Genomic DNA, 144,179 nt, shown 5'->3' on the forward strand with positions numbered 1-144,179 from the left:
ACTTCATGAGGTCTTTATAACTTTTGAGTATTAGTCCTGTATGAGATGTACTGTTAGTGAAGATCTTTTCCCAATGTTAGGGTGCCATTTTGTTTTATTGACAGTGCTCTTTTCCCTACAGAAGCTTTTCAGTTTACAAGTTCCCATTTATTAATTGTTAATATTATAGTATTATCCAGAAGCCACTCAGTGGGGGAAAAAAAGCATCTACAACAAGTGGTGCTCATCTAACTGGTTGTCTGCATATAGAAAAATCCAAGTTGATCCATATTTATCACCTCAAAAAAAGTTCAAGTCCAAGTAGACCAAAGACCTTCACATAAAACCAGACACACTGATTTGAATAGAAGGGAAAGTGTGTTGCTCTTCCCTTGAATGGTTTAGGAACTCCTGAAAAGGAAATGGTGTTGCCAACTGTGGTCTGAATCTTTCTGTATCCATTAACATTTAAGTCAATCTCCTACAGGCATTCCCACAGGTCTATTCTCTCGTGACAATTATATATGAGGACTTTTTGCAAATGATTCTGTTTTTTCAAGTTGACAGTTAAAAACTATCTGTATAATCTACTTCTTAAACATTTGGCACAAAATCCAATCACTTTAATCTCTTTCAACCCTTTGTTCCTAATTCCCATGTTACAGTCAGACTATAAATTATAAAACACAATCCAATACATCCAAGAAAATCTTCATAAACTTCAATACTTTTACAACTATTCTTTAAAAGTTTTAGACTATTAACTGGTTAGTGTTGTATTTCAACTTGACATAAGCAAGTCATTAAAGAAAGAAGAGTCTCAGTTGAGGAAATGCTCCCATGATATCCAGCTGTAGCACACTTTCTTAATGTGGATCAATGGTGGAGGGACCACCCTATTGTGGATGTTCCCACTCTTTAAAGTGGACCTTTTTGGTTATAGCAGAAAACAGGCTAAAAAAGGGACATGAAGTAAGCCATTAAGAAGTACCCCTCCATGGTAACTTTATCATGTTCTTCTGCCAGGTTCCAGCCTTGCTTCAGTTCCTCTTCTGACCCCCTTCAAGGATGAACTATAATCTGGAAGTATAAACTGAACAAATCCTTTACTTCACAACTTGCCTTTTGGTCATTGTGTTTTTTATTTTTGATGCGATAGAAATCCTAATTAATACTAGTGGCCTTTATTTAAAATGTTAGATATTGAAAGGTTCTTATTCCAGAAAGGAATAATTATAGCACAACAGAATCACAGCAAATGAAAACTGAATCCAGCAGTAAAAAGTACAATGAATACTGCAGCATCGTGCCCAATATCTGGAACTGACTTCTAATGGAATCATATATTTAAAGCTCAGAGATTTGGTAATACCAACTCTCAAGCTCAGCCATCTGTATCACGTGTAGCTTCACGAGTAGGTTGGCTCATTTTGGCCCTGGTTTATTCAATACCATGAACTTTTAAAGTCTTTAGTCGTAACTAAAGATTCACCATATTATCAGTTTTTCACAATTCCTTTCTGTTTTCAAAACTACCTGAATGATTAATATTTCTAGGTTCTACCACAGTGTAAGATGTACCCTGGCCCCCTGGCAGCTTCTGTGTGATGATCCTGAGGAGAGATGTTTTTTAGTAGCCTCAATGAATTACAGACTATTTTATCTCAGTGGCAGTGTATCTATCACAACTTATTCTTCAATGTCAGTTCTTCAGCCTCATCCTGATCAACACATACACATTCTTAGTCAAAGTATATAGATGAGCCTTGCCTGAATTCCTTAACAAAGCCCTGTTTCACTTTGAGAGCTCATGGGCTTCTGCTGCTTGCTGTTTTTTAACATTCTTCTCTTTCAGATTACCATAAGTTCTGCCCATTGAGCTCTCCCCATAGAACAGGGTGGCTTTTACAGCCCCAAGTTCCAAAGCCTTCCTCATTCTTCTACATATGACATGCCAGGTTCATCACAGCATCCAGTCCATTCAAGTTCTACTTCCATTTTAGTAGCTGCTACATCACCCTTGCAAAAAGCAGCTTAGGAATGAAAAGGGTCATCGGGCTTTCAGTTCTGTGTTACAGATTCCATTATTATGGGAAACTCGGCATGAACATATGGCCTCATAACTATTGTCAAAAGAAGACGGAGAACAAATGCATAGATCTTTATTGCACTTAGCTATCTGTCTCTGAGTTTTTGCTGTTCAAGATACATTGCCTACGGAATGGCCCTATGCACAGTTGGCTAAGTATTCAATATCAGTTAAAAATAAAAAGATAATGCACACAGCCATGAATGTAAACTGCCACAATATACGTAAACCTTATTAAATCTCTCTTCACATTTGAATCTAGCTCATGTCAAGCTGATGATTAGAATCAACCAACATAGGTTTGTATTATGGTGAGGAATTTAAAGCGAAATTGTTAATTGAGGGTTTTATAAAAATCACAAAAATCAGTGGCAAATGTTTTTAATTTATGCATTGTAACTATTAACATTTTATAATTTTGGTGCTGGCTACAGCTTAAATTTGAAAAGATGATTTAAGATATCTCAATATTTGTCACTATTTTTCAATATCATGTCATCAGAAATTTTTTCCTTTATCTCCTGTAGAAATAAACATGTTAGTGGGTGGTTTTTAAGTATAGTGAAAATATTTCTTATACGCTTTGTCAATACCTGTAGATGAATACAAAGTACCAGACAAACTTAATATTACATAGTAATACATATATTAAAAAATAAAGACCCCATCCCCTTTATAATAAACATTCTTTTATTTAAATGCAATTTCATTAGCATATCTTGATACATAATTAACCTACTTAATATAAAATTATGATTTGTTATATTAGAGTTGTAAAAACATGAGCAAAACATAATTTTATATATTTTTATTATTTAAAAAGTAAAATACTATGCTCATTTATAGTTAACTCCCTAAGCCTATAACTAGTTCTATATAATTAGCATTATACTTTCTCTACATGTGAATTTGTAATATTTATGAATTACTGAAGAATCAATAATGTTTTCAAACAATTAGAGGTTTGAATCCTGTCAGTTAGTACTAAGATTTCTATTAGTTTCTCAATTTGGTCATGTTTCTTAGATAATATTCTCTATAAATAATTTCAAAATAGTTATTGAATTGTTTGACTAATATATAACTATTTAAATATATTATTGTTAAAACTAAGCTAGATACTAGCTAATTTGAATTACATAAATCAGGAAACAAAATATGCATGCATTTTTTTTTTTAGCCTGGGAAAATACTGGCATCATTTCAAATTTTCCTTTCTTCAGAAACTCTGATTCAGGATTAGACCTGTAACTGTTAGGATTTACATAAGAGCAAATTTATTAGGAGCATAAATCCTGTGATTTGTATGTTTATTCCGAACATTAGGTATACTGAGACAGCATCCCTAAACTAAGCAATTATTCTAATTTGTCGAAAATTTCAGAGTGACATTAATTGTGTGTAATGCTAACAATATCCAGCAGTATTAGGTGAAGTTATAAATTTATAATTTAAATACAGTAAAAGTAGTTGGAATAAATCATATTAAGAAAAATGCTAGTATTTCATAGATCAATGTATGATGATATAGAAGCTTTTGTTTTTGAAATCACGTATTGTATGGATGAAGGCTTTGGCAGAATGAGATCATTAGCTTGGCATCTTTCACTGCAGACTGTGAGTAAGAGGAAAAGTTTGTCATTCTCAAAGCTGAAGTCTTGTCAGCATTGCTGCAGATTTATGAGGCAATGTTCTAATACCTCATGATCATTTGTTCTGTTTTCCTCCATTATTGCTTCCTCAAGAAGGCTGTTTTGTGTGTACTCCTCCTGTCCTGCTCAGCTGAGGTATAATTGAGAGGAAGACCACCTACACTTATGGCTTCATTCACACACATGGGTGGATGCTAGGAAAGTCATACATCCATTAAGCAGAGCATTAGTTTTGATGACGTTCATTTATCTATCAAATATATTTAGACATATGAGTTCTCTCAAGGTTTGTTTACTGAAATATAGTGCCCTACTCTTTGATGGAGGAAAAGAAAAATATTACTGCTGTCATTGGATTTAAAGGCATTTATGCAGAAGCCTGAAAAATGAAAACTCATCATTTTTTTCATTGTCTACATTGTGGCATATGAAAGTAAAGACTTCCACGAGCTATTTCCATCTTGTTATCAGGAAGAAAACATAATAATACTCACTTACTACTGCCCCTGCCATATTTACTTCATCTTTTATTTTCAGAGAGGATTGTAAATTAATGTTATTAATTACTGATTTAGACAGTCTGGGGGCATTCATTTCTTTGAAAAAATAAAATGCTATAAGCTGATTATTTAAAATACCACATTTTATAAGCTAAAGTAGGCCATGCTTGATGTGTGTCGAATTGTGGAAACCATAAGAAGAAATTTAAAGGAAGCCATAATGAGAAACATGGGGGTATGTGGGTATATCATGGACATTGTAATTGTGAACTGAGTAGTTTTTGATTTTCTTAGAGGACATAGAAAGTTAAGCATTATTATAAATGTTAATCAAGAGGTTGCAACAAAAATATGAATATAATACTGAGAAAGTTACTGTTCCTTCCTTTTTTTTAAGTGTGCTTTTATACGTACATGACTGGGACAATAGTATTGTTTTGGTCTTGGATTTTGCTGTTGTTTATTTTTTTATTGTTGTCTCTCTCTCTCTCTCTCTCTCTCTCTCTCTCTCTCTCTCTCTCTCTCTCTCTTTCTCTCTCTCTCTCTCTCTCTCTCTGTGTGTGTGTGTGTGTGTGTGTGTGTGTGTGTGTGTGTGTGTGTGTTATTTAGTACCTGCTTAATTGCTCAAGGTAATTATGAGAAATAGAAATTTCCTAGTGGGGTATTTAAGGTCTTTTATTTCTTTCTTTTTATTCATATTTATTGGGTATTCTCTGTATTTACATTTCAAATGTTATCCCCCTTTCCCTCCAATCTCAAACCCTCCCCCTTCTTCTGCTTCCATGAAGGTGGTACCTTCCCAAACAATTCTCTCCCACCTCAGCACATTGGCATTCCCCTACACTGGGAAAACAAGCCTTCACTTCTCCAAAGGCCTCTCCTCCCATTGATGCCAGACAATGATATCCTCTGCTACATATGCAACTGAAACCATGGTTCTCTCCTTGAATACTGGTTGGTGTTTGAGTCCCGGGAAGCTCTGGAGGGTTTGATTGGTTGATAATGTTGTTCATCCTATGGAGCTGCCTACTCTTTAAGCTCTTTCCATTCTTTCTCTAGCTCCTTCATTAGGGTTGCCATCTTCAGTCCCATGGATAGCTGTAAACATCCTCATTTGTATTAGTATGACAATGGCAGAGCTTCTGAGGATGAAACCATATTAGACTTCTGCCATTAAGCATTTCTTGGCAACAGCAATAGTGCATGAATTTGGTAACTGCATATGCGATTGATCCCCATGTAAGTTAGTCTCTGGATAATCTTTTCTTCAATCCTGGATCCTCTATTTGTTCCTATATTTCCTCTCTTGATGGTTTTGTTCTCTCTTCTAAGATTTACTGAGGTATCCCTATTCTGGCCTTCCTTCTTTTTGAGCTTCATAAGGCTTGTGAATTGTTTCTTGGGTATTCCAAGGTTTTTGTGCTAGTATATGATTATCACTGAGTGCATATGTGTTCTTTTGTGACTGAGTTACCTCACTCAGATTGATAGCTTCTAGTTCCATCCATTTGCCTAAGAATTTCATAAAGTTACTGTTTTTAATAGCTGAGTGTACTCCATTGTATAAATGTACCAAAATTTCTTTATAGATTTCTCTGTTGAAGAACATCTAGGTTCTTTATAACTTCTGCTTATTATCAATAAGGCTTCTATGAACATGGAACAATGTGTGTCCTTGTAAAGTGTTAGAGTATCTTTTGGTTATGTGCCCAGGAGTGGTTTAACTGAGTCATTGGTAGTTTTATTTACAATTTTCTGAGAAACTGCCCGACTATTTTCCAGAGTGGTTTTACCAGCTTGCAATCTCACCAAAATGGAGGAATGTTCCTCTTTCTCCACATTCTTGCCACCATCTGCTGTCATCTGACTGGAATGTTGAACATTTCTTTAAGTGTTTCTCAACCATTCTTCAGTTGATCATTCTTTTTTATATCTGTAACCTATTTTTAATTGGATTACTTGATTCTTTAGTCAAAGCCCATGCCTAAACATAGTAAAAGCAGAACACAGCAAACCAGTAATCAACATCAAACTAACTGATGTGAATCTTGAAGCAATCTCATTAAAATTAGGGACTAGACAAGGCTGGCCATTGCCCCCCCCCACACCTATTCAATATATTACTAGAATTCCTAGCTAGAGCAAAGTATACAACAAAAGGAAGTCAAAGGGATGCATATTGGAAATGAAGAAGTCAAAATATCACTATTTGCAGATGATAAATGACCCCAAAGTAACCCCAAATATTCCACCTGAGAACTACAGTTGTTAAACAACTTCAACAAAATGACTGGATATAAAATTAACTCAAAAAGTCAGTAGCCTTCCTTTATCATAAGATAGACTGAGAAAGAAATTAGGGAATCGACATTCTTAACAATAGTCACAAATAATATAAAATACTTTGGTGTGACTCTAACTAAGCAAGTGAAAGATCTATATGACATGAACTTCAAGCCTATTAGGAAAGAAATTGAAGAATATCTCAGAAAATGAAAAGATCTCTCATACTCATGGATTGGAAAGACTGATATAGTAAAAATGGCCATCTTGCAAAAAGCAATCTCCAGATTCAATGCAATCACTATCAAAATTCCAACTCAATTCTTCATTGAGATGGAAAGAGCAATTTGCAATTTCAGTTGGAATAGCAAAGAACCCAGCATAGGAAAAACTATTCTCAACAATAAAAGAACTTTTTGGGGAATCACTATTTCTGACCTCAAGCTCTACTACAGATCAATTGTGATAAGAACTGCATGGTAGTAGTACAAAGACAAGCAGGTATAACAATGGAATATAATTGATGACACAGAAATGAACCCACATACCTATGGTCAAATGATCTTTGACAAAGAAGCTAAAAACATTCAATAAAAAGGTACAGAATCTTCAACAAATGGTGCTGGTTCAAGTGGCATTTAGCATGCAAGAGAATGCAAATTGATCCTTTCTTATCTCCTTGTAAAAAGTTCCAGTCCAATTGGATCAAAGACTTCTACATGAAACCAGGTATACTGAAACTAATAGAACAGAAAGTGTGGAGGAGCTTAAAATATATAGGCACTAGGGACACTTTCCTGAACAGAACACCAATGGCTTATTCTTGATCTTATTCTAAGATCAAGAATTGAAAATTGGGACCTCATAAAACTGCAAGGCTTTATATCAGGCAACGGGTACTGTCAACAGGACACAATGGCAATGAACAGATTGGGAAAAGATCTTTTTCAGTCCTACATCTGATAATGGGTATTTTCTTTCTAAAATCATTTCATCTGCAAATAAAGATCATTTGTCTTCTTCCTTCTTAGTTTTATGTTCTTGTAAAGTTGTGTGCCGTCTTCTAGTTGTATGCTATTGAACCTTTTCAGTTGTATTGTTCTAGGTAAGATGTCAATGGTACCATGAATAAGTATAAAGAGAATAGACACACCCTTGCCTTGTTTCTGAAATTTGTAGAAGTGCAATGAGTTTCTGTCTGTTTCGGTTGATGTTGGCTATGACCTTGCTGTAAATTCATTAGAGTAAGGGATGTCCTTTAAAAACCAAGTATCTCCAGGTCTTTTCTTTTCAGTGAATGGGGGATGAATTTGTCAAAGTGCTGTATCCACATCTAATGAGATAATTAATGGTTTCTGTCTTTTAGTGTGCTTAAGTTGTGGAGCACATTTTTAAATTTACATGTGTTGAACCATCTCTTCATCTTTGGAATGAAGTCAACTTGATCCTTATGAATATTCATTTTGATGAGTTCTTAAATTCTGTTTGCAAATATAATATCAAGAAATTTATAGTTATATTCATGAAGAAAAGTGGTATGAATGTTTTTGTATCAGTAACCATAATGTTTTCACTAAAAATAACTATAAAATACTCATTAAATTTCCATGTTATAGAACAACTTGGGAGTATTAACAGTATCTCTTTTACAAGGATAAAATTGCTTATTTTCTGTCATTTGTGGATCAATCATATGTCTGAAATTAATGTGTTAAATCAGATATATGTATTTGTAAGACATGAAAGCAGAAAAAAGGCTGATTTATGTTCAGAAAGAGACTAGTCATAGGCTGGAACGAGAAATGTAAGGTGACTGGTCAGGGCATTAACAAAGAGGTAGGTGAGATCAACCATGATTTGTTATGATTAGAGAATTTAAGTGAGTAGACAAAGAGGACATTATGAAGTATGAATTACAACCAGTGCTCTCTGCATTATCCAGAAGTTGCAACAGTTAACTGACCATGATATTTTCTCACTTAACCTTTAATTTTACTATGTTATTTTATAAAATATATTTATTAAATAGTGTAGCTGGGGTTTAGATTTTCTTTAGATCTTAATAAACTATTAAGATTTTGGAACTCTTTGGTTATTTTAAAAATGTATCTAGTCAATACTTCATGGTAATATTTCTTACACACACATGCACACATACAGCTAGAGAGATGGATCAGCTGTTCAAGGCTATGATCACAAGCTAAAACAAAATATACCTGAGAAAGAAAAATTCTTGAGTAATCAAAATCAAAAGTATGATCTTCTGGAAAGGGTAAATATTAGATAAAAAACATTTAAAGATAGAATTCAATATCAGTGAAATAAGGAAGACTAGAAAACACATTCAGATATAAATATTATACAACCTTCCCACAATTATTAATAGTTTTAATGTTTCTTGTCAGTAATATGATGATTAGAGAAGGATTTTAAACAATCAAAAATGAGTGGCCAACTAAGTCACTATCAGAGAAGCTTCTTTCTGCAGCATATGAGAACAAATATAGAGGCACACAGTCAGACATTATGTAGAGAGTGAGAGACCTTGGAACACTCAGACCTAAATGGAATGTCTCCATCAAATCTATCTTTCCAGAATCAGTGAACTGTAAAGAAGAGGAAAAAAGCCTATGAGCTAAAAGAGATGGAAGACACAATACGAAAACATGACAATTCTAAGTCAACATGAACAATGGTCATATGAGTTAGCAGAGACAAGTATGCACAGGACTTTCATGTATGTGTCTCTACATGGTCTTCGGCATATATATTATGACTTCCAGTATGTTTCCATGGAATTCCTGATTGTGCAAATATTCTCTGGTTCTTCTGCATTCTTTTGGTCTCCTTTTCTTTTCTTTTTTCTTTTTTGTCTGATTTTAATGTAGTATATTTTGTTTTTATCTTTTTATATAATTATGTTTAACTCTATTGTATTATACTTTTATTGCTTAGAGGCCTGATTGCTTTTTAATCAGAGTCAGAAAGAGTAGGTGAGGAGTTACTGGAAAGAGCAGAGTGGGGGGAACTTTAAATGAGAATATTTTATGTGAGAAAAAAATTCTATTTCAATAAAAAGGATTTTTGGAAATGTTTAATATTTGGTGTCTCTTGAAGAAGGGAATGGATTAAATGGAACAAGCTAGTGAGTGTTTTAAGGTCCTAGTGGGAGCTGGTTGATGATGGTTGTGAGAACATTGAGGACTAGGGAATCAAGTAGCTTAAGTTCAACAGAGGGCTTGAGAACTGCAGGTACTATGTTGGATGTTTGTCATCAACTCACTGAAAGTCTGAATGACTATACCAAAGCATTCACACTATGTTTCAAAATGTAAAAACTGAAGTGTAAAGTTGAAAAAACAAGTTATAGAGATAAGGCAGACCTTGTACTAAACTCAGATTTGCACTTGTTAAAACCTCACCATCTGCTATACAGAAAACAACATTTTTAGTACAAAATTTAAATTACACTCATAACATTTTAGTATGCCATGTTTTCACAATCTTATTCTGTAAATTTGGTCATTCTGAACCTAACTAAAGAAAAAAATAACCTAAAATCACTATTGTTACAAATGACAATAGAAGTGAAATTTAATTGTGTGATGGCACCCTTCATATTTGTTACTTTAATATAATTCTCTTCATCTGCTGTTTTTATATTAGTATGCTAAATTGATGTATAATTATATTAAAATGTGTTAGGTTGTTAAATATGTAGGTTTTCAGTCAGTGAAATTGCTTAACATGTTACAGTGCTTGCCACCAAGATTGAAGACCATTAAGGCTTTTGCGGTAAATTTGGCATGATCTCTATCCTTTTCTATTATGGAAGATTTTTCTCACTATCCATAAGAGATTGATTTATAAACTCAAGCCAATACCTTAAACAGCAATTTTTAATTCTTTTATAAAAAATGTAAATAACAATGATTTACGCTCATTCTCTTGTACAATTAAAATAATATCTAGATTACTTCTAATGCCTAATATAAATCCCACTTTGCTTAGAAATTAGGGCGAACAAAATTTTCTCTATGTATATATTCATAATGCATACATATATCTATAATACAAATTGTGCGTTTAAAACATAACATTGAAAAAACTCCATATATTATTGGTAAAACTCAATGAATATGGGCTCCAAATATGTATTTCAAAGAACCAATTTTTACCTCTAGTTGACACCCCCCTAATATACAATTCTTGATCTTTCTTCAGAGAAGTTCACTTGTGGGTAGTATATTGAATGTACAGACATAAGTGTATGATGGCTGAACAACCTCTGTAGATATGTTAGTCACTGTAGACAACTAATATTGTGGAAATCCTACATCAGAAAACGAGACACTGAAATTCTTGGAAGGGAGAAGTCTTGCTTCAGAAAAGGACACTATGAACACCCATGAGTAGCCTCCCATTATGCCCTGTTAAAGTAGAGCTTCCAGCTGGTTATATACTGAAATACAAATTGGGGTGCAATAGAGAAATTTCATAGTTTATGATCTGTGAACAAAAGCTTTAGACAATCATTCTGGCTCTAATATATCAAAAAAATAAAAAAAAAGGTTTAGTGTGAGAGAATGAATATACAAAGCCAAACCACATTCTATATAGTAATTTGCTGAATCCACATCTTCCTCTGAAGTAGGATCTGACCTTGGTTGTTGAATGCCAACTTCACTATTTTATATATGTACCTCAAACTCAGGACCAACCTCATAGGGAAAAAAGCCAAGTATAAAATGGGATAAACTTTGCTGCTTTTGTTAGCTATATTCATTTGGCCTGTGCTAACCAGAGATTCAGGGCCGTTCTTATGCCCCCCAATATATTTTTATAAAGTATACCCCAGTTTGTGGAATATTGTTATATGCCCCTTGTTCCAGCTTGCGAATAAATAGCTTCCACATGCTCTCATTTGGTTTGGATTCACATATTTCCTCTAAGAGCTGTAAAGCAAGAAGAAAATCCAGGGTTGCTGATCAGAACTCTAGTCACATTGAAAGGAATTAGACCCATAAGGCCAGCGGCACCTTGCAATATAAAGTGGGTTATCCTGCTCTGTTAAATTCCTTCCTAAAGACTGTAAGGAATAAAGAAGATTCTACTGAGGTGTAGAAAGAACAGTTGCTTAGCCCAGATATTATCACTGTGAAAGCTCACACCTAGGAGAACAGTGTTAGGCAGATACTTTCTCAGTTAGCTCCCTGTGTTCTACATACCCTCACTGTTGGGCATTTCATGTATTTTACACATGAGTTCTGTAGCACTTGTGAGTTTTCCAAAGTTTCCTTAAGTTTCAGGCCTGTCCTTTATGTTTTCTGAGTGCTTTCCCAGAACAAAGTTTTTTTTTAATTGAACGACTTTATTTTAAAAAACAAAGATAAATGTACATATTCTAAGCACTTTTGCATAAAAGTATATGAAAATATTTTTGTCAGCACTTGATTTTTTTTAAAGATTTGATAGTGTGCATTAAGATCTTACTAGTTACAATGAGCATAAAGTATATGTAAAAGAAGATGTAACCTGGAAATAGTCAAAGCTTTCTTGGTGTGTAAAGATTAAGCATAATTGTCTTTCATTTTCTTTCTCTTTTTTTTTTTTGGCCTTTGTTTTTTCTTGAACTTCAAATAGTCTGAGAGTTGTTTCTGACATGTTAAGAGCTTTCTGGGGTTAGTATCCAATTATCAGTGACTGCATATTATGTTTGTTCTTTTGTGACTGGGTTACATCACTCAGGATGATATACTCTAGATGCATCGATCTTCTTAAGAATTTCATAAAGTCAAGAGATCCAGGAACACAGGCCTGGTGAGACGGCGTTCCGAATATTAGGGGAGCCAACAGGCCTGCACTGAATGTGCAGAAAGTGTGCATCCCCCACCCTGATTTGTTCAGGGGAGCAGGAACTCGGCCTTAGGGTGTCTGTTTCCAACTGACAGCTTGTGCACGCAGAATAGGCACTCAGGCCATCTGCCACCAGGAACAATGGAGACCCAAGGACAGAGGCCAGGTACAAGGGAGAGATGAGAACCAATCACTGACAACAATACCACATATAATCACAAACAACAACTGGCAAGAGGAAAGAGAAACAACATACCCCAGGGAAACCAAGACAACCTGGCAAGACCAGAACCCAGCTCTCCCATCACAGCAAACAGCAGAATGCCAAACACTCCAGAAAAAGAAGACTCAGATGTGAAATCATACCTCAAGATGATAGAGATACTTAAACAAGAACAGGAGAAAAAGCATAAAGAAATAGAAGCTTTTAAAGAGGAAAAAAAAAAAAACACCAAAAGAAATAAAAAAAAAATAGATGAAAACAGAACCAAAGAGATGAAGGAATGGAGGATGGAATTTAAATTGGAAATGGAAACAATAAAGAAAACACTAAAAGAGACAATCATAAATGTAGAAAACCTAAAAAAAAAAATCAGGCATCACAGATACAAGCATCTCCAAGAGACTACAAGAGATGGAAGAGAGAATCTCAGGGGCTGAAGACAACATTGAAAACATAGACAAAACAGTCAGAGAAGATGCAAAAAACCAAAAAGCTCCTAACACGAAATGTCCAGGAGATCCAGGACACAACGAGAAGACCAAGCCTAAGGATAATAGGAATAGAAGAAAGCAAAGAATATCAACTAAGAAGCACAGTAAATATCTTCAACAAAATCGTAGAAGAAAATTTGCTACCCTTAAGAATGAGATGACCATGAGCATAAAAGAAACTTGCAGAAGTCCAAATAGAGTGAACTAGAAAAGAAATTCCTCCCGACACATAACAGCCAAAATGCCAAGTGCCCAAAACTAAGAAAGAATACTAAAAGTAGTAAGGGAAAAAGGCCAGGTGTCATATAAAGGCAGACCAATCAGAATCACACCCGATTTCTCAACAGAGACTGTGAAAGCTAGAAGAGCCTGGACAGACATCAGGCAGACCCAAAGAGAGCACAAGTGTCAGCCCAAGCTGTTATACCCAGCAAAACTCTCAATCACCATAGATGGAGAGACCAAGATATTCCAAGACAATACTAAATTTACACAATATCTGACCACAAACCCAGCATTACAATAAATTATAGGTGGAAAAGCCAATACAAGAGGGAAACTACATCCTAGTACAAACTAGAAAATACCTCAGCAAGAAAACCAAAAGAAGAAAGACACACAGACACAATTCTACCTCCAAAAGCAAAAATAGCAGAAAAGAGCAACTACTATTCTTTAATATCTGTTGACATAAATGGACTCAATTCCCCAATAAAAATATATAGGCTCTCAGAATGGATACATAAACAAAACCCAGCATTTTGCTGCATACAGGAAACTCATCTCAGAGACAAAGACAGACACTATCTCAGAGTAAAAGGGAGGGAAAAAACCTTCCAAGCAAATGGCCCCAAGAAGCAAGCTGGAGTGGCCATTCTAATGTTGAATATAGTGTATTTTCAACCAGAAGTTATCAAAAAAGACAAGGAAGGAAACTTTTTACTCATTACAGGGAAAATTTGTGAGGAGGAAGTCTCAATCCTTAACATATGTGTTCAAAATACAAGAGCACCCATTTTCATAAAAGAAACCCTACCAAAGCTCAAAAAATACATTGGACCCCACATAATAATAGTTGGAGACCTCAACACCCCACTCTCATCAATGGACAGATCATGGAAACAGAAACTGAACAAGGACACAGTAAATCTAGAAGACGTGAGAATCAATTGGAATTAATAGATATCTACAGAACATATCATCCTAAAACAAAAGAATACACCTTCTCCTCAGCACCTCAAGGCACCTTCTCCAAAATTGACCATATAATTGGTCACAAAACAAGCCTTAATAGATATAAGAAGATTGAAATGCTCCCATGCATCCTGTCAGATCACCATGGTCTAAGTCTGGTCTTTAATAACAACAAAGACAACAAAAACCCCATATGCACATGGAAACTAAACAATGCTCTATTAAATGATAGCGGGGTCAAAGAAGAAATAAAGAAAGAAATTAAGGATTTTCTAGAATGTAATGAAAAGAAAAACACAACATAACCAAACCCATGGAATGCAATGAAAGCATTACTGAGAAGAAAGCTCATAGCTCTGAGTGCTTCCAAAAAGAAACTGGAGAGAGCTTACACTAGCAACTTGACAGCACAGTTGAAAGCTCTAGAACAAAAAGAAGCAGATACACCCAAGAGGAGTAGAAGACAAGAAATAATCAAACTCAGTGCAGAAATTGATCAAATAGAAACAAAAAGAACCATTCAAAAAGTCAACAAAACCAAGAGCTGTTTCATTGAGAAAATTAACAAGATTGATAAACCCCTAGCCAGACTAACTAGAGGGCAAAAAGAGAGTATCCAAATTAACAAAATCAGAAAGGATTGTGGAGACATAATAACTGAAGCTGAGGAATTTCAAGAAATCATCAGATCCTACTACAAATGCCTATACTGAACAAAGCTGGAAAATCTGGAGAAAATGGATGAATTCCTACACAGATACCAGATACTCTAGCTTTACCTATGCATATCTTGTAGGGAGGAGGAATTGTAGGTCAATGATTTTGTGGCTGCGTTTATGTCCTTCCTTGGAAATCTTATAGAAGATGGTCAGTTCAAGCTCCATGTTCCTCATTGCTTGGGGTCTTAGGTAGAGTTACCCTCATATATTTCTGAAGGTTTCCAGTGTCATTGGTTACTAGCTCTCCCAGAGATGCCCTTTGTCCAGTTGTCTACCAATATTCAAGTCCCCCTGTAGTTCTTTCCCTCATCCCATCCTTACTCCTTACCCTACATCATACCCTTTCTTCATCCACTCCTGATGCATATTTCATTTTCCCTTATGAGTGAGATTCAAGCACCCTCTTCCTTGTTACAGTCTATGGACTGTAAATTGTCATCTTGTAATATATGGCTAATAGGTAATTATAAGTAAATGGATACCATGTTTGTCTTTCTGGGTCAGGGTTACCTCCCTCCAGATGATTTTTATTAATTCCATCCACTTGCCTGAAAATTTTATGGTATCTCATTTTTAATAACTGGCTAGTTATTATGTAAATAAACCACATTTTCTTCATTTATTGTTTTATTGAGGAACAATTAGGTTGTTTGCAGTTTCTGGCTGTTATTAATAACGATGCTGTGAAAATAGTTGAGCAAGGGTCCTTATTGTACGGTGGACATATTGAAATATATATCAAAAAGTGATATAGCAAAGTCTTGAGGTAAAACTACTTCCAAAATGGATGTATACACTTGCACCAGCAATGAAGCAGTCTTCCATTTGGGAAATATCCTCACCAGTATGAGCTGTTACTTGAGTTTCTAATCTTAGCTATTATGACAGGTGTAAAATAGATGCTCAGAATCACTTGGATTTGCATTTCTCTGATGATTTGGAATGTAGAACATTGTTTTTAACTACTTCTAGGCCATTAGAGACTCTCTGCTGAGAATTCTCTATTTGAATTTGCACCCCATTTTTAAATCAGGTTATTTGATTTGTTGATTTCTAATTCTGTGAGTATTTGGGGTATGAACCCTCTGTCAGATTAAGGGTTTGTGAAGATTTTTTTCCCATTGTGTGCTCTGCTCTTTTGTCCTATTGATGGTGTCCTTTGTCTTAGAGAAGCTTTTCAGTTTCAGAGGTAATATTTATTGATTGTCAGTCTTAGTTCTCTGAGCTATTGGCGTTCTGTTTAGTAATTTATTTCATTACAACAATGTTTTCAATGATATGTTATTACATTGCGGTCTTTTATTTACTTGGACTTGAATTTTGTACAGTGCAATAATTTTGGATGTCTGCATTCTCATATTTGTAGCTATCTGGTTAGAGCAGCATCATCTCCTATATTTTCCCTATAGTATAATATTGGATTCTATATCAAAATCCAAGATGTCAGAAACTAATGAATCTTCTTTTGTGTATTTAATTTAATTTCTTTTAACAATCTATGTGTTTTTATGTCAATGGCATGAAGTTTTTATTATTATTGCTTAGTAGTACAGGTTAAGATTAGGAATAGTAGTACCTCCAGAATTTCTTTTATTGAACAGGATTGTGAAAACAATACTGTTTTTGTTTGTTTGTTTATATTTCCATATTAAATTTGTTATTGTTCTTTGGAGATCTGTAAAGAATTATGTTAGTTGACTCTGTAGGTCTTCTCATGGTCATGTTTCACTCCTGATTGCCCACTTTTATCCCTCACTCTTCCATGAGACTTGTAATTGCCACAGATATTAGGCAATTGGTCTTTACAACTCCCTTCATCAACTGCTGAATGAAGCCTGGAGGGAACAGTTATGCTAGGTTCATGTCTGTAAGCATAGCAGAGTATCATTAACAGAATCAGGGGTTAGCTCTTTCAGATGAGACAGTTCTCAAATTGGTATAGTCATTTTTCAACTGTTTCTTTAGTTTCTTATTTTTCTTACAACTTTATTTAAAAAAGAGAGATACATGTGCAGATTTTTAAATCATTTTAGCATAACACGATATGAATATATCTTTGTCAGGACTGATTCTTTTAGAGGTGTGATAGTATGCATTGAAATCCCACTAGTTACCATAAGCATAAAGTACATGTAGAAGAGAATGTAACATGGAAATAGTCAGAGTTTTCTTAATGTGTATAGATTAAATATAATGATCTTTGAATTCCAAAAATTGCTACATGTTTGTCCTTTGAATATAGGAAAGCTACTGATTTATTTGAGTTAATTTTATATCCAGCCACTTTGCTGAACTTGTTTATCAGCTGTAGGAGTTCTCTGGTGGAATTTGTGAGGTCGCTTAAGTACACTATCATGTCATATGCAAACAGTGATGGTTTTACTTCTTCCTTTCCAATTTGTATTCCCTTGATCTCCTTTTGCTGTCTAATTGCTCCAGCCAGGACTTCCAGTACTATGTTGAATAGGTAGGGGGAGAGTGGGCAGCCTTGTCGAGTCCCTGATTTTAGTGGGATTCCTTCAAGTTTCCCACCATTAAGTTTGGTGTTGGCTGTTGGTTTGCTGTATATTGCTCTTATCTTTAGGTATGGGCCTTGGATTCCTGTTCTTTCCAAGACTTTTAACATGAAGGGGTGTTGAATTTTGTCAAATGCTTTCTCAGCATCTAGTGAGATGACCATGTCGTTTTGTTCTTTGAGTTTGTTTATATGGTGGATTGCATGGATGGATTTCCGTATATTAAACCATCCCTGCATCTCAGGGATGAACCCTTCTTGATCATGGTGAATGATCATTTTGATGTGTTCTCAGATTCGGTTTGCAAGGATTTTGTTGAGTATTTTTTGCATCAATGTTTATAGGTGAGATTGGTCTGAAGTTCTCTTTCCTTGTAGGGTCTTTGTGTGGTTTAGGAACGAGGGTTATTGTAGCCTCAAAAAATGACTTAGGTAGTGTTCCATCTGATTCTGTTTTGTGGACAATAAGACAAGGAGATCTCTGAGCTCAAGGTTACTGGGAGAAAGCAATGTGTGTGATGGTACATACCTTTAATCTAGGACACACCTCTGTTGGAGACCTACATAAAGATAATGGAAGAAGGAATGGCTGCTCTCTTAGCCTGCTTGCCTTGTGGAACTAAGCATCTGCTAGATCCTTGCTGAGCATTGTTGGGGAGTTGGACTGTAAACTGTAAATTACCAACAAATTCTCTGACTATCTAGAGACTATCCATATTCTAAAGAACCCCTACTAATACAATGTTCATAAGGGAAATTAAGCACAGATTCTCTTTGTTGAATATTTTTATGGTTTATGTATCCGGGTGACTGGGGCCTAATAAAATGAATTCAGCAGTAGTCCTTTAGTTTCTATTTTGTGGTATAGGTGGGGGAGTATTGCCTTTATCACTTCTTTAAGGATTGAAAGAATTATGTGCTTATACCACCTGGCTCTGTGCTTCCCCCTTCCCAGCTTTGGGAGAGTTTTAATGACTATTTACATTTCCTTACGAGTGGAGTGACTATTTACATTGTTTACCTGATCTTAATTTTATTTTGGTAAGTAGTATGTATCACAAAATTGTACATTTTGTTTAGATTTTCTAATATTATTGTTTTGTACATACCATATGCGTTTTTTGTGACTGGTTTATCTCCCTCAGTACGATAGTCTCTAGTTCCATTCATTTGCCTAGAAGTTTCTAATAGCTGAGTAGTACTCCATTGTGTAAATGTACCACACTTTCTGTATCCATTTATATGATGAAGGACATCTGAATTCTTTTGAGCTTCTGGCTATTATAAATAAGGCTGCTATAAACATGGTGAAGCATGTGTCTTTTTTATATGTTGGAGCATCTTTGGGGTATATGCCAAGGAGTGGAATAGCTGGGATTTCAGGTAGTACTATGTTCAATTTTCTGAGGAACTGCGAGACTGATTTCCAGATTGGTTGTACTTGCTTACAACACCACCAACAGTGGAGGAGTGTTCCTCTTTCTCCACATTCTTGCCAGCATCTGCTGTCACCTAAGTTTTTGATCTTAGCCCTTCTAACATGTGTGAGGTACAATCTCAGTGTTGTTTTGATTTACATTTTCCTGATGATTGGGATGTTGATCATTTCTTTAAGTGTCCTAATTGCAAGTTATATATAGTATGTGGTAGAAGAATTTTTTAGTGCTGGGACAAAGAACATTAAAAATAACAGCTGTTCCCCCATAGTTTTGTGATCCTTTAGCATATATACTGAAGACACATTTCTCAACTTGTACGCTATGTGGATCCTACTCGGTTATGAGGAGAAATGAAATAATTTACCCTAGTAATCACACTTGCTGATTCATCGTGGGAGTCTATTGAATAAAAATATTTTGAGTAAAGAAAAGATAATCTACATACAACTTCACAGTAAATATAGAAAGAATATTATAATTTTTATATTTGCTTTAGAAGCTTTTCTATCTATTTAAAGGACATTTTGATTTTAGGAGATTTTTTTTCTATTTTTATTAGACATATTTTACTACCTTTCAAATGCTTATGGTTTCCCCTCTATAACCCTTCAATCCCATATAACTCTCCCTGCGTCTATGAGGGTTCCCCTACTCCCACCCACCTACTCACTCCTCCCTGCCCTGACATTTTACTACACTGGGAAATAAAACCTTGGTAGGACTAAGGAATTCTCTTCTTATTGATGCCAAACAAGGCCACCCTCTGCTACATATGCAGCTGGAGTCATGGGTCCATGTCTTTATCCTCTTTGGGTAGTAGTTTAGTTCCTGGGACCTCTGCTTGTTTGGTATTCTTGTTCTTATGGGGTTGAAAACCTTTTGAGCTATTTTAATCTTTTCTCTACGTCCTCCATTGGGCCCCAGTTTTTAGTTCAAAGGTTGACTATGAGCATCCACTTCTGTATTTGTTACGATCTGGCAGAGCCTTTCAGGGGACACCTATATTAGACTACAGTCAGCATGTACTTCTTGGCATCAGCAATGTTGTCTGGGTTTGGTGGTTGTATATGAGCTGAATCTCCAGGTTGGGCAGTCACTGGATGGTCTTTGCTTCAGTCTCTGCTTCAAACACTGACTCCATATTTTCTCTGTGGATATTGTTATACCTTCATCTGAGAATGAGTAAGGCATCTGCATTTTGATTTTCCTTCTTCTTGAGCTTCATGTGATCTGTCAATTGTATCTTGGGTAATCTGAGATGATATTTTCTAGTTTCATCCATTTGTCTAAGAGTTTCATGAAGTCATTGTTTTTAATAGCTGAGTAGTACTTCATTAAGTAAATGTATAACATTTTCTGTAGCCATTTCTCTGTTGAAGGACATTTGTGTACTTTCCAACTTCTGGCTATTATAAATAGGGTTCTTGTGAGCATCTTTTGGGTATTTGCCCAGGAGTGGTATAGCTGGATCCTAAGATAATACTATTTTCAATTTTCTGAGGAACCTCCACACTAATTTCAAGAGTAGTTGTACCAACTAACAATCTCACCAACAATGGAGGAGTGATTCTCTTTCTCCATATCCTTGCCAGCATCTGTTGTTACCTGAGCTTTTGATCTTAGTCATTCTGACAGGTGTGAGGTAGAATCTCAGTGTTGCTTTGATTAGCATGTCCCTGATGATTAAGTATGTTGAACATTTCTTTAGGTTCTCCTCAGGCATCCCATAATCATCAGTTGAGAATTTTTTGTTTAGCTCTGTACCCCATTTTTAATATGGTTATTTGATTCTCTGGAGTCTAACTTCTTGAGTTATTTCTGTATATTGGATATTATCTGTCTATCAGATGTAGGATTGTCAAAGAATGTTTTCTATTCCATTATCGCAGTTTTTTCATAATGACAGTGTCCTTTGCTTATAATAGCTTTGCAATTATAATGAGGTCCCATTAGTGGATTCTTTATCTTACAGCATAAGCCATGGGTGTTCTGTTTAGAAATTATCTTCCCAGTGCCTATGTGTTTGAGGCTCTTCCCCACTTTCTTTTCTATTATTTTCCATGTATCTGATTTTTATGTAGAGGTCCTTGATCCACTTGGACTTACCCATTGTACAGGACTATAACAATGGATCAATTTTGAATTCTTCTACATGCTGACTGCCAGTTAAACCAACACCATGTGTTGAAAATAGTATCTTTTTTACACTGAATGGTCTTAGCTCATTTGTCAAAGATCAAGGGACCATAGTTCTGTGGGTTCATTTCTGGGTATTCGATTCTATTATTTTGATCTACCTTCCTGTCTCTGTACCAATACCATATAGCTTTATCACAATTGCTCTGTAATACAGATTAAGGTTAAGGATTCAGGAGGTAGTGTTGAATTTTTCCAAATGCTTTCTCAGCATCTAATGAGATAATCATATGTTTTTATAAAATTTTCTCTGAGTTTTTTTTTATATAGTGAATTCCATTGGTGGATTTTTGTATACTGAATCGACCCTGCATCCCTGGGATGAAGCCTACTTGATTATGATCAATGATCATTTGAATCTGTTCTTGGATTCTTATTGTGAAAATTTTATTATTTTTGCCTCTATATTCATAAGGGACATGGGTCTGAAGATTTCTTTCTTTGTTGTGACTTTTTTGTATTTTTGGTGTAAGAGTAATTCTGGCTTCATTGAAGGAATTGGGTGGTTTCACTGTGTCTCCATTTATATTCTGATTCCATGATATATCAATTGATGAGAATGCTGTGCTAAAGTCTCCCACTATTATCATGAGAGATGCAATGTGTTCCTTGAGTTTAGTAAGATTTCTTTTATAACTGTAGGTGCTCTTGCATTGGAAGAATCAAGATTCAGAATTGAGGTTTAATCTTGGTGGCTTTTTTATATAAATATAAAGTGTTCTTCCTTATTTTTTTGTTAACTTTTGGTTGAAAATCAATTTTATTCAGTATTAGAATGGGTACTCCAGCTTGTTTCTTAACACCATTTGCTTGGAAAATTGTTTTCCAGCCTTTTACTCTTTGGTAGTGGCTGTCTTTCTCACTGAGGTGTATTTTTATTGTGCAGCAAAATGTTGGGTCCTCTTTACATATCTTTTTTTTTAACGACTTTATTTTACAAAACAAAGATAAATGTACAGATTTTAAACATTTTTTTGCTTAAAATTATACATTTTTGTCAGTACTGTTTTTTCAGACATTGAAATAATTTTTACATAAAACCATGTGAATATATTAGGTTAGTCTTTGTCTTTTTATTGAGGAATTGAGTCCATTGATTTTGGGAGATAATAGGGACCAACGATTTTTCTTTCTTGTTAGAGGTCAAATTACATTTGTGAAACTCTCTTCTTTTGGGTTAGTTGAAAGAAGATAACTTTCTTGCATTTTATAGGGTATAGTTTCTTGCCTTGTGTTGGAGTTTTCCATCCATTATCCTTTGTAGGACTCAATGTATGAAAAGATATTGTGTACATTTGGTTTTGTCATGGAATATCTTGATTCTCCATCTATTTTAATTGAGAGTTTTGCTAGATATAGCAGCTTAGGCTGGCATTTATGTTCTGATAGTATAACATCTGCCCAGGCTCTTCTAGCTTTCATAGACTCTGTTGAGAAGTCTGGTCTGGTTCTGATAGGTCTGCCTTTATAGATTACTTGAACTTTTTTCCTTGCTGCTTTTATTATTCTTTCTTTGCTTTGTTGTTTTGTGCATTTGATGTTTGACTATTATGTGACTAAAGAATATATTTTCTGTTGTAATTTATTTAAAATTCTGTAGACTTCTTGTATGTTTATGGGTTTCTCTTTCTTTATGTCAGGGATATTTGAAAATATTTACTGGGCTTTTAAGTTGGGAATTTTTGCTCTCTTCTATATCTATCATCCTCTGGTTTGATCTTCTCATTGTGTCCTGGGTTTTCTGGATGTTTTGGGTTAGGACCTTTTTGCTTTTTGCATTTTGATTGTTGTGTCAATCTTTTCTATGGTATCTTCTGCCCCTGAAATTTTCTCTTCCACCTCTTGCATTCTGTTGGTGATGTTTGCATCTATGACTCCTGATTAATTTCCTAGGTTTTCTCTCTCTAGAGTTGTCTCTCTTTGTGATTTATTTATTGTTTCTATGTTCATTTTTAGATTCTAAATGATTTTTGTTCAATTTCTTTACCTCTTTGGTCAGTTGTGTATTCCTATAACTCTCTAAAATTTTGTGGGTTTTTTGTTTGTTTGTTTGTTTAGGTTTTTTTTAATCCTCTTTACCTGCTTCTAACTGTTTATCTGTGTTGTCCTGTATTACTTTAATGAATTCCATTATGACCTTCCTAAAGTCTTATAACATCATTATGAATTTAGATTTTGAATCAGAATCTTGCTTTCCCAGTGTGTTGGGTTTCCAGGACTTGTTGTGGTATTGAAATTAGGGTCTGATGATGCCAAGTGGCCTTGGTTTCTGTTGTTTAGGTTCTTGGCTTGCCTTGTGCTATCTGCTTATTTCCGGTATTAGCTGGTGTTGCTGATTCTGACACTGGGTTCACTCCCCTGTAAACTTCTGTATAAGCACTCCTGGCTGACCAGCTCTCTCCCAGCAGGTTCTGTGGCACAAGGTCAGCACAGGTTGCAGAAAGAAACCAGAATGATTAAGTCCCAAAGTGCCCCTTGATTCCTGTGTCCTGAAGGCTCTAGGCAGGTCTCTCAGAACAAAATTGGTGTCATATCTGTGTTCTCAGGTATTTTAGCACTTCTGTAGGGCCAGCTCTCTCCCAGAAAAGGCTGAGTATTGAGAGCTGTAGCACAGGGTTAGCTCCAGGTGCAGGTAGAAACTGCATGAGAATTTTTTTAAGTGTATTGAAATATGTCTTAGGACATTTCTTTAAACAGACCCTTTGTTAATAAAAAATAAGAAAAAAAATTAAGGGAAATATACAATGTAATTCTCCAATTGTTAGAATCTATGTTTATGTTATTTAATATGATGTCTGATGTTGTGCAGAAATTATAACTAATATTGGTTTTAGTTTTTCTTAATATTTACATATTCCAACATTCTTATTTTTTCTATCTTGGTTTTTAATAACTAAGTATGCTTACTAGAGTTCATACTCAGATTCTTATATTTTTTTGAAAACTTAGTAAAAAAGGAATATGCTTAATCATTGTATGCAAAATTAAGCTATGGTTTTGTTCATTATTTTTTTCTTTTGGTGACATATTCTATATTGAAATCATTCATTAGTTTTCATTAATAAAATACTTTCTCTTAATCTATTTAGTTATATGAACAATGATAGCAAATATAAAATTGTACAAATCAATCATATGAGTGATACACATTTCCATCTATGAAATTATATGCCCTGAGTTTCTGAAAACAATTTTGATTTAAAAAGCCCTGTTTTCAATGGAAATATCAAAATACATATCTTGTTATTAAGTTTAGGAGATAACATCATAAATCTTCTAAATTATAACAGTAAATACATATTAGATCAGTGACTCATGATGACATCTGATTGCTATTACATGCAAAATAGAACAAAGACAATAAAACTAAGGAAATATTTGCCTATACTTTTGTGTCTGAAGTATATATAATTGAATATTCATGTTGCGCAAAAGTATGTCCCAAAGAGATATGACTTTCCAGTATTTGCACATTGCTTATCAGTGAGCAAATCAGATATTTTATTATAACAATAATAAGAACCTGCAATTTTGGCAAATGTATTGAGAATTTTTATTATTTTAATTTACTTATATTTAACCATTCTTATATAAAGATACATATAAGTATATTTGATTTCACAATAGTACACATAAATTATGTGCTAGAGATATGGGTCACTGTTGCAATGTATTTTTACCATGTGAAAACCCTAATTTCAATTTTTAGGACACAATTTTTAAACAAAAAATGAACTTATATATATTATAAATATATTATTTTTCAGAAAATAGACTAGTCATATTTATAAGGATTATAGCTTGCTTTCTTTAAGTGTTTATGACAAATTAAATAATATACTGTTATCTGCATGACAGGAGTAATTAGTCCTATGTGCTAGCTTTTAGGCTGTAGGAACATTTATTGAACATTTATTTAATCAGATGTGAGACTTGCTCTTTCTGTGAACCACATGCATTTTCTACCTATGGTTAGCAACTGTCATCAGTTTATCTAAAGCAAATAGAGTCACTAACATCAGTCATCTAAATGAACATATGGGTGAGTATTGCTGGATCAGCTGAGAGCTGTAATGTCAAATCACATTTCCTGAAGAAATAAATGAAATCTCCTGACTACTCAATATACATTTACTCCTCTCTGAACTTTCATTTCTACTTTCTATGCTTGTTCCACATTTCTTTATCATTCTCTTTCTGTGTCTGTCTGTCTGTCTCTTTCTCTCTTTCTTTCTCTCTCACTTGCTTTCTTTTTCTCTCTATAACACTCACACACATATACACGCACACACACACACACACACACACACACACATATAAATGTTTATAAAGGTTCTGTAGAACTCTGCTATTTAGAAATTGCATAAATAATTCATGAAACTGTGTATTGTGGCACATGCCTGTAATTCCCTGTAATCCAAGAATTTGGGAAAAATAGAAGTTCCAAGACATCTTTATTTTTTTCCTTTCTGTTTTTTGTTTTTTAATGTTTAACACTATTTTACTTTCAACTACAGTGGAAAAATAGAACCTAGTTCCTAGTGTCATTTTCATCACAATGGTTGTATTTTGTGTGTGTGTGTGTGTGTGTGTGTGTGTGTGTGTGTGTGTGTGTGTCTGTGTCTGTGTGTGTGCATGAGCACACATTATCTTATTGGTTAGTTGGTTTTGGTTTGATGTGCATCAAGAGACAAATTTCACGAATTGCAGTTAATCAAAGACTAGAACACAAAGCCAAACAATTTGTAAATAGTTATTTTATCAGATTATTCAACAATGTTAATTTTGTCATTTGCATTTTAAACTAGTTACCTGAAGTTTTTGGCCTTGAGTGTGTATTTACTTTTATTGTACAATTGTGTCCGACACTCATTGGTGCAGTCTTCTAGGGGCATTCTGATTGCCATATTAGTCAGGAGAAAGCTTGTTTGTGATGCTGATTTCAAGCATTTAAATTTTAGGGTGAGTTGTGGCTTTCTCTGTCCTTGATGTCTGCATTATTTGTAGCTACTGTAGTTTTATTTTTTTATATCCTATAAATCAGGATTGTGCTTTTCTTCTGCCCACCCTCACCTGCATAAGTCTATTGACAGCTGACCCATATCAGGAAAGTCACCTTGATAAAAAAAATAATAAAAAATAAAAAATAAAAAATAAAAGCTCAGAATAGGAGCTCAGATACTCCCCCCCCAGAATAATTAAAAATGAAACCAAACCAAACCTAACCAGTGTCTTTCCTCATTTATTATTTATTTATTTATTTTTAGAACACTTCTCTTGTGCTGCACCTGTACCCAGAACTTATTAGTTTATTATATGCAACATCAAATCTCTTTTCTTTCTGTGGAAATGGAATGGTGATCATTTGAAGTTGAAAATGTGGGTGCTGCCTCACTCACACTAGTTTACAGGGTAAAAACCCCACTCACCTTCTCAAGGACACATATATGGTACCAAGTGCATTGGTACAGTGAAGTTTGGCTCAAACCCGGGCTCCATCTTTCTTAACAGCATCAGGGGCCAGGCTGCCCTTTACAGGGCAGCCCAATAGATGAACCCAGGGTCTCCCCTCCCAAATCAGTCATCCCATTTGGCACCTTCCAAGACAATGAAGCAGGTTCTGTGTTCCCTGGGAAGAAATGGCTTTTTTTTTTTTTTTTTTTACTATCAACTCTAGCAACACAGTAAACACGAGAGAATCACATGGTGAAATATATGACTTTGAGAACCTTCAAGGGAATCTGAGCTTCTAGATGAGTATTGACCAAATGGTTAAACCAAATATTAACTTATATTATTAGAAAGAAAATAAAAAGAGGATTTCTGGTGATTTGAGTTATCGAGGTACTATGTTAAACACATGCATATTTCCTTTTTTGTTTTTTTTTCTTTAAATTTTTATTTTTAAATGTTTTATACATCAAACATGGTAATAATATTGAGTATTTTGAGAATATATTAATTTCATACCCTAAAAATATTATTAACACATACTTAATAATATCCATAGCTGAGGGTTTTATAGCTAACATTGAGTACTAAATTGCTTCAAAACATACAAAATATTCTTTAGTAATTAAGAATAGTAAAAGAGCATAAAATGTTAAAAATTAATCATAAGAAATATATTCAAAATTATATAATACCACCTGAAAAAGAGAGTATTCAAATGCACTATATAACTATATTGTCTAACAACCAGTTTACTTGAAAAGATTATCAGTGTTTCTATGAGACAATTTGTTTTATCAATAAGAACATTTTTTTGAACAACTTTATTTTAAAGAACAAAGAAAAATGAACAAATTTTATGCATTTTTGCATAGAAGTATATGAATACATTTTTGTCAGTGCTTGGCTTTTTTTTTTTTAAGGTTTGATAGTGTACATTAAGGTCTTACTAGTTCCAATGAGCAAAAAGTACATGTAAAACAGGATGTAACCCAGAATTAAAGTTTTCTTAGTGTGTAAGGATTTAGCATAATGGTTTTTTTTTTTTCTTTCTTTTTTTTTTTCTTGAGCTTCACATAGTCTGTGACTTGTTTCTGGGGTGTTCAGAGCTTTCTGGGGTTAGTATCCCATTATTAGTCACTCCATATTATGACTGTTTTTTGTGACTGGGTTATCTCACTCAGGATGATATTCTCTAGATGCAGCCATTTTCTTAAGAATTTCATTAGGTCATTGTTTCTGATAGGTGAGTAGTACTCCATTGTGTAAATATACCACAGTTTTTGTATCCATTTATCTACTGTGGACATCTGGGTTCTTTCCAGCTTCTGGCTTTTACATAGTTTTGTTTTTAATAAGTAAGTAAATCCATGGTCTCTCTGTTCCAAGTTGCCTGTGGTAGGATTGTCACTGTGGTGTTCTCAAGGCTCACCCACTCATCCTTTCATTCCCGAACATTCAGCATCTTTGTACACTTCTGGGTTTTTCAAAAGATTGGAAATTTCCAGTGGGGACTCCGGTCATTTTGCCAACGGTACCAGATCAAGCTTGGTTCTTCGGTTTCCTCAGTTCCTTTGTTGCCCACATAGCAAGGGTCTTGCTTTGTTAGTCTTCAATCTCCATCCTTTAGTTAATAGTTCATGAATCATTGGCCTATCACCTTTTATTACAGAGTGAGTTTGAGGCCTGCTTAAGTTATGTGAAATCTGTGTCAAAAATATTTAAAGGTGAATATTATTCTACTGACAAAAAAACAGTATTCCACAGTAATATTACAAATTAATCTGTATGCCAACTTAAAGGCAGTAGAAGAATAATTGAATTCCAGGCTATATGATCCAGTGAAAATAAGATAGCTCATCTTGCCACAGTGACCAGCCAGAAAGGAGATTAGCATAAATGTATTCATATGGTGACATTTCCATATCCCTCAAACACCAGGACATATCTGTCTGTCTTCTGTGTGAATAAGGCCCATGGTTTCAGGAGAAGTTGGTAGATTGTATTTAATTTAAGGAGATAGGTAGATACATGAAAGTACAAAAAGGAATTCATTAGAGTGATCAAGTCAATGTTTTATTTAACATTAAGTTCAAGAAAGTTCATAAAAAACATAAACGTTTCCACATCTGTATTGGTCAGGCTCTGGCAGAGCCTCTCAGGAGGTGTTCATTTCAGTCAGCAAGCACTTCTTAACATCAGCAATATTGTCTGGTTTTGTTGGCTACACATGGGATGAATGGTGGTGTAATCTATAGACCTTTTCTTCAATGTTTGCTACACTCTTTGCCTCTGTATTTCCTTGAGACAGAGGCAATTCTGGATTAATATTTTTGAGATGGTTGGGTGGCCCCACCACTGAACTTTTACGGTGCCTAACCTCTGAATATGAGCTGTACAGGTTCTTTCTCCCCTTTGCTGTACACTTCATCTAATGTTATTCCTGTTGGGTCCTGTGGAGCATCTTGCTTTCCTGGCATCTTGGACTTTCTGTTGGCTATCACCAGTTCCCCATCCCCCCCTGCTACACACCTCTGTTCAATTTCCAGGCCCTCTGTATATCTCCCCTGCTTCTTCCCACTGCTGGTCCTGCCCTCTTCTTCCCTCTCCCTTTTCTTTCCCTTCAAAGTCCCTTCCTTCCTTTACCTAACTTGGTGGTCCTGTGAAGGCTTGATACCCCAGAATAAGGTGAATGCTAGGGCAGTGAGGCAGGAGTAGGTGGGTGTATGAGTAGTGGAGCACCCTCATAAGAAGCAGGGGGAGGAAGAATGGGATAAGGAGTTTGTGGAAGGGAAACTAGCAAGGGGGATAACATTTGAAATATAAATAAAACAAAAATTACAAATAAAAATTTTTAAAAATAATGAAATATAAAAGTTATTTGCAAAGCAAAGAAACTTTATTCTCTTTGGACACTCAAAAGTGATGTATTTACATTCAATCAGTGCTGCTATAGTGACATGTTCTAATAGACTATTATCAAGGAATGAATTAGCTAATGTTCAACACATTTTCCTCATTTAATAACAGCAAAGAATGAAACAGTTAATGTGTACATTCAAAATAGTACAGACATTAAGATTAGCCAGTACATATGCAAATGCTGCTTCTGCCTTCTAAAATGTAAATATGCAATAAAATCTAACGCACAAGGAGGAAAGGCCACATGCACTGAGCCACAGACTTGAACCAGTATAATAACTTCAAATATGGTGAGCACTGGGAGGGCTCCTCTTCTGTCTGGCTGTTCATTTTACCGTATCACTGCATAACAGACCCCAGTCAGCTCTCTATATCCCAAGCATCCCACACTCCAATGAATAGACCCCCATGTGAGTCTTTCAGCTTCCTACCTCATCAACTCTAACACTCAAATGAATAAACCTCAGTCAACTCCAAAAATATCTTAACATTCCCTAAACCAGGGAAACTGTGCCTGGATTCCTGTAGATGGGTCAGGCAAAAGATGATGGTAATCTCCTGTAGGTAATCCTCCTGTCTTCTAGAAAGAAACGATGAGATTTAGATTTACCAAGGAAATAAGGAGGCAGAATAGTGGGTCTCTAAATATGAGAGTTAAATGACAGTTTACAAGTTTGTGTATGTATGTGTATATGCACATATGCATGTTCACACACATTATAAATATGTATAGACACATTATGGATAATGATGTAATATTTTTGAGGATAAAAAATAAATAAATACCAAGGATGCTAAAGGACCTAACTATGTGTTCAGAGGACTCAACATCTTACTGCAAAGACATTTGCTTAGCCATTGTTACTGCTGCTCTAGCAACAATTGGTATTAATTAAAAAGCACCTAAAGTCCTTCAACAAATTGATACATAATTGAAATGTGGCAAATATACACTGTACAATAATAATGATCTGTGAAAAAACACAAAAGCATGGTTTTGGGGGCGTAAATTTAAACTTTTCTCATACACATAGAAAAAAAAATTTTACTAAATAATGTAAAACAGACCCAGAAACATAAATTCTGCATGTTCTCTCTCATAAGTGTTCTTCTGTTTAAGTCTCCAGATATAAGCATACAACCCAATTGACCATAAACCGGAAAGGAGAAAAGAAATTTGGGGTGGTGAGAAGGAAAAATTATGATATGGGTAATAAGATGGAAAAAAATAAAAATAGAGGGAAACTTCAACAGGGCATATAGAAATATCACCACAGAAAGAGTGGGGAGACTAGGATTATTTGAGAAACTTGAAAAAATAATACATCCTATACTTCTCTAATAGCATCCATGGCATATGTAAGTGTGTATGTATTGTATTAGCTATGGATGTAATATATAGAATATATTGACATTTTGTCACTTTAGATAAAAATTCTTTCCACAGAAAGCATAACAAAGCAAAACTCCAGTTCCAGAAATGACAAACCGTTCCTGCAGTTGGTCCGGGCAGTCCAACTTTTGGGAAAACCCGGCTATCTAAAGTCACCATCTACCCTGTGTGGATAGTTTCTCTGAACTTCGCCCAAAATGGAGGATCTCTTTTCCAGTAGGGCTTCCTCTGCTCTGCCTGAACTTATCTGGGGATGCCAACCACCCATGCCCTCTACATAAGGAAGGTACTATAGTCCTTGGAAATTTTTCAATTTAGAATTTCTCTTTCCCAGGATTTTAAACTCTAGCCAATGATTTACATTCATCCTGAAAAAAATTTCCAACTCTCCAAAGTTCATATATCGCTCTTGTCCACCCCAAATAAGGTGTAGAAATATAAGCTTTCCCTGAAGGTCCTCTAAGAGAGCTGCTTTGTGGAGTGCCCTCTAAAAGAGCAACAGCATATAAATCTCTGAGAAGACCCCTGCCCACCCAAACTTCCATGCCTTGTGCTCCAGCACTTCCAGCTACACAGAGATTCTACAGACTCCACCCATTCTAGGCTCTACTCCATCCTTCAAGCAAGGTTTACAGAGAAGTATGGACACTGAGAGAGAAAGCAGACCAAGGAACCACAACATATGCATGTTTGAGGAGCGGATGAATCAAGTGATGTGTGTGTGTGTGTGTGTGTGTTTGTGTGTGTGTGTGTGTGTGTGTGTGTGTGTAAGAGAAAGAGAGAGAGAGAGGGAGAGAGAGAGAGAGAGAGAGAGAGAAGAGAGAGAGAGAGAGAGAGAGAGAGAGAGAGAGAGAGAGAGAGAGAGAGAGAGAGAGAAGTAATTTACCTTTGTGCCTGTAAATAATGTAAGTAGATATCTTTATAAACACCTCTAATTCAGACAAGTTCAGATGGAAAGGGAGGGGTATGGGTCTCATCTGAAGGCACCAAGGAATGTTCTTCAGAATAAGTCTGTGTTAGCTAATAGACTAGCAGTTCCTATGTGATGCCTGATTACAGAATACACCTAGGATTTCCATTATGTGTTTATCTAATGCTCATCACCTTAATCGGCATACCATGAGAAGAGCCCTGAAAAAAGCATAAGATGGGGCTCTCTCCTGTTTAGCACCCAGTTCAGCAAAATGTCCACCAAAGACTAGCTTTCTTCTCTACAGGTTTATGTGAGCTGACATACATATGTCTAGGACCACTCTGTCCCACAAACAGCATCAGTACATGGCTGTGTAAACCTCAGCACACTATAAAACACTAGTGGCTTCTAATAAATGCCTCTGTTAATTTACAGCTTTGAAGTAATTCCAAGGTAACAATTCTAAATTATATTTTTCCCAGTATGTTGGACAGCATCAGGATGCTATCTCACATTGTAGGTTATAGAACCGATTTATAAAGCTCCCTAAGGGGGAGATGCACACATGGAAAAATCTAAATTTTGGTATGGTTTTAAAGTTGGTATCCTATGCCACCATGGTTCTCTCTCTAGCTCTCTCTCTCTCTGTCTCTCTGTCTCTGTCTCTCTGTCTTTGTCTCTCTACCACTCTCTGTCTCTTTGTCTTTCTGTCTCTCTCTGTTTCTATGTCTCTGTGTTTTTGTCTCTTAGTCTCTCTATTTTTGTCTGTCTCTGTGTCTCTCCATCTCTGTCTCTCTGTCTCTCTCTCCCTCTTTCTCTCTCTTTCTGTGTGTGTTTCTCTTTGTCTTTTATATTATACATTTCTTTGTAACTACAATGTGTTTCCTTTCTGTTTTCTTATTCCCTCAATACTTCACTAAAAGAAAAATCACTTGAGAGTTAAATTATTATGAGTGTGATTGTAATTGTTCTTTAAACTCAGCAACAACAGTTCTCATTTTCCACTGTCCTATTCCATTGTTACTTTTTCTCTTCATTTCCATCAACTCTAATCATTCTTACTGTATATGACAGTGAAAAAGGCCTAAGCTTGCATGGTGTTTGTTCTTACATATACTCTTTAAAAAAATGGTTTCAAGAGCAGGGCTCAGCTGTATACCAAATATCAAATAGCCTATGTTTAATTTTCCTTCCTAAATAAAGAATGTTTCCTTTCCTTTCCTACATTACACATTTTCTTTTCCCTTTGGACATCTGAGTGACGTATTCTAACCTTTGGCCTCCCAGAAACTAAACATTTACAGTTCAGGCAGTAAATAAGAATTTAGTATATGTTAATTCCTTCCTTATGAATAGATATTTGTGTTTTCACTGTGTAATGAACTTATATATTGTGGCCTTTTTGCCAAAGTACAGTAATTAGGAATCAATTATACTTAAAGTTAAAACACTACTTATTCTGCTGCTGTGGGGTAATTGGAAAGTAACTATATTGTCATTTTTATGTACTTTGGCTACATAGAATCACACAGCATTCAGCATCAATGCACTGGCAAATTACACACACATTTGTTCCTATTAGGTCATGGGATCTGAAATCAGTGTAAAGAAACTGTTCACTGAGAATGAACTCAGAAGATAATGTGTAAGTTCAGCAACTGTGTGAAGATAGCAAGGGCTTCTCAATTAATTTTCATTTCCACTGCAATTAGTGAAACTTAATAGAATGTGGTGCCATACCAGAAAGTGGTTTTTCATATCCTGCTGGTTTCTTACCAGCTTGTGTATGTATATGTGCATGTCTGCATTTTATTAAGCTACTAGAATTACATTCTTTAAAGAATGAAAGGTTTCTCTAAGAATACAAAATGTTTTTTAAAATAAATGCACCAGAAAAGCATTGTGAACAGCACTGGATTGGCTTTCACTATCCTCAGCATGTTTCTTTCTTTCTTTTTTTTTGCTGGAACTTTTGAAGAGAAATGATTCTCTCTGCCACCCATGTATCTTGGCTATAAGACTTGCAAAATTAGACATCCAATTTTGCTTTCTTCTTGTTAACATGTTAATATTGTTTTTAAAATTGATAGTATTAGCCAGAGCTAAATAAAAAAAGCCAGTGACTACAAGCACAGAACCACAATGTAGGTAATGTTACTGATCAAACTTTCCATGTTATGGGTAGAGAGGTTATGTTTGGCCTCTGAGATCAAAGCCAAGGAGCTTGCACATAGTGAAAACTCCAATTCATGGCCCATCTCTATTATTGGTAAGTAAGTTTCATTTGGCATGCAGATCTATTGTTTTCTCCTCTTCCATCAATCTTTTCTATTTCCTGTCCTCTTCAATTTTTAATAATTTAAAGTATTAATTTAACATAGAAAATTTCAGACTCATAATAAATTACAGTAAATGGATCAATAAACATATTACTGATAAAACCCACCATGAAACATATGTGCAGCAACATGTTTGTCACCAGTAAGAAGTCACTTTCCTTTCAGTTCTCTGGTTGATAATGATCTCATCTGATGCAACTTTCATTTGATAGACACATTATATGAAAAGAGAGCCTTCCCTGTCTGCCAACTGCATTTTTATACGACCACAGCTTAAAGAAAAAAGTAATCCTCTTATAGCATCTGGATATGAATGCTTCCTGAAAATTATTGTTCAAATACAAATGAATCCCATTCTGTGCTTTTAACTGGAGGATGCATTTCCCTGCACTGGGTGGGGAATTATGTATAGTAGCAAGAGTTGTGGTCCTTAAAATAAATTGAATGCATTGTTCCAGATCTGCATTCGACTAATACAACCTTATTATCTTTATTCAGACCAACTTACCAAATGAGGCAGTACAAATACCCTATAAACATCAGGCTGTTCTCAGAGCCTGGGACATACTTGATCACTGATTACACAGTCACTTAAGAGGGGAAATCTGAGAACAAAACAAAAGTAATTAAGTACATGAAGATTGTGTTTTAATTATAAGCAAAGAAATTAAGTAAAACACAGCATTATCACTTTGAAAGGAAGAATATAACAGAAAGTGTCTCAGTTGTGACTCCATAAAGCATTACTTAGTAGTCAACTAAACCGCACCGTTTAACAATAGGAAATCAAGACAGTGGGCACAAATGTGTTTTTCTTTTACTGCAGTGTAATTTAATTCTCTTGCTTTCATTTGTGTAATGGATAGAGTGAATTTAACAATGATGAAAGAAGTAAAAAAATTAAATACATTGCAATGAAAAGTTGAACAAAATAAACCTAATTACATTTATTGGTGCCATTTTCTTTTTCTGGCCACTCAAATGGGTAAAAATAAGGCACCTTGAATATTCAGAATAAAATTAACAGTATACTGTTCTCAATGTATAGAAAGAAGGAAAAGTTTGGACCATATTCACAAGCTCACGTACATCTTAAAGGTACCAGTTTCTACTCTTTAGGTTGTTTCTCAAAGCAAAATTTAGAATCTACAGGGATTGTTTTTTTCAATTTCTCTGTAGACATTTTAGTAAGTTTCTGCCTGTGTTACATGCTACAAAACAACTGGAATTTTGAATTGAAAAATAGTGTTCTGAAAATATAAGAAATAATAATCATAATAAAATGTTGAGTTTCAGAAAAATAAATAAAATTAAATCTAAAATTTCAAAAAAATTTAACCTTAAAATGGCTGCTTCATAAGATTTATTCCCACAAATGTCCTAGTCTAAGTTTTCTGGTGACATTTCACTATGGCAAATACCATGAATATGGAAGAAGGTTATTGGTATTAGTGAAGGCAATTTTACATGAAACTCTGAAGATTTCTCAACAATATGTTACTTCCATTTTAATATTATACCGATATCTCACTATCCCCCTGTTTTCAAGTGAGTATTTCTTTTCCTCCTCACAATGGTTTTTGTCTCTGCAATGGTTGCTTGTGTTACATAAATAATCTACATGTGAATTACTTTTTCCAGTGGAGCAGAATTCTAGGCTTGCTAATCTCTAAGAGGCATGTGCCACATCTGTCATGTGCCACGCATGTGTGACACAGATGCACAGAGTGCCACATTTGAAGCTCAGGAGAGGAATTCAGTTATGTACAGAACAGAATGAACCAGCTCACATTTATCAGATATCATCATGTCTGTGATCGAATCATAACACTGAATGTGTGTAATTCATGATAACACAAAATTTCAGACCTTGACCTATTGTCATTCCTGATTTTGGGATATGCTGGACCTACCATGGATATCATATAAAATAATAGCCATAAATCCTAGATCAAACTAGAATTGTGTCCTTACTTTTACACCACCATTGTCCTTGCTGAAAGGTTTTCTTATTCTTACTGTAACTGAGAATTCCTACTTCAGGCAAAATTTATCATCGAGGATGAATACCTATCATAAGGCCACATTAGCAAATGAGGAATTATCATTTTAAAAATTAGAAAATGAAAGTTTAATGACATGGGAAGTGTTTCACACAGAATCACAAAGAAAAATGTAAAGCTGAAATGAGAAAAAAAATCTCTGGATTCCCACAAATGTTTTTGTTTAATATAATAATGTCTAGAAAAATAAATAGGAAAACCATTCAGAGGAATATCTGAGATTTTCTAAGTGGCAACATATTATTGTTACTGTTGGTACAGGGCTGACAGTATTTTGGATGTAGTCATGTACTGCTATAGACTAATCTCAGGACTGCCTCCTTTGGAATCTGGGAATGTTATCTTGCAATTTCTTTGAAGTTCAGGATTTCAGACATCTTCATGGTTTTGACTTGACGCAACAATCATTCAGCAGAGTAGTTTTTGTTTCCATAGTTTCACATACTTTCTGCTCTTTCTATTTTTGTTGGCATTAGCTTTTGTGGCAGGATAGATGTAAGATATAATTTCAATCATTAATATTTGTGAATACTTTCTTTGTGTCCTTATGGATAGTCAATTTTGGATAGAGTTATATTCTCTACTATTTTGGTGAAATGTTGTCTAAATGTCTATTAGATTCATTTGACGTAAGATGTCATTTACTAAAGATAGTGCCTAAAAAATGCTATGTCATTTCTGGGAGCAGTGATCTTGAGAACAATTGTCCAGTGACCTCTATTGCCACAGTTTTCTGCTCCTTAAATATCTGATCAAGCTCCCTTATATAATGAAGATATAGAGCTACCATAGACTACATTTGCCTGCAATAATGTTGTTTCCCTACTATTGTGAGTCAAATGTTATCTTTTAATTGTGTCTCATACAACATTTTAGTACAATGCAAGAAGTTCATATGAACAGTCACGTACACACTCACACACCCTCCCTTAGTAGTAATGTTTTTATTTTTTATTTATTTTTTTCAGAGTTTGAGAGTGTTTACTAAGAGACCCAGAAGGTACTTATGGATAGGTGTTACAAATGGTGTCATCATGGAAATAGTTACAAAGAACAGCTTTCTCTACCATGAATTTTGTTGCTCTTCAGATCAAATTCATCATAGCTATTTTGGTTCTTTCCCATACTTCAATTCCCTGTTCTTTCTGTTTCATTCACATTGACTTATTTTGTTTTTCATAGTTAATTTGCTTCTATTCTTTTTAAATAATTTTATTTTGAAAAACAAAGATAAATGTAAAAATTTTAAGCATTTTTGCATAAAAGTATACGAATACATTTTTGTCAGTGCTTGGTTTTGTTTTTATTAAGGTTCGATAGTGTGCATTAAGATCTTACTCATTACAATGAGCATAAAGTACAGGTAAAACAGGATGTAACCTGGAATTAGTCAAAGTTTCCTTGGTGTGTATGGATTAAGTATAATGTTTTTTTTTTCTTTTCTTTTTTTACTTTCTTGAACTTCATATAATCTGTGAGTTGTTTCTGGGGTGTTCAGAGCTTTCTGGGGTTAGTATCTAATTATCAGTGACTGCATATTATGTCTGTTCCTTTGTGACTGGGTTATCTCACTCAGGGTGATATTCTCTAGATGCGTCCATTTTCTTAAGAATTTCGTTAAGTCATTGTTTCTGGTAGCTGAGTACTACTCCATTGTGTAAACATACCATAATTTTTGTATCCATTCATCTACTGAAGGACATCTGGGTTCTTTCCAGCTTCTGGCTATTATAAATAGAGCTGCTATGAACATTGCAGTGCATGTGTCTTTGTTGTATGTTGGAGCTTCTCTGGGGTATGTACCCAGAAGTGGAATAACTGGATCTTCAGGTAGTACTATCTCCATTTTTCTGAGAAACCGCCAGACTGATTTCCAGAGTGGTTGTACCAGTTTACAACCCCACCAACAGTGAAGTGTTCCTCTTTCTCCACATCCTTGCCAGCACCTGCTGTCATCTGAATTTTTAATCTTGGCCAATATAACTGGTGTGAGGTGGAATCTCAGGGTTGTTTTGATTTGCATTTCCCTGATGGCTAAGGATGCCGAGCACTTCTTTAGATGCTTCTCAGCCATTCGATATTCTTCAATTGAGAACTGTTTGTTTAGCTCTGTACCGCAGTTTTAATAATAGGGTTGTTTGGTTCTCTGGTATTAGCTTTTTGAGTTCTTTGTATACCTTGGATATTAGGCCTCTATATGATGTGGGGTGGGTAAAGATCTTTTCCTACTCTGTTGGCTGCTGTTTCGTTTTCTTGACAGTATCCTTAGTCTTACAGAAACTTTGCAATCTCATTAAGTTCCATTTTCCAATCTTTGACCTTAGAGCAGGAGCCATTCGTGTCTGTTCAGGAAATTTTCTCATGTGCCTATGTGTTCTACGGTTTTTCCTACTTTCTCATCTAATAGTTTCAGTGTATCTGGTTTAATGTGTAGATCTTTGATCCACTTGCACTTGAGCTTTGTACAAGGAGATAAGAAAGGGTCTATTTTCATTTTTCTGCTTGCTGAGTGCCAGTTGAATCAACACCATTTATTGAATAGGCTATCCATTTTATTGAATGTTTACAGCTTTTCTGTCAAAAAATCAGGTGACCATATATGTGAGGGTTCATTTCTGGATCTTCTATTCTAAATTATTTTATAAAGCTAATTTACATTTCTTCCTGTACTGTCATTTCTCCAATCTCATTTCATTACATTTTACTGAATAATCCCTCAGTCCTGTTACACACCTATGCTATTTTGCAAAGCCCTTTATTATTCATATTAAATAAACATTCTAACTGTACATTTATAGAATACTAAAATAATAGCAGCTGCTGAATTCCATGGATAATATACAAAATTCCTAGAATTCAAGTGAGGTTGTAAATATTTATAATTGGAGTTAAAGCATTATTCAGAAATTCACTAGCTTAAAGTCACTAACATTTATTTTATAATGGCTTCTCTGTGCTAAGTGTTCAGTTCAACTTTAATGGGTGTCCATACACCTGTGATTGACTAAGAAGGTTGGAGTTTGCAAGAAAGTGTCACTGAGGAAGGCCTGGTTTTCAAAATTAGAAAAGTCATTGTTGGTGCATGTGACCATGAGTTTCAAAAGAGGACTTGAGATGTAGAGTTACTTGATTGATAGGCCCCTTGGCATAGCAATTGAGGATTAGTGCTTAGGTTACTTGAAATGGGAAGACTAACCCATTGTAGCCAGTTCTACCTCATAGACTATGGTGGAGGACTGCAAAATTTAAATATTAAACAGGCATTCTTTGCTCATTAATTTATGATCAGTGTGATACAACCATTGGCCTGAAGATCCTGTTGCTGTGACCTCCCTGTAACTTGGAACAGTGAGATAAAATAAAACTTTCGTCCCTAAGTGATTTTATCATTGTATTTTATCAAGTGTTGAGAAAAGGGACTCAGCAATAGGAAAGAGATGGAGGCACTGTGATTCAGTGATATATGGGCTGTTAGGATCACTATGGTTTAGCTTTTGGCTAGAGACTACATAAACTTACTTTTCTTACCAGCTTCCTCTGTATCACAACCCTTTTCTTGGAGACCATTAAAAGACAGTGTTGCCTGTCTAGATAAAATTTTATAGTGACATATTTTCTGTGTTATTATAATTGAACTGACAATCTGATGAATTCTGTTAAAAGAGAATTAATTCATGAAACCTGAAAAGGGCATAAAAGCAAGGCTAAGGCAACTCAGAACATTATAAAACCTAATCTCTATATTCTTTTTCCAAACTCGCTACTTAGAGATTTATTAAGATATTATTATATTATATTACTTATATTATATCATATTATATTATATTATATACATGTAGTTGTTTGCACATTGACTCAATGTTACTCCTTGGTGTATAAATAATTTATACTCCATTTAGTGAAATTAAATGAGAATGGCTCATATTTACGATTTTCCAAATTTTAATTTCATTGTTCAGAGGAACTTAAAGTTAGAATCTTGAAAAGCCCCTGCCAAAATTGATAATAAACTATAGAGTTAATTTCATGACAAAAGCTGTAGAAACAATGAGGTACTTATTGTAACTGTGCTCCATGTGTTAGCAAAGGTCTGTACAGAGTAAAGTGAGGCCAAGAGATACTGTACTTTAGTGAACTATGTGTCAGTTCCAGTATATAGAGAGAACTAAAATGCTGTATATCATACTTTTACTGAGTTCTCCAAAATGATATCAAATTTCACTGTCAATGTAAGAACTTACCGGTATTCCTACAGATAAATAAACACTGAAAAGAACAGTGCAGGTTGCATGCAATGCAAGCCTGCTGATACTCCCCGTACAAAGGCTTGTAATAATTCCACAAGTGAAAAAAATCTCTGGCTGGAATTCTTAGATGAGGCACTGCATAGAAAATTAGGAAAGTTCTTAACAGTAAACACCATCATTTGCTAAGTAGATGAAATCAAATTGTCAATACTATTGACTATTTAAGTGAGGGCATTTAACATATAAAAATAAGGAGTTTATTCATTCACTCTAGGTTGCAAGCTATTCTTACGTTTAAGAACAAGGTTAATTCAACCCTTAATCTGGAAAGAGGAACAACTATCCTTGTAATTATCAAGCTTTTACATAGTAACTTGCAATTTTTAAGTGCCTTGTTTTAGCTTACATTGAACTGTATTATGCATTTTAACAGGGAAAGAGAATATTCAATGGGACTCCACTTTGGCAGGCTAATTTGTAAGTGCCAAAGGCTCAATTTAATTTTTAATTTATTAATCATTAAGTCAGAGAAATCTGGCCCACTATGAGGTAATTTTTAGCATACTGACTGCAGTTCCTCGGGGAAATTTGGGTAATGTGTGAGTTGAGGTGAGGGTGCTGACTGTCCCTGTGCTTTATATTTATGAAATCTCAAGAGGAAAAAACTAGGCTTTAATCTAGTAAGATCTTCAGATTAACCACGGTTATGTCCTGATACTTACTAGATGAGAACTGGTAATTGTTATTCAATAGATTCTGAAGCTGACATAGTATCTTTACTATTTACATTTGAGAACAAATCATAAGTTTGGGGGCTGTTCAAATATTTTAACTTTAATACCTTTGTTATATGTTGATATATGATATGTGAATATATAACTATATCATACATTAAATATATTAATTTTATTATATGCATATATTATATACACACATGTTACATTATAATTTCATACATAAAATCAAATATATTAATATTATTTTATAATGTTATGTATGATAAATATATTATAATATATAATATGATAATAATATGTTATATGTAATATATGATAAATATATGTATGTACATATATATGAGTAAGTAAAATATAACAACATGAGTGTGGATATAAGTGTCTCTGTGTTTTTCTGTGTGTGTGTGTGGGTGTTAGTATATTCTATTTTTCTTTGGAAGACATTTTTTACATTATTAGAATTTACAAGTTTCTCACCCTGAGAATCCCACATTTGCCTCATTTATGCTCTCATCTCTCTTAGCAGTACATGTGTGTTTGAATTCAGTTAGGTTAGCTTTTAATTTTCACAGTCACCTTGTCAGATGGGTGCTCTGCCCTGTAATTCTGGGACTTAAGGTCGGTCCTCATTAAAAGTAAAAGTAGCAAACCTCAGCTGCTTAAATGTTCTGAATCTGTGGCTCAGAGGTTGGCAGATGATGGACATTTCCTATTGTAGTTTGAACAGTTTTGAGTATGTGAATGTATAGCTGTTAGTTTGGATTTGATGTTTTAAGGTTTATTTATTTATTGCTCATCTACTTTATATCTGATTCACTGCCCCTTCCCAGTCAACCCCTCCCACAATCCTTCCTCCAAAATACCTCCCCTTCTTCTCTGAGCAGGTGAGTAGGTGAATACACTCCTGGATATGCCCCCCTCCCTGACACTTCAAGTCTCTGTGAGGCTAGGCACTTCCTCTCCCACTGAGGCCAGACATGTCAGTCTAGCTATAAGAACATATTCCGCATCTAGGCAACAGCTTTTGGGATAGCCCTGGCTCCAGTTGTTTGGGAACCCACATGAAGACCAAGCTGTATGTTTGCTAAATATGAGCTGGGAGGCCTAGTTCCAGCTGGTATACGCTCTTTGGTTGGTGGTTCAGTTTCTGAGAGTAGCAAGAATTCCAAGTTAGTTGACTCTGTTGGTCTTCCTGAGGAGTACCTATCCCCTTAGAAGCTCCACTCCTTCCTCCTATCTTGCATAAGAATCCACAAGCTTAATCCACTATTTGGGTATAAGTGTATGTCCCTCTCTGAGACAATAGGTAGGCCTCACTCTCAGAAGCTTCCCTTCTACTTTTATGTGACATGTAAAATTTGCTTGCTCTATTCCCTTTCTTGCTCCCTGTTCTCCTGTGGTCTCTTATCTATTGGTGTTTTCAGAAATATTAGCACTTTCTCAACATTTGAAGTACTGGAGAGAAGTTCATTTAGTTACTTTCATTGCCAAAAGTTGTTCAAAAGTACCATTTTTCATTTTATCATGTATATCACTTGTGTCTTAGGATTTTATTGCTGTGAACAGATACCATGACCAAGGCAAGTCTTATAAATAAAAACATTTAATTGAGGCTAGCTTACAGGTTCAGAGGTTCAGTCCAGTATCAAGGCAGAAGGATGGCAGCATCCAGGCAGGCATGGTGCAGGAGGAGCTGAGAGTTCTACATCTTCATCCAACGGAAGCCAGGAACAGATTGAGCATCCTCAAGCAGCTAGGAGGAGCATCACCAAGCCCACCTCCAGAGTGACACACTTCCTCCAACAAGGCCACACCTTCTAATAGTGTCACTCCTTGGGCCCTATAGGCTTGTTTAAACACATGAGTCTATGGGTGCCATACCTAAACATAACACAATAAAAGGTACATCTAGTCCAACTTCCAAAGTCCCCATAGTCTGGAGCAGTATCAACAATGTTAAAAGTCCAAGGTTCAAAGTCTCTTCTGAGATCCATCCAATCACTTAACTGTAATCCTTGAATTAAGTCAGGCAACCAGCTGGGCAAACTTCAAATTCTGCTATCTCTATGCCTGATGTCAAAGAGGTCTTCAGATCTTCAACTCCATTTTTATCTTTGTTGACTGCAACAAACTTCTTCCTCCTGGGCTGGTTCTACTTCCTTTTAGCAGCTTTCCTTAGCAGGTAGCCTATGGCTCTGGCATCTCAAATATCTTGGGATTTCTATGACAACCTCAATGTTACAGTGTTTCGTTTCAATGTCTAGGATCCACACATGACCTTCTGGTCTCCTCCAAGGCCTGGCTTCACTTCTCCAGCTCTGCCCCCTGTAGCACTTCAAGCTCAGGTTGATCCACTACACCTTTGCTGTTGTTCTTGCTGATCATCCCATGGTACTGGCATCTCTAATATACTGGGGTCTTCCATTGCAACTAGGATTCACCAATAGCCTCTCATAGTCTCCTTTCATGGTATCAAGCCTCAAATCCTTTTCATGACCCCTTCAATCCTGGGTTGTCAACTACAACTGAGGCTGCACTTTCACCAATGGCCTTCCATGACCTCTCACAGTCCCAAGACTCAGCTGTTCTTCATGACGCCTTCATGCCTTCAAAACCAGTACCACCTGGGTTATTCTTTCTCATTTCCAAGTACAGCTGCAGCATGAGGTACGATCTTGGCTATCTCTGGAACACAAGTTTTTTTTTGTCCTCTCAGAAAACACTTCCCAGAAGACTTCACCTCAGTGATGCTGGTCTCTTCTAAATCATCACTAATTTCTTAGCTCCAGCTGACCAGCATCAATTGTCCCAGTAGTCTCCTCTTTTTTTAAAAAAAACTTTATTTTAAAAAACAAAGATAAAAGAAAAATATTTAAACATTTTTGCATAAATGTATACAAATACAATTGTGTCAGTGCTTGGCTTTTCTTTTCTTTCTTTCTTTTTTTTTTTTTTTTTTTTTTAAGGTTTCATACTCTGCATTAAGGTCTTACTAGTTACAATGAGCAAAAAGTACATGTAAAACAGGGTGTAACCCGGAATTAGTCAACATTTTCTTGGTGTGTAAGGATTGAGCATGACGGGTTTTTTTTGTTTGTTTTGTTTTCTTTTTTTTTTTTCCTTTTTTACTTGGACATCACACAGTCTATGAGTTGTTTCTGGGGCAGTCCGAGCCTCTGGGGTTAGCATCCCTCTATCAGTGACTGCATATTATGTCTGTTCTTTTGTGACTGGGTTATCTCACTCAGGATGATATTCTCTAGATGCAGCCATTTTCTTCCTCTTAAATATAAGGCCAGAGCCACATGGCCTAAGCTGCCAAGTTTTACTGCTTACAGGAGCTGGAACATGCTCCCCTTGTTCTATTACATTATCACTAGATTCCTCTTTTCCAAGTCCTTCACTACCTAAGCTTGGCTGTTCAGGATCTTTCTCTGTAGATTGACATTAAATTTAGAGATCAGTGGTATCTTTAAAAGTAAGGTAACCATAACATAACCTCAGACCCAACAAGTCGGTAAATGACTGTCAGTGTCTAGGGTCTGAAACCAACATCTGCTTTCAGTTCATATGTAGTAAAGTTCTATCGATATAAAAACTGACCTAAGGAAGATCTACATACAATTCTATCTTTTCTCATGACATTTTTGACATTAAGAGTGATTTCTTAGAATATAAGCTCAGTAATTTATTTTAATCAGAATATTAATAGACTTATTACGATATGCCAGGCACTGTTTCTATACATTATGTACAGTAGCAATAACACAAAAATTTTTCCTCTGATGCTGTTTATATTCTAATTATCCAGGTAAGTTTATATAAATAAGATTGTGTAATAACTATAAGTTTGTACTATTTAAAACATAGTTTTATAATTTATAAACATTTATAAATTTTTATTAAATACTAATAGTTATAGTATACAGACCAGAAGGAAATAAAAGAGGGTGGGAATGAGGTCTCTTACAGTGATATAAAGATGAGGAGAGTTTGTTTATGTAACTACAGAAGGTAAAATTAATGTAAATGATGATGCACACAGAACACAGGACAATTCAGCAGAATTGTGCACTAACAGTAATAGCCTGTTTTTAATGAGATATTATTTGGCATTTTTGGAAGAGATCTTATAAAAGATTTACTTCCCCACTAGGTGCTTTATTTCAGCTATAGGTAACATAACTGTGATAAACAGTTGTCTCCGTCCAAGAAAGTTCCTTCCAGCCATGAGAAAAGAATTACTCATGAATTTAATATCATTCAGACATACAAATCTTCCATCTTACAACCATAGGTTGTTACGGGTCTCAATTAAGGTTTCTCCTATAATAACAAATCAAAGGAACATAGGCATTTCAGTCTAGAGTGCACATGACTCAGTGCATTTAAGTAGTACATTTACATTTGCTTGAAAGGCATGGCAAATTCATCATCATAAATTTATATACACTTATATAACATTAAGTTTTTTTATAGGACTTTATTGACTTTAACATTTATGAAACAGTGGGCATTTCAACTCCATATACTCAATTGTATTGATTTTCCTCAATCAGTACCATTGCTACAACAGAATTCCATTAAAAAATTATAGGCTAGAGCAGTTGTCTACTGGCCATTCCTATTGATCAAGCATAGATCTGAATACATTGTGAACTAAAATACTTTTAAGCTTCACATTTCTTTATATTGGTTTGTTTTAAATGTACCTAAGTTTTTCACTATCACTAAAATTATTTCCAAATCATTTAGCATTTGTACAAAAATAATCCAAATATTTTTTGTATATAAATTCAAACCTTTTGAACAAAAAAATACGATGAGAAGAGACGATGTCAACAAGGACAAACATCTCATGTTAAGTGTGTCACAATTTATAAAACAAATAATACACAGGCAATTTAAGGTAGCCATATCATTGTACTACTCTGCCAGCCTCTGTCTACTTAACCTTGTAATACCTGTATTACATGAAAACATTTCACTATAAAAGGGCGTGAATAACAATTTCACATGAGAGGATATGTATGTGACTAATACTGAACATCAGTGATGGGAAGAGATTGTTGACTGTCAGCATTTTTCCTAAGATTCCATTCTTGAGCTCCATAGGGATTGGCACTATTAAGGAGCATGGCCTTGTTGAAGTAGGTGTGACCTGGATGGAGGATGGATGAATGTGTGTTTCAGTGTCTTCCTGCTGCCTGTGGATCAAGATGTGGAACTCTTAGCTCACTCATGCTTTCTGCCATGATGATAATGGACTAAGTCTTTATCATATGAGCCAGCCCCAGTTTAATATTTTATGTTATAAGCAATACAAACTCTAACTAAGATATGACCTCTCTGAGGTGATTGGACATTTGTTTGCAGATACACAAGAATAGTTTTGCAATACCAATGAAAATTATGAGACATTTTATATAATTGACTATAAATACAATATGCAAATGACGGTATTGTTAAAGTAGTAAAACTACTATTGCAGTTATATTAAATCAGCTTATACTCAATCTTATATCATAAGGTTGCTCAGATGTAAAAGAAAATAATTTAATGGGAAATTAAATAAGTTAAATTGAAAATAACATAAATCAATATGAGAAAATAAATACTTAAAAACACTGGCACATGAATTTCATAGTATATCAGGACTAGTAAATTTTGTAACAACTTGGCTGGCGAAAGTACTTTTGCTAATAACAACAAAAATGAAAAATTTAAATTAGAAAAAAGATATCATGTCCAAATGAAGGGTTAGGACACAGGCAGATGAAGATGTATTTTTCACTTAAACATTTAAGATGCCATATTTCCAGGTTATTTTGTTCTCTAAGACAAAGACATAGTAAGCTTCACACCTCTCCAGGAAAGAGGCATTCATCGGAGTATTAATTCTCCCACAAATGGAGCACTTTGGTGGGGACCAATTAGTTTTTGTCGATATTATCCTCACGCCAAATGCATGATGTCATAATGTGATTTCTGGGGCATAAAGAGACACAGACTCTATCTAAAACTACAAGAAGCTCAGAGCATTTGCATGGATCAGAGAGCACACATTTCTATTTCCTTTTGCTTTATCTTCCATCTCCTTTTTCCCACTCTTCATGTCTCTCCCTCTCTCCATCTCTTCCTCTCCACTCTCTCTGTATGTATAATTTCACATTGAATATAATCTGGCTGAAAACTGAGACATTTTTTTCTTGTAGTTTTATTCTTGAAATAGGCAGAGAAAAACAATTTGTTTCAACCAACCAAAATTTTATCTCCTTGACTGTCTCATAAAAAAAAAAAAAAAAAAAAACAAAACAAAAAAAAAAAAAAAACAAAATCAAATCATTGGAAAGGGCACTCTCTTGACACCACAATAAAAAGAAAATATTGTCTAGAAATACTTAAAAAGCATGTACTAGAATACATTATTCTTAAGTATACTTCTACAAGAACTATAATTGATTCTTTTAAAGTGACTTGCTGTGGAGCACATTAATACAAGCTGAAAAAGAGTCATGTCTAAGTAGTGAATCAAGTAAAACATTTCCAATGTAAAATTACATATCTACTATAGACATATTTAAAATGAACAAATACATATAGCATGTGCTGTTTTGATGTGTCTGAATGTTTTGAAATCATTCTCTTAAGATTTATGCATACACACACACACACACACACACACACACACACATATATATATATACACACACACACAAACACTTTCTCTAATACTAAAACTGATTAAGTTTTGGGGATTCTACTCAAAACATTGTAAGAGATGAATCTTAAAACATCTTAAGGCACAGACTTGAATATCATCTAAAACAAAACAAAACAAAACAAAATAATAAAAACATTCCCTTGGCTAACATGAAGAGAATTTCAGGAAAAGGAAGATCTGAGTATTAAAATGTACACTGGAGTGAAATTTGTGCACTGTATAGACTATGCTGCTTATCTAAATAGAAGATAGTCATATCAAGAAATTCTGGCCAAGTGCATTTTCCTTACAATAAACTGACAAGTGGATGCCGTTGACCACATTATGTGAGCCATGAAAACTTACAGAGAACCGGAAGCACAATAAAATGAATGAAGAAGAAAAAGGTCATTTTAATGTACAATCAGAGTAATTTCCAAATTTAACCACTGCAAGGATGTTGCTAGAGAAGTGAGTCATTAGGAAAAACTTTAAATCATGGCCCTAAGAAACTCAATCTAACATTTGCCAAATATTTAAAATGACTCTCACTCAAGAAAAACACCATCCCTGATCTCAAGCTGTATTACAGACAAATCCTGTATGAAGTTTTTACAGAGACAGGCAAATAGATCAATGGAATAGAATTGAAGACCCATAGATGAGCACACACACCTGTGGTCAGTTGATCTTTGACAAAGAAGCTAAAACCATTCAGTGAAAAAAAGACAGTATTTTTAACAAATGGTGCTGATTCAGCTGACTGTCAGCATGAAGAAAAAGGCAAATCAATCCATTCGTATCACCCTGTACAAAGCTCAAGTTCAAATGGACCAAGGACCTCCACATAAAACCAGACACACTCAAACTTGTACAAGGGAAAATGGGGAAGAGCCTGAAACATATGGGCACTGGGGAACATTTCCTGCACAGAACACCAATGGCTATACTCTAAGATTAGGAAACAACAAATAGGACTTCATGAACTATAAAGCTTCTGTTGATCAAAGAACATGGTGAAAAGGACAAAATGGCAACCAATATATTGAGAAAAGATCTTTACCAATCCTACATCTGATAGAAGGCTAATATATAATATATAAAAAGAACTCAAGTTAGAATCCAAATTATCAAATTACCTTATTAAAAATGGGATACAGAGCTAACCAAAGAATTCTTAACTGAGGAATATCGAGTGGCCAAGAAGTGTCTGGAGAAATGTTCAATATCTTTAGTTATTAGGGAAATGCAAATCAAAACAACCCTGAGATTCCATCTCACATCAGTCAGAATGTTTACAATAAAAATTTCAGGTGACAGTAGATGCTGGTGAGGTACGTGAAAGAACATTCCTCCACTACTAGTTGTACTACAAGCTTGTAAAGAAACACTGTGGAAATAAGTCTAGTGGTTCTAGAAAGAACCCAGATGTCCTTCAACAGAGTAATGCATACAGAAAAATGTGGTTCATTTACATGTCGGAATACTACTCAGCTATTAAAAGCAAAGACTTCATGAAATTCTTAGGCAAATGGATGGAACTAAAAAATATCATCCTGAGTGAGGTAATAAGTCACAAAAGAACACACATGGTATGCACTCACTGATACATAAATATGATAAGTAAGCATCCTCTCTCTACTATGTGAAATTTTAAAAGCAAATAAAGAAGATGCTGGGGATAACCAATGGATCCAGCAAGTATAAACAAGTTTGAAGAGGGTGGGACTCATGTTGAAAGGAGAAATGATGAGTGTATCTTATATACTTGTATGAAAACATCATATTGAAACTTAGATTTTAGTACCAGCTAATGTACAGCAAAAGAAATTAAATTGTACATTTCAAAGAGTCAGGATTGAACCCAAATCATCTGACAAGTGTGTGCAGCCCAGGACAAGTGGCTATAAGATTTTAATTGTTGAAAATGGGCTTTTTGTGATCGTCATCCAAAGTACTTCAGAAGATGTAGGAAAATAAAATTAAAGACGGTTATCTGGGTCCTTATGTATTCAATTCATGAATCATGGATTTCATAGACACTAGAATGTTCCATGCTGGGTAAAGGAATGGAGAATTATTTAAAGGCCAAAAGAACGAAGTTGGCTGCATAGATTGTTTGTTGTAGAAAGTAATGAATTTCTGGTCCATGAGTGTAGTACAGTCTAGTTTAGAAATGTCTCTCCTTAACCCTTCTGTATAGAGTTCAGTTCAAGAGTTGTTTGATACCTAATATGTCTTGTCTCTCTTAGTAAGTGTTTAGTGCCTTCTGTATAGCAAAAAACAAAAACAAAAACAAACAGAAAACCAAGCAACTTCTCCCCACACATAAAAGGAATTATAGTGGTCAAGTTCCATGGAGACCAATGTATGCCAATGATTTCAGAGTTGCCTGCTGGTGTCAGGTTTCAACACTAGCTATCAGGGAGATTAGGAAAGAGGGTCCAAGAATCTAAAGTTTCATAAAGCACACATTTCTACCAACATCACATCTCCAAACCTACAGAGCTGTGTGGAAGTGAAAGTGCATTCTCAGTGTAAACATGGTCTAATGCTTTTACTCCTATTTACTGCCTTGCAACCTCCCAGTGCCTTTCCCCTAAGATTCAAACAGACTTCTCAGACAGTCTCTCCTCTATTTTTTATAGTTACTAATATTTTTTATCTTCACTAGACTAAGGAGAGAGGATATTACACTTAGTATCCAAAAGGCCTAGCAGGAGAGAGAATATGGCTTGATCTTATTCTGCCTCTACTCCCATGAGCGTTTAATACTAAAACCCTTTTATTTTAAATTGGCATTAATGAATAAATTTATATGACACTCAATCAAGGGACATACTGTTCCTAGAAAATATTACTTCTACTCACACGTTCTTCTATAAGACAGAATGGTCTGTAGGCACAGTGTTGTGGAATTCATTTTACTGAAAAGCTGTGTTTCTTTAATGCATCACATACTTTATTTTAAATTAATTTTAATTTATTTTTGACAATATAATTACAATTCACCCTTCATTTTTCTCCCTTCAAATCATCTCACACACCCTCCCTATTTTCTTTCAAATTTATTTTATTTTCAATACTCTCTCTCTTTCTCTCTCTCTCTCTCTCTCTCTCTCTCTCTCTCTCTCTCTCTCTCTCTCTCTGTCTCTTTCTCTCTCTCTTAAATTCTTCTTAAATTATAATTACTCATAAATTACAGTAATTTTCCATTGTGCTTTAATAATGTTTCCCATGTATATCTACAGCAAGCAGTCATCATAAATCATGATTTCAATACATTTTCACGTTAGTGATATTCTAGAAAATCATAAAAACTCTATAGGACAAAATCCTTAAAATTTTAACTTTCTTTTTATTTCAATAATTTATTTATATATTCACCTTACATCTTGATCACAGCCCACCTTCCATTACCTCCTCCCAGTTCCATCATCATAACTCTCTCCCTTTTGCTGTCTGCCCTTTTCTACAGGAAAGGGGAAATTCTGGTTGGGTACCTTTTACCCTGGTCATCTAGTCCCTGCAGTACTGAGTACATCTTGTACCACTAAGGTCTTACTATGCAGAGAACAAAGACTGAAATAGATCCTACTTCTATTATTAGGAGACCCACATGAAGACCAAGCTGCACATCTGATACAAATATGTAGTAGTCCTAAGTCAAGGTCTGTGTGATCTTAGGTTGGGGCTCTGTCTCTGTGAGCCTACATGGACACAGGTTAGTTGGCTATTTAGGTCTTTTTGTGGTATATTGACCTCTAGAGCTCACTCCATTCCATCCCCCATTATTCCACAAGACTCCCAAGCATGGCCTGATGTTGGAGTGTGGGTCTCTGCATTTCTTTCCATCTACTGGTTGTTGAAGCCTGGGTAGATAGTTATGCAAGCATAATACAGTATCAATAATAGCAAGTGTTAGCTGTCTCTCACCTGAGATGTGCCTCAAGTTGGAACAGTGATTGGTATGGTTGGCCATTTCCTCAATCTCCATAATAATTGTTAATATCTCTAATTAATTTTTTTCATATTTCTGCTCCTTCAAGTTCCGTAAATAATTGGTTTGGAATTTTGATGAGAATTGCATTGGATCTGTAGGTTGGATTATGACAATTTTGCAATGTTAATTCTACCAATAAGTAAGCATGTGATATCATCTTCAATTTCATTCTTAAGAGATTTGAAATTTTAGTCATACAGGTCTTTCATTTGCTTGGTTAGAGTTACCAAAATACTTTGTATTATATGTGGTTACTGTAAAGGGTGCTATTTCTCTGATTTATTTCTTATCCTATTTATCCATTGCATAAAGGAGGGCTATTGATTTTTTTGAGTTAATTTTTCAAGCAACCACTTTGCTGAAGGTATTTGTCATCTGTAGGAGTTTTCTGGTAAAAATATTGGGGTCATTCATGTATACAATCATCATCACATCAATACAAGGCACATCAATATATTTGCCTTCCTCCTTTTCAATCTATATCTGTTTGATCTATTTGTTTTATTGCTGCATGGAGAACTTTAAGTACTATTTTGAATAGTAGAGAGATTGGGCAGCCTTTATTTTTGTTCCTGATATTATTTATATTTTTTGAAACGTTTCTCTCCATTTAATTTGATGTTAGATATTGTCTTGCTGTATCTTGCTTTTATTGTGGTTAGGTTTTCAAATTGTAACTGATTTCTCCAAGACATTTAACATGAAGGGGTGGTAGATTCTTGTCAAAGGCTTTTTGGGCATCCAATGAGATGATTACATTTTTTTTTCTTTCAGTTTGAGTCTATGGCGGATTACGTTGATGGATTTTCATATATTAAATCATCTCTGCATCCCTGAGATGAAACATACTTGACCATGTTGGATGGTGTTTTTGCTGCAGTCTTAGATTCTTTTGGTTCTATTGTTGTTAAAGTCCAGATTTATTCCTTAGTGACGTGATAAGATACAAGGTGTTATTTCAGTTTTTTTTGTTTGTTTGTTTCTGTTGATATTTGCCTTGTGAGTGACTATATGGTCAATTTTGGAGATTGTTCCTTAGGTACTGAGAAGAAGGTATGTTCTTTTGTGTTTAAATGAATAGATATTTGTTAGGTTTATTTGATTCTCATAAATTCAGTTCGTATTGAATAGATGTTCCTGGTGCAGCAGGTCTCTAGTGGGCAGCCATGAGCCAGACAATGGAACTGAGGGGGCAGTGCATGCTCAGAGCAGCTGTGTGTGCCCCAGAGATGAAGCTGGCAGGAGTCTTACTGAAATAATCCTGGTGTAGCACATCTAGTAATCAGAGCGGAAGTGGTGATCAAATAATGGATCTCAGAAATGCAGCATGAAGCTCAAGACAGCTTGGCATGCCTCAGAGGGCTTAGAAGGCAAAGTAATGGATAATCTTTAATTTCCTTAACAGTGAGTTATCACAGCATAGCTTGAATGATAAAATACACCATTTATAATGGGTTCAATAAATCTTGACATACTCGTATACAATCTGTCAGTGAATAGTATTGTACAATATCAGGTACAAGAACAGACATATCACTAACCTGTGAAACAAGTCAATCAAAGCTCTTAATTGCATGGGTGTCAGAAGAAATGAGTTCTGTGTTGCCTCAAATTTATAATATTAATTTTATTTATAAGATGGTGTTTTAATAATATAAAACATGCAAATAACTTAGCACCCAATTAATTTCAGGTAAATTCAGTCTTCCTTTATTATTACATTTTAATTGAAAGTGTTACATAATAAAATGGTATAATTCACAGTGTGCTCAGTTGGGTGTAGCAGTCATAATAGAACTTAAGTAGTAGTGAGGAATGAAAGCACATCCCAAAATAAGGAGTGCATACCCATAAGCCCAGAAGCCTTATCAATGTGCCTTTTCTAGAATATCTAGCAAGATCCTGAACTACACATTTCAGAGAGACGCATATGGAAGTAAAAATGAAGAAATAAATTCATTATAGAAGAAAAGAAGGAAATTCAATAAATTTCACACTTCTGTCATTTTTATTGGATATATTTTATTTACATTTCAAATGTTATCCCCTTTCCTGGATACCATTCCATATCACCTATCCCATCACACCCCTGTCCCTGCCTTGCTTCTATGAGGGTGTTCACCCATGCATCCCCTTCTCCTTCCCTACCCTGACATCCCACACTACACTTTGGCATCACACCATGGCAGGACCAAAGGCTTCTCCTCTCATTGATGCCCAACAAGGCCATTCTCTGCTACTTGTGCAGCTGGAGCCGTGGGTCTGTCCATTGGTACTCTTTGGATAATGGTTTAATTCCTGGAAGATCTGGTTGGTTGGTATTGTTATTTTTCTGGGATTGCAAACCCCCTCAACTCCTACAATTCTTTCTCTACCTCCTCCAGCTGAGGCCAATAGTGCTTGCTGGCAAGAATCTGATATGGATACCTCCTCAGAGGCTCTGCTAGAGCCATACTGATACAGAGGAGGATGCTTGCAGCTAACCATCAGAATGAACACGAGGATTCCAATGAAAGAGCTTGAGAAAGGACTGAAAAGGCTGAAAGGGTCTGCGACCCCATTGGAAGATTATCCAACAAAACTATCAATTATCCAAACCCACCACATTTCCTAGGAACTAAAACACCAACCAATGAGTTCACATAGAATTACCCATGGCCTGAGGTGCATATGCAGCAGAGGACAGCATCTTGTGACATCAATGGGAGGAGAGGCCTTTGGTCCAGAGAAGGCTTAGTTTCCCAGTCTAGGGGAACGCCAAGTTGCTGAGGTGGAAGAGGGTGGTTGAGGGAAGGAGTACCTTCATGGTGGCAATGGGAGGGAGGGGGGGATGATGGGATTGTGGTAAAGGAATAACATCTGAAATGTAATTGCAGAGAATTACCAAGAAATAAATTGTGTGGCAGGGGAACAAAATCAAATCAAAACAAAACAAAAAACTGAAAAAACGAACTCTGTTCTTAGTTCTATGGTTGGCTGCAAGCACCTGCCACTGTATTTGTTATGCTCTGGAAGAGCCTTTCAGGAGACAGATATATCAGTCTCCTGTTATTTCTCACCTTAACCTGAACAAGAAATGGACAACAGCAACCAATGGCAGTATTGTTAAAATGAGTTCATTCTCCATTTACATAATGTCAAAAAAGAAGTTAGAAATGAAGAAATGAAGGAAGGGAGTTGTATATAGATTCCCTAGTCAAGCTTCCCGCATCACTATGGTGCAATAATACATGAATTTGTCACCACTAGAGACTTTAATATCTTCATCAACAAGAGTGGCATGATTAAAAGTCCTCTGAGGAGCTCTATTGGATCAGCTTGGAAAAATATAAGATTTACACTAATTACATCAGGCATCACTGCATGCTTTATCTGTGTATTCAGGGAAGTAGATGCAACATTTCCTTCTTTGTTGATGAAATATATAAGAGTAAAACATAAAGTAGACAAATAATTTGCCGAGAATAATTTAGATCAGCCAAGGAAAACCAGGGTGTGTTTCAACTTGCAAGATCTGAGTTTGAGATTTTAAGCACTCTGACAAAGCAGGCTTGCAGACGTAATCCATGGACTTTATAAGCAGTTGGTAGAGCATTACTTCTGAGCATATTTATGTGTTTCCATGAGCATTCTTTGTTAGCACTGGCCTAGAATGAATATCACCATTATCACCTCAAGTGAATTGAGATATTCACTCTTAAAATTTTTATTGTTTATGTTTATTTATTTACATTCCAAGTGTTATTCTCCGTCTCAGGTTCCCCTCTGCATATTCCCTATCCTACCCCTCCCCCTGCTTCTATGAGGGTGCTCCCCCACCCACCAACCCACTCCAGCTCACTCTACTATGTTCTTTAGAATTTTATACTTATATACTCTTCAGAGGTAATAGTAAAAAATTAATTGCCTAATTTTAGGAACATTTCTTTAATTGAATTCTAAAACTATATTGGAAATCAGTTAAGATAATACATCTAGTAATAAAGAGCCAGTTGCAGTGAACAATGTAAGAATATTGGCTAAGTTGTTTTAAAGTCGAAAGCAAGACACTTCCATAGCAGGGTTCACTGGAGGCCTTTAATTCATGTTGGAATAAAATTTATCTGATTTGGAGTCACTGAAGTTGTTTAACTGATCATCACTTCTTTCATAAAATGAGGTGTGTAGATCATATCCTGGATCCCCATTGGCCATACTCCCTCAAAGGGTTTCATTACAGCTATAAAACATGTGCATGTCCTCATAGGCCTACAATGTGTAAGGAACAGTGAAGTTTCAGAGAAATAAAGTGCTATTATTAATTTGGGAGCACATAGAATATTAGACAAAATCATTTTTCTTCCCCGAGGATCTTGGTAAACTTTTGATTCTACTGCTGAGGTTCAGAAATGTACAGATCCAGGCTTCAGGGTACAACTCCCGTGTTTGAATCTTCTACTTCACATGCTTTTTCCTAAGGTTTGTTGTTTTCCGGGCACATGGTTGGGTTTCCAATGGCCTGGCCCAACCTTGGACTCCAGTTCTATTCTTTGAGAAAAAGCAGTGCTTTCACTTGGTCATCCACATCCTTATCACTGGGCATCTCTACAGTGGCACTTGACAGGTGATGTTTAGGTCTTTCCTCTGCACGTGATTCTCGAAGTAGCTGTACTGACCATTCTTCAGTTGGTCTTTAGCCAGTGGGCTTGTTGTAACCTTGCTTCCCAAAACTATTTCATGAGCCAAAAGAGGTGTAGGACCCACACAAATGGCAGGTATGAGGCCCTTCCTGCTCTTTAGCTCCTACAGGTGCTGAATCCATAGCTAACTCAAAAAAGCTCTAAGCACTCTGATTTCTTGTAAGAACCACCACATTTATGGTCCCTGGTTTTATTGTCATTGTGTTGTTGTTTGTTTGATTGGTTGTTTTTTGTGTGTTTGTTTGTTTGCTTTTTTTGCATCTTTACATTTGGAATCCAGACAAATGATTACATCTCACTTATACTGCACAGAGCCTTTCCTAGCAAAGCAGGCAACAGTGACTTTACTCCCAGCTCTCCACATGACATCCACAGGAATCACTGTCTCCATCTCCTTTGCTCCTTTAAACAGGATGACCAGGGCTATTTTAGAAGCAATTTATGTTTCTTAAAGATCAACCCAGTCTTTCTTTTTTCTTTTTTGAAGTAAAACTCATTAAATCATTCTATTCTAATCACATGTTTAAAGAATACAGAACACTTGTATGGCTCTCAGGAAAGGAAGCATTAAAACACAAATAAAAAAATAACAGTCTCTAAGAAGAAGCAGAAAAGTCATTTGCATAATGTAACATTGCCAGAGAATGTAAAGCAACTACTGGGTATTGGTCTGAGGTGACTATAAGATCAAGTCTTTCTATGCCACATTGTCTATTCCCTTTCCTTGTAGATATTTTTAACAATTTAAAATGGAACTCTACTGTATGTTCTTAGAAAGTTCATGGTGTCAAATTTAATAACTGAATCTTGCTAGAACACTGAAACAGAAATTATATAAATAGGAGAACTTATCTTTAATGTTCCAGGACAAACCATACCTACAAATCTACTTATTGGGCGCTTAGAATGACGCAGGGATGTTACAGCTCTTATAGATAACACAGTATCTTCTGACTTTTTTGAATTAGACATTTTAAACATATAGATCAGATTTTGTGTAGCCACATTTTAGCTGTTACTGAGAGTAAAACACAGGAAAGTTGTCAAGGAAACTGGAAATAGAATGAGTGGTTCAGACTTCTTGCTTTTATTTGACTCTGACTATAAACTCTGGAAAGTTTAATTAATTTCTCTAAAGTCTGTGAAAAATAACTTGACAGAATTAGTGTGGAATTATTAAGACAATAGTTATAACACTGTAGTGTAAGTGGTTAGAAAATAAGAATTATTAACATTATTTTTTGTCAACCTGCAGAGATCCCACCTCTGATATAAATTGTCTATATCCAGTACCCAGTGTTATGGAAAAAAGCTATTAGGATAAGAGGGAGAGAGGAGGGTGAGGGGTGTTTTGAATAGGGAGAAAAAGAGATATTTCATTGTATTTGATCTGGGATGAAAGTTTTCTTGTCAGCAAATTAGGGCAAGAGAGTCAACACTTTTGACCTAATGAGTTCCTGTGTCGGTGCAGTGCTCTCATGGATTTGATCAGTGATGTTGATAGTTTCCTCCTTTTGAATCAGCAACTTCCTATGCATTCTTCTGAAGGAAAACAGAGCTTGTTAGAATAATCACCTTGAAAACAAGTCAAGAGCTAATGGCATGAAGATGCCATTTGTTGCATGGAGAGAAACACAAAATCTGACCCATAAATGGAAGTATATTTAAGGTAGCATTCACCTAATCTGACAGAAAAGTGAGGTGACATTTAACGTTTAGAAATTAAATGACATCTTTTGTCATGGATCAATACCTTGTTTGTGTAGTTAAGATGGTGATTTTAATATGCTGAAATGAGTTAGTTTTTTTTAAAGGATATTATATTATTCACTTCCCTACTTTACTTAGTTGCAACAGTTTTTTTCCAATAGGAAAGGCACTTTATGTCCATCTATTTATTAATTTAGCAAATACAAGATGTGTCCTTTAATAAAAATGCCAAGATGCACATTAGACCTAGGAAAACTGCTTCTGACAAGATCGCTCTTCTTAGGAAAGTTCATAGTCCAGTGGGAGAAATAGACGCCTGAACAGAGAATTTCAATGAAGCAAAACAGTGAAAATTTTCCTAAGTGAAAAATGGTAACAGCCAAGATCATTTTTTTAAAATGATGCAAGTAAATTCTATATCCTCAAACAAACAAAATGCAAAACAACTCAAAATATCCACTGAAAAAAGCGTGTTATAATATATATATATATATACATATATATATATATATATATATATATATATGTATATATATATATATATATTTAACACAATTTCTATTGCTTATCTCACAGCACAAAGTATTTTTTTATCAGATATGTATTGCCATTTTACATTTTGTTGTAGTCATCCTAGGACTATAAGATTTGTGTTATTTCCTCCATATTCGTCTTTGCTTTGACTCTCTGGGTTCCATCAATGATCCTTTATTTCATTAAATCAACTCATCGCAGTTCAGTTCCATTCAGTTCAGTGATGGCACTATTTATGTAGTAATGTCTTAGGAGTTCCACTTCAAGAGAGGCCCCTACTCAGAAGCCAGTCATAAAACCCAAGTAGTCATACATGCTGCTCACTGGCCAGCTCTATGCCAGGTTTCCCAGTGTAACCTACATGAATTCTATGAAATTGTGAGTATAACTCAAAGGATCCAGAGAAATACTTTCCTTCCATTGCCATTTAAATCATTTCTTCTAAACATTACTTAGAATGTTTATAAAACTATAAGCATATGGACAAGTGATAAACAGTTGTCCATACAACTGTATGTTGTATAGACAACAAGAGGAATTGAGCAACATGTGTAGAAAGCATGAAGCTTCTCTCCATGCTTTCTCTGGATCACATCATTCTAAGACTTTCATGTGTTCTATGTCTCAGAAATAGCTCATCTAAATGAGAATAGTTACATGGATCACTCACAATATATCAGTGGTTTCAGTGCCATGAACTGAGCACAGGTATACAACTTGTCCAACACAACAATATTGACTGCTTTAGTTCACTTAACTTAAGTATTGAATAGTTTACCAACATTTATTTATATGAGTATTAAGCAGTACCCTAAGTACATTTCATTTCTGATCTATTTTAGAGAAGTGATAAGAGAAATTGATATCTATAATGAAGAAAAGATGCTTTTTTTTTCACTCCAGACAATCAGCTTAGTTCTCAGAACCACTTCACGGCAACATTTCTGAATGAGAACAAATATTCTACTGTGGAAAACTTCCAAATTGGAACATTAACTAATTAGAAAGAACTTTCTCTGTGCCAGGACTTGCTGCAAGATGAACTTTAAAAAGAACAGTTAGAATCCACCATACTAATCAAACAATGAGGCAGAAGAAATGTTAAAAAAGAATTAACTAATAATTAATATTGCCAATTCTATTGCCATCTGCTCTTCATTCAGTGTCCAAGACTAAGAGCTGATGAATGATGGGAAGGGCATCTGATTGATAAGGGGATGAGTATCTGACAATATAAGAACAATTGTGTTACCACAAACCTTTGAGAAGTAGTGTGCAAAGGGGCTTTGACAGGGAAGCAAGGTGCAGTGAGACAGAGAGGTATCACATGTCACATGCCGAGTGGTATCTTTGCCAGTCAAGGTACATCTTTGATACTGTTGATATTTTTTTTTGGTTTGAGTATTTGGAGTTGAGAACGCCAGGAAAAATAGCAGCAAAAGTAACCACCCTGTTGAGAAGTCTCAAGGATTAGTTAATCAGCTGCTGAGCTTCCTTGAGAGGAGAGCAGATAAATGTTACTGGTAGGTTTTAGTTTAAAATATTATATGAATATTTTGATATAATATGAATTGTGAGAGCAAAGGAAATAAAACAGTGAATCTTTTTGGCATATCGCGTTCACCCTATTAAAATGAGAACAGACTCAAATACTTATGTGTATAGCTGTAGACATGGACTGTTCTGAGACTTGGTCAGAGAAATGTCTTTACAGTGAGTAGTTGTCAATGAAGTGACCTATAACATATCCATGTACTGAGAATAAGGTAGCATTAAACAACACATCAACACTCAAAAAGTATCACAGAAGAATAAGGGAGAAAGAATGTAAAATTGGGAAACTGGGAAGGAAGTTGTGAAACATTCTGGCTATGACATGACAGTTTTGTTAATGAGCAGTATCAGCTGTATTTTTCTGCACAAAACCAAGTCTACAAAAATTATTTTCATAGTGAGGGTAGATAATTGCCAGGTCCCACCCCTTACTGATGGACTATTGTCAGAGCATGGGTTCTTGGTAACCGATGTTGCCACTGGCAAGTTTTCCATGCTACCAAAGATAGTCTCAGGCTCATGTAGACATCTGCAAAACTCTATAGTTAGTGGGTCATCAGAAAACTAAAAGGACAGGATGTTGGCAAGGATACATACTGGGTAGATATGAGAAAATTGGGAGGAGAAAATGAGGGTAGATATGATCATATTACATTATACATTTTATGCAGATGCCTGTAGCCAAACATAGGACCCCAGTGGATAAGTTAGGGCAAAGACTTTAGGAGCTGAAGGGGTTTACAAATCCATAGGAACTACAACAATATCAACCAACCAGATCACCCAAAGCTCCCAGAGACTTAATCATCAACCAAAGACTACACATGGTGGAGGAGGGGAATCCATGGTTCCATCTGCATATGTAGCAGAGGATGGCTTTATAGGAAATCACTGGGAAGAGAGACCCTTGGTCCTGTGGAGGCTTGTGACCCAGGGTATCAGAATGCTAGAGCACTGAGGTAGGAGTTGGTGGGTGGATGGCAGAGAATCCTCATAGAGGCAGAGTGGATGGGGGAAGGGGTAGGGGATGGGGTTTTGTGGAGGGGCAACTGGGAAGAGGGATAACGTTTGAAAAGTCAATAAATAACATGAACAGTAAAAAATGAAAAAAAAAATCAGTTTCAAGAAGATGATGAAAGAAGGAAAACAAGGTACAGAACAAATGACAGTAAGAGAAATTCTAAAGGTGCCTCTGGTTTACCTTAGAGCTGAATGCTTTCACCTGGCTCATAAGACCAGGGATTATCAAATAGTATTCCCTCCCACTCCCTAAGGTACAAATTACATCTCTGATGATTTGGTATATTGGCATGGGTTGCTTAAGTTATTTTCAGGTCCTGAAGAACCACTTTGTCACACTGACTCTTCACTTAGACTTCATGTGTCTAGTAGGTGACCTTACGAACATTATATCCCCCACCCTGATATACACCAAGGCCCTGTTGTAAATGTCTAAAGATGTATGTAGTGAAATAGCAGGAAATATGACACATGTGCACAGACATCATTGATTTTCAACCGTCTTCTGAATACGTTAGAAAACCTGCTTTTTTATTCCATGAAAGTATTCATACTTGGAAGTTGAGAGGGTTCTCCTCACCACATGCTATTTTCAAAGAAGCACTCACTGACAAAATCTTCGGTCTCAGAAATTGCTGTAATTGGCCTGATTTAATAATAAACATGATTTAAGTAACCCTGTTTAGTTAAGAATACTAAATTATACAGTGGTGTCTATAAATCTAGATGATAGAGCAGGTATGCTGGTATATACTTGTAATCTCAGGGGAGGCAGCAGAAGATAGTGTGCTTTTAAGGCTACCAAAAAAAAAAAAAGACAAAGTAAACAAGTAAAACCTGGAAAAATTTAAGAAAAATTATTTTGTTGTAAACTCACAATGATATGGACTCATTCAATTTGTTCATGTGGGAAACATGAAGACACAAATTTGGAATAAAAAATGTACTTCAGAATTTACTTACTGAGTATTAATTAGAAAAAACACACATGAATAAATGCAAAAGCATCAAAATAAATAAATTATTAATTTCTCTGGCTTACAATGCTATGCATTTATCCTTGGAGCTACTCTATTAGGGGAGAAGCTAATATTAATGGTGGAATATTCTCAAACATAGGTAATTTAAAGTTGATCTAGGAACATAGAGCTGAGAAAATTGGAGATTAGGAAACTGTTTTATTCTAGACAAACATCTTTTAAATTCCCACAAGTAGTATTACCCTTCTTTAAATGGTGCAAGTGTGTACTTACATATGAAATATTGATTCTTGCAGTGATTATATCATTAACCTTCAAAATTAATATATATTCAAATTCCTTTCAATACCATGTCTAAGATTTTTGTTCTGTTTTAATGTTATTTTTGCAGGACTATAAAAAATAGTTGTTGAATTTGAAAGGGATTGCAAAAATAAACAATATATGAACTCATTTTGTCCTTAGGAATATATTCAGATTGTAAGAAATAAACTATATTTGAGAAGATCAAATATTTGATTTCCAGAGTGTACTTAAAGCACCAAATAAGTCAATTCATTTGAAAATAGTTCCAAGTTATGCACACTCTAATGTGTTATCTGGATCCCCTGTATTGAATTTGCAGAGGGTTGTGAGCTGTCTTGAGGATGTTTAGACCCGAATTTACGTGTTCTGCAACATTAGAAAGTGATGTTAACAACTGAGCAATTTCTTCATTGCGTTTTTAGTATAACTTTTAATATCTCTTTTTAAATAATTGAATGTGGTTGTTTAAATAAAATGGTCCCCATATGCTCTTAGGATGGGACACAATTTGGAGGAAGTGTGTCATGGGATGGCATTTGAGGCCTTAAATGTTAAAGCCACATTTAGTGTGACTCCCCCTTTCTGCTATCTGTGGATCTAGACATAAAACTCTCATAAGGTAACCACTTCTCCTGCAGCACCATGTCTGCCTACAATGCCATGCTTACTACCATAAAAAATAACTAAGCTTCTGAACTGTATGTAATCCAGCCCCAAGGAAGTATCTCCCTTCATTAGAATTGACATGTTCACAATACCTCTTCATAGAAATAGAAACCCATGGTATGATACTGAGTTTTATTTAGTTTCATCTACTGTTCTTTATGTATCAAAATTTCATTCATTTTGTTAATCTATTTTTTTTAAAATAAAATCTTTACTTTTTAACTTTGGAATTCACTCTGAGTCAATATTCTAATTACTGCTGATGTATAATCCACAATATTTAATGCTAACTTTATAAAATATTTATTAAAAGGATTATAAATTTGAGTCTTATTTTCTAATATATCCAAACTCTATTTCTTTAACTGGATAAATTTAATGTATTCATATTCATGCTACTTATAGAAAACACCATAGCCTTTATTCAACTTATTTTTTTAGTTTTCTAAATTATTTTTTATCTAAAATAGATACTTTTCTAATACAATTATTTTGACTACAGATTCACCTCCATTTACTCCTCCCAGTTCTTCCTTATTTCCTCACACTTTTACTCACTTCCTTCCTGACCATCATTATAATGGAGCAGGTTTGTAAGTGATAAAAACCTTAACAGGACAAAAATAACATATAATAAGGTAAAACAAACAAAAATACAAAAGGTAACATTGAGGTTAGGCCAGGCCAACCAACAGTAGAAAAAAAACCTGAAGAGAAGACCCAGAATCAGAGACCTACTTGTTTACACACCGAGAATTCCATAGAATGGAATTATTAAGCTGGCAGGTATAATATTGTGGGCCTGCATACTAGAGGCTTTCCATGGAGATCTCTGGTCCAGCTAGGTGCGCAGGTTCCAGTGGAGGGGATAGGATTTGGGCAGGGAGGGAGAACTGCTTTAGGCTGCCTCTGATGCTGGTTATACCCTGCCTTCATTTCAGTTGCTGCTGCCTCAGTTGCCCCAGGACACCAGGCTGGGCTGAGCCAGCAGGAGACTGACTAGCAGGGAAGGGGTGCAGGGGAGCCTCTGGCAGTGATTTCAGGAGAGCAGATCTCTTCCGCACAGCATTTATGACAGAAGCTCTCAGACGATGGAGTAATCCCTGCACACATTTATTCCTTCTGGAAAGGATTTTTATATACAGTTTTGAGATGTAACATCTCAGGGTCTGTCAGCTGGCCTGAGAGTTTGGGAATACCTCATCTACATATTTGAGGGCGTGGTCCTGCTTCTATGTGACCAATCTGTTTTGAGCTTATGTAACCTGTGGTCACATTCTCACCTGTAGAGGAGGAGCTTGGGACTTGCCCTATGTCACTGATGGCCACAAATCTGTGGACTGTTGTGACTAGTGACAGCAGCCTGGTTACCCGGGAGTTTTAGGGAAGCACCTACTGTCCCTTATGATCCCTGGGGCTTCAACTTCTCTCTGCCAGGAACCAGGGTGCTTTGCATGGTCCTATATAATTTATGCACAGTGGACATGATATTGACCCATGTTAACCCTGTGTTTGGTGCTTCAGTCTTTGTGAGATTATATGAACCCAGCTCAGTTTATTTAAAGGGAATTAACCTTCTGCCGTCCTTCCGTTTCCCCTGACACTCTTACTTTTTTCATCTCCTCTTCTGTAGGATTCCATGAGTAATGAGTAGAGGGATTTGATAGAGATATTCCGTTCGGATGTGTGTGTTCAAAGAACTGTCTTTTCATGTAATGCCTGGCTGTAGGTTTCTGTATCTGTTCCCATCTGCTTATGGCCGGAGTGTTCTCTAATAAGATCTCAATGAGGCACTTCTCTATGAGTATAACGGAGTAGCATTAGTTAGAATAATTAACTAATTAGTGTTCTATTCTGGGATTTTCTTGTTAAGTGTTATATGTGTGATATTCATTTTTGCTTTGCCATACCACAAGGATTACGAAATTATTTTGATTGCGGTAAAATGTTTAGAAATGTTAGCCACTATGGTGTAGATGAGACTCTGAGGCTCTACTACTGCTCCAGCATAATGACTCTTTCTGCTGCCACTTGCTGTCATAAGCAAGTCCCCAATTAAATGCTTCTTTTTACATTGCTTTAGTCATGATGTTTCATATTATTAGTGATGACCTAACACATATATGGGAGCAATGGTAACAATAAAACAGGAAAAGGGAGGATGAAGAACAAGCGGAAGAAACAGTGAAGAGATATAAATAAGACTCAGGTAGTATTTTATTCTTCCCACACTTTGAAGTTTTGGTATCATATTTCATAACTTTATGTTATGTATTGTTTAACACACTAATCTATTATTCTTATTGCAAGCATGCTCCATATTTATGATACTTGAACATTTTGAACTTGAATCAGTATTTTTATCAGTGAGTTTACACCTTCAATTTTTCTTCCATCTTCTTATTTTTTACTTTCAGTTTTTAAAAAACATCTGATAGTACTCTTCTAGGCCAGAACTGATAAAGGTATATGTTTTTAAAGTTTTTTTGGTTAGATATTTTATTGACATATCAAATGTTATTTCATTTTCCAGTTTCCCCTCTAGAAATCCACAATCCCATCCCCCTACCCCCTGCTTTTATGAGCGTGCTTCTCACCCACCCACTCACACCTCCAACCTCCCCATATATGATCCCCATACATTCTAAGACAATCTCATACCAGTTCTTCCTGTAATATTTCTTCTGACATTTGTGCTGTTATTTAAATTGAGGCGTTCCTATATGTATCCCTTAATAATCTTTTCTATATTATTCACCTGCATCAGCTGAAAGGTGTAATGCTTTGGCAGAGATGTGAGTTAAGTTAGAGAACTGATATTTACCTTCCTATACTGATATTTTTCTCTCGGTTTAGAAAACTTTATGTTACTATTTCTATAACAGGCTTTCTAGTTCTTCATTGCCATATCATTTATTTGTCCTGTGCAAGAAATTTGCTCCTCTAATGTTATCCAAATTGCCTATAGCTTTAATTTCCATCTCTTTATTAACGCTATGTTTCAAACACTTTATGTTTTTTTCTGTTTGACACTGTTTCTATACTGAGTACAAAATGGGACCTATTTTGGAGTATAAATAAGGTCATAATTTTTGATACAGTTATTGATATTTTTGGCACTTAATATCATACTACCTCTTTTCAGAGTCAGTTACTTCTTATATTTTTATAATGTGGAAGTTTTATCAAGAATGCTCATCTCATCTTATAAACATTTCATCTGTTTTAAAACTATGTGGCTTGTTAAAGTCAGCTGATATGTTCTGATTGTGACCATACTTAAAGACAGGTTTGCCTTGGTTTGGCCCATGTACACTACTATTTGTTACTCTGAAGGAAACATGATCACACCTAGAATGTAGTTTGTCTGGAAAAACCTCCATATGGGGCTGGGATAAACCAACATATCTCAGGGATAGACCAACAAGTCTCATTCACATTTACCAGAATGTATTCAGTCATACACTGCAAGATTCTGCCTGGCATTGTGCAGAGTCACTGTGGATAGAAAAGCCCCAGGGTGCAACGTACCATATGGGGCTGTGCTTAAAACAAGTGTGCTGTATTCTGGTCACAATATATAAAGTGTAATGATCAATACTGTTGCTATTATTAACTGATTATTGTGAAAGGGGACTCCCGGAGAAAGACCATTGCCCTTAGTCACAGGCTGTATTAGACGGAACAGAAGTCAGATAGACTGTCTAAACCTGCTACTCTGTTCACAGGAAGTTCCAGTGTTCTTAGCAGTTGTGAAGGTAAATACTTCTGTAAATAAAGATTACAGTGTTTGTGATAAAAGGTTATGAAAGGATCTTACTCAGCTACCATCTTATCCTAATTTTCAAAATATCTAGAAACTAAGTTACATGTTTTTAAAATCCATGGATCAAAACAAAAAGGAAGATTTGAAGAAATTCAGATTCTTGTATTCTTGCTAGTAGGAATGTGAAATGCATGAAATGTTAAAGAGAAATTTTTGTCACACTCTTTAAAAATTAAATCTACTCTATATGATATTGCCCTTCCACTACTACATATTTATTCAATAATCTCAAAGCATTTGTCTATAAAATGACATTTTCTTTTCTAGGAGCCAAAATCTGAATAAAATTTATTTCCATTAAAAGGTAAATTGATAGGCATCATTTGATATACCCACATTATGTAATGCTTCCATAAATGAAACAAATGGACTCCGAATACATGTAGCAACCCAAAGGAAATCCGAAGCCAAGTACAAAAGCAGATTAAAATACTCTATGCTCCATTTATTCAACTGCCTAGGAAATTAAAATCAATCTCTCCGGCAATAACAAAGACTAAATGCTGTCTAAGAATGAATGAAACAGTGAGATTTGGAGACATTTTATGAAGAAACACAGCTAAAGTCCTGGTTTTGATAGATGGATGTAGTTACTGTCTTGACCACAGTTATATTTTCATAAATGCCACATGTTATAAAACTGCATCTTAAATATCAATGTTATTTCATAAAACAGTTTAGGTATTGAAATACATACATCTTCTTTCCTCAAAGGATGTTTAGCAGGAGAAATTTTAAGAACTAATATCAGAGTGGTAGATATAGTCAAATACTATGGCATACTGGTCACCAAACTGAGTAGTTTTAATTAAAAGAAAACTATGAGTGGTTTCAGACAGGGCATTTAGTTTGTCTTGTGTGCACACAGAATGTTAAATTGTCGCTGTGTAATATGTGTAGAAGGGGAGAAGAATAGAGGTATTCAGGATCATGAGTGGGGACAGACAGGAGAGATGGCCAGATGGCCAAGAGAATGAGCAGAAACTAGGATGGGGAAGTAAGGAGCCTCTCCAGGAACAGACAAAGACTTGGGATAAGGGAGGTGCTTAATGCCAATGTCCTTAACTGTGAGTCAGATCACTGGGGATATTGAACCTGAAGAGTCTACCTCCTTTAGCCAGGCAGGAACCTCAGTGGAGCAATGGGGATACCAGTCTACCTGCAAAACTTTTGACTCCAAATCTATCCTGTCTACAAGAAATGGCAGTGAAGATGGATGGAGCAGAGAGTGAGGTAATGGCCAACCAATAACCAGCCCAAATAGACACATTTTCCATGGGCAAGCACCGGTTTGTGACACTAACTAATGATACTCTGTTCTGATTGCAGAAAGGAGTCTTTCAAGGTTGTCCTTTGAGAAGCTCCACCCAACTGCTAATTGAGACAGCCACAGCCAAACAGTGGATGGAGCTTGGGGACTCATGGAAGTATTATGGCCCAGAAGGGGAAAGGAACTCAACAGTAAAACCAAAAGAATCGACTAACCTGGAGCCTTGTGGCTCTCAGAGACTAAACCACCAACCGAAGAACATACATTGCTGGAACTATGCCTCTCTGCATGTATGTAACATATGTGCAGCTTGACCTTGATGTGGGTGGTGAACAATTGGAACCTGGGCTATCCATAAAGCTGTTGACTGATTGTGGGATATTTTCTTCTAGTTGGGCTGCCTATCTGGCCTGAGAGGGAGAGGAAGCACCTCACCTTACAGAGACTTCATATGCCAATGTGTAGTTGCAGAGATACCCAGGAACCCCCACCTGCTTGGAGAAAAGGGGGAGAATAAGAAGGATTGTAGGAGGGCATGACAGGGAGGTGAACTGTGAACAGGATGTAAAGTGACTAAATAATGTTAATAATAACAATCATAATCTTATTAATCAAATTGTTAAAAAGAATAAAAGGAAAAGCATGGGTTCACTGTGGAGATGATTTTGTTCTACATATGAGCAACAAAGATGGCTAGAGAAGGTGGTTAGAGATGAATAGTGGTCAAACTGTGAAACACATTTAAAGAGAGACTCTAGAAAGCTTTTCTTTTTTTTTTTTTTAAGTTTTTATAGTTCATTTTTTATTTACATTTCAAATGTTATCCTCCTTCCTGTTTCTCCCCTGAAAACCCTCTATCCAATCTCCCCTTCCCCCTGCTTCTATGGAGGCACTCCCCCACCCCCCCACGCACTGCTGCATTACCACCTTAGCTTTCCCTATGCGGGAGCATCAAGCCTTCACAGGACCAAAAGCTTCCACTCCCATAATGCCAGATAGGGCCATCCTCTACTACATTTGCAGCTGGAACCCTAGGTCCCTCCTTATATATTCTTTGTATGGTGGATTAGTCCCTGGGAGCTTTAGGGGGTCTGGTTGGGTGATAATGTTGTTCTTCCTATGGGGTTGCCAACTCCTTCAACTCTTTCAGTCCTTTTCCATAACTCCACCATTGTGGTCTCTGTGCTCAGTCTAATGGTTGGTTGAAAACATCTGCATCTGTATTTGTCAGGCTCTGGCAGAGCCTCTCAGGAAACATTCATATCAGGCTCCTATCAGCAAGCACTTCTTGGCATCAGCTATAGTGTCTGGGTTTTCTGGCTGCATATGGAGTGGACACCCAGTCAAGGCAATCTCCGGATGGCCTTTCCTTAAGTCTCTCCTCTACTCTTTGATTATTTATTTCCTTTAGACAGAGATGTGAAGGTGTGTAAGTTTCTTTGTAGTGAAATGAACACGCTTTATATCTACTTGCAGCTCATTTTTAAAGAAGGAATCATATAAACTGAGCAGCAAAAAACATAGGAAATTTGGTACACAATTAGATAGCTGAGGAGCATTCAACACCTCTGTTTTATCCAAAACACCACTACACACTTAGAACACCAAATGTATATTTATTGACACATAAATTTATATTCCTTCCACTTTCTACAGGTGATATTTCAAGAAAGAATTTACTACCTATAACCTTTCTGAGGCAGTCTTCCTCCTTTATACAACTACCATTGATCCAATGGAATCTAACATTTCTTATACTAAATATGTGATGTTTTCGCCCATGCCAACATTTCTTCCATTCTGAGTATAACTGTCATCCTATAATACTGTTTTAACCTTACTATATAGAGATATGTAGACCCAAGATACTGTGAACAAGTTGTTCCTCACTCAGAAGCCAGTCACAAGTCATTGTTTATAAAATAATTATAATCTTGGTTTGTTTAGAGTCAGATATCCCCATGCTTCTACTGGAATTTTATGACATGTTAGGATCCGAAATATTAAGGTAACATTTGATTATACTTACTATTGTTTCCTGAACTTGGTTATGGTTTAGACATATGCTGTCTTGATAAGTATACATTGCATATATGATGTGTATTATGCATTTTCAACAACCCTAAATCTCTCTACACACTCTATGAACCTCTATGTGTTGGTTAGCTATTTCATGGAGGTTTCATTATAGGGATGTGGTAGGTTAAATGTTATATTACAGATTGTTTCTTATACATACAGGCTGGAGAGTGGGAAAAATGCTTCATCTTTCTTATATGCTTTTGCCCTTTGTGGAATAATTCCACCTAAAAACTCAAGACATTTCAGCACACGACAAGCGACTTAGATTTGGTTTTAAGAATTCTGGACTAAATCAAATATTAAAACACAAGCTTTCATCATTTGGAAAGCAATAGGATCTTGGAAGTTGAGATTTAGAAGCTGAAGAGACAATACCTCTTAATTAGGCATGACTATTTTGTAGTACTGAGACTCTAGATGACCTCAGTATGTATACTTTATCCACGTGAATATTTGTGATATCATTGTTTTGACTATACATCTTTACTCTTTCATTCAGAACAATAGTATTTTTCTCACTTCTCCTAAGGTTGGATTAATTATTCAGTAGACATTGTCTACAATGAGTGAGAAAATACACTGTGATCTTGTGATGATGGGTACTGTTCCTGAATGTGAAGCATCCAGTCTCCACTCACAACATCCCAGTCCTACTAATTTAAACAAACCTTCAATCTATGGAAACACCATATCTCCTGACATCATCTCTATTTAGATATGTAGACTCTGCATCCTATATTTTTCATATTTGTTGTAAATTTTTTATTATATACTTACTAAAGATAAAGCATAGGTTACCCTTTTTCATGTTGTGCTCACATTCTTCTCTTTTTAAATGGTTTGAAGAGATGGCAGTGGTTATTATGGATTCCGAATGACTCATTATAAGGAGATGTACAAGTGTTAAGGTCATTTGAGACTCTCTCAGTGAACTGTGTAAAATATTACTCTGTATATTTACTGCCTTCTTGTCTATGTATACAGTATTTACATAAAGAATTTATAGCAAAATGTGATTGTACTGATAAGAAAGAAATTGAAAATGAATCCATGTCAGCTTCCTTTTGTTCCCTAAGTATTCTCTGGCTACTCCCATTTATAATTGAAGTTTAAAATGAACACCCTAAATAGTGATACATCCTAATAAAATAGGTTCTCTTTTGCTTTGAGGCATATCAGCTATGGACACCTGTTTGGTTTTGTTTTTCTGTTTAGGAAGGTAAATTCTGTTCTTGAAAGTTATAAGAACAATTAGGAAGTAGAGTTTAGTAAGAGCATCCCAATTCAATGTGGTAGTCCTTGAAAATTACTTGTGGAAATTTGGTCTCTTCCTTTAGACACTAAATGTGGACAGGTATACTGTGTGTATACTTGTAGTCCTGGTGTGATATGCCCCATTCACTCTTAAGCAAACTAGTAGATCTGACCTGACCACAGACTTTAACCTTTATAATGCTCTGCAATATTTGTAACTGCTTACACTAATATGTATCTTTAAGAGTTTATGATGACAGGTATAATTTATTTTAGACATAAAGATTTTGTTGTAGTAAATGACAAAGTTTGCTGATATACTGTCATTAAGGAAACAAAATATAATTTTACCTGTGCGGAATGAATGTTCAGTGAGTCAGTCTTGATTAGGGATTATGAAACTGGAATAATGGATTGAAGTAGATGTGGTATGTCTAAAACAACACATAAGTATCAATGATATATTTTCACATTGCTGCTGAAATGCAGAAATCCATTGTTTTAGATCCATTACAAAAATGCTTCCACATGGTAGGACAATAATGGCTCCTTTTTACGTTGGATTGAGATTACTCTCTGGTCATTTGGGCTTGTCCCATTGGAGGATAAACAGATTGAAAGCTGTAGATCATGCATTAGTATTTGAAAGAATGCTCCTCCTTATCATAGGCAAGTTGGTGGTAACATGGAAAAGCTAAGGAGTACCTTTTGTAGTTTGTAATAACATTGGTACAATGTAGTCAATATGACCCTAAAGAAAGGACTTATTTCTGAGAAAAATAAAGTATTAGTTTCTTTGAAAATAGTTTTAAATAACCATCACAGGTAAAGAGTTCATAATTACAGACAGTCATAAAGGAGAGAGGAAATAAATAATTAATATTAGAAAAAAAAGAAGTTGTAGACTTGTTTAGATTGATCATCTAAAAATAGAGACAGGACTGGAGAAAAGTTATTTATATATTTGTCTTCTGATTCTGTATATTGATGAATGTTACTTCTTCCTTTGTTGAGCTATTTTAGACAGGATACATGAATTTTCTAATATTTATTCTTAACTAAAGTTAAGACATATGCCAGGGTATTTAAATTGAACAAGAAGAAAAAAAGAGGAATGTTGACCATGTGCTATCATTACAACTTGTGTATCATTTCATTTGTACAAAGGATATTCTTGTACTGAAAAAGGCACACGGTGTTGTTAGCTACTATTCAAAACTCTGAGAATAAAAATAGCTTGATAAATATCAAAAGTGTTGGACTATAATAGAAACAAATTTTTGAATACACAGTGCCCATTCTAACTTCCTTCTATTACACAATAGCGATAAATTTCCTTTTCTCCTATTTGAACATAGAATTTCAAATATATTCTGCAGATCCAGCACACTTCAGAAAGCTCCATATGCAGCTAAATTTTGTGGGGAAGGGGCAGAGCTCCAGCATCTGTTCAGCTCTTGACTACTACAGGAGTCACAGTGTGAATCAGAAGCATCACAATGCTCTATAGAGCTTCCTTGCCAATCAATACAGAAACAGTAGCATTTCTGGCAGCTCCATCCTGAAGGGTATTTTGGTAATAGTTCTAGAAATATCAGGCGAGAGACAGCTGTTTCTTTAGCTCCTCTTGAATTTCTGCAAGTATTTAATGATCTGCAGTAAGTTCATCTGCTAACAAAAAGCAAATGAATTCTATTCTCTGTAACTGAACCCTGAATCATATATTAACTGAGTGCTTAGTACTAATTGCAATAATCTCAGCACAGAATAAAAGAGCACAGAATTGATGATGTTTTTAATTACAATACATTTTTAAATACCATGCTACAACCTTATATTGAACTTTAAAAATTGCTGACATTGTACTTTATGTGACTAACAGAAAACCTCTGTGAATAAAATAATGACATTCACGGAATAAGAAGTGAGTAATTTTCAAATGCTGCCTCTGTGCCAAATAGGAAACCAGACACATCAGTAGTATGAGATAGAAATAATTATCTTTGTTATATTGATAAGTCATTTGAAGGCCAAAGAGCTTAAATTATGTGCAAAAGCCATAAAATGGGAATGTTAGATATGTTTCATTACAGGATCATTTAAATTTTAAGTCTATGTTCCTCTTTCCCCAACCTATACATGCAATCACTTAAAATTATAGAGTAGAAATTATGAATTATAAACCACTGTACCTGAAGTAATTTTTCAGCATCAAATTCTTATCTTTAATCCCAGTTTAAAATCATTTTTGGAAACACAAAATGAAACTTTATATATTAAACAGAAAGAATATTTAAATTGTTTCATATTCTTAATAAATTTTGTACAATGTACTTTGAAGATATTTACCCCTTACTCTGTTTTCATAGCCACTCTCCCCAACCACTTCTACTTCCCACCCAATCTTGACACTTCTTTGTCCTCCTTCTTATCATCTTTCCTCTTCTCATCTTCCTTCCATACCCCACCATCTCCAGTTTGTGTGAGGCAGTCTAATTGTGGAAGTGGGGCCTGCCCTACTGTGTGGTTGAACTACTAAGGGTAACTTCATTAAAATGACTAACAACAGCAACTAACCCTGACACTGTCTCCTCCATCTGTTCTCAAATATCAATAACATTTTTAGTTAGTGGTGGGATTTTTTTGCCTAACATTCGCTGTCTTTATTGGGACATTTTCCTAGTTGGGAAACTTGTGTTACTCATGCTGTCACAACTCTCATGAGTTTAAGTGTTCAACTGAAGTGATGGGTTTGGGAAACACTGTTACCATTACCTCTGATGCTTATAACCTTCCTGCCCCTCTTCAATGAACAGTCTTAGGAAGTGGGAGAGGAGTGGCACAGGCTCCATCTTCTGTTTGATTGCCCTACAGACTATTATTTTCTGACTACTGACCAGTTGAAGGTCTCTTTGTTAATTACTATGTACTACAAAGGGAGGCTTTTCTGATGGGCAGCTGAGAGACACTTTAATCTATGGGAATAACAAGACATTAATGGTGATCATAATGCTGTTTCCAATTTGCAGATTAATAGTATTGGGCTGCCCCTTAGAAACTATGAGCCTCCTATTTAGCTACAAATTTGTGATTCTTTTAGAACAGCACCATGTATATGCTATATCTCTCAAATCTGGCTTTAAATCTCATGAGAAATTGGTTGACCACTCCCATAACTCTCATCCGACTTTTGCATCACTAATAGTAGCATTCATTGTGTTATAAAGTATTAGATAGGCTACTACAATTTAACATTAATCATCAAACTAACCCAGCTGTAAACCCTACAAACTCCACCAATGTCTGACAATTGTAAAATATTTTATTTTTCTTTCTACTATTATTTCAAAGTTCATGGGAATAAAATTAAAGTAACCAGAAATCTGCAGTTGAAAAACAGGAAGAATTTTAATGAATTATATAAAAACCATAGATGTGATTTACATACAAAACACTCAGAGACCTATTTTCTTATGTCCCTCCATGATTAGAGTTAAGGACCTTCTTCACAAAGGACCTTCATTAGCAAGGGCTGGGTTTTAGCAGTACACTTCCATGCTAGTGAACACAGACTTCTACATACAACCATGGGCTTCTTCTACTTATACTGTTATATCTGTCCATAATCTGCCTGCTTTTAAAATGTTCCCGAGGTGTTCAAACATTCTACACATTTTCTTTCCTTCAGACTCATAAACCACATTCTCACTATAGAGTCTAGAATGATTCCTCAATACCATTTTTATTTTTTCCGAGATATTCCTTTGCTATATATCCCTAGCTTTTATCAAACTCATAGAGATCTCTGAGAGAGCCTGTCTTTAGTTCCTTAGTGTAGGGATTAAAGGTATACACCAACATTTCTTGCTCCCAAAATTTATTCTTAAATTAACTGCCATCATTCATTATTTCTCTTACAATAACTTTTGTGCCCTTTATTAGGCCTCAATGTTTAATTTTTTAAAATTTCCTTATGAGTGGCCATTTTACTCATTCCATTTCTTAGAATATCTCATAATTATTAACTGATACAGTTATTGCCAGAAAATTCTAAGGTGTGATGAGAAACATTCAAAGTATTTTCCTGGAATCCCTGGTTTCATCACCATTTAACACTTTTCAGCAATTTGAAAACTTGAGGTCTAATAAATGAGTACCACTTACATTGAACAAATCTTTCTAATTATAGCATGAAATGTCACACTCTGGTGACTAGAGGCAGGCAGCATTGCTTTAATAAGAAAAGAAAAAGATTGAAAATGATATGCTGCTGCATTGCAAGTGCTTCTTCTCCTAGCACAACTTAAATGTGAATGAAGAACTAAAAAAACACTTACAGAGCAAACATGTAAGTCAGTTTCTAATGTTCTGAAAACAACTCTTCTATATGAGACACCTACATAGACATTTATCTTAGGGACTATAGAGGTGCTTCTATCCAAGGACTAGATATCAGTGTTAGTTAGGGTCTATAGGAAAACCTCTACATAATGTCATCACAGATGAATGTTCCAGAAAGAGCATTACACAATTTCTATTTATCAGTCGAATTATGAATATACTACTCATGTTTCAAACACCTGTTTTCACCAAATGTATTGCATGTATATCTATCTACCTTATACATCACATTCTCTCTTACACTCTTCTGTTTTTGTCTCCTTACTAAGAAGCCCCTCAACAAGCTGCTAAATAGAGACTAACATTGTTTGATGGTCATTGTTTCCTAAAGTTCTTCCTGATATATTTCTATCAGGCAATATATTATATTTAAATTATATTATATCTAAAATAATATATGCTATATCCATAAGCTGTGTTTTTATTCAAATATTTGTAATCTTTTCATGTGACAGTATTTTGGAGACTCAGCTTTCTTATTTATGAAATAGGAAAATGATATTAAGGGGTAAGGATGTAGCTGAGTCATAGAGGACTTGTCTAGTTTGAAAAAGTCCCAGTATGTTATTTTCCATAATACAAAATTTATTCATGTGAATGAATGGTGGATTGTGTTTTTTTATTTGAAATTGCTTTATTAATTTGATTTTTCTTTAAAAAATTTGCATAAAAATGCTATATGTGTGCACCTTCTATCCCTTTCTCTGACCGTGAAGCTCCTAGCATGTCACTCTCAAATATATGATCTTTTTAAACAAAATATACTATACACCTTCCTATCCCATTTCCCTCCCAGCTTCTTGCTCTCCCTCCCTCCCTCCCTCCTTCCCTCCCTCCCTCCCTCCCTTCCTCTCTCCCTCCCTTTCTCCCTCCCTCCCTCCCTCCCTTCCTCCTCCTCCTCCTCATCCTCCTCCTCCTTCTTCTTCTTCTTCTCTCTCTCTCTCTCTCTCTCTCTCTCTCTCTCTCTCTCTCTCTCTCTCTCTCTCTCTCTCATTTCTCCACCAATCCCTCCTTCCCTCTCACCCCCCTTCACTTGTTTTCTCTCCTGAGTCCATTCAATGATTGGATTTGTGTTTGTCTATGGCCTATCACTTGGGATTCGACAACCAGTCAGTGGCCTTATCCCTGGAGATAACTAATTCTCCTTCATTTAGTAATGAAGAATAGCTGTAGTTCTTCAACTAGGAGAGGAGTATTGTGAAGTTTCTGTCATTCATGTTAACATGTTGAGAAGTGTTATTATTTTGGTGGTTGTGTCCTGGGAAAAATGTTTTATGGTTCCCAGGTTCCCAAGTGCAGATTTCCTGTCCTTATGTAAGATACTATGTTAAAGCGGGTATTAGTCCTCTAGATCTTAGAAATCTTCCATCTCTCTTCCCTAGTTTCTTTATTGTAAGTGGAGGGGTTATGTTTTATATTATTCAATAGGAGGAAGTAACCGTCATTCTACATGTTTTGAGCAGTTGAAGATTTCTGTAATGGTTTCTGTCGGCTAAAAGATAAGCTTATGTGATACATGAAAGCTACACCTCTCCTTGAGTATAAGAAAATATTTAGAATGTAGTTAGACATTATATGGACTTAAGAAAATTACTATAGTAAGGTTTTCTCTAGGGTCAATAATTTTATTAACCATAGGCTTTTGGTTGTATTTGTAGTTTGAAGCATAAATTCTATTTAATTGATTGGTAACTAAGACAAATTAAAATAGTCTGAAGAATTACTATTATACCCATGGATATATCTTGAGGTGTTTGCTCATTTCTTATATTTTCCAGTTTTTATTTAGCAGGATAGAACAACTAATTTCTCTCTCCCTCTCTCTTTTTCTCCAACCCTCTCTTTCTACCCCTCCCTTTCTTCCTCTCTCTTTCCCTACATACCTCTATTCATCTCTCCCTTCCTTCCTCTCTCTCCTCCCTCTCTTCCTCCTTCCCTTTCTTTCTCTTTCCCTCCCTTTTTCTCTCTTTCCAACCTCTGCCCCATCTCTCTCTCTCTCTCTCTCTCTCTCTCTCTCTCTCTCTCTCTCTCTGGATAGCAACTTTGGTTACTCTGAGAGATTCCTCAATTAAAGACTTTCAGGTCAGTTCCAGCTCTATTTCTCCAGGACCTGTGTTTGCAATGTGAAGGATCTTTAGCATGTAGGTCTTAGTTTTAAGTTGTCTGAGACAATCAAGAACTATAATATACATCATTTGTAATGTCCAGATTTTTAATTCTTCTTTCTCATTTAGTGGTCCTATGTTTTAAAAGTTGTATAGCCATTAGAAAATTGAGATTTGCTTTAGAAATAGGTCAATATAATTAATTATATAATTAGGCATTTCATGGTTATAGCTATGCTTATTTCTCATAATACCCTATCTTTCTGCCCTGTCATAATTAGAACATCCTTAACCATTAATTCCTACTACTATGAGAAGTCAATCTAATTCCTTTCTATCATAAACCAACACTATGAGTCAACACTTTTTTTTGTCTTTTAAGTTGCCACATATTTTTATTAATACTAAAGACATAATATAGGGATTGGTTTTCAATGCTATTATTGCTTTATAATAGGTATTATTAAATAACAAAATGATGAAGATCTGTTTATTAATTGCTATTGATTTTGGAACATATCTCTATATTTTTTGTCTGATTTCTCATTTTAAGTTTCACAATAAACTTATATGTATCTTAGTTTTAAAAGACATTCTTAAATGATAACCTCTTCATACACTGACAATACTGAACACACTGGTAAATCCTATTAATCTCTCCTGCATCCCTGATAATGTTCTGTAATCTTGGTTGTGCTCTCTGACATTTCAATCATCTTCATAAAATTGAAGTTCTCTAACCCTCTTCTATTCACCAAAATGCCTCATTATGATTTGAATGCAAAATGTATTTGAATACTTGGTCCTTGGTAGGTGGTGCTTCTTTGGAATGTAATGGAATATTTATAGTGTGGTAACACTTGGATGAAGTTGGTCATGAGAATTAGGTCCTAAAAGTTATATTGACTTCTAGTTGTGTTCTATGTTCTTAGATTAGGAGCACACCACTACAATGTGATCTAAGCATTTTGAGCCAAGTTTTTTTTTATCACCCCATTTCCACATTATAACACACAGAAAGACCTCTGAAATTATGACTCTATATGAAGCATCCCACCACACATTGTTTTTATCAGGTGTTTGTGAACAGTGGTTAGGAAGGCAACTAATATGTGTTAGATTCCAGATTACACTCATACTGAGCGGCTTACAACTAAATGTTTGCTTTTCTCAAATAGATTTTGACTTAACATTACCTTCTTTTGCACAATTATTGCATTTATCAATTTTTACAATTTAGTTTTTAGATGATGACCTCTTTTAAACCCATATTTTTTCTTATTACCGAACTTTCATTCCACTCTTTTGGCAATTTATATTTATGTATAATTAATTTTCAAAATTGTAAAATTTTGTATTCTTTTCCATTTCCACTCTAAATTATGGCTCAATTCTCAGAACTTTTTCTGCTATAGCTATCTTATATTAATAGTTTCATGAAATATTGGTTTGTGAATTGCCTTTTGTCTGTGTTGAAATTTTATATCCTTTAAAATAGTACATAAGTTTACTGAATGTTCGTATGTCTGATTTATTTCCAAATTCCCTCTGAACCTATTTTATTGTCTTGAACATAAATGATCCCTAAACATATGTATTTTTGCTAGTACATATGAGGATTATCTTTAAAGCTCTTATGTGGGCCATTAAGTGACAGTAACTCCACTTGAAATCCCTAGAGATCATCCTTTAATCATAACTCAATACAAATAAACTGGTGTTTATAATAGTGTATCTGATGAACCAGAAAATAGTAAATATTGTCTTTGGGCAAAGCAGTAGGAAATATGGAAAATGAACCATTCATAAATTTCTCAATAAGTTGCGTTTTGATATAAAATGTAAAATGATAGTGGGCCTGCCCACAGACAGGTCACCGAGAGCTCACAAGAGCAGCACAAACCATTTCTATACTGAGCAGAAGGCTGCATCAGCTTGTGCTGTTCAAGTCCCACCCCAGGAAAAGCTGTGCAGAATTCTCACAGTTCAAGCAGCAGAACTGAACAGGCATGCACACTTTCGGCCCAAGGCCAGACCCAGCCCAGATGCATTGGGACAGACAGTACTCTGAAGAGCAGCAGAAACAGTTTCCATCCTAAATAGAAAGATCCAGAAGAGAGACAGGCTCCAGTCACAGACAACAAGATCATCTATAATCACAGATAACAAGATAGCAAGAGGAAAGCGAAAGAACCTAAGCAATGGAAATCAAGACAACCTGGCAACATCAGAACACAGCTCTCCCACCATAGCAAGTAGTGGATTACCAAACACACTAGAGAAACAAGACTCAGACTAAAAATCATACTTCATGATGATGATTTAGATCTTGGAAAAGCACATAAATAACTCCCTTAATTATAGGATAACCAGGAAAAACCACTCAAAAACTACTGGCAAACACAGCCCAATATATAAAGGTATTGAAAACAGAAATAAAAACAACAAAGAAAACACAAAAAGAGGCAATCCTGGAGATTGAAAATGAAAAAAAGGAATCAGGACTCACAGATGCAAGCATCACCAACACACTACAAGAGAAGGAAGAGAGGATTTCAGGGGCCGAAGACAACATAGAAAATATAGACAAAACAGTCAGAGAAGATGCAAAACCCAAAAGCTCTTAACCCAAAATTTCCAGGAGATTTTGGACACAATGAAAAGACCAAACATAAAGATAATAGGTGTAGAAGATGGTGAGGAATGTCAACTAAAAGGCACAGTAAATATATTCAACAAAACCATAGAAGAAAACAGTCCTGCCTTAAGAACAAGATGACCATGAAAATACAGGAGGGCTACAGAACTCCAAATAATTGGACCAGAAAAGAAACTTCTCCTGACAAATAATAGGCGAAACACTGAATAATGGAAACAAAAAAAAGAATCCTAAAAGCTGTAAGAGAAAAAGGACAAGTTACATATAAAATCAAACCAATCACAAGTACACCAGACTTTTCAACAGAAAATTATGAAAGCTATAAGATCCTGAACAGACGTCATACAGACCCTAAGAGAACACAAATGCCAGCCATGGTTACTATAATCCAGCAAAACTCTCAATCACCATAGATGGAGAAACGAAGATACTCAGGGACAAAACCAAACTTACACACTATCTGTCCACAAATATAGTCCTACAATGGATGGTAAATGGAAAAATCCAACACAAGACAAAACTACACCCATAAAAGCAAAATAAATAATCATGCAAGGAAATAAAAGGAAGAAAACCACACAAACATAAGTTTACCTCTAACAACAAAAATAACAGGAAACAAAAATTACTATTTCATAATTTCTCTTAACATCAATAGACTCAATTTTTCCAATAAATAGACATAGACTATCATACTGGATACATAAACAAGATTCAGCATTTTGCTGCCTACAGGAAACTCATCTCAGAGACAAAGACAGATACTACCTCAGAGTAAAAGCTTGTGAAAAAACCTTCCAAGCAAATGGGCCCAGAAAACAAGCTGGAGTAGCTATTCTAAGATCAAATAAAATAAATTTTCAACCAAAAGTTATCAAAAAAGATAAGGAAGGACAGTTTTTACTTATCACATGTAAAATTTGTCAAGGTGAACTCTCAATCTTGAAATCTATGCTTCAAATACAAGGGCACCCACATTTATAAAAGAAATCCTAGTAAAGTTCAAAGCATATATTACGCCACATGAAATAATAGTGGGAGACGTCAACATACCACTCTCATGAATGGAGAGATCATGGAGACAGAAATCGAACAGAGACACAGCAAAATTAGCAGAGGTCATGAACCAACTGGTATTAAGAGACATCTACAGGACATTTCATCCACAAACAAAAGAACATGCTTTCTTCTCAGCACCTCACAGTTCTTCCTCCAAAACTGACAATAGAGTTGGCCACCAAACAGGTTTCAACAGAAACCTGAAGATCTAAATGCTCCCATGCATCCCATCAGATCACCATAGACTAAGGCTGATCTTCAATAACAACAAACTCAACAAAAAGTCACATACCCATGGAAGATAAACTCAATAATAACTTGGTCAAGGAGGAAATAAAGAAAAAAATTAAGGATTGTTTTAGAAGTTATTGAAAATGGAGACACAATATATCCAAACTTATGGGATGCAACAAAAGCAATACTAAGAGGAAAACTCATTTGTCTGAGTGCTTCCAAATAAAAACTGAAGCTCACATACACAGGGAGCCTGACAGCACATCTGAAAGTTTTAGAATAAAAAGAATCAGATACAGAGGAGTAGATGGCAGGAAATAATCAAACTCAGAGCTGAAATCAACCAAGAAACAACAACATCTTTCAAAATCAATTTGGCATTTTCTCAGAAATCTTGGCGTAGTTATACCTCAAGATACAGTTATACCACTACTTATATATTATTAACACTACTTATGTTATATTACACCACATTTCATTGCATTGATACATCACAATAATACATTGGCGTAAAGCAATAACAACACTTTTCATGTATCTTCTGAGTAGATGCATATTTTGTTTCATTATAGACATTCTAGTATCAATTTGTAGTTTTAACTATGTATTTGTGCTAGCTTAATTTTTTACTCACAGTTAAACACAAACTAATTCAATTTACATGGTAATCCTTCAATCTTTATCAATAATATTGGTAAACTAAATATTAGCTCCATACTATTATTTCAATACTTACAAGTAAATATGTTTTTAAAAGTGAATTTAAAAAATAAATTTATATGTATTCATGTGCCAATTTTGTACAACCTACTTACAACTCTTATAAATGCTCTACTTTTATTTGAACAGAACAAATGATTTGGACAAGTGAACATATGTGCTGAAAGTCCAGGGTTAGAAATTATTCACAATGGGCTGTAAAGGGTCAGGGTGTAGTGACATAGAACACAGTGGTCGGCCACCTTGCTTTGAGCTGGGTCATTTGAAGCAATAAAGAACACAGAATTGCTTTTGTGCTTTTCTTCACCTAAGTGCAGTGAGCAAGGATAATTGGGGAATTCAAAATGAAGCACTTTACTAAGCCCAGTGGTGAAAATCGCTGTGCTTTCAGTCAGGTTGTTTATTTTCCTTTGGTTGTTATGACTAATCCTTACCCCACTACCAACACTTTACTTGCTGTAAAGAGACATTTTTCTCAGCTGAACTACCAAGCTAAAATTCCTCTCTGACTAATCCATTCTCTATTGATATTTTATCTTTCGAAAGATAAAACTTAGCCAATAGTTCATCCAGCCCCATGCCTACATGGATGATAGAAGAGGTTTTTTTTTTTTTTTTTTTTTTTTTTTAATCTCAGCAAGAAGTGAAGAGTCACCTTATGTTAAGTGCAAAGTCATTGAATGTTAGCTTTTTTTTTTTTTTTTTTTTTTTTTTTTTTTTTTTTGGCCAAGGCTTTTAAACTCCAAGATACACTACCCATGCTTTGTCACACAACAACAAAATTGTAAATAATGTCATTCAGAGTGCAGAGTACTTTGAACTGAAGGTCACTAGAATTAGTCAGAGGATTGATTAGAAATAAAGTAAGTTTCTAAATTCTGTCAGCTCACTGCAACCCAGAAACTGCCTCACCTGGGGATCCATCACATGTGCAACCACCAAACCCAGTCACTACTGTTGATGCCAGAAATTGCTTGCTGACAGGAGCCAGATAGGGATGTCTTTTGAGAGGCTCTGGTGAGACATTCTGATAAAAATTAAGATCCTTGCAGCTAACAATAAGACTGAGCACAGGGACCCCAGTGGAAGATATAGAGAAAGGGCTGAAAGAGCTGACAGGCTTTGCAACCCCATAGAAAGAACAACAATATCAACCAACCACAACTCTTCCACAGCGCCCAAAGACTAAACCACCAACCAAAGAGTACACATGCAGGGTACACCAACCATGGCATATGTAGCAGAGGATGGCATTGTCTAGCATCAAAAGGAGAAGAATCCCTTGTTCCTTTGAATGCTAGTTTCCCTAGAGTAGGTAAATGCCAGTGTGTTGAAATAGTAGTAGACGGGTGGGAAGGGGAGCATCCTCATAGTAGGGGGAAGAGATGATGGGAAGTGGGGAACCAGGAAAAGATATAATATTTGCAATGTAAATATATAAACTATCCAATTAAACAAACAAACAAACAAGAAAGGTAATATGAAACAAGGCACTAAAGAAGAAAATTATTTTTTTCCAAATAATTGCTTTCTTAATCATTTATCTACCATTATTAAATCATGGAAAGAATGAAGTCTTGATTTTATAACAATAAGCATATCTGATGGGAAATACTTGGAAATCTCACTGAATCTGTCTTGTAAACTTTTCTTATTTCCTTCAGATAAGATCTGCCATATGTTTAGGGCAGCTGTTTTCTTTTACATGACAGTAAAATTAAAACCATTTTTATAACAATATAAGCAAAACACATAGTTGAGGCCTAGTTTAAGAAATAAGTATTATAGTATACATGAGAAAAACATGTTGGTAATAACATCTCAAATATGAGACATTCTAGACAGAAAGCTCTTTCTATTTCAAAAATCACAGACTCTGAGCCAACATAATTACTGAGCCAAGGAGTATTTGCTTAAAATAATATAGTTGTTTCCATTACATAGATGTTCCTTAATCGTGCATTTGTTTTACAATAACTGCATAGATATTTAAATGTTGTTTCCTAATCCTAATTGGCAAAAATGTATTAATTAGATTGTTTTATGCAATGGGAGGAGAATTTGGTAATTATTCAAGAAAAGAAGCATTGCTTACCCTGCTAGATCTGGAGAGATCCATTTCAAAATAAAGGCCTCTGATTTTATCACAAGCAGGAGGAAGCACACAAGGAATGTGTGGGTTCAGGTTTCTTACAAAGACAGCAGTCCATAATGGAATTCAAGTGACTTGGTTAGGGCCTTATTGCTGTGAGTAGATGTTATATTTATAAAGGAAAACATTAATTAGGGCTGCCATAGAGTTCAGAGGTTCGTCCATTTTTATGATGGTAGGAAGCAGAGTGTCACTCAGCAGACATGGTGCCACAAAAGTAAGCAATATATAAAATGTGACAAACTTTGACTAGTTTTACCACGGCTCCAAAAATATTTGCTTAAATATGGTGTACAGATTATTTCCATTGTCAGTTTGAACATAGCGATTAAATCAACTTAAAGCAGAATGAAACAATTTTATTATCTGGTATAAGACTTTCTCATATGTCAACTCTGCAGACTTTGTGTAAGATCTTCTGGTACTTAAAGGCTGGACCACTCTTCCACAGTCAACGGACTGTAAAACCAAGACCAGACCAGCAGGGTACTATTTACCCTTCATAGAAATAGGATGTCAGCTATATATCTCACTTTTAAAAACGCTATATTGGACTTCCTATAATGTAGCACCAATCTTATGAGATTGGTATCAAGCTAAACACAAGCAATGCATGAATGTTGCTTCGTATAATCTCAGATCCAAATAAACCTGTCAATTGCCAGGAGAAGATACCTCTCAAAGAAATGGTCTGTCCTAGAGGCTTTATAAAGAGTTGGTGAAAACATGCCTTTATTGTAGATAGGTCAATACTCTCTCTGGACATTGTCTGCTCTCCTCCTTTGAAATTGCTTGACTTTTCTGATTGTCTTTACATGCTGTTTTCACTGTGCTGTTTAGTCCCATCTGGATTCTATTGATGGAGATCTCAAAGATAAGGGGGCAAGGGAAGACCAGGGGACGAAGGAGTGTCAACTCTAACTTATTACAAAGAAAATACATATGGGCAAGTTTAAAATTTATTCAATTATTTGCTTCTACTTTCATGGAACATATGAGTATTAGGACAGTATGCAGATGCAGAAAAGGTTGTTCTCAGGGGCAACTGTTTTCTTTCTGACAGGTATGCCTGGGTTATGTTTTATCAATAATCAAATTTTGTTGCCCTAAATTCAACCTTTTCATATGCGTTTTGTCTTACAGTTAATTTGCATGATCCTGTAAGTTTCCCTGATATAATATTTTTGAAAAGATTCTTTAATTAAAATAATACATGAAGCTGATAATGATGATGTTGAGGATGATAGGAGAGCATATGAAAATGGGATTAAATACTTGAAGCCATAAAGACAGCTGGCATTTAAATTGTCTGGAACATAATAAAATTTCCTCGTATTTAACATTTGTGTTTTATAAGCCTTTCTATTAAGAACATTTCATGACTTTAAATCAAATATCTTTAACTGTATTAAAACTATCTCAGATATATATTATGGGGCATGCTTAATGTAGAAATTTAGAAAATGGCTAAAAAGCTTCTACTTCTAAAGGGGAAAAAAGACATTTTCAAACCAGCACTTTTCCTGTGTACTATATACTACATGTTAAAATCGCCATTTGCCACTAAAATTTTTACACATTTTGTGATTTGACTTTTTGAAGTTGTAGGCAGATAACTTGAGAAAAGAGCATGCATTTCAGTATCTATTTTCTGTTTTACAGTTAGATCTTAGAACTGCACATATCCGAGATATCTATGCTTAATGTGACATTTGCAATGCCTTATTTCGTTCTCTACAATCTGGATGAGACTTACTTGTATTGTAGGAGTGAGTGTGTGTGTGTGTGTGTGTGTGTGTGTGTGAGTATGTTTGCCAGTGTGCACAGGTGGAGGCCAGAGGACAACAGTGAAGTTATCTTTTCTTTACCTTACATGGGTTCTGAAGATTGAATTAAGGTCACTAAGATTGTTCTGCAGGTGTCTTAACCTGGAGAGCCAGGTGAGGCTTATTTTTAAGAGAGAATATTTTAACAGAAAATACATCCAGTTTATTATCCTGATGGCATTAGTGCCTGAACATGTAATGTCTGTATACATACAATATGTATAGCAAAGCCATACCTCTTGATGAAGAACTATAGGTATGTAATAACTACTGAGAGCAAAAAGTAGTCTTCTCCAGCAATAAGCCCTCTGCTAGGCTATCTAAACAAAGCAGTCATCCCTAAAATCATGTAGCTATGTGCAGTGAACCCTGTCATCTGTTTGTACTGATCTAATTATATGTATGTATGCATATTGACAATAATAATGTAAGAAATAAATAAAGATAACACCTGAAGGTAGATGGAGGGATTGGAGATTGGGAAAGGGGGACAGTGGATGGGAGAGCAGGGTAACAAAACAAGGAAACCCAACATCAAAACACATTTTCTGTATGTATAAAGTTCCATAATGAAACACTTTATTTTCTAAATTAATTGATGGTAATGAAAAATGAACCTAATATTCTAAGGGAAAAGCTGAGTAAGATTCAGAATAGGAGGTAAAAACAGGACTTTGGTCTACGATTGGTCTATAAAACCTTCTGTAACCCAGAGAAATTCTCAACTCAGGAAATAACTCAAGAACATCAAGAAGTCATGAGAGCTGATTTTACTCACTTAATCCTTATCTATCCATATCCATATAGACAGCAAGGGCTGATGAAAGACTCTCTTGGACAACCAGAAATGCATTAGAAGAGGCCTGGAGCAGTGGCACAGTCAGTCTAAAAGAAGCAGGGGCTGGCCAAGTTGTCTGGAAGAGGCACAGAATAATTTAATTGCCTGAAGAAGGCATTCTCAAGGGTTTATAATGATTCTAGGTAGTGCTGGACACTCTGGGTTCCCAGAATTGTGAGATATCGGCCATGAAGATTCCACAGTGATGCATTTGACATTGTTTTTTTTTTTAATTGAATAACTTTATTTTAAAAAAACAGAGATAAATGTACAGATTTTAAAAACATTTTTACATAAAACTATATGAATGTATTTTTGTCAGTACTTGATTTTTTAAAGGTTTGATAGTATGCATTAAAATCTTACTAGTTACAATGAGCAAAAAGTACATGTAAAAGAAGATGTAACCTGGAAAAAAATTAACAATTTCATGGTATGTAAAGATTAAGCATAATGATTTTTCTTTTATTTTTTTTTCTTTGGCCTATGTTTTTCTTGAACTTCATTTAATCTGTGAGTTGTTTCTCGGGTGTTCAGAGCTTTTTGGTATTAGTATCCCATTATCAGTGACTGCATATTATATCTGTTGTTTTGTGACTGGGTTACCTCACTCATGATGATATTCTCTAGATGCATCCATTTTCTTAAGAATTTCATAAAGTCATTGTTTCTGATAGCTGAGTAGTACTCTATTGTGTAAATATACCACAATTTTTGTATCCATTCTTCTATTGAAGGACATCTGGGTTCTTTCCAGCTTCTGACTATTATAAATAAGGCTGCTATGAACAATGTGGTACATGCGTCTTTGTTGTATGTTGGAGCTTCTCTTGTGCCCAGAAGTGGAATAACTGAGTCTTCAGGTAGTACTATGTCCAAATTACTGTTGAACCGCCAGACTGATTTCTAGAATGGTTGTACCAGTTTCCAAACCTATCAACAGTGGAGAAGTGCTCCTCTTTCTCCACATCATCCCCAACATCTACTGTCATCTGAATTTTTGATCTTAGCCATTCTGATTGGTATGAGGTTGAATTTCAGGGTTGTTGTGAATTGCATTTCCATGATGACTAAGGATATCTAGCACTTCCTTTGATGTTTCGCAGCCATTGTATATTCAGCAATTGGGAACTTTTAGTTTAGCTCTGTACCCCATTTTTTAATAGGATTGTTTCATTCTCTGGTGTCTAACTTCTTGAGTTCTTTGTATACCTTGGATATGAGGCCTCTATCAGATGTGGTGTTGGTAAAGAACTTTTTACAATTGGTTGGCTGCCATTTTGTTTTCTTGACAGTGTCCTTAGCCTTACAGAATCTTTGCAATCTCATTAAATCCAATTTGTCAATATTTGACCTTAGAGCATCATACATTGATGTTCTGTTCAGGAATTTTTATCCTGTGCCTATGTGTTGTAAGTTTTACCTACTTTCTCTTCTAATAGTTTTAGAGTACTTGGTTTAATGTGGAGATCTTTTATCAACTTGCACTTGTGCTTTGTAAAAGGAGATAAGAATGGGTCTATTTTCATTCTTCTGCATGCTGAGTGCCAATAGGACCAACACCATTTGCTGAAGAGCTGTCCTTTTTCCATTGAATGCTTACAGGTCCTTTGTCAAAAATCAAGTGACCATACAGGTGAGCGTTCATTTCTAGATCTTCTATTCCATCAATCAAAGTGCCTATCTCTGCAACAGTACCCTGAAGTTTTTAAAACAATTGCCTTGTAATATAGCTTGAGGTCAGGGATGGTGATTCCCCCAGATGTTTTCTAGTTCTTGAGAATAGATTTTACTAATCTAGGTCTTTTGTTATTCCAGATGAAATTGCATATTGCTCTTTCCAACTCTATGAAGAGTTGGGTTGGAATTTTGAAGGGGATTGCATTAAATCTGTAGGTTGCTTTTGATAAGATGGCCATTTTTACAATGTTGATCCTTCCAGTCTATGAGCATGGGAGATCATTCCATTTTCTGAGATCTTCCTAGGTTTCCTTCTTTTGAGATTTGAAGTTCTTGTCATACAGGTCCTTCACTTGCTTAGTTAGAGTCCCACCAACATATTTCATATTGTTTGTGTTTATTGTGAGGGGTATCTTTTCCCTTATTTCTTTCTCCACATGTTTTTCCTTTGAGTAGAGGAAGGCTATTGATTTGTTTGAGTTAATTTTATATCCAGCCACTTTGCTGAACTTGTTTATCAACTATAGGAGTTCTCTGGTTGAATTTGTGGGGTGGCTTAAGTACTCTATCATGTCATCTGCAAACAGTGATGTTTTTACTTCTTCCTTTCCAATTTTTATATTTTTGATTTCCTTTTGCTGTTTAATTGCTCCAGCCAGGACTTCCAGTACTATGTTGAATAGGTAGGGGGAGAGTGGGCCACCTTGTCTAATCCCTGATTTTAGTCAAATTGCTTCAAGTTTCCCACATTTAAGTTTGATGTTGGCTGTTGGTTTGCTGTATATTGCTTTTATGATGTTTAGGTGTGGACCTTGGATTCCTGTTCTTTCCAAGAGTTTTCACATGAAGGAGTACTGAATTTTGTCAAATGCTTTCTCAGCGTCTAGTGAGATGACCATGTGGTTTTTGTCTTTGACTTTGTTTATATGGTGGATGACATGGATGGATTTCCATATATTAAACCATCTCTGCATCTCAGGGATGAAGCCTACTTAATCTTGGTGAATGATCATTTTGATGTTTTGTTGGATTCAGTATGCAAGGATTTTGTTGACTATATTTGCAGCACTGTTCATAAGTGAGATTGTTCCAAAGTTATCTTTCCTAGTAGGGTCTTTGTATGGTTTAGAAAGGAGGGTTATTGTAGCCTCGAAAAATGAGTTAGTGTTTCATCTCCCTCTATTTTCTGGAAAAGTTTGGAGAGTGTTGGTATTAGATCTTCAATAAATGTCTGACAGAATTCTGCACTGAACCTATTTGGACCTTAGTTTTTTGTAGTTGTGAGCTTTGAAAAAGTGCTTCTATTTTTTAGGTGTTATGGGATTATTTAAATAGGTTACCTAGTCCTTGTTTAACTTTAATATCTGATAACTGTCTAGGAATCCATCCATGTCCTCCAGATTTTCCAGCTTTGTTGAGTATATGCTTTTGTAGTAGGATCTGCTGATTTCTTGAATTTCCTCAGTTTCAGTAGCTATGTCTTCACTTTCCTTTCTGATTTTGTTATTTTGGATACTCTCTCTTTGTCCTCTAGTTAGTCTGGCTATAGGTTTATCAATCTTTTTAATTTTCTCAAAGAACCAGCTTTTGGTTTTCTTGATTGCTTTAATGATTCTTTTTGTTTCTATTTGATCAATTTCTACCCTGAGTTTGATTATTTCTTGCTGTCTACTCCTCTTGGGTGTATATGTTTCCTTTTGTTCTAGAGCTTTCAACTGTGTTGTGAAGTTGCTACTGTATGCTCTCTATAGTTACTTTTTGGAAGCACCCAGAGCTATGAGTTTTCTTCTCAGTGCTGCTTTCATTGCATCCCATAGGTTTGGTTATGTTGTGTTTTCATTTTTATTAAATCTAGAAAATCCTTAATTTCTTTTTTATTTCTTCTTTATCCATGCTACCATTTAATAGAGAATTGTTTAGTTTCCATGTGTATATGAACTTTTTGTTTTCTTTGTTTTTATTAAAGACCATGGTGATTTGATAGGATGCATGGGAGTATTTCAATCTTCTTATATCTATTTATGCTTGTTTTGTGACTGATTATATGGTCAATTTTGGAGAAGGTGCTGTGAGGTTCTGAGAAGGTTTATTTTTTGTTCTGTAGATGTGTACTCATTCTAATTGGTTCATAACCTCTGCTAGTTTCACTGTATCCTTTTTAAGTTTGTGTTTCCATGATCTGTCCATTGATGAGAGTGGGGTGTTGAGGTATTACACTATTTTTGTATGGGGTGCAATATAGTTTTTGAGCTTTTGTCGTGTTTCTTTTATGAATATGTATGCTCTTGTTTTTGGAGCATATATGTTAAGGATTGAGAGTTCCTCCTCACAAATTTTCCCTGTAATGAATAAAAAGTGTCCTTCCTAATCTTTTTTGATAACTTTTGGCTGAACATCTACTTAATTTGATATTATATTGGCTATTCCAGCTTGTTTCTTGGGACCATTTGCTTGGAAGTTTTTGTTCCAACCCTTTACTCTGAAATAGTGTTTGTCTTTGTCTCTGAGATGAGTTTGCTGCATGCAGGAAAATGCTGGATGCTGTTTATGTATCCAGTTTGGTAGCCTATGTCTCTATATTGGGTAATTGAGTCCATTTATGTTAACAGATATTAAGGAATAGTGTTTGCAGTTTTCTGCTATTTTTGCTTTTAGAGGTAGAAATGTGCCTGTGTGTCTTTCTTCTTTTGGTTTTCTTGCTTAGGCATTTTCTTGTTTTTACTAGAATGTAGTTTTCCTCCTTGTATTGGGTTTTCCACTTATAATTCATTGTAGTGCTGGGTTTGTGGACAGATATTGTGTAAATGTAGTTTTGTCCTGGAATATCTTGGTCTCTCCATCTATGGTGATTGATAGTTTTGCTGGGTATAGCAGCTTGGGCTGGTACTTGTGCTCTCTTAGTGTCTGCATGATGACTGTCCAGGCTCTTCTAGCTTTCATTGTCTCTGTTGAGAAATCGGGTGTGATTCTGATTGGTCTGCCTTTATATGTTACATGACCTTTTTCCCTTACTGCTTTTAGTATTCTTTCTTAGCTCTAGGCACTTGGAGTTTTGACTATTTTGTGCTGGGAGAAATTTCTTTTCTGGTTTACTCTATTTGGAGTTCTGTACTCTTCTTTTTTGCTCGTGGTCATCTTATTCTTAAGGGTAGGAAAGTTTTCTTCTATGATTTTGCTGAAGATATTTACTGTGCCTCTCAGATGATATTCTTCACCCTTTTCTATTTCTATTATCCTTAGGTTTGATCTTCTCATTGTGTTGTGGATATCCTGGACATTTTAGGTTAGGAACTTTTTGGCTTTTGTATCTTCCCTGACAGTTTTGTCTATGCTTTCAATGTTGTCTTTGGTTTCTGAGATTCTCTCTTCCATCTCTTGTAGTCTGTTGGAAATGCTTGCATCTGTGACTCCTGATTTCTTTTTTAGGTTTTTACCTCCAGGATTGTCTCTTTAATGTTTTCGTTATTGCTTCTATTTCCATTGTATATTCCTTCTTCAAGTCCTTCATCTCTTTGGTTCTGTTTTCCTCGAATTCTTTGATTTCTTTGAGTGTTTTTCCCATTTCTCTTTTAAAGATTCTATTTCTTTATACTTTTCCTTCATTCTTATTTAAAGATCTCCATCATCATCTTGAGATATGATTTCAGGTCTGAGTCTTCTCTTTCTGGAGTGTTTGGCATTCTGCTGTTTGCTGTGATGTGAGAGCTGGGTTCTGATGTTGCCAGGTTGTGTTGGTTTCCATTGGGTAAGTTTTTTTGATTTCATCTTGCCATCTTGCTTGTGATTATACGTGGTCTTGTTGTCAGTGATTGGTCCTCATCTCTCTTGTGTACATGGCCTGTGTCCCTGAATCTCTGCTCTTTTAGGTGGCAAATGGCTTGAGCATTTGGTCCACATGCAAGGTCCTGCTGGGTAGAAACAGAGTCCCTACAGCAGAATTCCTGCTTCCCTGAACCAATCTGGGGGCCATGCTTTCTGCGTGCCAAGCCTTACAAGCCTTTCTGTGCCCTCCTTACCTGTAGCCCAGTCTCACCAGGCCTGTGTCCTTTGATCTCCGCTGTTCCTGGTGGCAAATGGCCTAAGAGTTTGGTCTGCACACAAGGTACTTCCAGGTGGAAACCGAGTCCCTATGGCAGAATTCCTTCTTCTCTGAACCACTTGGGGGGTGTGCTTTCCAGGTTCTCAGCCCAGAGCTCTCTGCACCCAGGTTACTTGCAGCGCAGTCTCACCAGGCCTGTAGCCCTGGATCTTTTCTGTTCCTGGTGGCGATACATTTGTCTTTGACTTGTTCTTGGTACTGTACATGGCTCCTCACTCTCATAGGTAACACCAGTAAAATTCATTATTTCATCAATTTTGATCTGTGGTGGTACCCTTGCTTCAGTCTTTTATTGGTTCCCTATATGGGGTGAGTAGATATTTGCTCATGCCACCCAGGGCAAGAGCCTTTTTGGTTTTGAGACTGATCACCACTTTTTCCTTACTCAGATACTAACAAGTACAGATAAGAATCTGGAATATATGTACATTCTTTGTATATGTTTGTGCATAGCCTTGTAATGTTCCTTATGGCACACATTTTATTTCTTTGATGGAACAGGTTGTTTTTCTAGTCTTTGAGTTCCAAGTACTATCTTAGGTATAGGAATTATGACCATTCCTACAGTTCTTTTCAAGACAATCACCTTTTATATCTTGGCCATTTATAATGGTTGTTCCTACACCAGGAGTACTAGGTTTATTTTTCACACACATTTTTTTTTTAGTCTGAGTATTCTGTGTTCTAATAAGGATCCTAAGGACTACCCACAGTTAAAAAATGCATAGTTCAATTTCCGTTGGTTTTTTTTTTTTAACTCCTGTGTTTGTGAAGACTTGGTATATGATAGAGTATTGAAATCTCATCTCTACATTCTTTCTCATTATCATGCTTGTGTAGTAACCATATATCAATACATTTCTTAGTGATACTGGAGATGCTTTCATCAGCATAGTCCTGTGACCTTGGTAAGTACTGCATAGTCTCTGCACACTGTACAGCATGGTCATTGTGTGCATTTGTCTGTGAAGTGAGGAAAGCACAGGTCTCATATTGATTCCCCCATTATCTGCTGCAGCTGTAGCATTCTCTGGTTCAATATAGATTCATATAAAATTGCTTTATAATTTTAAACTCTCCCGGAATCTTGTATTTTGTATTCTAGGGTTTTAAATCAACAGTACCCTTAGATCCTGACAATACTAGCCCCAGATCCATAGTTCCAAGACTTTTCAGAGTCAATTTTCTTTTATAGGATGTACTCAGGTGGTTTATACTAAAATCTTTCTCTAAATGTGGCTTTTTTGGTAGATAGGAGGGAGAGCTAAGTCTGAGGACGATGAAAAGAGATATCTTTGCCATTGAGACATCTTCAGAGGCTTGTTTCAGATGGTTCTTCAGGAGTTCTTATAGTGCTGGATATTTCAGAGAAATTTAGAAAATCCTCATAGCATACACTGTGCATCATTCTACTGTGTATAATGAATTTGGTTTTCAAAGCAGTCCTTGATTTAGAATAGCAGATTTGTCTTCCTTAGAAAAAAAATCTTTGGCTTCGATGGCCTACCAGCTGGAGAATTTCCTAGATATAACCAGAGACACTTTAATTTTCACACTGAGTTTGCAATTGTTTGTCACTTGATGTAAGATTTTTTTCTTTTAAAGTCTGGTAATCAGCGTTGCTAAGCAATAGTTTTTGATGTCTTTATTTATACTGCTTTCATAAACAGTTGATACTACAAGTTTATAGGCTCACCTACTCAATAAGTAGTATATTCCTAACTCTCCATGTGTGACTAGATTTGAAACTGGATCATCATGAAATGTCAAATATAACGTGTGTTGTAGTTATCATCAGCCATTCTATATTAACCAATAACGAAACAGCAAATGATCTAATTTCATTACTTGCTTCTTTAAATACTCCTATAAGGTTCACTTAATTTGAGACATACTTTCAAGTAAGGTTGACATACTAAACATTCTGTACTAATCAATATATGTGAAAAAAAAGTATTTGGGATGAGCACAGAAAGTAATAAGTCTCCAGTCCAAATCGAGTGCAGTCATAGTCTAACTCATGGGAAGCCAGAAGCCAGCACTGAATGATAGGTATTCCTAGTTAATCTGGAGAGCGTTTTTATCCTTGTTTCACGGAGTCAGTGGTTGGGGAACACAGTGTAAAGTATGTGTTAGAATTATCTAGAAAAAAAGAAAGACCGGGAAAAGAGTTTGTGTAAAGAAAATTTATTATGAAGAAGAGAACCAAGCAGCCACAAAACCCAGCAAGTCCAAGGTCTTCAGGGTGGATTTAGACGGGAGACCTCAAAGAGATGTGGTTATATTTTCAGGCAAAGAAGGTCTTTAGAAAATTCTGTTTTATCTAAAGAAGGACGGTCATTTTATTTTATTATGAGAGGAAGAGCCCCACCAGGAGGCCCACTGAGGAGGGCAGTCTGCTTTACTCAAAATCCACAGATGTCATTGTTCATTTAAAACAACACACTTAAAACCCCCAGGAGAAAATCTGACTGTAAATCTGTGTGCTCTGCAATGCAGTCTGTTGCAGCAAGCACCTAGTATCTCTGAAAAAAATTGGCCTTGGCTTGAATGGTCTCCACAATGTGGCAAATTCCAAAGGATGCCTAGCCTTTTCAGAACCAGGACAAGCTTTAAAGGTGAAGAAGCATGGCGTGGTTTTGTGTGTACCACGGCAGTTTGTAATCATTTCCTTTTGTATGCAATTTCACTGAAAAGAAAATGTTTATTTATTGTTATCTTAATTCTACCATTGCCTGTGTGGATCAGTATAGATTTTTTTTATCCTTCATAACTGTCCCGAAAACTTGTATTGCAAAAATTAGACCTAAGTTTTAAAATGTAGGGATCCCAGGATTTTATTGAGGTTGAATGTGTACTTTTGTTTTATTACTTTGAATTCTAAAGCTAGGAGCTATGCAAGAGAAAGAGCAAAAATAGCTTTAGAACTCATTGAATGCAGCCCACTGGTTAGCTTCATCACCATGGCGTGCCACAGATGGGCAGAGCCCTAAGGACTATGTGTCCTGAGGACTTGCTGCTGACAAAGAGTCTCTTTCTGCTCATTACCATCATGTTTATTAAGTCCCGCATAATAAGTGAAATTGTGTGAAAATTCTGAACGGGCTCTAGCACATCACTCAGGGGTAATCTTGGGACTTACAATATTAGCGATTGATCTTTTCCAAGTATTACTGCTGGAGCAGATTAACGATTCAACTACCTTAGAGAGGCATATATATACCTCAGAGTTATATATTGTTAGTAAGGTTAGGTTAAAATATTTTGTCTAGTGGCTTCAATGTAGAAAATCCTAGGGGACAATTTAATATTAAGAAGAAAAGACCCACTTTTGATAATTTAGTGAGGATTTCTTTTCTTTTTCTAAACTCAGAGCAAGCACAATGTCTGCACAACTAATACTAGCTGACCTGCCTTTCTCGCTAACGCTTGGCTGGTGATCAAGATGATGATAAATATCTTGTGCCCAATATTGCTCTAGGCTTTCTAATATGATTTAATAAAAAAATAGTTGGTGAGTATGTTTGCACTCTGAGGACTTAAGGTAAAAATGACTGATTACTTTTTTATAAAAAAATTTAGGCTTGTGATTCTCTTAAGATTACTTTTTAAGATGAATAATAAAATGATTCATCTCTTCTTGCAACCTCAAATTGCAGCCTGCAATTATGAGAGATTGGTTGAAAAAATATCTTGCTTGTTTACACTTTGTTAATTTATAACAAGTTGCTTAGGTATTATATGTGAGTTCTTGGAAATAATTTGGTTTATTTTAAATCCGTGTTTTGTCAAATGTTTAATCATGTAAAAGAACTAGATAACTTCCTGGATTTTCTGTTTCTCATTGCAATTATTCATTTAAAGTAAACTTGAATGTGACCACATCGTAATTTTTCTATTCTTGAAGGATTTTGCTAGAGTATATATAAGCTGTGGAAGAAATATAGATGTTGTAGCTTATGGAACCTGGCTTCATTCACCAAGTGTGTGTGTGTGTGTATGTGTGTGTGTGTGTGTGTGTGTGTGTGTGTTTGTGTGTGTGTGTGTTTTGTGCATATGTATGAGTGTGTATGTATATAAATGTGTGTATGTGTATATGTGTGCTTGTGTGTTATGTATATATGTGTGTATGTGTGTTTTTATGTGTGTGTGTACATGTGTGTGTACAATATCTCTCTTCCTGGTTACTCCTTCAGTAACCTTTGTCCTCCATCTCTCTTTCCCCCTTCCCTTTTTCTCTTTTCCTCCTCTTCCCATTTACTCATTCCTGACTCACCTCTCTAGGATCCCCCTACACTGGGAAATCATGCCTCCCTCCCTCTCATGAATGTCAGATAAGACCATTCTCTGCTACACATGTATCTGGAGTCCTGCCTCCCTCTGTGCATAGACACTCTGGTTTGTGGTTCAGTTCTTGGGAGCTCTGGGTGGTTCAATTAGTTGATTTTTTTTATGGGATTGTAATCCCCTTGAGCTCATTCAGTTCTTCCACTAGCTCTTCCATTGGGTTTTAAGGCTCATTCCAATGGTTGGCTGTGGGTATCTGCATCTGAATTGGTCAGGTGCTGGTAGAACCACTCAGGAAAAAGCCATATCAGGGTTTTGTCAGCAAGTACTTTTTGGTATCAGCTACAGTATGGGGGTTTGGTGTCTGCAGGTGGATTCCTACCTAGGTCAGGCAGTCTCTGGATTGCTTTTCCTTCAGTGTCTGTTCCATTTTATGTCCCTGTCTTTCCTTTGGAAAGGAACATTTCTGGGTTGAAAATTTTGAGATGAATGGACCTTCCCTCTACTGGGTGCTGTGTCTATCTACTAGAGGTGGTCTCTATAGGTGATAACTCACCTTTGTTGGGTATTTTAACTAAAGTCATTTGCATTGGCTCCTGGGAGCCTCTTGCTTACCTGGGGACTGGGACTTTCTAGTGGCTACTCCAATTTCCCCACCCCCTCTGGTACATGTTTTTATTCAATTTCCTGATCTCCTGCACTTCTCTCCTGCCCCTTCCAATACTTTTTTTATCCCCCCCCCTTCTTCTCCCCTTCTACTCTCCATCCCAGGTCCCTCACTCCCTCTAGCTATTGTGATTATTTTGCTCCCCATCCTATATACGAGGAACACTTCTATTTATAGTCTTTCTTTTTATGTTTGCATTTATTCATTTATTTATTTATACTTATTACTTCATGTATATGTATGTGTAGTAAGGGCCATGGCGCAATAAACTTATGAGATCCAAAGGAATATTTGCAAGAATCAATTTCCTCCCTCTATCTCATCTGCTCCAGGTGTCGAACTCAGGCAAATACCCTTGGTTGCAAAGCATGTTTGCAAAATGATCAATTTCACTGAACCAATAATGTTCACTTGTTAATCTTATGTAAAAGTTGTTGTGTTTACTTTCTTATTTTCTTTCCTTAGTGCATCAGTTCTTATGTTGATCAAGTACAGATTCTCAACTCATACAGAGCAATGCATGTATGCTATTGTTACATACTGAACTACAAATCATATACTTATTTGTAGAATTTCAATGGGCAATACCTAGTATGGTCACAAGGATATTAGATTTTTAGGGAACATTTGAATTTTCTTATTTTTAAAATAAGTTTGAATTAACAACCGTATTTTTACTGCTTACATGGTTCATAACTTCTTAGCTGGGATTTATAATGGACTATAGTCATGATTCATTTTCTTAGGGAACTCAAAACTACAGGTACACTTTCCTTTTAATTTCACTATTTGTTAGACATAAAGATTGCATTTTCTTCTCTTTTTAAGCAATCAAAAGACAATATTAATGCCATTAAAACTACTGAAATCCCCAGAATCTTACAAAAGAGACCTAATGAAATTGCACTTTCTGTAAGGCTAAGGACACTGTCAACAGGACAAAACAGCAACCACCAGATTGGGTTAAGATCTTTACCAATACTACATCTGAGAGAGGGTTAATATTCAGTATATTCAAAGAACTCAAAAAGTTAAACTCTAGAGAATCAAATAATCCTATTTAAAATGGGGTACAGAGTTAAAGAAAGAATTTTTCAAATGAGGAATACCAAATGGCTAAGAAGCACCAAAAGAAATGGTCAACATCCCTAGTCATCAGAGAAATGCAAATTAAATCAACCTTGTTATTCCACCTCACAACAGTCAGGATGGGTGGTTCCTCAGGAAATTAGAATTCTACCTGGAAACCCAGCTATACCACTCCTGGGCCTAGACCCAAAAGACACTCCAACATATAACAAGGAAACATGCTCCATCATGTTCATAGCAGCCTCATTTATAATAGCCAGAAGATGGAAAGAACCAACACGCTCTTCAACAGGGAAATGGACACAAGAATTGTGGTAAATTTATACAATAGAGTAATACTCAGCTATTAAAAACAATGACTTCATGAAATTTTTAGGAAAAAGAATGAAAGTAAAAACTATCATCCTGTGTGAGGTAACCCAGTCACAACAGAACACACATGGTATGCAGTCACTGATAAGTATTACTAGCCAGAAAAGCTCAGAATACCCAAGAAACAATTCACAGAAATTGTGAAGCTCAAAAAGAAGGATGGCCAGAATGTGGATGCCTCAGGCACTCTTAAAAGGGAGAATAAAACACTCACAGAAGAAAATACATGGACAAATAGAGGAGCAGGAACTGAACAAAAGATTATCCAGAGACTGCCTCACCTGGGGATCTAGCCCATATGCAGCTACCAAAACCAGTCACTATTGCTGATGCCAAGAGGTACTTCTGGCAGGAACCAGATATGAATGATTCCTCAGCGGCTCTACCAGTATCCCACTGATAGAGATGAGGATACTTAAAGCTATTCATCGGACTGAGCATGGGGATACCAATGGAGGAGCTAGAGAAAGAACAGAAGGAGCTGAAGGAGTTTGCTACCCCATAGGATGAACTAAATTATCAACCAATTAAATCCTCCAGAGCCCCCAGGACTAAAACACCCACCAATGAGTACACGTAGAGAAACCTATGGCTCCAATTGCATATGTAGCAGAGGATAGCATTTTCTGGCATTAATGGGAGGAGAGGCTTTTGGTCTTGTGAAGACATGTATTCCCAGTGTAGGGGAATGCCATGGAGGTGAGGTGGGAGTGGGTGGTTGGGATAGGGAGCACCTTCATGGAAGCAAAGGGTGGGGGAGGGAAAATAGAAGTGTGGGAGAGGAGGATAACATTTGAAATGTAAATACAGAAAATATTCAATAAAAATTTAAAAAGTCTAAGTGGACCACACTTGGCAGCAAGGTAATAAATGAATGCAGAGAAAATTCTGGAAGAGACACAATGGTTGTAATATACTTGCTTCTAGCTGTCAGTGCTCACAGTAACTGTTGACAACATATTTGTGCATTCCCAGTAATTGACCCCAGCATGGATATAGGGTAATGTCTGTCTAGTTGGTGTCTTTCCTTCTTATGTGTCCTGAGAAGTCCATTTGAATTCAGGTTCTAGTGCTTCATGCTTATCAGAGAGTTTATCTTTCATTTGTAGAAACCAAATATAAAAAGACAACTATACAATCATACAATTATATCAAGTAATCCATCTAACTTGAACCTAATAGGCATTCCAAAGTTTAAACATTTAAACATGATAAATTTCCTATAGATTTGGAAAATACTTATATTTTTGTCCCATTTACTAGCATTACTTGGTTATTTTTAAAAACAGATAGTATTTATTATCTGAGGAGATTATTAACTAGGGTAGATATCTTGTTGAAAAATAACTTTTATTCCCCAATTGTAATTCTCATATTGGAGGTTTGCTGCTGAACGCACTTACCCTTTTTAGTCTTTCTGAACTCTGGCAGGCTGGTTCAACTCAGCTGTTTTGGCTCAAACTCCTCTCCAGTCTGCTTGATTCAAACTGCCTCTACATTCCATGAACAAGACTGCACTGATTCCCCAGAACAAATGGAACTGAACAAAATTGTAGGAACTCAACTGAACTCTACTGATCTCAACTATACTCCACAACTCATTGAACTGACTTTTCCTTTGCATTGCTCTTAAGCAGACTCCCTTTCCTGTCCTCCTGAAAGTTGGGTATATTCTATCTCTGACTCTTCATGCAAAATTCTTTTCTGATTCATCACTTTGTCTACTCCTCAATGATCACCACTGCTAATCATGACTTCTTCCTTCTACAAGCAAATGTTACCTCCATTGTTTGGGATTAAGTGTGTATAATAACCACATGCCTGTATTTCAGCCAGAGGGATTAATGATGTGTAACTTGTCTACATTCCAATTGGATCACAGAGACCTAGAAGGACTTTGGATGTGATCCCTTGCCAGAGGGGTTTTACTTTATGTTGCAGAATTAAAGTTCCTCTACACCTTATATCAAATTCGAATAAACTTGTTTATCTCGCTTCTCTGTTGCCAGCATCTCCAACATTGAGCTGTGCTTTACTTCATTCCAGGATTTGGTGCTAATAATTAGAAATGTCACAAGAAGCTATTTTTATTTGGAAATTTTTTAAAAATACTGGTCTTGATAATCAGATTCTCACTGTAGGTGATGCCACATTTAGGAAATGTGCCTGTTTCCTGTCAAGGTAATTAATTATTAATTTTTACAGCTATAGATTAGTTTATCTACTCACTCCTCTTATTAATCAGTTCTCTTTTTTTTACAGTGGCAAAACACTTGTGATTAAAAAAAAAACATATAGGCAAGAAAACTGCTTTTGGTTCACTGTTTGGGAAGATTCAGGCTAAGGTCATGTGTGTAACTAGTCCTAGATCTTTGGAATATCATGTGGCAAGACTTCTCATTCAGTGATACTAAGGAGGAAATGAAGAAGCCAGAATGAATTTTTTATTCAAGTATAAGCCTATTGACCTACATCCTTCAAGTATGCATTGCTTTCTGAGATTTTATTCACCTCCCATTAACTAGATCCCAAGCCATCAACACATGAGTCTTTGAAACACTATGGACCCAAATAATAGCTGGCCCTTCTGTGTTTTACACCATCAACATTGTGAAGTAAAGGCTTATTAAGTTTAATGAATCTGTAACCAAAATATGGTAAAGGAGCCCAAGCTCCAACAGCATTTGAACTCTGTCATTTACTTTTGCAAACTTTTTGATCCTAAGCTTACTTGACAATTTAGTGAGGTTCCTAGAATTTTTAGCACTCTTTAACATTCAGATTTCACTCTAGTATGATGACATTTGAAATTTATTATGAGGTTACTATAAGTTACTACTGTACAATATAATAAATTGAAAAAGTCAGTTTAAATGTGACTTCAGTTATTCATACTATTATAATAAACATGAGCCTTAGAATTACTATACTGCACTATCTTTTATTTTGTGTGCTATGGTGCTTTGGGTCATCACAGGCAAGCTTTCCTTACTGTGTGAAGCTCCTTCTTCTGACTCTTTGTCGTCTCTGCTAAATTTCCTTACTTTTTAAATAGGTTAGAGGATAAGAGAGACCTACATATTCTTCTCTTCATTCATGCTAGTAACAAAGTTGTTCTATATTTTGAAATTACTACATCACTGCTTATATATATATATATATATATATATATATATATATATATATATATATATATATATTCCAGAAAACTACTAATCCCTACTAATCCTGACACTAATATAAATACCAGTCTCTCATTATGGTTAAACATTTTAAAAGTAAGACACATAAAAATATACATTGTGTAACTTGAGAAAAAATTGGTACAACAGAAAGCATTATTTTTTAAATAAGGAATCTGTTATTATAGTACATTTTTTTAATTTCGTTTTGTTTTGTTGTTTGCTATTGCAAGAGATATTGCGATATATCATGGGATTGTTCTGTGCATGTATGTAAAGGAAGATGAGCATCTACTGACCTCATTTACTATCACAGCCAGAGCCCATTAAGTTCAGCTATTACAGTCCTTTCCAAAATCTTTTAACATGTCAGTGGCTAACCATAGAACAATGGACATCACCAATACTTTATGAACTAATGAAAACTCAGGAAGCTTAGTTGTCAATACTAAGAAGCACATTTTTGATAACTGCTCTTAAGTGATAGCTAACTGAAATCTCACTGACTGTGAATCATACAATGTATGCTGTGAAACATAATAAAATACCAAAGAATTGAAAAAAAATTTACTAGAAGTACAAAGAGAATAACCTCACAAAATATTAAGTACAGCTGTACTAATAAGGTGACTTTCCATCCTTTTCATTTTAAACTTGCTTTGTGTCTCCAAGAACTTCTTAAAAATACTATTTAACCGAGGTAATAATACAAAGTTATTTTTTATTTTTGTTTTCTGTCATTAGCATGTTTTGCTCATTTAAATGTGATTGCTAGGGACATCTGAATGCTGCCTAAACTGTGGGAATAGGATTTCAAATATCAAAGTTTAAAAATGCAGGAGAAACTAAATCTGAGAAGTTAAAAGTAGTAGAATAGCTTGGAGGGATTAACCCTGGTCTAAAGAGAGGTTACTTCTTTTGTGAAAGGAATATAAAGATGGAAGGAAACAAAAGGTTGTATTTATCAGTGATGCTAGAAAATTAATTTTTTTACACTTTGTTTGAAATGGAAAAAGAAACATTTGAAGAACTTTGAAATAATTGACGGGCAAAATAAGGGTACTTAGTAAAGAAAGGGCATTACTCTGCTTCAATGGCTTACTTGAAGTGGAGAGAAATTTATAATATCAGTGGAAATGTTCCCCAAAATACTCAGCAGATCTAGCATACCCAGAGAATGCCAGCATCTATTACTAGGTAGAGAGATCGTCCAGACAAAAAGAATATTGGAAAATTGTCTCTTAAAAGAGAAGATCAACAATAAAATCTACTGGTCAGGTCAGAGAAGGAAGTCCAGAGGGCAATGACTGAAATACACTGGGCAGAGCACAGGAAGGTTCTGGATGGAAAACGATTATGACCATGAGGGAAGAGGATACAGCAGAAAGCCAAGGTTTATGGTTATAGTCTAGGGTATAAAAGTGTATTGTGGAAAAACGAAAGTCACTAAGGGGATGACCATGAGACTGTGCATCTAAATTAGAAGCTGAGGGTGTAAAAGCTTTATTTGTTTATTTCCATAACCTCTGTTCCTGTAGAAGACATTTTAAAAAATCACTTTAAACTATATTTCTTAGACATCAATGTTTGTTTTTCTGAAGAATGATTGTTTTTAGCTCATGTTTGCTTAGAGAATTTGTTTTCTTGGTGTTTGGATTGCTTTGGTTAACTTATCTTCTCTGCCTGATGTATAGCTTCTTACTTCCGCTCTGTAGGTTCTCCTACCCCCTAAATAGTACAGGCAGTTGATGCTACTCAAGTAGTACAGTCTCTTGTCAAAAGACTCTACTGATGAAGAACCACATATGTTGATCATAGGACATAAGAATTCAAGTTAAAAAATAATAAGTAAGTAAATAAATAAAATTAAAAATTTAAAAACTTGAAAAAATAAAAGAAGTTTTTAAAAAAGTATTCAAGTTTGAGACATATAGCATTGGATGCTCTCAACCAACCATTAGACTGAGAACAGGGGTCCCCAATGGAAGAGTTTTAAAAACAGGACTGAAGGAGCTGAATGGTGTTGCAATCCCACAGTCAAAAGAACAATATCAATCATCCAGACATCTCAGAGCTTTTGGGTGTGAACCTGTTGTTCTTATTTTCTAATTGACATAATATCAATGTCCTTTAAATTCTTACCTCTCTAGCCTTAGATTAATGTATCTTACAGACCTCATCAGAGATGTTTCTTTGTACAGCAGATGTTGGCTCATACAGAATATCACAACTTGTCACAATACTGAAGACAAGTATCTTTGGAATGCTCATTCACACATAAATCCCATCCTCTGAAGCAAAACTAGGAAACATTGTGAAAGAGGGATCAGAAAAAAAACCAGAGGCTGGAGGACTGGAAAAAACAGTGTCTTTTGGACTCAGAAGGGTCACTGTGGTCCTGAACTCACAGATTCTGTGGCTGCTTGCACAAGTCCTGATATCAGGGCTGACATCATTCTTGCGTGGAGGAAGAAGCTCACACCAACTAGATTTCTAGATGATGCTACTTCGTGGTCTATGGATGTTCCAATACACTCCAATGGATGCCTGCAAATTTTATTAAGTGGTTCATTAAAGAAAAAAAAAAACAGGCATAAAGTCAAGATCTGAGAGAAACTAAGTGGGAAATAAATATGGTAAAGATGCACTGTGTGCCTGCATGAAATTCTCAAAAATGAATAAAACAGTACACTAAAAAGATGAAAAGAAATTATTTATAACTGTATGTCTTGCAATTATATGCTTCATTAAAGATATATAAGGAATTTTAAATAACCATTTTTATATGCTTAAAAATAAAATGTAAGGATTTTTTATATAATTCTATTTTTACAACATATATATGTATAAATGTATATAATTAAAACATTTCTCTTTTTCTTCCAAACCCTCCCATATATACCTCCTTTAAATCAATGGTCCTTTTCTTCACTAATTGTCATTGCATTTATATATTCAAATGCCTAATATTCCTGATACTACTCCCTTACTCCATTTTAAACTATTTTATGTATGTTTTTAGGTCTGATCTTTTGTCCCTGGGAGACCAGTTATTGTAGGTTTTTTTTTTTTTTTTTTTTTGATAGATACCTCTGCTTAGTCCTAGTTTTCCTAAGTTGCCATGATTCTTGGTGTAGGGTTGATATCTTACATTGAGTTGACTTTATCAACATAATTCTAATCTTCTCCACTGAAAATAAAATTTCAAATAACTTCAAATTTTAAAGGAGTTGACTGAAATGTTCCCGATGTTGTCAACAGAAAGTGTCAGGTGCTAACAAGCAGCTCAGTGTTCTGAAACAATCCTCACAAACTCTCTCTCGCCATGTCAATCAGTTCCTCAAGGATCACATCTTGGTGTTTAGTTTTAACCATGGCATTTGTACTATGTGTTATTGTTGCAGAGTTACTTCAGTGTCCAGTACCTAAAATAGTTCCAAGGATCCTGGTCAATGGTGAGCACCTCTTCCTATAGTAGTAAATTTAGTTTGACCTTGGGTGATATTTTTTTTTTCTTTTTTATTGGTTATTTTATTTATTTACATTTCAAATGTTATTTCCCTTCCTAGTTTTCCCTCCACAAACTCCCTATTCCCCAACCTCTACATCTATGTTGATGCTTTTCCACCTACCCATTCATTCCTGCCTCCTTACCCTGCATAGGAGCCTCCATAGGACCAAGGGTTTTCAAGCAAGCATTGGTAATATATAATGCCTTTGAGTGGCTACTCAAATGTGTTAGTAATGACATGTTCCTCTGAATTGTTCGCACACATTATTCAGTAGCACAAGACCTGAGTAACGTCAACTACCTTTGTAGATCCATATTCAGAAGTGTTAGAGCATTGTATGATTCTTCTGGTGTAATATGTACTGTGTTGCCATCATTATTCTCATTTTCAATACATGCACTTAAATACAGTGTGGTTAACAGTGACCCTAAATTTATGGTAGCAAAGGTAGGATTTGTTTGGAATGTATCATATGCCAGAATCTACATTCTTTTTTCACATAGACACTATTTCTGTGAAATATTATATAGCCATATACTATGTTATGACAAGGGATTGTTCTAAGTAATTTATATTTAGATTATTTCATCCAGTGAGAACATCATAAAATGTGATCCTTTGAATTTTAGCTGGCCTAGATAAGTCACTCAATGTCAGTTCTTCTAATGCACTAGGAGATGTCAGCAAGAAGGAGAAGGCTGAAACAAAAACATGACTGACTGCTTACAGTAGTCTAACTTTTAACCAAGTCTAAAGAATACAATAATAAAGTGAGAGAAAAATAAATATACCAAGCAGTACCATGATGGTGAATTATATCAAGTGTTACATAGAGTGATGAAGGTGTGCTGAAACTTCTGTATAGCTGACAATGCAGTGGGATGGTTTATGCTGGAGTCAGAGTAAACACATACTAGTCTCCTCTCTGTCCCTTTGACATTACAACAGTTAAGCTGTTTCGAGGCAGAAAATGTTCTTCACTCACTAGAGCTGAATATGATCACTTTCCCATGCAGTTTCAGGCATGTCTAAGTTGCAGCTGATGGATGGATGGTTTGTGCCCTGGGATAGCTAAGGATGCACTCAACAGGTGTTCAGAGCACAATTTGTTTCCAGTGAAATGGGTGACAGCTCTAGATACATATTGTACTTTCAAGTCTGACCAAAATTTTACATGGTAGGGTACTGTGCACCCACATGCCCATTTTCAAGGAACTCTCACACTGTTTTCATTCAGCAGGTAAAATTAATGAAGCCCAGAAAGATTGAAGTACATACTCAAAATATAGTTAAGGAGGCACAAAATTTTAAGGTTCAGAAGAAATTGCCAAATTTCTGAATGTCACATAAAGAACTATGACAGACGGCTAAGAAGTTTGAATCCTAAAATTTAGAACCTTTCTATTTAAAAGCCTGAGATGATTTCATATTGTGGGGCTCAGAAGCACTTTAAGTGGCTTATGCAGAGCTGTGTACCTTTACCTTTCTGAAACTTCTGCAGTAGCACACTGCTTTTCTTTGAGGAATTGTACAGTCACTGTTCTTTTCACTACAGCCGACATGAGCAAACAGTCAAAAAACCACTCACAGGGACATCTCATCCTTGGTCAGTTCTCCCCCTGCTATTGCCTTGTGCTCTTAAGCAAATGCACATAAAATACTTCTCTACTTTCTCCTGGGTCCTTAAATGTTAATGGCAACCATTACCTGTTAGTCCCTCACATAGGCATTTTTTTTTCATTCACCAGCCTATTAGTTGAGCTAGTAATGCTAATGAGAATGACTGTAACATAACAAAAGCTCAGAGTTAGTATTTTTCTCTGCACATAGAAAAGAAAAGGTTAATGATTACACTGCATGCCTCATTAAGCAGTCTATTCAGGGGACAGGAAAAGATTCATTCAAGAGATTTCTTTTTTTTTAATTGAAGAACTTTATTTTTAAAAAACAAAGATAAATGTACAAATTTTAAGCACTTTTGCATAAAAGTATACAAATACATTTTTGTCATTGCTTGGCTTTTTTTTAAGGTTTGAAAGTGTGCATTAAGATCTTACTAGTTACAATGAGCATAAAGTACATGTAAAATAGGATGTAACCTGGAATTAGTCAAGAGATTTCATAGTGAGAGCAGATACTGTTAAACTGACAATCTGCTGTTCAATTCTTTTATCTACAAAACTATACCAGATGTACTTCTGACAATGGAAACTATCAATAATTCACAGGTATTAATACCAGCAATTTCTAAAATGTAATTCATTTTTAAAAGCACTAATTCATGCTATCACGATAACCTGGCATGTTTCTCTCTTTGAATTTGCCATGCCTACTTTCAGTCTCCTGAATTTTGAAAATTACTTATGTGGATGTTTGAATGAGAAATATTCCACATAGTCTCATTTGTGTTTGGGGTTTGGAAGTGTAGTCATGCTGAGGAATGCACATAACTAGAGGCAGATTTTGATAGTTTATTTTATTTTGTTTTATTTTGCTGTCACCACAACAAAACCTATTACAGCATGAAGTGGCACTCTTCCTAATAGCCATATTCTTTTAAGAAGAAAAATGCACTAACATTGCTCAGCAAACTAGAAAGAATTTCCACATGACTTCATAGAGCAACACCATTCCATATGCTATGATGGGTTCTGGACCACTTCTTTTTTTTTTTTTTTTTTTTTTTTAAAACGACTTTATTTTGCAAAACAAAGATTTTAAAAATTTTTTGCTTAAAATTATACATTTTTGTCAGTACTGTTTTTTCAGACATTAAAATAAATTTTACATAAAACCATGTGAATATGTTTTTTAGTCAGTACTTGATTTTTTCAAGGGCTTGACAGTATGCATTGAAAACGTACTAGTTGCAATAAGCGTAAAGTACATGCAAAACAAAACGCAACATGGAAATAGCCAAAGTCTTCTTGTTTTGTGAATATATGTATATTTTTTTGTTTTCTTTATTTCTTGGACTTCATACAGTCTGTGAGTTGTTTCTGGGGGAGTGCAAGCCTCTGGGGTTAGCATCCCACTATCAGTGACTGCATATTATGTCTGTTCTTTTGTGACTGGGTTATCTCACTCAGGATGATCTTCTCTAGATGCAGCCATTTTCTTAAGAATTTGGTTAAGTCATTGTTTCTGGTGGCTGAGTAGTATTCCATTGTGTATATGTACCACAATTTTTGTATCCATTCATCTTCTGAAGGACATCTGGGTTCCTTCCAGCTTCTGGCTATTATAAATAGAGCCGCTATGAACATTGTGGTGCATATATCTTTGTTGTGTATTAAAGTGTCTCTGGGGTATATGCCCAGAAGTGGAATAGCTGGCTCTTCAGGTAGTACTATATCCAATTTTCTGAGGTATCGCCAGACAGATTTCCAGAGTGGTTGTATTAGCTAGCAACCCTACCAACAGTGGAGAAGTGTTCCTCTTTCTCCGCAGCCTCGCCAGCATCTGCTGTCATCTGAGTTTTGGATCTTGGCCAATCTGACTGGTGTGAGGTGGAATCTTAGGGTTGTTTTGATTTGCATTTCCCTGATGGCTAAGGATGTCGAGCACTTCCTTAGATGTTTTTCGGCCATTTGGTGTTCCTCAACTGAAAATGATTTGTTTAGCTCTGTACCCCATTTTTTAATAGGGTTATTTGATGTTCTGGTGTCTAGCTTTTTGAGTTCTTTGTACACCTTGGATATTAGGCCTCTATCTGATGTGGTGTTGGTAAAGATCTTTTCCCATTCTGTTGGTTGCCGTTTTGTTTTCTTGACGATGTCCTTAGCCTTACAGAAACTTTGCAATCTCATTAAGTCCCATTTGTTAATCTTTGACCTTAGAGCTTGAGCCATTGGTGTTTTGTTCAGGAAATTTTCTCCTGTGCCTATGTGTTCTAAGGTTTTCCCTACTTTCTCATCTAATAGTTCCAGTGTATCTGGTTTAATGTGGAGATCTTTAATCCACTTACACATGAGCTTTGTACAAGGAGATAAGAACGGGTCTATTTTCATTCTTTTGCATGTTGAGTGCCAGTTGGACCAGCACCATTTGCTGAATAGGCTGTCCTTTTTCCATTGAATGTTTACTGCTCCTTTGTCAAAAATCAGGTGACCATATACATGAGGGCTCATTTCTGGGTCTTCTATTCTATTCCATTGATCCACTTGCCTATTTCTGTATCAGTACCATGCAGTTTTCAGCACAATTGCCTTGTAATATAGCTTGAGGTTAGGGATAGTGATTCCCGCAGATGTTTTTTTGTTGTTGAGGATGGATTTCGCTATTCTAGGTCTTTTGTTATTCCATATGAAATTACACATTGATCTTTCCAATTCCATGAAGAACTGGGTTGGAATTTTGATGGGGATTGCATTGAATCTGTAGATTGCTTTTGGTAGGATGGCCATTTTTAAGATGTTGATCTTTCCAATCCATGAGCATGGGAGATCTTTCCATTTTCTGAGATCCTCCTTAATTTCTTTCTTTAGAGGTTTGAAGTTCTTGTCATACAGGTCCTTCACTTCCTTAGTTAGAGTCACAACAAGGTATTTCATAGTTTTTGTAATGATTGTGAAGGGTACCTTTTCCCTAATTTCTTTCTCCACATGTTTGTCCTTTGAGTATAGGAAGGCTACTGATTTGTTTGAGTTAATTTTGTATCCGGCCACTTTGCTGAACTTGTTTATCAGCTGTAGGAGTTCTCTGGTGGAATTTTTGGGGTCACTCAAGTACACTATCATGTCATCGGCAAAGAGTGATGTTTTTATCTCTTCCTTTCCGATTTTTATCCCCTTGATCTCCTTTTGCTGTCTAATTGCTCCAGCCAGGACTTCCAGTACTATGTTGAATAGGTAGGGAGAGAGTGGGCAGCCTTGTTGAGTCCCTGATTTTAGTGGGATTGCTTCAAGTTTCTCGCCATTAAGTTTGATGTTGGCTGTTGGTTTGCTGTATATTTCTTTTATTATGTTTAAATATGGGCCTTGGATTCCTGTTCTTTCCAGGACTTTTAACATGAAGAGGTGTTGGATTTTGTCAAATGCCTTCTCAGCGTCTGGTGAGATGACCATGTGATTTTGGTCTTTAAGTTTGTTTATATGGTGGATTACATTGATGGATTTCCTTATGTTAAACCATCCCTGCATCCCAGGGATGAAGCCTACTTGGTCATGAGGAATGATGTTTTTGATGTGTTCTTGGATTCGGTTTGCAAGGATTTTGTTGAGTGTTTTTGCATCAATGTTCATAAGTGAGATTGGTCTGAAGTTCTCTTTCCTTGTAGGGTCTTTGTGTGGCTTAGGTACGAGGGTTATTGTAGCCTCAAAAAATGAGTTGGGTAATATTCCATCTGATTCTATCTTTTGAAATAGTTTGGCGAATATTGGTGTTATATCCCCAATAAATGTCTGATAAAATTCTGCACTGAACCTGTCTGGACCTGGGCTTTTTTTTGTTTGGGAGGCTTTTGATGACTTCTTCTATTTCTTTAGGTGTTATAGGGTTATTTAGATGGTTTACTTGGTCCTGGTTACACTTTGGGACCTTGTATCTGTCTAGGAATTCGTCCATTTCATCCAGATTTTCCAATTTTGTGGAGTATAAGTTTTTGTAGTAGGATCTGATGATTTCTTGAATTTCCTTAGTTTCAGTTGTTATGTCCCCACTTTCCTTTCTGATTTTGTTAATTTGGATACTCTCTCTTTGCCCTTTAGTTAGTCTGGCTAGGGGTTTATCAATCTTGTTGATTTTCTCAAAGAACCAACTCTTTGTTTTGTTGATTTTTTCAATGGTTTTTTTTGTTTCTATTTGGTCTATTTCTGCCCTAATTTTGATTATTTCTTGCCGTCTACTCTTTTTGGGTATATCTGCTTCCTTTTGTTCTAGGGCTTTTAGCTGTGCTGTCAGGTTGCTGATGTGAGCTCTCTCCAGTTTCTTCTTGGAAGCACTTAGGGCAATGAGTTTTCCTCTCAATACTGCTTTCATTGCATCCCATAGGTTTGGGTATGTTGTGTTATCATTTTCGTTGAATTCTAGAAAGTCCTTAATTTCTTTCTTTATTTCTTCTTTGACCCTGCTATCCTTTAACAGAGCGTTGTTTAGTTTCCATGTGTATGTGGGCATTTTGTTGTCTTTGTTGTTGTTAAAGACCAGCCGTAGACCATGGTGATCTGAGAGAATGCATGGGAGTATTTCAATCTTCTTATATCGATGAAGGCTCGTTCTGTGTCCAATTATGTGGTCAATTTTCGAGAAGGTGCCATGGGGTGGTGAGAAGAAGGTGTATTCTTTTACTTTAGGATAGTATGTTCTGTATATATCTATTAATTCTAGTTGGTTCAAAGTCTCTGTTAGTTTTGCAGTGTCCTTGTTCAGTTTCTGTTTCCCTGATCTGTCCATTGGTGAGAGTGGGGTGTTAAAGTCTCCCACTATTATTGTGTGGGGTGAAATGTATTTTTTGAGCTTTAGTAGAGTTTCTTTTATGAATGTGGGTGATTTTTTATTTGGAGCATATATGTTAAGGATTGAGAGTTTCTCCTGACAGATTTCCCCAGTAATGAGTAATAGTGTCCTTCTTTATCTTTTTTGATAACTTTTGGTTGGAAGTTTACTTTATTCGATATTAGAATAGCCACTCCAGCTTGCTTCTTGGAGCTGTTTGCTTGGAAGTTTTTTTCCCACCCTTTTACTCTGAGATAGTGTCTGTCTCTGTCTCTGAGATGAGTTTCCTGTATGCAGCAAAAGGCTGGATTTTGTTTATGTATCCAGTCTGATAGTCTGTCTCTTTATTGGGGAGTTGAGACCATTTATGTTAATAAATATCAAGGAATAATTGTTTCTGTTTCCTGCCATTTTTGCTTATTTGGGTTGAGTTGTGTCTGTGTTTTTTTCTTCTTTTGGTTTTCTTGTTTAGGAGTTTTCTTGTTTTTATTAGGCTGTATTTTCCCTCCTTGTATTGGGTTTTCCACCTATAATTCGTTGTAGTGCTGGGTTTGTGTTCAGATATTGTGTGAATTTTGATTTGTCTTGAAATATCTTTGTCTCTCCATCGATGGTGATTGATAGTTTTGCTGGGTATAGCAGCTTGGGCTGGCACTTGTGCTCTCTTAAGGAGTGCATGATGTCTGTCCAGGCTCTTCTAGCTTTCATAGTCTCTGTTGAGAAATCGGGTGTGAGTCTGATTGGTCTGCCTTTATATGTTACTTGACCTTTTTCCCTTACTGCTTTTAGTATTCTTTCTTTACTTTGGGCACTTGATGTTTTTACTATTATGTGTCGGGAGGTATTTCTTTTCTGGTCCAACCTATTTGGAGTTCTGAAGGCTTCTTTTATGCTTGTGGTCATCTCATTCTTGAGGGTAGGGAAGTTTTCTTCTATGATTTTGTTGAAGATATTTACTGTGCCTCTTAGTTGATACTCTTCTCCCTCTTCTATTCCTATTATCCTTAGGTTCGGTCTTCTCATTGTGTCTTGTATTTCCTGGACATTTTGGGTTAGGAGCTTTTTGTTTTTTGCATCTTCTCTGGCTGTTTTGTCTATGTTTGCAATGTTGTCTTCTGCCCCCGAGATTCTCTCCTCGATCTCTTGTAATCTGTTGGAAATGCTTGCTTCTGTGACCCCTGCTTTCTTTTTTTGGTGTTCTGACTCTAGGGTTATCTCTTTTAGCGCTTTCTTTATTGTGTCAATTTCTGTTTTAATTTCCCTCTTCCATTCCTTTATTTCTTTGGTTCTGTTTTCGTCTCGTTCTTTGAGTTCTTTGAGTGTTTTTCTTGTTTCTTCTTTAAAAGCTTCTGAATCTTTTTGCTTTTCCTCCCTTTCTTGTTTAAGTAACTCTATCAGCGTCTTGAGGCATGATTTCAGGTCTGTGTCTTCTTTCTCTGGAGTGTTTGGAATTCCGATGTTTGCTACTATCGGAGAGCTGGGTTCTGGTGTTGCTAGATTGTCTTGGTTTCCTTGGGATATACTCTTCCTCTTTCCTCTTGCCATTTTGTTGTCAGTGATATGTTCTTGCCTTTTCCTTGTATCTGGTCTGTGTCCCTGGTACACTTTCCGTGTGCACTCCACAGAGATCCCTCTGCTCCCCCGCAGCCTAGGTCTCCCACTCACCAGTTTCTCAGCCTGTTCGAGCCGCCTTTCCCGCTGGCAGTTGGGCTAGGCTCTGCTCTGTGTCCTGAAGTCGTCTCCGGGTGGGAACAGAAGTTCCTAAGATCTGTTTCTGGACCACTTCTTGATCATCTATTTAAGATACATTACTCTTCAAAGAAAATAAAATGTTGTGTCATATGTCTCATGACCTCACTACAGCCTAAGACTTCATTTTTTTAAAAGTGAACAATATCGTGTGTTACCTATCTGATTCTAATCTTGTTAAGTAAAAATATTACAACACTGAATGAACATGATCAATATAATGTTAGTTATCATTTATCATATGAGCCTTAACACAACAGGAAGGTCCGTGTGGAGTGAGCTCATGTGAAGGCATAAGTCTTTTGCTGTCTGCCATTGGAAGCTGATGTAGAACATTGAGACATTTAGCTCCACCAGTGCCAGGCCTACCTAGATATTGCTATGATCTTGCCTTGATGATAATGAGCTGAACCTCTGAATCTATAAACCAGCCACAGTTCAATGTTGTCCATTTTAAGAGTTGCTTTGGTCATAGTATCTGTTCACTGAAGTAAAACTTTGACCAAGACATCCAGTATAGTATAATTCTATTTATAATATATGCATATGCATGGGTTTTTATTAAGTAAGTTTATAAAGTGCATTCCTTTGACTTTTTCCAACACCCTTTGTGTTAAGTTTCTCTTTGTCGTCCTTGCTCCTGTGCATTAGCCTCTCCCCCAGTCTTACTGATTTTTCCCATTGCTCCCTTTAGAACACTTATGTCCTAGTATCCCCCTCTTTATAGCCCTTTCTATTTTTATTCCCCTGAGGTCTCTTTTCTGCTTCTGTGACTTTAGCTTATGTACTCGCTTAGAAAGATTTAGAGCTAGAACCACAGTTCAGAAAGTATATGAAACATTCACCTTTTATTATGTATAGGCTTCTAGGAGGAGATTTCTAAAGCCCACTCCCACAGTGACACACTTCCTACAACAAGGCCACACCTACTCCAACAGGCTACTTTCTAAGACTAGCATATGGAAACATCCACAGTGGATTATGATACTTCTTTCAGAAACATTTCCTCCTGACAAAAATTTTATTGACTGGCAAGGGATGCCTCTCATTGACTTGCTTGTAGGAGAAGTTCAAGAGACTGCCCAAATAATATAACCTACTATTGTTGCCCTTAAGGACCCCCACAGAACTTGAAAACTATGCCCAATTTTTGAAAACAGTATAAACTATAGACCAAGAACTGATGGAGGAGTCATTGGACAGCTCTCATAGTATCTAAAGAGCCATACAGGCTGGCAAAGGAGAAAAACAATGTCCTACACAACTGTGAAGCCTACCAATCACAAGAGACAACTGCCTGTCAAGATATCTGCAATGGTGCAATAATGGCACCGGTAGCTTGAGGGTAACCAACAACCATCTAATCTGGTTGCTCAAAAGGAAGGCAACTGCCTAGCATTGTAAACCTAGCCAATAAGACATGGTTGCAAAGGCAATAGATTACAGAACTTAATAATATTATTTTCCTATATCAATAGAATTTTTAACTACATATTTAATATTTGTAATGACAGATGTGGATAGCATTCATCATCATCAAAGAAATTCTTCCTTTGATGAATGAAGATTACTACAGAGATCCACAGTGTGGAAAATGAAGAGAATTTGTGAAGGTAGAGGACACATCCGGACTGACAGAGCCCCAGTTCTATGCCTCCATCTGAGCCCCATAAAAATAAGAAAGGAGAGGCAGAAAGAGTGAGAGAACCAGAGGTTCTGGATACTAACTTCTAAATAGTATCTTCCAGTTAAAAGGTAGAAGCTGTGTTCATAAACACATAACCTCAAAACTAAATGAAAGTATCAACTCTGACATAGCTAAACAACATGTACATAATGACATCACTAGTTAACATGCATGTGTAGATGTGATAATGCTCAAAAGACCCAACTCCTAGATGGAAATCTACAAGTAATCAATGTCTCCAGGAAGAAAAGAAAACAAGTACTCAGTCTCAAGTGTCAGCCATGAACACATGTACATATAGACACTACTAAATGGGTGCAGTGATATTTAAAGACAGGTTCTATGAGTTCTCAGAGTAATGAAGTGTGGGAATAGTTTAAGAGTGGGAAAGAATAAAACAACAAAATTAACTGTGAAAAATAAAACTTGATGAAATATTGCTAATATTAATAATAACACTTCTAATATCCTTATATGAGGAAATATGAAAGCCATATAAAACCATTTAGAACATTCCATTCATTTTAATACTATAATTTCCCATAAAATATAATATACTTTCTTTTTTATCCAACCAAATATCAAACATATTTAAAAATATTATTAGTAATGAAGAAGAAACAATTGAGTAGGTGATATGGCTTGCTCATACATTATCAATTTAAACCATGTTTAGAAAATTATTTCAAATATTGCTTAGTTTGCATAATATACAATTAGCAAGGTCTACATTCTCTAGTTAGGTATATATTTCTTGAACATTAGTATTCATCTTGGCTACATAATTTTTGAAGAGTCAAAGCAGATCTCTGTCTTCAGAGGACTGGTTCATAAAGTTATAGACACATGGTAACCATCTGATTTCAACAGTGATACAAAATGAAATGATGTGACTACCTATGGAGGCAGAAAGTTTAAGGACTCAAGAACTCTTCCAATGAGCTATGGTCTGAGGGACAAGGTCATTGTCTCAGGTGGACCTCTGGAAACAAACCTGGATTCAAGAGAAGACTGCAGATCGTTTCCTGCTCTGTGCTTTCTAAGGCTGTAGTTCATTTCTGGGGCAACATCCTTCAGTCGATAGCTATTTATCTCAGCTGCACAAATATGAAGGAGGATCTCATATACTGTAGCTATTGCCAAGGTGACAGTTAAGCCAAATAAATGCATGACCTACAAAACAATACATAAGACAAAGTGTTTTTAGTATAAGGACCCAGAACAAAGACCATATTCCACGTGTTTGGAAATGATTAATACATGGTTGTTAAATGAATGACTGGGATGTGATTGGGCTTGCAATCACTTTTCTTGCTAATTCCGCTGTTACTGCTATAGTACTGATGTCATGTTTAATCAGCTTTCCAAATATATTAATTTAGTATTCTCTATTATTTTCCTTTTACCTGTTTTATTTTTCTGCATATAGATGCAGAACCATTATTCTTCCCTGAGAATATATTGCTTGAAAGAGTTTCCAGACAGACCTGAGGAAAAAAAAAAAAACTCCAGACAAGCCATCTGCGACATTTACCTATTTCAAATATCTGAAGAAATCTTGAACTCCGGAGAAAGCTTTATGTCAGATAGTATAACTTGTCTCAGGTCATTTGAAGTTAAACGTTATTTCTAAGTTTACTTGATTAAAAGCAAAGAGTTAAAAGAAACTGAAGCCACATTTCTGATAACCGGAATAGCAGGGTAAGTGAATGAGAGTCGCCCACAATCACTGGGACATGAAGTAGACTAACAGGACAGGGCAGTGTAGCCACACCTCTGACAGTAGGCTGAAGACTTATTGTGTCTGATACTAATTTTCATAGTCACTGCTTCTTGGACTATGAGTCTCATGTTCACTCTACTCAATATCTAAATAATGTTTTAAGGACTCATTTAAAAGTTAAATGAGATAATGTATTTAAAGAGAAAATTGTGCATTTTCCCATTTATTATTGTAGTAAGCATTAGAAGGATGGCTTAGCCTTTTATCGGTCCCTGCGGTCTCACTCTGTGGATGCCGCTCTCAGATGGAGCTAAGACTGCGTAGCTCGGTCTGTAAGCTGCCCTCTCCACACAGTTCCCTTCCTCATAGGTTCCCTCTGCCTGCCCTATTCCTGCCCCAGGTGGATAGGACTGCCTCATTGTGTTCTGTTGCTCCACCGCAAAACCATGACTCCTAATCTCAGTAGCTTATCAAGCAGGTTTACATATTAAATTCTCAATCCTCAAATCCTCTACACAATAAAACAAAACCCACACAGCAGAGTTCAATTTTCTGTTGAAAAAAAAAATGCTTAAACCACAGGAAATGGAAATGATTTGATATTTTCTTTAATGTAAGTTCCCAACTTGGTTTGCAATGGGTTTGAATATGTGACAGAAAATTTCAACAGCAAAATTCTAAAAGGAATTTTAATGTCAACTTTTGGACTACAAGTATGGAACTCTCCATCTTTAGCTTCTAACCCTGAATCACCTGGACTTTTTCAGTATTAATGTACGTTTCTCTGATCCATACACAATTATTTTATATTTTAGAAGTACCATTTGGAGTTATTTAATTTTATATCTAAAATATGAAATAAATTAAAACTATTTACTATTAAAATATTTTTCTTATAATATATTTGGATCAGTATTTTTTTTCTTATCTAACTTTTCCTCACCTTTCACCAACCTAAATTTCCACCCTTTCTTACTCCCCTTCATTTTTTCTCTACATTTATATAAACAGAAATTCCATAAAAAGACAGAATTGGATAATACATGCAAAGGGCCCTAAGGTTAAAGAAAAGCAAAGAAAAAGAAAAATAAATAAAACCTCTCTAAATATACCACTAAGTTAACATTTGTTGGACATCTATTTCTGAGCATAGGTCTCTCTATAAGTGTATTTTTTCTGTTTTTCTTTGGCTAGTCTTTTTTGGTTTGTTTTTCTATTTTGTTGTACTATGGTTCATTTTTACTTTTTTATTTTTATTCTAATCATCTACTTTTTAAAGAGTTAGAAAAAATAAATGTCTGTATGATTAAATAAGAAGAAAACACTGAATTCTCATTTAAGGCACAATATACTCGATCTTTATTGATGTGGGCAGCAGATAGTTAGATACAACTGCCTTGCCAAAAATTATCCAAGAAATGTGAACTCGGCAGAGTATGCTTAATACATATAAAGCAATCTTGGTTGTGTTTAAATTAATAACAGTTTTGTGTGTGTGTGTGTGTGTGTGTGTGTGTGTGTTATGTTCAAATAATTATGTGTTAAGTACTGTAATATTTAAGAAGCAATATTGAGAATCTACAACAGTCTCTGTGTTCTCGTGACTTCCTGGGATCTTATTAGAGTGTAAAATAATGCCCTGTGGGGGAATTTAGGAAAAAATTAGAATTAAATTATTTTCTTGAGTTAAACGCTAAAGCAGTTGCTTCATTAGTACTTTAAAGGGGACCCTCAATTTATTACTTCATTCATTATGGAAAGCATGTATGGAATAAGATATCTGAAAAAGTCTGTTTTATGTCACCCAAAGCATTTACAATCCAGTAGATTATACTTAACACTCTGGACAAGAGATTTTATTGAATATCCTACAGAACCTAGCATGGTGGAACATAATTGGTTAACCCTAGCACTTAGAATCTGAGGCTGTTTTTCAAGTTCCTCTGGTTTGCAGAGAATATCAGGCCACCAGAGAGACAGTGAAACTCTCTATAGAACAACAATTCTTCTATGTTGCTTTATATGAAACAGTAGTGGGTCAACAAGGGATGATATATGGTTCTCATAAGCTAGTGTAGTGGGATGATTAGAAAATAATGTTGAACTGTACCTTTGTTTAAAGGCTTGGGTGATTCCATCTTTTTTTTTTTTTTTTTTTTTTTTTTTTTTTTTTATACCTGAGGTAAACAACAATGAATTGATTGATGAACATTTGACCCTCAGTGTTTTTGGATTCTGTGTCAAAGCATCTCAGGACCTACAAAACTGCAGATGAAGGATAATTGAGTTTAGGGTGGCTTTATCTATGTTTAAATGTCCAGTGTTCCAGTGTTCCAGTGTCATTTTCCCTCAGCACTGTACCGTAACATCCCTTACCTCTTTGCTTATGATGTAGGACACATTTTGAGTATAGAGACAGAGTACTATACATTTGAATGAGACTAAGCTATAGGCATGATTATACCCTTTTAATAAGCAACTTGAAAATGTGCATATTTTAGTATCTGCAGGGCCTTTGGAAGTAATCGCTAAGACATATGCAGGAAGAAAATAAAAGATAACACATTTGTGAAAGTGTAAACGTAATGGCTCACAGCTGTACTGCCAGCACTCAGGGAGCTGCTGCAAATCCAGTTGGTTTATTATTTGCTTAATACTATATTTATAAAATAATACCATTAAAGTTTACAGAATAGTGACTAATGTAAGATATTGCAGTATAAATTGTAATTAAGAAAATGTCAAATATTATGTGTAAACCTATTTAGTTTGCAAAACAAGGAAAGGTTCTTAAGTGAGCTCCTATACCAGATAAATATTTGACAAAATATTGCATGAGCATCCATTTAAAACAGCTACAAATTCAATAAAATATAGACAGAAATTCCATACCACTCATGTGGAGGCTGATTCAAAGTAGGACCACCAAATTTGTGATCATGAAATGCAGAAAAGAGATAATTTTAAGAATAAGATGAATTATATGACTCATGCCAAACTGATTAAATCACTGTAAATCTTTTTTTAATGTTAGAAATTAATAATTTTGAAGATGGTGTTTTAAATCAGTAATTCTTTGACCAACTGCAGCAACTTGAAATTACTTAGAAAACACAATATTCTGACTCAGAAAGACTGAAAAAAGTACAGAAAATTTCATTTTAATAAGTTGAATATTATGCTCACTGGTGTTTAGAATTGATAGTTGGAGAATTATTACAGATCCAAATTTAAAATGCTTTTTAAAAAATTGAATAGTTTATTTATTTACCTTTCAAATGTTATCCCCTTTCTCAGTTTCCCCTCTGGAAAACTCCTATGCCATTCTACCTCCCCCTGTCTCTATGTGCCCTACCTATCAACCTATTCTTGCCTACACTGGGGCCAGGAGCCTTCACAGAACCGAGGGCCTCTCCTCTCATTGATGCTAACAAGGACATCGTCTAGTACATATGTGGCTGGAGACATGGGTCTCTATGTGTACTCTTTGGATGGTGGTTTAGTTCCAGGTTCTGCCACTGAGCTCTAGCTTCACACTCTCAATGAAGTACACGCGACAACCATGGAGGCCAATGTCAGAAGTTAGAAGGCTTCTCATGTGATTCAGTTATTAGAAAAAAAATTCAAAACGTATTACAACCCATTACACACAGAAACTATATATATATATATATATATACATACACATAGCCCTCGACTCTGGAGAGGGTATGAGAATATATTTGTGTCTGTGAGTAAGGATACATACTTACACACACATATGCATATATATATATATATATATGCACATGAATGGAGGACCTTATTGAAGCCAGGGGAGACACTGAAATGCGCATAGCAGGAGTATAGGAGGTTGTAAGCTGTTTCATATGGGGTGATTAGAACCTATGTGTCAGCCTCAATAAGATTGGTATGCACTCCTAATCTCTGAGACACTGTTTTCTGGTCCTATAGTACATTGTGAAAGAAAAAACTGTTTGACCCACAAAACTTGGATGTTGAAAAAGGTTGTAGTAAGAATCATTAAATTGTCTACTATCTCACGGGAAGATTTTCAGTATACAGAAGACTGTTATTACATGTTGAGCATTCTTAATCTCAAATTTAAAATTTAATGTACTCTAAAATTAGAGATATTTTGAGCAATAGAATATTACAATAAGTGAAAACTATCATAACATATTTTGTGTAAATTAGAGGCACACAAACTGTTTTATTAACTTTTATAAAACATACATATATATGTTAGTATATATATGCATATATATGTATATGAATTTTATATTTATGTTTATATTACAACTTTCAGATGGGTAACTATACATGTGCTAACATTTCTGAACTAAAAAAAATGATTTTGCTGTCAATCATATCTCTTTTATTGGTAATTTTTTATTTTTGAATACATTCTAACTGGAATATTAATATATTACTTTTCCTCTTCCTTTATCTTGTCCACTCCTGTTAGTACCCTCAAAATAATCAAGTATTCCATAGTTTCTACTCTGAATTTGATACCTTCTTCTTTGATTATTATTGTTACAAATACATGTTTGTATGTGTATATATATAAATGTGTATATATATATATATGCATATATATAGCAATCTTCTGAATCTATACTTTTTGTGTGTGTTTACATCAATATTTTTTGTTACCAAACTTCATTGTATGTTTAATAAAGAGACAATTTCCTGGGAAAGACTCATAATTTCTTCACCAGAAATATTTAATCGTCTATTTTTCTTTGTCAAGGAATAGGTCCCCACAAAAATGTCTTATCTCCATGTTAGGTGTTTCATTACACTGTGATTATTATATTAATTACCATATATTATACTAATTATCATGGATTATATTATATTAATATAAGGTATAGTTATATATACATATATAAATATAAATTAAAATAATCCAGTCCTATTTATAGAGTAATATCTAGGAGAGACTGTTTCCTGATACTTTGGCTTCTTCAATATTTCCCCTCTTCTTCAATGGTGTTCTGAAGTTATATCATTTGTGGCTGCAACCCTGATGATTTTGTATTATGTCCAGTTATGGATTTCTGTGATTGTCTCAATGTGCTCTAAATAAGTTTTTATCGAGGGGGTTGAAGCTAGCATCACCTGTGTTATAATGTAATGGTTAGAGTAAAAATTATGCTAATCTAACATAATAGTAGTAGTAGTATACTTTGTTCTAAGGTTCATGATCACACTGTCTCATAATCACACTGTCTCCATGAAGCTAGCTGTTTTTATTACTTGAAATAGCTTGCTTCCTCCTGAGTAACTCTTAAAGCAAATTAGACAGCTGCTGGTCACCACAAACATGTGAACAGCACATGTGGTGCCTTGATGCATATCTTACGATACATGTCATTGTGTGGTTCATAGATGTTGAAGCTGGATGGGACTGTTTAGTTGATGTACTGTCTTGGTACTTTGTACAGTAATTTATAAAGTAATATAAACTAAACTCTAGGAAACTGACTTCTGTGTGAGAACCAGCCCCAGTTATGTTATCTTTTTTTCTTTTCTTTTCTTTTCTTTTTTTTTTTTTTTTGAACAACTCTATTTTAAAAAACAAAGATAAAAACAAAGATAAAAGTATCTGTCAGTGCTCGGTTTTTTGTTTTAAAAGTTTGATAGTGTGCATTAAGATCTTACTAGTTACAATGAGCATAAAGTACATGTAAAACAGGATGTAACCTGGAATGACTCAAAGTTTTCTTGGTGTGTAAGAATTAAACATAATTGTTTTTTCTTTTTCTTTTCTTTTCTTGAACTTCATACAGTCTGTGAGTTGTTTCTGGGGTGTTCAGAGTTTTCTGGGGTTAGTATCCAATTATCAGTGACTGGATATTATGTCTGTTCTTTTGTGACTAGGTTATCCTACTCAGGATGATATTCTCTAGATGCATCCATTTTCTTAAGAATTTCATAAAGTCATTGTTTCTGATAGCTGAGTAGTACTTCATTGTGTAAATGTACCACAATTTTTGTATCCATTCATCTACTGAAGGACATCTGGTTCTTTCCAGCTTCTGACTATTATAAATAGAGCTGCTATGAACATTGTGGTGCATGTGTCTTTGTTGTATGTTGGAGCATCTCTGGGGTAAATTCCCAGAAGTGGCATAAATGGGTCTTCAAATAGTACTGTGTCCGATTCTCTGAGGAATCGCCAGACTGATTTCCAGAGTGGTTGTACCAGTTTACAACTCCACCAACAGTGGAGAAATGTTGTTTCTCTTTCTCCACATCCTCGCCAGCATCTGCTGTCATCTGAAGTTTTGATCTTGGCCAATCTGACTGGTGTGAGGTGAAATCTCAGGGTTTTTTTTTTTTTTTTTTTTTTTTTTTTTGCCATGCAACTCTGAGACTTGGGTTTATTAATTTTACACAATAGTTTTAAAGGCACACATTCTCATATTACAAAATATATTTATACAATAAAACTGGCCAGGGCCATAAGCCAATATATAATAACATCAGTTACAAGGGAGCTGGAGATCATTGTGAATTACCTAGGGAACACTTGTTTTCTGCTGTGTTTTGGCTTTTAAGAGAGTCCTACTTACGTATCCACAAAGGGCCTGAAACTCATGATTGTTCTCTTCCCTAAACAGAGTCATGCACGTAAAGGCGTGTTAAGGGTAACTAGCTGTTATCAACTGGTCTGTACTCCAGTCTGAGAGAAACACATTAACATCTAGTACAGTACTCATTTTCTGGTGTTTAGGATCTCACTGGGTAAAGCCAGGTGTGGAGGCAGAAACCTTACATTAACATCTAGTACAGTACTCATTTTCTGGTGTTTAGGATCTCACTGGGTAAAGCCAGGTGTGGAGGCAGAAACCTTAATCCCAGTATTCTGGAAACATTGGCAAGTTTGAGGCTAACCTGTTCTACATAGCATGTTCCAGACCAAGCCTGAGTTAGTTAAGACCCTTACTTAAAAAAAAAAAAAAACCGCATGTGACACTTTTTACAGTACCATTTGCAAACTTCTATACTAAACATTTTTAAGTGTAGATAAAAACCTCCTAAGATGTGTATTTTAATTTTCATTGAAATTGAAAAATAAGTGGACTAAGTTTCAAGAGTACCCCCACATACAACCAAAATGATAACAATGAGTGAATTCCAGCCCTGATTTTACCATGGGCAGGCTCAAGACAGGGCACCAGTCACTGTCCTTTCCAGACTTTGTACTAACTAGAAATGGGACAAAGAAAAAAGAAATAAAAATACTACTTCTCAAATAAATGACATGAGTCAACCAGCAAGTGTCCCAAATCATGTCTAAGTTTCCAGTGATTCAAAGTCGGAAGTTCTCACCAAACTCTTTATGGACTGGCACCAGAAGGCCTGGGTATCACAGGACTGACTTCAAAGCATTTCAGTCACGGAACAAAACCTGGAAATAGCTCCCTAGGTCAACAAGAACCTAGTCACTCAGATTTTGAATAGGGCTGCCTTCAGTGGTAAATGGAACACATTTTGCTTGGTCTAGAAACCAAATAAAGCAGCCCTTCCCCCTGACAGTACTAAGTTTGTGTGCAAAGTGCCAGTTTTATTTACAAACTTGTTAAGTAAACTCTACATGCCTGCAAGAAGCAGTAAGTGAGGTTGGCATCTTTAAACAACTCTGGGGTCTAAATGTTTAAACCTGTTTGCTTGAGGTTCATTGTTCATAAAGCCTGGCCCAATGTGCTTTTAGTGCTTTGGTGAGGTCAAAGGTGACCACCTACTTGTAAAAGCCAAGTACAGGATCTCCCTAAGGATCCAAGTACCCATTGTTTTTAAGTATGCTTTCTTCTTCTGGTGACAAATCTATAAAACAGGACCGAGGTAGCTACACAACTTTTAAGCACCTGTCAACAAATTTGATGACAATTCATGGTATAGCATGTCTATTCCACCCTGCTTCTTAGTGCTTTCCTGAGCTCATGGCTAGAGGAGTGCTGAGGTTTCCAATTTACAGAAATTCACATTGACTGCATGTGAGTTACTGTGTTACAGCCTGGTAGACCCATCCCATGGACCTTGTGTATGTAGAATTATAGCCCACCCAGTGCATCTCAAAAGAAACTTGAGGTTGCAACAAAACTGACACTATTCTCCACAGTCATGTATCATAAAATGAAGCTGAGAACAGTTAAGAATGTGTATCTACCATGCTACTGTGAATAAAGCCTAGCAGCTGGAGTGGAGGATGTGAGGCTTCTTGAATTGAGCTTTCAGGAAAAAAAAATGTCTCTGAAAGTCCTATCTAAGCTGGGACCAGGAAGACCAGGAAGACCAAAGTGTAGTGACTCATTTTTATGGTCAACTTGACTCTTGTAGAAGGCTATACCCAGAGGCGTTATCTCAGGTTGGCGGCTCTATGCTGTGGTCTAGAATCCTGAACTGAATACAAAGGAGGAAGTGATTTGGTCTCCAGCATTCACTTCTTGATGCCTTGTGTGCTCAGGGTTGTTGAAGTAAATCAGCCAATTTACTCAGCTTCCTTTTTCTACGTGTTCTTTATTTCTCTCATATGATAATAATTACCTTTCCACTGCTGAACTTAAATTTGGAAGGGACTAAAACTAGTATTTTCCCTGATGTACATATGTATATATATTTAATGTAGAGTTGATAAATTATCGATTAATATGAATGATTAATAATTGTTTTCAATTAAATGAATTAATTTTCATGTATGGCTTAGATTTACTAATGATTCCTGTAGGGGCCACATTTAGTGAAAGTTCTCACTTCACTCTAACTGAGTAATAACATCTTTCATCTCAAGGCAAGTCACTTGAATGAATGACCTCTATTACATGAAATGTTACTCTCCCTGCAAGTCATGTCCTCACTGTATTTTATAGCTATGACTTCCTATCTTTTATAGATATGTTCATCTGAAATCCCTGCAGATACAGAGGCCTCTACTATTTATATATTGAAATGTTAATGTTTCTACTTAAGTTACTAATAAATAAAGTAGAAATAGTCTATGACATCATAATTATTAAAGGTATACAACACAGTTCACCAACCAGTATCTTAAACTGTATGTATATGAGTGGCTTTTGCACAGTAATATGTGTGCAGACTGTGAGGACAGTAGCCAAAGTATACAAAAAAAGAAAGAAAAAAAGAAAGAAAGAAAAAAAAATGGCATAGGATCCTCTAGCCCTGGACTTACATGCTGTTGTGTGCTACGTGTGGGTACTGAGTAAAAACCAAGGTCCTCCACAAGAGCAGTACTTACTATCCCCTGAAAAATCATCTCTCTACCCAACCAAGTCATCAATTCAAAAAGATTGTTTTCTTTTTTTTCCCCTTTCTTTCTTGCAAAATGATTCAAGTTGCGCAGTGGTTCTGGGGCATACCTTTACTCCAAGAATGCTAGAGGCAGAAGTCTGCAAATGTCTGAGCTCAAGGTCTACAGAGTCAGTCCTGGATAGCCAGGACCATGAAGAGAAAGCCTGTCTGGAAACAACAACAAAGGGGAAGAAGAAAAGAATTTCATTTCTTTCAAAAGAGAAATATGAAATTGATTTTATGTATCATGTGTTGTACTGTGCTCTGAGACATGTTTGCCAATTTTGAAAATCAACAAAAAAAAAATTAATCCATGTTGGTCAACTAGGGTCTTTTCATTTTTTAAAGTGATAGTATATAATTTAGGTCATATATTACATTGTAGCATGATTAGATCTTGCTAATTTTCTGGATTAAAATATCTAATAATAACTGCTTCCTATAGACTTTTGGGAGTTTATAATAGTCAATATACTGAACTCCGTGTCTCTTATATCCTCAAACAAAACAAAGACACTTTTTTTTTTTTTTTTTTGTGTATCACCCACTGTATGTTTTTTTATTAACCAACACTATTAAAAGTGTTGTTCATTAACACAGTCAAAAATAATTATTAGGTATCTGAATATATTAGTTCGTAACTTGGTTTGAAAGGAAAGCTGAACAAACAGTAATTCCAGTACTTGAAGGGTGTTTTTTTTTTTAACTTTTGTTGTCCAGCTGTTCAAAGTTAAGTAGTACCACTGTGTTCCAAAGCCCTATTGTAGCCCACACACCTTAGAATCAGTATATTGAATACTAGCAAAATACAGTACCTGAAATAACTTTAAAATTTCATTAAAATATACATCTTTTCAATTCTTTTTTTTTTTTTTTTTTCATGGTGTGGATTTTTATTCAGTAACAACAAAGACACTTTTATTCCAGATGCTTTTCCCTCAAATGTATCTGGAAACCTTTGAATTGGTATGCACTTTACTCTTTGCCCTTTAACAGTTATGTTTTATTTGGAAACCAAGAAAATACAAAGCATTAGAACAAAGTAAATATTTCTTACTGTGGTCAGAAGCAGCATCTTTCAAAATCAAATCTGAGCATTTGTCAACAAATTGAATTGGAATCTGTATGAGATACAGTTGAAAACAATGACTCCTCACATTAGTGTGATTTAAATTTTATCACCAAATAGAATTTCAACTGCCTTACTAAAAGTCATTGTTTGTTTTGTTTGGATATACTTGAACATTGAATTTGGGGAATAGTTCTGTTAACAGGGATAACAGATAAAATACACCTTTATCTGATCAAGGAGCCTGCATCTAGCCAGAGTCTGTGACACTAGGGAATCTGAATAATGCTGAAAATTCTGTCTGTGGATGTATTTATGTTATTTCACCTGTGTCCGAAACATCGTCCCAGGATTCTGCTTTGCTTTCTATTAAAGTGAAATTTTATTTTTAACACAAGGAACATTTGAGTTGCCCTGAATCTCCAGTGGATCTAGCACAGAAAATCAAAGCTCATTATTGCAGTAGGAAGTGAAAAGAAGCCTCAAAAGTTCAAGGAAGCGAGACATGTTTTTATTGATTTCAACAGTACTGAGAGTAAGATGGACTATATAAAAATCAGAAAGTAGGAATTAGTTTAAAATTATCACTCTAAGGGCTCAGGTCTTTGGAGAAAACAGTACATAATTACAAATAATATTATAAAATTTCAGGTTATATTTGGGAATGTGTAACATGTGTTATGAGTATTCTAAAAAAAATATAGTTGTAGTGTTATTTATTAAAAAGATATATACATATATATATATATTCATTTTAAACATGTGGTTTTTTTCTACAGAAAGTTAACTTTACAAATACCATCCAGTTGTCATAACAGAAGAGCCAACTGACTTTAGAAGTAGAAACTTAAATCTTGTTTTAGAAAAGAAAATATGTTAACTTTCCTATGCTTTTGATGAATGACTTTCAGTAGAACTTTCTGTGATAATGAAAATATGGTAGCCATTGGTTATATGTTACCACTTGGCTTGAAATGGCTATTGTGACTATAAATTATTCATTAAAATCAATATAAATTTAAGTGTGTCTATATGCAACTAAGTAATGCTTACTGCATTGGACAGGATAGCTATAGAAATTAAAATATATCACAACTTTATCTTATAATCTTGAGATTATAAAGATTATAATTTATTATATGAAGAGTATATATTAGAAAGTCTTTTAGAAAATAATAAATAATTCAAGTTCATAATTTTATATATTTCAAATGTTAAAATATTGGTATTTGCCTAACCATTGTTTTGATTTATGTTATGGTAACAAATTTGAAAAGTAATAGGTATCTTTGGAAATATATCTATTTCTTATATAATTTTAAGTTAGATAAAAACGACTCAAATTTGAAAGTGCATGTGAATAAAATAAATGAAGAACTTGGAAAAGTGTAGAAAGCCTTATTGGTTTCATCAAGGTGAGACTCAAACATTTAACCATACTTTTAAAAATCTCTAAGCAACAATATTGATAGTGTTTCATTGGTCATAATTCATCAAAATTTAATGATTTTTTGCAGTTATCTTTAGTATGTAGACTTGGAGCAATGCCTTTTGCACTATAATCAGTTTGAAATTCTCAGAAATATAAATACTTAGAATTTATGCTGGGCATATTAAATCAGAAATTTAAAAGATGCGTATTGTCTGCTTAGAAGTCTTCTAGATACACCCGATGCATGCTAAAACTGAGAACTGCACTGACTTATTGATTTAGAATGAACTAAGATGCTCCAAAATGTGACTGGTTATTTATTGATGTCGTTGGATAAATATGTTTGTGTTTTTGCAACTCATTCTGCTAAAAGCAATTCAAGGCCTTACATTGATCTAACAATCTAAAATTTACATTCGTCAAATAAAAGTAATTAAATTGTTCGATTCAGTTTTCAGATTACTTCTTAACTAATAAAATGGAAGAACTATAACATTTATCCTGTAAATGTGAAATAATTTTAGTATTTGCTGCTTCCTAGTGAGCTGTTTAAAGTTATTAGCTTAGAAGACACTTTTTTTGAAAAATGTGGCATAGTAAATGTGTAGAGGGACAGAAGGAGAAAATTACTTTTCCATATAAATGTATTTTTATTTGTATAGTTATAATGTGATCTATATATAGTTATATGATTACTAAAATCACATACATATCCATACATTTCCACTTATAATATCTTTAATATTCTATTACTCAAATTTTAAAAGCCCAAGAATATGTTCATATCTAACTTCAAAGCTTTTACATGATTAGAGCCCATTGAATTTTTTTTTCTGAAAAAATCAGAGTCATGGTGAAACTGTAGGTATGTATGTGACAGATTTTCTCAGTTTTCAACTCAACTGTATCTGGTATGGTTTACAATTCTGAAATGAAGGGGATGTCTGTCATCTTGAGGCTAGAAGTCAAAGGCATTTGATCCAGATAATGAAGCAGAGTAATCATGAAAATCTTATGCCCAGCAAGGTGATGCATACCTTTAATTACCAAAGACAAAGGGACACAGATATCTGGGTTCCAGGCCAGCCTAGGACAGTACAAGTTCCAAGTAAAGAACAGCTTACATCCAGGAATGGTATCCACGCCTTTAATCTGGGCCATACCTTGGGCTCGGGCCTACAAAGGAAAATGGAAGAAGAGAGGCTCAACCGTCTTGACTTATTTGCAGTTATTTGCCAGCACATCTAATAGAATCCAGTTTATACAGAAATCAGCTGAAACACCCAGGCTCACAGAACTGAGCAATTTCTAGAGTCTTGAACTTCCTATTCACAGTTGCCCATTCTTGGCTTAGTTGGATGGCAACCTATAAATCATTCCAATAATTTCCCCTAATATATAGATATATTCCATAGGTTCTCTGACTCTAGAGAACACTGACAATTACAGGGCACTATAGAGATTATGAAGAAATTAACTTTATACTCTACCTTGTATAAAATTATTATTTTGCATTTAAGTCCATTTATTCTTCTTCTTTAAATAATAAAAAACAGCACCATACTTCTGCATCAGTTCCTAGTATCTCTTATCTTTATCTTGATAACAATTTCTTTCCTGAGATTTTTTTATTCTAGTAAAGTGTATTTCTCTAATTAAACACTGTAAATATAAGAAAATTGTGTAAAACTGTTCAGGGTAAGACAAGGGAAATTTTTAGCATTTTGTTCTTAATCTCTCCTTGTAATATATTGAATTCTACTTTACTGGAACTACCCAGGGAATTTATGAAAAGATATTGTTTGTTGAACATGTAAACAAGTTTCTTCAACAAAAGAATAAAAAAAACCACCCAGATAAAATTATCTGTTTGCAAATCTTTTTGTTAGATATTTTATATGCAATAGAGCTCTGTACTTCAGCTGGGTTTAATAGCATAATATATTAATAAAATTAATTTTTGCTATATTTTAAATGAGATATGCTTATCACTTTCATGTGTCAACTTGACTGGGCAATAGGTCATAATTATTCACTTTAAAATTAATCTAAATGAGGACATGGTAATATTTTATAGATATAATGAATATCTACTACCTCTATGCAAAGATTAATGTGTGGGAGAAATAAAATTCTATACATTGGTTGCGGTATCAACTCCTACAATGATACCAGCTTGACCTTTGTAAATTTCTGACTGTGACTGTAGAAACAGATAATGACAGTGAACAGAGGAATTCCCAAACAATAGCAGAAAAGGCTTTTGTCATCGTAGGTTAATGTTGGCAGAAATATGAACATTAAAGTAGGTTCAGGTAACCATTCAAATCACTTGGAAACAAAATAGAAAGTGTTATCTATTATTTGAAAGAATATATAGGTTATTATGAAGAAAATGTTGATAGAAATATTGTCATGATGGATTATTATTAAGTACCCAGGTATAAATGACGAATGATGTTAGAAACTGAAGGAACAGGGAACAATGTTGCATGAGGGCAGGTGAACTGCTATGAGAAGCAGGGTTTACAAATGTATGATCTGGACATTTAAAGAGGAGTTTTCAAAGCAAAGGGGTATAGATGATATGCGTTTTCTTCATGACGCTCCCAACTAAATAAGATTAAAAAGAAAACTATTAAGGGAAAAACATTTGGTATAGTGAAAATATAATAAACTTGTTACACAATTTCCAAAATTTGGGCATTTTCTGAGTGATTAGAGAGTTTCAGTTTAGTGTTTATAATGTGGTTAACATTGTCTGATTCATAGATATTGTCGGGATGGATAGCAAATAATTGCTTAAAAGACTAGGTCTTTAATGTGCTCTGGAGACTTTCACTCCTTTCTTCAAGCCCTAAAAAGAGTAGAAGAGATACAAAGTAATTTAATTGTAATGTTTTGTTGTTGTTGCTGTTTTCTTTTGTCACTGTGGTACATTCCCTGAGCAAACACACTGATGAAGTATATATTTATTTTGGATCAAGATTATATTAGTTCACATCTATGGTCACTGAATTAGTTAGGGTTCTCTAGAGTCACACAACTAAGGGGTTCCCTCTACATATTAAGGAAATTTGTTAAGATGACTTACAGTCTGTATTTCATCTCCCCAACAATGGTCAGCTGTGAATGGAAGTCCAAGGATCTAGTAGTTGCTCAGGATCCCAAGGCAAGCCAGTGAAGAACAATCTTCCTTCTTCTAATGTCCCTATGTAGGTCTCCAGCAGAAGGTATGGCCCCAATTAAAGGTATGAACAATCATGACTAGATCTGGGACTTGCCTTGTCCCAGATGACTTTGAACTCAGAAATCTCGTTTCCTTAGTCTACTGAGATTCATAGCCACTAGGCCTCAAGATCCCCATGTTAAGATCTCAGTCAGAAACTTGTATCTCCCAGCCCCAAGATCTGGATCATAGTTGAGCCTTCTAATTCTGAATTGTAGTTCATTCCAGATATTGTCAAGTTGACCATCATGAATAGCCATTACAATCCACCCCTTGTCAACTTGACACAAATAAAACACAGAACACAAATGAAAACAATAATAAGGTCATGAATGTTCCTGACATGATGTAACTATTGCTCTTACAATTGCAGACGCATTTGTAAATTTACAGTGGGTCAATGTCCCTTAGAAACATTCTTTCAGTACCTTAATTTAAATACCAATAGATGTTAAATAAATTGAAAGGAAGCAAAAATAGCTCTAAAAATGTGTTCTCAGCAAAATAAAACAGAAGTATTCATATTACTTTATAATCCTTGTTTCTAAAAATGTTTATGTGGCCTGAGATGGTATTTATAACTACCTTTTTCCACTACCCATTCTGTATTTTCTCAATAATCTGCAAGTACCTCAGCAGGTCTTGGCTCTTTTCCTGGAGGAGTGACCCACACCTTCATTCCTGATGGTTCTCTGTTATTTGTCATTCTGCTTGGATTAGGTGGCTGTAGTTTCCCATTGACTTCTATCACAGAACATGGCAGTACTAAAAGATGCCCTAAAGGATCTCCTGCACTCCAGACAAAATCACTTTTACCTCCATTGTGGAGAGGCAATTCAATTTCAGCATGGTGTTCTGGATCTATTGGGCTTTTAATCTGAGACAATGTTTGTCTTTCTATGAGATGAGATTATGTATGCATTAATTGCTGGATCCTGTTTACATATCCAGTCTGATAGTCTATGTTTTTTATTAGGAAATTGAGTCCATTGATGTTAAGAGAAATTATGGAATAGTGATTTTTATTTTCTGTTATTTTTATTGTGAGAGGTGAATTTATGTTTATGTGTTTTTCTTTTTTTTGATTTCCTTGGGTGATTATTATTGTTATTATTATTATTATTATTATTGTTGTTGTTGTTGTTGTTGTTGTTGTTGTTTTGCTTTTCCTTGGGTGTAGTTTCTTTTCTTGTGTTGTATTTTTCCATTTATCATTCATTGTAGGGCTGGATTTGTGGACAGATATTGTGTTTTGACTATTATATGTTGGGAAGTATTATTCTTCTGGTCCAATCTATGTGGGGTTCTGTAGGTTTCTTGTATGTCCATGGTCATCTCTCTCTCTCTCTCTCTCTCTCTCTCTCTCTCTCTCTCTTATGTTAGGGATGTTTCCTTCTATAATTTTGTTGAAGATATTTACTGTGCCTTTCAGTTGATATTCTTCCCTCTCTTCAACACCTATTATCCTTAGGTTTGGTCTTCTCATGGTATCCTGGATTTCCTGGACATTTTGGGTTAGAAGCTTTTTAATTTTTGCATCTTCTCTGACTGTTTTCTATGTTGTCTTTTGTCCCTGAGTTCCTCTCTTCCATCTCTTGTAGTCTGTTGGTGATGCTTTCATCTGTGACTCCTGATTTATTTTATTTTGTTTTTGGTTTTCCATGTCCAGGGTTGTGTCTTTTTGTGTTTTCTTTATTGTTTCTATTTCCATTTTCAATTCCATCATCTGTTTGGTTATGTTTTCCTGTAGTTCATTGAGTGATTTTTCCTGGTTCTCCTGTAATTGTTTAAGGGAGTTATTTATGTGCTTCACCAAGATCTCCAACATTATCATTATGATGCATAATTTCAAGTCTAAGTCTTGTTTTTTGGTGTGATTGGCAATCCACTACTTGTTGTGGTAGGAGAGCTGGGTTCTGATGTTGCCAGGTTGTCTTGGTTTCCATTTCCTAGGTTCTTTTGCTTTTCTCTTGCCATTTTGTTATCTGTGATTATAGGTGATCTAGTTGTCTCTGAGTGGAGCCTGTCTCTCCTGTAGATCTCAGGGCCTATGGGCTCAGAAAGGAAATTGCTTCTGGGTGTTTGGCTCTTTTGTAGGCATGCAGTGAGTTCTGATTGCAGTGACTCCATTCTGTCTCTGTGGGCTCATGTGAGAGAGCTCTTGTGAGACTATTCTGGGAGCTCAGCCATGTGCAGGTGGGTCCTGAGTCTTGATGACAGTCACCCTGCCTTCTCTCTGGGCTGGAAAGGACCAGATCCCCGAGTGCACCACTCTAGTTGGCCTCCAGGGGCTCCAGGCTATTCTTCCCCAGTATAGCCTGAAGGGTGTGTAGGAAGCTCTCTGTGGGCTTAGTAGAAAGAGCACTTCTAAGGCTGCTCCTCAGTCTCAGTTGTCTGAGGGTGGGTACCAAGACTGGATGGCAGTCAGCTGGGTCAGGTGGAAGAGTTCTAGCAAGGCAGGCTCAGCAGTGTGCAAACATGTACTGAGTCTTCCTTCAGCTTAGGATGAAAAGTTTTCTGAGCTCTCAGTGAAATGTGTGCAGGTGGGCCGCCCATCCCAGAGCAAGTTAAAACAAGATTTTTTTTTTTTTTTTTTTTTTTTTTGGAGCTGCTCAGTGCTATGAGTTTTCCTCGTAGCTCTGTTTTCATTGTATCTCATATGTTGTGCATTCATTTTCATTAAATTCTAAAAAGGTCATTGATTTCTATCATTATTCCTTCTTGACCAAGCTATGGTTGCGTAGAGCATTGTTTAGCTTCCATGTATATGTGGGCTTTTAGTTGTTCTTATTGTTATTTATGACCATCCTTAGTCCATGGTGATCTGATAGGACTTATGGGAGTATTTTAATGTTCTTGTATCTGTTGAAGCCTGTTTTGTGACTGCCTATATGGTCAGTTTTGGAGAAGGTACCATGAGGTGCTGAGAAGAAGGTATATTCTTTTGTTTTAGGATGAATTATTCTATAGGTGTCTGTTAAATCTATTTGGTTTCACTATGTCTCTGTTCAGTATCTGCTTTCATGATCTGTGCACTGATGAGAGTGGGGTGTTGAAGTCTCCCACTTTTATTGTGTATGGTGCAATATATGCTTTGAGCTTTAGTAGAGTCTGTTTTATGAAGGTGGGTGCCCTTGCATTTGGAGCACAGATGTTCAGGATTGAGAGTTCATCTTGATAGATTTTTTTTCTTATAATGAGTAAGAAGTATACTTCCTTATTTTTTTGGTTTTGGTGACTTTTGGTTGAAAATCTATTATATTTTATATGAGGATGGTTATTCCAGAATGTTTCTTGGGATCATTTGCTTAGAAATTTTTTCCCAACCTTTTACTCTAAGGTAGTGCCTGGCTTTGTTGCTGAGATAAGTTTCTTATCTGCAGCAAAATTCTGGGTCCTGTTTATGTATCCAGTCTGATAGCCCATGTGATTTTATTGGGGAATTGAGTCCATTGATGTTAAGAGATATTAAGGAATAATGGTTGTTGTAATGGTTGTTGTTTTCTGTTATTTTTGTTGTTAGAGTTATAATTATGTTTGTATGCCTTCCTTCCTTTTGTTTTGTTGCAAGAGGATTATTTTCTTGCTTTTCCTAAGGTGTAGATTCTGTCCATGTGTTGGTGTTTGCTTCCTATTTTCCTTTGTTGGGTTGGATTTGTGGACAGATGGCTCCTCTGACAAGAGATCACATTTAAAGACCTTCCAGGTCATGTGATCAGGCTGGAATACATACACACTCTTCATTGCAGTATTATTTGACTTGGAATACAGAAACTCAAAACACACCTTTGATCCAAAACATTAACCTTTAATAAGAGACAAAATGATGAGACAGAGAAAGCTTTAACAGAATGAGTCAGAAATAGGATACGCCTAACTCTTATGAAAAGCTATTTAATAATCATACAAGGAGAGAGATTAAATAGGGAATTTAAATGAGCTAGTTGGGATTTATTTGAGGGAAGTTGAGTTTGTTGTAGCTGCATGTGGACAACTCAAGTAGAATTGAGTTTATGAGTTCCTGTATAATCCAGAGAATAAAAACTCATCAGATTAGAACAGGTTGCTAGATTTAATTTAATCCTAAGGAGAGCAAATAAGTGAGAAGCTAAGAGAAGCAAGTTTGACTCCATCAACTTAAAGAGCAGTTTGAGCCAGAAGAGGTGAGCTGAACCACCCAGGCAGGGTTCAGAAAGAGTTAGAAAGGTGAGCTTATTCATCAGTAAGTTACATCTGGTAAATAAAAGTTACATTTTCAAAACATCACGTTAGCACAGGTAATGATTTTGAAAATGCCAAGAGTAATCGATTCCATTTGGGTTACAATTTTTATAACTGAGAGCACAATTACTGAGTCAATATTAATAACTATAATCACTTACCAACAAGTCTCAATAAATCTATTAATTAATATTTGGCAAAACACATATACATATATTGCCACTTGACTTAAATTGAGCATGATAAGAGATAGAAATTTTAAGGGCAAACAGCTTTATTTTTTATTTTTTTTATTGAACAACTTTATTTAAAAAAACAAAGATAAATGTACAGATTTTAAGCATTTTTGCATAAAAAGTATACGAATACATTTTTGTCAGTTCTCAGTTTTTTTGTAAAGGTTTGATATTGTGCATTAAGATCTTACTAGTTACAATGAGCATAAAGTACATGTAAAAGAGGATATAACCTGGAATTAGTCAAAGTTTTCTTGGTGTGTAAAGATTAAGCATAATGTTTTTTTTCTTTTCTTGAACTTCATATAGTCTCTGAGTTGTTGCTGGGGTGTTCAGAGCTTTCTGGAGTTAGTATCCAAATATCAGTGACTGCATATTATGTCTGTTCTTTTGTGACTGGGTTATCTCACTCAGGATGATATTTTCTAGATGCATCCCTTTTCTTAAGAATTTCATAAAGTCATTGTTTCTGATAGCTGAGTAGTACTCTATTGTGTAAATGTACCATAATTTTTGTATCCATTCATCTACTGAAGGACATCTGGGTTCTTTCCAGCTTCTGGCTATTATAAATAGGGCTGCTATGAATCAGATTTAAGTTAGTGAAAGTTAAGTTAGATAGATAATGAATTGTAATAGAATTTCAAATGGCTTGTGTCTTTTGAAAGATAAAAACACACATATCATAATATTTATCACTCACAGATTTTGCAACACTATTACACAGATTACTTCTAATGCATTCCTATCTGTTTCTCTGCATGACATATCATTGCACTTATTATTTTTATAGTGTAACATCACTGTTTCAACATTTTAAGTTGACATGGTTGAGACAGAGCATTCAAGAGTCTTTAAAGGGTGTTCCACAAAGCCTTAGGTTTTATGTTTTGTAAGTAGGGCCTTTGAGGTAGATCAACATTTCAAAGGAATTTTAATCTCTACTGATACACATCATGGAGGTAGAGAACCACACCTTCAACAATTCCATTAGTATATTATCAGTCTTGGAGAACAGTGAGCAATAGGAAAATTACTCATTTGGCTGAGTCTTTATTATCATTTAGGTTTTGACATAACCTTGAAAATGAGAAACCTTGAAAACTTGTTAAGCTATATATTGAGACAGAGAACAGTCACCTCCATGTAAAGAATTAGAAGGGGGGGGGGAAAGAATTGGAAACCATAACCATTTCTTCTTTTATATTTACAACAAACAGATTTTACCATGAAATGACAGGCTTGCAAATTTGTAAAACTCATAAATGTTGATGAAATTCATGTTTAATATATTTCAGCTATAAAGTACTGTCTAAAATAAGAAAATGTCACAATATATTTAATATTTTGTCATTTATCTCAAGAGAAAATCCTCCCATGAGGAGATGCATTGGCTTTTTTGCTAATGTTATCATATCAGTGGTTGTCTCTGTGAGAGGTTTTGCCCATTGTTATAAAAGAGAACCTTGACATTGTAATAATATACTGCTTTATTCACAAAGACTACGCCTGTCAAAATACTTGAAATGAAAACTAAACTCTCTGGATAATGTTACAAAATGAGTGACCTTATTAAAGAACAATCAGCTCTCTTGAGAATATTTTTTTAAGAAACTGCAAAAGATCTAGCCAGAGAACATAAATCTTTTAATACATAAGATATTCAAAATGTATGGTACTGGGAGAGAACTTTTCAAACTGTTTTCAAATGAAATGTAAATTTCTTAGTTACTTAGAAAAACAATATTAATCTTAATTTTATTTAATATTTTGAAGATGATAAGTGGGATCCTAAACCACCTAATTAGTAGGTACTATATTAAATTCATTAAACAAATCTGTGTCAATCCATGGAGTTGCAAGAATCTTATACTTAAAAGTAAATAGAGTCTTTGTAAATGCCATATTAGAAAAGAAAATATTTAAATGATTATACTTTTGTTTGAACATAAGGAGATAATCATTGAATCTCTTTTGAATTCTATATAAATGAAAGTTGGGATAATTACTTGGCAGAAGTAAATTTCTTCAGAACAAATATTAAAAGCCTCTGCTAACAATAAGTACCTTAAGGCAGTATTAATGGTGTATTACATTAATACCTGGCTATTTGGGCAACTATAACAAAGTAAAAGAAGCTTGATATTGTACAAATAAACAATCATATTCCCGAATATTCAAGACTAAGAAAATTGATATCAAGGAGGTTGAGAGTCCATTATCTGGAATTCATTATCTATTGGGTACCATGCTTTGGGGATGATGCTTTCTGAGTTCCTATGCATCACTTTCTACCATCAGTATGTCACACAGATTGTAGGAAGGCAGGTCTCCTTTTGAAGGACACCCCTCTACTGAGTTATCCACCTTCATGACATAGTTTTGTCACAGAGTTCCTATTGCTTTGACCAGCACACTGATGGTTACAAGTAAGTGGACTCAACGGTAAGAAATGTTCTTTGAAAATCATGTTTGGGGTCAACAATTTGGAGCCTTTTGGGAATTGTGAAAGGACTCAGTAGTTGGAGGCCTTACCGCTATTGGAGAAGACTCAGCTTTGATTCCCAGCACTCGTAGGGCAACTAAATTTTTTCTAACTTTAGATTGAGTCAGTAGGTTGGGCTCTTTTCTTTCTTTATCACTTTTATTGGATATTCTCTCTATTTACATTTTAAATGTTATCCCCTTTTCTCCACATCCCATTCCTCCTCCCCTTGCTTCTATGAAGATGCAATATCAGATCATACTCCCCCTAGGTCCCTTTTCTCTCTCAAATCTTTCCCTCAGTCCCCCATTGTGGTTGCTTTCTTCTTTCTCCCCAGCAGGACTGAGACATTCTTACTTGGGCCCTTCAGCTAGTTGACCTTTTTGAGTTCTGTGGACTGCATCCAACAAGCAGCTGAAAGAGTCAGATGCAGATATTTTCACCCAACCAATGAACAGGAGCTGCTGAACCCTTTGGTTAATTTACCAAAATAACTGAAGAAATTTGAGGAGGACGGTGGCCCTGTAAGTGGACCTGGAGTCTCAATTAAGCTGGCCCCTGAGAGCTCTCAGACACAGCATACACCAGCTGATATGAGGCCCATAACACATATACAGCAGAATCCTAGCAGGTCTAGGTTCAGTCAGAGATGATGTACCTAACCTTCAAGAGAATGGAGGACTCAGGGAGTTTAGAGGTCTGGTGGGGAAGGCAGGATGGGGACATCCTCGTAGAGACAGGGGGTTGTGAGAGGAGGTTTGGGGTGCACAAGAGTCAGAGGTTGGACTGGGAGGGAAGTAAAATCTGGAGTAAAAACAGACAAACAAATAATATACAAAAATATTCCATAGTTTTTAACTCCATTGAAACAGAAAAGACATAGTAAAATGACCCATAGTTTAGCTAAAAAAAAAAATACTGAGTAAGGTAACCCAATCACAAAAAAGCACATATGCTATGCATTTACTGATAAGTGGATATTAGCCCAAAAGCTCAGAATACCCAAGATACAACTCACAGACCACTTGAAGCTGAAGAAGAGGAACAAGCAAAGTGTGGGTGCTTCAGTTCTTCTTAGAAGAGAGAATATAGTACTCAAAGGAGAAAATAAAGAGACAAAGTGTGGAGCAGAGCCTGAAGGAATGGCCATCCAGAAACTGCCCCAACCCATGTCATATACAGTCTTCAAACCCAAACAATATTGTGGATGCCAAAAAGTACATGTTAACAGGAGCCTGATATATCTGTCTCCTGAGCCTGAAAAATACAGAGGGAGATGCTTACAGCCAACCATTGGACTGAGCACAGGAACCCCAAGTGGAGGTGTTAGAGGAAGGACTGAAGGGGCTAAAGCGGTTTGCAACTCCATAGGATGAACAACAATATCAACCAACCAGACTGCCCAGAGCTCCCAGGGGTTAAACAACCAAGCAAAGCATTCACATTGAGGGACCCATAGCTCCAGCTGCATATATAGCAAAGGATGACCTTATCTGGCATCAATGGGAGGGAAGACCCTTGGTCCTGTGAAGGTTTGATGCCCTAGTGTAGGGGAATGCCTGGGTGCTGAGGTGGGAATGAGTGGGTGGGTGGGTGGGTGGGTGGGAGAGCCTCCTCATAGCAGCAGGGGGCTGAGGGTAATATAGAATGTTTTTCAAAGGGAAAGCAAGAAAGAGGATACTATTTGGAATGTAATTATATAAAATCTACTGGTGGAGTGAGAGGCTTGCACAAATACACAAATCAAACAACCATGACTTATGCAAGAGACCTGGTGCAAACCCATGAAGGCCTCATGGGCCTCATGCTTGTTTCTTCTGTCTGGGAGGCCATGGAAGTCCTGCTTAGTTAATTTGGTGGGCCATGTTCTCCTGGTAATTTCCTCTGCTTTGAATCTTACTGTTAAAAGAAAAAGCTGATTATTAAGGCAGATCAATTTTCAATTTTCTGTAAAACATCCATATTGATTTCCAAAGTGGCTGTCAAGTTTGCAATCTCACCAGCAATGGAGGAAGGCCACCTTGTCCTACATCCTCACTAGCATCAACCTTCCCTTGAGTTTTGATCTTAGCCATTCTGACAGGTATTATGACAGAATTTCATAGCCCTTTTGATTTGCATTTCACTGATGGCTAAGGATATTGAACATTATACTTGAACCCCATTTTTAATTGGGTTATTTGGTTTTCTGGGACTCTTATCATAAGTTACCTCTTTCAGCTTCAGCACAAGGGAGATGTTTAGGCTTACTGCATCATGATAGGCTATATTTGGTTGATGTACACATGCGTGGAAGGGAGGTTGTGAGGTGGTGAAGATAGAAGAGAGGAGCAAGGAGGAGAAACTTCCCTCAGGATATACTGCATGAGAGAAGAATAAACTTAAAATGTTTTAAAAATTAATCATAAACATTTCAGGCAAGAAGATACAACTACAAAAAAATAGTCATCCCGTATAAGGTAATCCATACCTAGAAAGACAAATATGTTGTATACTTAATTATAAGTGGATTTTGGCTGTTAAGTAAGTGGTAACCAAGCTACAGTGGTTGACTTAAAGAGGTTTGGTAAAGGAGGGCTCTAGGAGGACACATGGACCTCCCTGGGAAGGGTTACTAGAATTAAGGTTTATTTTAAAAGGTATAATGATGACAAGGTTGACAGTCTTCAGGACAAGGTTGACATTAAGAATGCTTTTCTTTTGTAATAATTGTAGCAGGATTCTTAAATAAAAATTTAAGTAGATATTATGACCTAATACATATATAGTGCATAAATAAAAACAGAGTGAATATTTCACATAGAAAAATATTTTCTATATCGTTCTACTAACAAAAATAATCATTGAAATTTTACTTCAGAGGCAGAGCAGCAGCACCCTGAGCGCAATCATACTGAAAGCCTAGCTGTTGAGAATTTGCACCCATGGTACCAGATGACCCTCTGCAGTCTTCCAAAGAAGCAAACCACAAACAGTTGTAACCATCTGAGATTCCCATGAGCAACAATAATGACCTTTCATGACACAGTCACCATAAAAGTTCAACAGTGGTACACTTACGTTGATGATATCTGAAAGTTCTTTAAATGGACTTAAGACCAATTCAACAAAAGGATGGTTATAGCTGCTTGTGGGATCCTACTGAACTATCTAGAACTACTGAAGTCATAGATATTGGAGGAGAATAAGCAATCATGTTATTAAATGAATATAATCCCTAAGTGGATTCTAAATTTTGTCTTTATACCTACAGATAATTGTAATATTTACCCCACATCTCAAATACTGTTCTGTTAATGTAAAAAGACACAATTACCAAGGCAATTTTTATGAAAAAGAAATAATGTAATTGCATACTAGCTTATAATTTCAGGGTTAGTCCATAATAATCATGAAGGGAAACCAACATGGCATAAGATGTATAGCTGAGATGTATATATCTAGATCTTCAGGCAGAGGAGAGAGACAGAGGTAGAGAGACCGAGAGTCAGAGACAGAAAGACTCATCTTTCTGTGTACTTTTGAGACCTCAAAGTTCACTTCCAGTGACATAGGACCCTCAAGAAGGCCACATTCCATACTTCTTCTACAATAGTCTACCCATTTGAGCCTAAGCATGCTAATAGGAAAGGTTATGGGAGAGTGATTTACACTTAAACTATCACTTTCCTCTTCCTGATCCCCATAGTCCAATAACCATATAAAAATGTAAAATGTATTCAGATTCAGTCCAAATTCTAAGATACTCATAGTCTTTCAGTCATGAGACTGTTTAAATTCCAAAGTCTCTTCTGAGACTCAAGGTAATCTCTTATCTGCCACCCCTGAAAAACGAAAATAAAAAAGCAGATAATGTATTTCCAACATATAATAGCACAGAATATGCAATGCCATTCTGGAATGTATGAATGGAGTGTTGTGA

This window comes from Micromys minutus (genome assembly GCF_963924665.1).
Source record: "Micromys minutus genome assembly, chromosome: 4".
Lineage (NCBI taxonomy): Eukaryota > Metazoa > Chordata > Mammalia > Rodentia > Muridae > Micromys > Micromys minutus.